General features: G+C 40.6%; 5 protein-coding genes across 8 annotated transcripts in view; 1 reads left to right on the forward strand and 4 right to left on the reverse strand.

Annotated features, from left to right (window-relative positions):
* Nucleotides 1-6437: 6437 nt before the first annotated feature.
* Nucleotides 6438-56539, reverse strand: OPA1 (OPA1 mitochondrial dynamin like GTPase). Of its 4 annotated transcripts, XM_054638941.2 has the most exons (31): nucleotides 56382-56539; nucleotides 53286-53604; nucleotides 52878-52974; nucleotides 51509-51616; nucleotides 50442-50495; nucleotides 49515-49582; nucleotides 44730-44828; nucleotides 40576-40629; nucleotides 39418-39522; nucleotides 38417-38503; nucleotides 37925-38038; nucleotides 37506-37586; nucleotides 37031-37105; nucleotides 36624-36695; nucleotides 36383-36482; nucleotides 35730-35860; nucleotides 35129-35201; nucleotides 34965-35037; nucleotides 34091-34206; nucleotides 33418-33482; nucleotides 32751-32827; nucleotides 32359-32524; nucleotides 31641-31793; nucleotides 30936-31044; nucleotides 30213-30292; nucleotides 28983-29123; nucleotides 27546-27662; nucleotides 26190-26283; nucleotides 25759-25869; nucleotides 8882-8959; nucleotides 6438-8357 (listed from the first exon to the last, which is right to left on the reverse strand). In XM_054638941.2, the coding sequence occupies exons 1-30, from the start codon at nucleotides 56408-56410 to the stop codon at nucleotides 8895-8897; spliced, it is 3033 nt and encodes a 1010-aa protein (XP_054494916.2). In that variant the 5' UTR covers nucleotides 56411-56539; the 3' UTR covers nucleotides 6438-8357; nucleotides 8882-8894. The 4 variants fall into 4 exon arrangements, with proteins under 4 accessions (XP_054494916.2, XP_054494918.2, XP_054494919.2 ...); XM_054638943.2 differs by lacking the exon at nucleotides 50442-50495; XM_054638944.2 differs by lacking the exon at nucleotides 44730-44828.
* A 3469-nt stretch (nucleotides 56540-60008) lies between these two features.
* ATP13A4 (ATPase 13A4) lies at nucleotides 60009-96815 on the forward strand. Its single transcript, XM_077183663.1, has 30 exons — nucleotides 60009-60071; nucleotides 67553-67726; nucleotides 70165-70299; nucleotides 72467-72537; nucleotides 72631-72711; nucleotides 73560-73629; nucleotides 74448-74582; nucleotides 74996-75068; nucleotides 75704-75835; nucleotides 77019-77189; nucleotides 77625-77782; nucleotides 79229-79417; nucleotides 79731-79792; nucleotides 80510-80660; nucleotides 81312-81398; nucleotides 82033-82186; nucleotides 82792-82903; nucleotides 84496-84620; nucleotides 85436-85599; nucleotides 86626-86745; nucleotides 87394-87473; nucleotides 88251-88293; nucleotides 88903-89012; nucleotides 89806-89902; nucleotides 90620-90692; nucleotides 91942-92116; nucleotides 92537-92745; nucleotides 93678-93766; nucleotides 95835-95915; nucleotides 96408-96815. The coding sequence occupies exons 1-30, from the start codon at nucleotides 60009-60011 to the stop codon at nucleotides 96627-96629; spliced, it is 3606 nt and encodes a 1201-aa protein (XP_077039778.1). The 3' UTR covers nucleotides 96630-96815.
* Nucleotides 96816-103986: 7171 nt separating this feature from the next.
* LOC129124590 (phospholipase A and acyltransferase 1-like) lies at nucleotides 103987-114343 on the reverse strand. The gene is made up of 4 exons (XM_054639637.2): nucleotides 112145-114343; nucleotides 111519-111723; nucleotides 111055-111323; nucleotides 103987-110677 (listed from the first exon to the last, which is right to left on the reverse strand). Exons 2-4 carry the CDS (start codon nucleotides 111628-111630, stop codon nucleotides 110570-110572), a joined length of 489 nt encoding a protein of 162 aa, XP_054495612.2. The 5' UTR covers nucleotides 111631-111723; nucleotides 112145-114343; the 3' UTR covers nucleotides 103987-110569.
* Nucleotides 114344-114542: 199 nt separating this feature from the next.
* LOC129124265 (phospholipase A and acyltransferase 1-like) lies at nucleotides 114543-116498 on the reverse strand. The gene is made up of 4 exons (XM_054639143.2): nucleotides 116332-116498; nucleotides 115700-115910; nucleotides 115234-115502; nucleotides 114543-114859 (listed from the first exon to the last, which is right to left on the reverse strand). The coding sequence occupies exons 2-4, from the start codon at nucleotides 115815-115817 to the stop codon at nucleotides 114737-114739; spliced, it is 510 nt and encodes a 169-aa protein (XP_054495118.1). The 5' UTR covers nucleotides 115818-115910; nucleotides 116332-116498; the 3' UTR covers nucleotides 114543-114736.
* Nucleotides 116499-119173: 2675 nt separating this feature from the next.
* The window catches only part of LOC143694864 (IgGFc-binding protein-like), a 51241-nt gene continuing 26610 nt past the window's right edge, over nucleotides 119174-143804 (reverse strand). Inside the window, exons 34-54 of the mRNA XM_077183672.1 lie at nucleotides 143069-143125; nucleotides 141163-141255; nucleotides 140836-140888; nucleotides 140420-140509; nucleotides 139865-140050; nucleotides 139289-139536; nucleotides 138844-139021; nucleotides 138226-138334; nucleotides 137628-137722; nucleotides 134689-134891; nucleotides 134243-134387; nucleotides 133252-133496; nucleotides 132442-132606; nucleotides 129475-129588; nucleotides 125702-125723; nucleotides 125314-125526; nucleotides 121272-121471; nucleotides 120574-120712; nucleotides 120147-120275; nucleotides 119681-119792; nucleotides 119174-119341 (exon numbers count right to left, since the gene is read on the reverse strand). Of these exons, the coding sequence (XP_077039787.1) occupies nucleotides 119188-119341; nucleotides 119681-119792; nucleotides 120147-120275; nucleotides 120574-120712; nucleotides 121272-121471; nucleotides 125314-125526; nucleotides 125702-125723; nucleotides 129475-129588; nucleotides 132442-132606; nucleotides 133252-133496; nucleotides 134243-134387; nucleotides 134689-134891; nucleotides 137628-137722; nucleotides 138226-138334; nucleotides 138844-139021; nucleotides 139289-139536; nucleotides 139865-140050; nucleotides 140420-140509; nucleotides 140836-140888; nucleotides 141163-141255; nucleotides 143069-143125 (2950 nt within the window). The 3' untranslated portion in view covers nucleotides 119174-119187. The remainder of the gene's footprint in view (nucleotides 119342-119680; nucleotides 119793-120146; nucleotides 120276-120573; nucleotides 120713-121271; nucleotides 121472-125313; nucleotides 125527-125701; nucleotides 125724-129474; nucleotides 129589-132441; nucleotides 132607-133251; nucleotides 133497-134242; nucleotides 134388-134688; nucleotides 134892-137627; nucleotides 137723-138225; nucleotides 138335-138843; nucleotides 139022-139288; nucleotides 139537-139864; nucleotides 140051-140419; nucleotides 140510-140835; nucleotides 140889-141162; nucleotides 141256-143068; nucleotides 143126-143804) is intronic.

Genomic DNA, 143804 nt, shown 5'->3' on the forward strand with positions numbered 1-143804 from the left:
AACATGCAACTTCATGCCTGCAGGTAAAAGCTGTCAGAATCAGGACAGGATCAGCATTTGTGAGAATCCCTCTTCACCTACATCACAGTGAGACAATTTTACAAAACCTTCATTGATGTAATCTGCTATAGACTATGCCCTTGTGCTGCATTGGAGAAAAGCTGGCAAAACACTTTTGCCCATCTTGCCCAAGGAATCTCCTTTTCACAGAGCATCCCCTGCCACTCACTGCCTTGGAACAGTGTCCTGCATCAATCCCATACTGCAGCTTCTTCCAACTGCATGGGCTCTACACAAGGGTGTTTGCTGACTGGCAAGCACACCAAAACAGGCATGACAAATACCCAGTATATTAAAGGCAGAGGCCCGCAGTTGGCTCCAACCCATGCTTTTCTAAGACAATGCACATATGTCACAGAGATTCCTCTCCAGCTTATCCAAGCTCTCAGAAAGGCTTTTCACTAAGTTTTAAAAGAGGCCTTGGATGCTAAGATACCATTCTGCTTTCTTAAGTAATGTCACAAGACTTCTAGTTTGGCCACACAGTTGCTTTTTAGAAATGAAAAGGAGATTCTGTGCTTCTGCTCGGGACAAGTGGCAAAACCACTGCAATCTTTTTTTATAAAGAATGGAGGTGAAAAAAAGAGGAGAAAAAAAAGGATCAGGAACTGAGTTCAGTCACTCTGGGAACTCAGCCTTTATGTACTGTTTACCAAAAGGATGAGCTGGGGAAAGGGGTGAGGGGCAATAGTGTGCATTAGGTCTCACCTGCTGATTCTCAGGAGTCATGAATATTCTCATAATCCCCATCTCTTGGCCCAACAGGCTACAGGCCTTTTCATCACAGAGCTTGATTTCAGCGAGGATCTGGGATTTGCTCTAAACTTCAGCAAGTGCAATAATATTCCCTTGTTTCCACAAGAAAACAGCCTCTTGCCATGAACCACTCTCCAATGTTTCTTCTCTGTTACTCATCTACTAGTGGCATTTGTCTTTCAGACTGGATTAGATAAATTCTGGTTTGGGCTAGGCAGAGATCAGTCAGCAAGTCACGATTTCTGAGGCACTCAGCATGTTTTTTTTCTTGCATAATTATGCATATGTAATATAAATGTTGAGATACAGGTATATTTATAAAATGTGATACACGTCTGTAGCTAAAACCAAGACATTAAAAATAAAACTGAAAAGGGACATGAGCAGTAGTAGACAGAGAAATTTTACCATATATTTTCAAGACAGATTATTGCAAGCATCTGATCTGACGTTCAGCACCTCCCAGGCCAGAGAATGTCACCTGGTGAGGGTGTAATTTTCATGCCCAGAGGGCAGAGAAGGACAGGGAAGGAGGTTGTGCTGGCAAGGAAAGCAAACAGGGTGTGCAAAAATATCCAACAAAGCAGAGTCCAGAAATGAACCTCACCAGATAACCTATGGCTAGCTGTACTTCCATAAGCTTTATGGAATTCCAATTTTCAGGCACTAGGCAGTGGAAAATTATTTTCTTTTTCTGACAAGGGATGTGTTATTTCCTCCAGCTGAAGGGATGGACTTTGCATAAACTGACAGGAGGGAAAAAAGGAATTTTTAAAAGGGAAGATCTTATTCTCCTTATAGCAACAGTTTCCAGTGGTAACGAGTCTTGGGTCATAAAAGAAACATTTAATAGCTTAAAAACTGCTGTCTTGCAAAAAGATCTAATTGATCAGAACTTCCAGATAAAAACGAATCTTCTGGCCATTGGTGAGAGCAGAGTTACAATAAGAACAAAAGGGATAACATTGTCTTCCTGGTTATTGTTGGAAGATTAAAAAAAATTAGTTATTTATATGTATTCTTGAAGGGCCTTATAAAGATAATATTCCTGCTGGTCTTGCTTGTGAGATCATAAGGATGGCCTACACAAAGCTATACATCTGCAATACTGGAATCTTGTGAAAGCATTAAGTGTTTTAGCAAGGAATCCAGGAAGTGGGGCAGCAAAGCTTTTATCCATTTGGATAAAAAATTTAGCCCATAATTAGTCCAAAATTGCAAAATAGTTTGCACATGCAAATAACTTTTAGTTTAGGTGGGTTAAGATTACCACTGTTAGATGAACTCATCATCCCCCTGAGATATAGAGACATAGCATAGGGGAATCACAAATTAAGCATGAGCAGAGTTTGCTTTGGGATGGCACAAATCTGTGCAGGATGTGGAAGTTTGCTTTTCAAACTTAATACTACTTACTCCATAACATGTCATTATTATTAGTCTATAACTGTATGCAGAAAATATGTTATTATGCATAGGCATTGATGTGATAGGTAACATCCCTTATGCTTGCACTTTCAGGCTAGTCTACCAACAGAAAATCATTAGTATCTACATTTTTTAAGACAAGATGGGGTATGACCATCCTCATTCATCCCCTTTATGCCTGTGTCTTTTGTATCAACTCTGAGGCCTGATGTTCTTACAGATTTGTCCCAGTGTCTGTTTTGGCCTGTGGAGCCTTTAGGAAAGGATACCTGCCCCACAAAGTGTTGGGCTCAAATGGCAAACAGGCCTCTCACCAGCTTTGTGCTGGCCTGGGCAGATGGGGACTTGAACTGGACACTTCGGGCACAGCAAAATTACTGTCTGCTATGAAGACTTGGAGAGAGCAGTATTTTTGCAGGGCCAGAAGCTGTACTTTAATGATCCTTGTGGGTCCCTTCCAACTCAGGAAAGACTATGATTCTATAATTTTTGCTCTGTTTGAGACATTTGCAATCCATTACTCAGCAGGTATGAACAGTCCTCCAAACCTCACGGCACTGACAGTGCAGAGGGCAAATTTATGACTCTGCAGGACAGCTGTAGTGGTATTCCCACCTTGTGTTTTGCTACTGGTCACATTCCTCTAGTCTTCTTTCTACAAAAGTATCTTCAAGGATTCAGAGCTCAGCAACTCTGGTATAAAAAGTGTCATTGCTCCCAAGATTCAGTCCTGGCATGCAGGAAGGCTTTGCCTTCCTTATCATCAAAGACATAATCCAAGATCAATCCCTAAAACAAACCTGATGGTCTTCAAGAAGTGCTGTGCCAATTTCAGACATCAGTCTGAAATACTCCTTTGAAAGCCACTGGTGTTTGGTGTGTGCTGTAGTCAGCTTTTGCCTCAGCCTCACCTCCTGCCCAGCTAAAACACATAACACTGGGCTGCTCAAAGGTCATTCTTTGTTTGCTTCTTGACTGCTTTTAAGACAGATGTTCCAAGGCACGACAGAGGATATAAACACGTGCATACTGGGGGAAAAAAAAGGTGTCCAGGTGTTTAAGCAATGCCAAATGTGAAAGAATTCCAATTCACTGCCTTCTCCTTTAATCTGGCAATTCCAAGGGACCAAGCGTGTCAAGACTTGTACCCAGAGCACTTTCCGCTCGGGTGAGTTCAGACAAGGTCTGCATTAACTCCCCAACCTGCGAGAAAATTATTTGAAACAAAAGGTTCAGATATGTCCTTTTCCCTCCAACAAGCCTGGAAACAAATGGTACAGGAACAAGGTCAGAAAAGAATCATCCGCCTACCATACCCCTGAATTCATTTACCTACCTCAGAGCCCATTCAAGGAGAGGGGTGGGATGGGGAACAAGGAATGATATAAAGCGGAATGAAGCTCTGGGGTCGCTCGCTACATTACAAGATTTGACAGGCCTTTGCCAGCCTTCAGCTTCTTTGTGTCTTTCACATAATAGAGAAACACAAACTGAGCAGCCTGTGATCTGGGGGTTGCACTATTAGACAGAGCAAACCCTTTGCAAATGCTAATAGTATTGTAGCATCCTGTCAGACAGCAACACAAAAAAGGATGTTGATTTTCACATGAACCAGAACAGACTCATTGTAAAGAAGGCTGCAATGAATGTTCCATCTCTAAACATCAAAAGCTACAGGCAATTGGCTTGTGGACATGAGGCAAACACTGCTTCCAATGTTCCTAAATATAGGGGGCATACTGTTACCTTAATACTTATTTCATGAGGCTGGCAAAGAGAGGGCAGTTGTTTGAAACAGAAGTGAAAATGGTTTTCAGTTATGATTTCTATAGTGAAATAATACCTAGATCTAAAGAGGCTTTTGTTGTACAGTTTACCGTTTTTCAGCAATCTGGAAGAGATAATCCTTTATGAAACATGAGTGTGCAGATTCACTCCAAGGTAGAGCTTCTGTCACTTCCAAATTGTAAGGTTGGTACTAATAGAACACAAACATGCTTGTCCTTTGCAGTTCTAAGGATGTGGCAGCTGTCAGTCCTGTCCAGTAATGCTCACTTAGTCAGGTGTTTCCTGAAAAGGTCTCTAAAATGGATGTAACACTCAAGCTTCTATTCTAAAACTTACTATAAAAGACCCTTTTCATTCAAACTTCACATATTCCCCTGTACTAATAATGGTATAAGGCAAGGTGTTATTGCACCACACTGACTAACCTTCTAAAGTTTGTTGTTGTCCTTTGGGTGAAAAACCTGAACAAAGCTCACTTTGCTGCTTGTCACTACAAAGGTTAGTTTAGAAAGCCATATTAAAGTCATATTGGGAAATCACCACTGTTCTGGAAGTCCTCTTGGAGCCCACAGACTTCCAAGAGCAGCAAATAAACAGTCTTCTATCAGTGTTCTGCAACACAAACACACAAGCATTTGCAGCTATGAGCAATGAACTGCTTTTCAGCAGACAGGACTAGAAATATTTCTGGAATTGGCACTGGAACAGCACCTAAAGCCGGTCCCAAGAAACTTCAGTCAATTTCAGAAATGTTTCTAGAACAATTTGTGAATTTGGCTCTAGGACTGTTTCATCAGTACCTTCAGAACTACTTCCTCAATCACTACTAGTCAAAACTAAAATAATGTCTCTGACTTTCAGCACTTCTTACAGAACAGCCTGGATAATTTCACCTTCTGATGTGTTGAAGCACTGAGGTGATGGCAGATGCAATCAAGATTTGTATACACAGAAATTTGCATGGGTTTTCCATTCCAGGGAAAACCACAGGATAAACAACCATTACAATCTCTGTACCATTTCAGCTTCTTCCCATCCTTTCTATATAGTACTTTATAGTACTTCCCATACTTTCTATATAGTACTATACTAAAAAATTCCTGGCAACAGCTACATGCTGTGAAAGCTCTGTGATAACAGCCATCTAGAACTCATAGCACTTGTGAAACTACAGCTTTAGGAGTTACCTATTGTGCAAAGGTTTTATAATACATTTAATTTATCTTACTGAATAAAAACTAGCAAGTGATTGATCATGGTCTATAAAGATTACTGCAAGGGAAGATGGATTACTGGACTAATTAAAAAATAGAACAGGATCCAAGAACTTTTAACTGACATTTAAAATGAAAAAGGTTCCTGGGATATGGTAAATCACTAAGATGGTAAGTTTTTTCAGATAGAAATCCCCATATTTCGACATTTCAAATTATGAAATCTCTTGCATCTTTTTAAATACAATTGCTAAGAATTACTAAGCTAAATTAAGATACATGAAAATTTACTAAAACTTTAGCCTTGGAACTACATCATAACTCAGCTTATGTTCAAAATATACTCAGCAAAGAACCAGATTCATGTGGCTTTGATGGTGAAAGAGCACACCAGTGTGTGTGAAATAACCAAGAACTTCATTGATGTATTCACCCTTTATGTTTGGTTTTTACACTTCTAAACATTTCCAAAATATTAATTTCTCTCATAGTCTGATAACTTAGAATGAGGTTACTAGTAACCACTGAGAAGGAGTAATTCCTGACCTTTGAAAAGACATTATTTGTATAATTTTTATGAAAAAGTGTCATGATACCTCTTGGCCATTAGTACTTAAACCTTGGCTTATAAAGGGTTCATTTTATAAAAACCAGAAATAACTTAGCATATCTACACAATAGTAATGAACATTCTTTGGAAATGAAATATCCATTTATGGAACATCAACAATATTTACATTTGGTGATTCTCCTTCCTAAACTCAAAAAGATACAGAAATTTCAGATTAGTCATTGCTCCTTACAATGAATTGCTGTCTCCAGAATCTGAAGGTAGCCTATGAAATACAGAAAAATATCATGAACTTGTGCAAGCCAGTTTGGAATAACATACTCTTCAGTACCACATGAATTTTAGGCACTTCAAATAATTGTGTTTTCTGTCTCAATACTGTTGTAATATTCAGCAAATCCTTATGCTGCTTGATATAAGATCTTTGTCTAAATGTATTACATAAATGGTACATTATTTATATAGTAAAGATAACAGTTGGTACAGTCACTGCTTACCTGGTGCTGACCCAGCTCTTCTCAATCAGACATTCTGATATCATTAACCTATACTGGTATCATTAATGTACATTTGTTCACAACTTAACAAACGAGAAAAAGAAGGTCAAAGTGACTTCTTGGTTAAGTGCAATAACACCGTGTTCAAAACCCACATTTTATTATTCCTTCAGTTACAGTTTTATTCAATAAATACCTAGTTTCCATGGAATACATCATGCTAAGTCTTAGATGAGCAGCACAGAGAAGTTGGAACTAAACCCATAGGAACATCACGCTAAAAGAAATGAGCGTTGGGCCACTGGATGCGATATTTTGCAACATTTACATTACACAGAAGTTTCAAACAGTGATCTCTAGGTAAATGCAAAAGTTTTTGTTTGTTTCTTCGGTTTTTTTTTACAAAGTACAGACTTCTTTCACTTGCTATACACAAAGGTGTCTACCTTCAAAGTTGGGCAAACTTACATTTCTGAAGTTATCTTCAGAGAATGGTCATGACAAAAGCCATTTTTTAATCTTTCAGTTCTTAAACACTCATTTTCAGGAATTAATTTTGAACAGAAAATCTCCAAACATTCAGTTAGATCACCCTGAAATATTTAACCTTTCAACATAATTTTAAGTTCTATGTTAGCTTTTTGTCCACATGGCTGAATATTTTATGTCCAAACATTTGGGGAACATCTTTCCAAACTTTGTATTGTTTCCTCTCAGAGCAAACCAAAAGAATATCTGTTGGAAAACATTCAGATTCCTCTCTTTTCATTTCTACATATTAAAATCAATTGTCTTTTCAAAAGGGAAAATAAATCCGGGTCAGTTTTTCAATGTACATAATCAGATAACTGCAACACAAACTGTTTCAGGCAACACCTTCTTCCACACAAGTATTCAGAAGTGTATCCAGACCATTTGTGGCAAAGTGTGGGCAGAGAAATGTGGTGGTGATTAACCACCAGGCACCTATGATAGAGAGCTTATATCATGCTTAAATTTGTCTGAAGTAATATTTCTATGGCAAAACAGAAAGGCAGTTTTCAGTGCCTTACTAATTTTACTGAATGATAGACATCAAGTGGGTGTGGAAGGACCTTGTGCATGACATTCTTATAGAAGTGATTTTGGTCTTACAGTAGCTATTAGTAAAAATTAAATTAATGACATTTTTCCTTTTTTTTTTAGTTAGGAAGTTGGAGAAGTTGGAATTGTACATTCTTTTTATATTTCACACCTATTCCATCAGGTTACTCTGTACCTATGGTGAAGGGAGGAGTTAACAAGGAAATCTGAGTCTGTGCAATCCCAGAAATGAAATGTAATCGGCTGACATTCAAGAGTAACAACATATATCAGGAAAGAACAGGTAAAAGGACCAGCTGCTGACATTATTTCCTGAGCCTAAACCTTTTAAGGTGTCATTGAATAGCAGTCTGTGCTTTCAGGTGAAAGAACTACAAGAATTGCTTGGCTGACATCTCTAAATAGTTTAGGAGTTTAACAAAATCCACCACTTCCTCTCAGGATGTCAATACAATGCTTTTAAATCTGTACCACAGTGATCAGCAAATGCTTCAACACAGAGCATAACAGATACAAATTACTTAGAAGGGCATTTTAATGTACATACAAATACTAAAATGTTATGTCAAACTCCCAGCATCATCTGCAGGCAAGAAAATGACAACAGATAAAATCATTTTATGAATCTGATCCAGCTCTACCATACAAGACACATACTAAAAATAACAAGCTTTTTTCCCCTTTCAGGAAAAAAAACCCCTTAAATGTACAACTTCAGCAAGCTCCCAAGTTATCTCATTAATACACAAATCAGATTCTTCTGTGCATGTAGCTTCAAAAATTAAACAAGCAGGTGGACTTTAACTGAACTTCTCAATCCCATGAGACATTATTTTCTTTCTCCTTCAACATTTCAGGATGCTCCCCAAAAGATAGGAAAGAGAATGGGACACAAAAGCCATTTCAATTCAGTCTTTGTGCAAGGTATCCTGGAGAAGGTTGCATTCTTGTGTAAAGTTGCTGTTGAAACAGAATGACAATTATTTTAAAATATGTACAAATGTATGACAGCACTTGAGCTTATGGATTTGAGAATTAACAGAAATGAGATTTGGAAATTACCTGCATGCAAATATTTTTGCAAATGATATATAGTGTCTTGAAGAAAAACAAAAGAACCAAAATGCTTCCATAGAAAAGTGTTCCATTAATTTTGATTCAAGCTAGTTATGGAATAAAATTTTCCTAATACAAATAAAAATATTGAACTGAAAGTAATCAGATAGCCTACAATGATTCCCAATACTTAAATAACTGGTCAGTAATTGTCTTTTTACTAAGTTTCATATCTGCTTGTAGTGTAAAAACTGCAAGTATCGCTCTGCAGATTAGAAGCAAGAAGCAGCAGCAGCCAGAGAATGGAATAAAACAAATAGGAATTTTCACAAAGTCTGTATGAAAAGATGCATTTAAATGAGATGGATGATTTTATATAGATCAATGAGATAACTGCAGCAATCTCTTTATGATCAAAACATGATTACCTGCTTGAACAATCTACTTTTCTTGATGGAGGGCTTCAATGAAGGCTTCAAGCTTCTCCTGGATTTCCCGAACTTTTTCTGGTGGAAATAAAAAGATCCCCGTTCAAATACTTATTACTATTAAGTACCTGAGGACAGGTTCCAAAAGAAAGGAAAACCCACACAAAAACCATGAACAAAAACATGCAAACACAAACAAAAATTAATGCTGTCATCGATATTACCCTAAGCATTTTGTTTCTCAGTTACAGAGAAACATTTACAACATTTTTCTGCATCAGAAAAAAGGAAACCCTGTCCAGTTTGAAGAACTCCTACAGACACATTTTATGACTATCCTGCTAATTTAATAACTCAAAAATTTCCTGAAGGAATCTAATACTAGAAATGTATTTCAAAAACCTGAAATTTCCATCAGATTATGCACAGCAGAACTTCTGTACACTTGTTACATGCAGGGAGCTGTTTGGTTTTAAATAATGCCCACTAGGCCCTTTCTTCTTTAACCACATGTCCTCATTCTCCACAGCAAATGTAACAAACACCACTAATCATTTTAAATAAAGTTGAAAGCTCATGCCCTTTCACCCAAGAGAATTTCAGGGAACCACATGTCAGTATGTCAGTATTCAGGACACCTCCTCCAAAGGGCACATATGATGTTAAGAATGTTTAAAACTTGCATTTTATTTTCTTGCATTTCAGTAGTAACCAGATGGATGTGGGCAGAATCTCATTTTATACAAAAACTAAATCTAGGAGTTTACTTCCCTAACAAAACAAGACTTGACCACAACTACAAATAGTTACTAGGAATGAAAAGGCAAAATAGATTGCAAAAAATCCAAGGGTTTAGGCATTTTTCCACTCTTTTCTCAATTCCATACAGCATTTGTCATCATATAACCTATTTGATTTATTAAATTGCTTATGAAGCAAGATTTAGAACACAGCTGGAATCCAAACCCTGTGAGATTTCCTGATTCGATCTCACCACATCCTCATTTGAAGCTCCTTCTGTGTGTGATTATAGGCATGAAAAACACACACTTCAGAAATATGAAGGAATGGGGGGAGAGCAATAGGACAGACAAAAATAAGTTAGATGAGCATAAACACAGACAAATATTTTTTTCCAGGCTAAAAATATTATTGGATTAAAGCCATATGTTCCCTTGTCTGAGATACAGGGTTTGAGCTTTTTTAAAAATACTTTTATTTTTTTTCTCTTTATCAATACCATATGTAATCAACTTTGCTGAGCTGAAGTAACAGCAAAACGAAAAGAATAATAAAACTATCAGCTTTAAATGGAATATGTAAACAAAAACAGAAAAAAATGACCTTTAAAGAGAACACTAATGTAGATATGGGAACTGAAAGTTTGATCTAACAAAATGACAACTGCACAAACAAACATAAAATCCATTTTAGAGTAAGAGTAATAATAACAAAAACAACTGAACAAACCCCTCCAGTCCTGTTCTAACAGAAGTAGAGAATTTTAGTGAGCATTTGAAATAAAGTATGGAAAATAGCTTGCATGAGTATGAAGAAACCTAAAGTTTCTCTCTTTATCTTGCAGCTCTGAGGTGATGAAGGGTAAGCCTCTGACACTTTCAACACTTCAGCATGCCCTCCCCAGTGGTGCTTATCTACAAACACAAGTACAGTGAAGCAGAATCACACTCAAGTCCTAGAGAAAACACCAAAAAAGCTTATTGAATTTCAGCTGATTTTTTTTCTCTTAAGGTACTTTGATATAAAATGAAGATTACAGTCAGTGTGAGGGCAAAAGCTGTACCCTGGTAATTAAGAAACAGCAGTAGTTGATTTTCACCAGGTTAAAAAAAAATTAATTCTGATTCAGTTCAGCAGAACCTTTGAAAGCCATCAATGAAAAAAAAGGTAGTCCTATGAGCACTTTTCCTTACTGAGCACATTCAAAGTGTTTTCACTACTATTTTTTAAATAAAAAAAAGAATATGCATTGTATGCCAGTATATAAACCTCTAGTGTATAGAAAATATTATTTCTATGACATTAATTCAGGAAACTTAATTAACTCAGCTTCCAATACTGTTGCTCTATGAATGTTTACAAAATCAGCCTTTGAAATAACATTCTACTATTTTGGACAGAAATAACATATTTTTTGACCACGCTATGCTGCATGGCGCTTTGACCAACCTGGAAGGTGCCCCTGACCACGGCAGGGAAGTTGGAATGAGATGATCTTTACTGTCCCTTCCAACTCCAAATATTCTATAATGATTCTGGGTTTACAGATCATTAATCTTGGACCCTGCTCTCCAAAATGAACAGCAGCTGCCCGTGATAACTGGGAATGAGATCTCATGACTCAGAAGATCTCTTTATGTTGTGCTTTCAGCAGTTTTCTGTGGCACCTTTTTTCCCAATCGCAACATGTTTTCCCAAGTGTGTTCTTTGTATTGATCAAGCCATTAGACCCAGTGAAAGCAGGCAGATTTAGCAGTATTAAGTGCAAGTATTTTCCTTTCTCAACCTCTTGCTAATGAAATATTGCAGCTTTGAAAATTAATAGCATCAGCAAAACCCTGTAATTATTATTTCACCCTTAAAAAAAGGTTTGTGCCAACAAATCTATTCTAATTTTCTGATTAAGGCATATTAAAATAACAGGATAGCAAATATGTATTCCACCAGAATATACTGAATCAGCTGTGTTTGCTCAGAGAACATGTATACTAAAATTGACTGCATACTATGAGCACTTTATTAGTTTTTATACTTGGACTGAATTGAAATGATTACTTAACTGTAGTAATTATGAGGTCTTGAGGTAATTTAATACTTTGAAATAATATGCTGGCTATTCTTAAAAAAGAACAGCTACAATGAGTGCCAAATAGCTGCAATTATTCATGCCGTGCCCTGTATTTTTAGCCATGGTAAAGCCTTTTGCAGCAGCAGATCCCAGGGAACCTGTAACACACTTCTGCAAGTCCATTCTGTAGCTCAGAGAAGCAGTCTGCTGGACTGGTTCACTTTTGAAATAGGCTGAGGGCAGAGTTATGCATTTACACAAGATTCATCTTAATAAACTAGTAAATATAAATGCTTGGATGGAATTCTAATAGAGGAGTGCAAGTGCAGGCCCTGCAGTTCTGGGGTAACTGTCCACAGTTTCATCAGCACCATGTGACTTTGTATGTGGAACTATTCATTCCCAAAATTCAAGAATCAGATGTTATCCAACTTTAGGGAAAGTGAAATGCACAAGCTCTGTACCCACATTTGTAGGACTTTGACTGACACTTAGATCAAGGTATCAGTCATTTATACTTGTAAATTACAGTACATTCTGTTTTGAGGGAAGTTTATCAGCATGCCAAACACAGAAAAGCATCTGGGTTTCAGGTAAGAATACTTATTGCAGAAGTAAATTTAGGGGTAGACTTAGAGACCTGTTGCTCTATGTCTTGTGACACTGTTTTTCCAAGGATAAGTAAACCACAGATTAAAAGCATTCAGCTTGCTAGCAAATTACTCCTGTAACTGGTTGAACTACCCAAGCTCTTTTATACAATGCTGCCATGTCACAAAGGGGACTTTAACAAAAGTGCTACACTTATTACAAGGTACTGTGTAAGTTTTAATACACATATTGCTTACAGTGGATTCTAGAAAGATGATGTGCTTGCTCTTTGCTAGCTCTAATGCAGACCTAAAGTTACAAATAAACAATTCTTCCAGCACCTGCTAAACACTGATCAAAAATCAAATTAAATCAATGAAGAATAACTGTAACTAAACCCTTGTTTCCATCTTAGAACAGTAAAATTCACAGGCCTAGGGGCCATGAATGGTTATTCTATTTCCCATTTACCCCATGTTTACCTAAAAGATAAGCTGGTTCATACATCAACTCATTATGCCTCTTGATCTGGTCATGAATATTCCCATAATCCTCCCTCCATATCCCATAAAACTTCACTGACAGAATGAGGAAATTCTTTATTCAGATGTCTTGAGATCCTCATTCATGCTCAGTCTCTCCTTATCTCCATATGAAATGATACTGCTACCCACTAATTTTCTTTTCATTAATCCTGTGATCCCAAATCTAAAAGGCTCAAAACCAGACTAATTGAACTGTAATGAGGATTTGGAATACACTGTGAATGCAGAAAGACACAGACACAGAGAGAGTTTGCTTTTCCTGCTATCATAACCTGGCCAGAAGGGAACCCCCCTGAAATATTCAGTCTTACAAGGAAGGTTTGCTTTCTGATTGCTGCCTCAGATATCCAAGCTTAGCTAGCTAGCAATAAACAGTGCTAAAATGAAACAGCTGAAGCAACTTATCAAGCAAATCTCCTGATGTAAGGCTGAATAATCCCAAATAAGAAACACAAATTACAAAAGCAAAGTGTATTACTGATTTATTTCAAATACACTCCTAGAGGCAAGAAAAGGTTTTCTTGTATTTTCCAGCTGTGTTAATTGGTTTACTAAGAGATGTGGCCTCTGTCCACAAAACCTGTCTTGCTTATGGTTTTGAAGATAAATTTATTTTGAGACATTCAAATACATATTCACCTGTAAAGAACCAATAATTTTAGCACAGAATTTTAAAAATGTTCATGTCTGTCTGTGCCAGAGTACATGAGTACTTTGGGCAAATCAAAAAGCTTTCCCTTTCCAATTAAAATGTGCACATATGATACCAAATTTCAACTGCAGCAACAAAAAAAAATCTAAGATATTTTTGGACACAAATCCATTTTTGTTTTGTACTTTGATGAAACCTACAGTATGAAATGACCACAAAAATGTGTTAATATCTTATAATAAATTCTCCTGTTCTACATTAAAGTGACTTCTATCTCCAACTCATGTTTACATGGCTTTGATATTTGAAAGCTCATGCTTGTTGCTCCTTTTGCTCTGGATTGTGTTTAGACTTGAGTTCTCCCCTTCCCTTTTTTTTTTTTTCCACCTTCCTTCCATTCTTAATCCCCTCCTTGCCTATAAACATTCTCACTGCTTGCTGTGCTACTTCTATGTTATGGTTAGTTAACCACAGAGGCAGAAATTCAGAATTTACTGCTGCGAATGCATCATCTTTCCTCTAGTAAAAGGGAAAGCCCTGTCAGTCAGAACTCATCACAATGCCCAGAAATACACCATTAAAACTAGAGATGTCAATCCAAAGTTTTCTATTGAAAGCTGATTTTTACCTAAGGGCTATCTAAACCACAAACTCCATAGTTGTAAAAACCCCTATGAACAGTCAGGTAGAGAAGGGGGGAGGGAGGAATTATCTCTTTGGAGTTCAGCCTTTTGTGCCACATTCCTTGATTTTCTAAGGGCCATGTGCAAGCCTTAGCTCTTGTTAAAATGGTATGAGATAGCACACTCCCAGGCACTCCAAATAATGCCTCAGAAAGCAGAGTTCCCAGCCACAGTTACCTGCAGCAACACGCTTACTCAGGCTTCGTGCAAACACTGCCGTAATTCCCTGATCACTGCAAGGTCATGTCCTGCTGAATTTTAGAAAATCCTTTGAAATTATCTATCACATATTTTGCCAGTTTCCTCTTGTTCACATACCATATTTTCCTCTGGATAAGACAGAGAGGAAAGCTAAAGTTTTAAGGGGGAAGAAGGAAAAAAAGGCAAAACCACCCAGGCTGCCCTTAAAGAGACAGAACATAATTTGTCAGCTGCAAAGACAGATTTATAAGTAGAGGGCCCCCTCTGTTCCTTTAAGGCTGCAAAACAGATGGGAAGTGAATGGACAGTCAAAGGGTCAAGAAAACACATGGGAGGTGCTGCTTGTATGCTGTATGTATGTTCCCAGCAAAAGAAAGAGGTCAAGATTGTAACTGCATGGCTGGGTGCTGGAAAGGTCTTTTCTTTAAGCTGTTACAAAGACAAACGCTGTTCTTCATCCTGCTGTCAAACTGCTATAAATATTGTTTGTCAAGAGAGTTTCAGCAGCTAAAAGTTTTTTTTTTAAAAAGGCTGAGCAGGAGGATGAATCATGTGAATGATTCTTAAACAATTAGCTCATTAGTGTAATAAAAGCACTGCAGAATCCTGAAAAGTTTAAATGGAATTTATAATAGTTCATCTAGTAAATCCATGAATCATTAAGAATATACAACCTTTAAAATGCAAGCTTGCAGAATGTAGCTGTCATGGTCATTAGTTACCAGTAGTTAGACTGAATGAAGATGCCAACTGACGCTACATTGTAGTACCTGTCCTTAAATGTTATGTTTTTTGTATGTGTTGCAATCTATCAGGACATTTGAATTTGCATCCAGTTTGATCTCCTTTTGCATGGCCATAACAGGAGAAAACGTCAAGGACCCTGTTTCCTACAAAGATACAGTTTTGTTTTCCCTGCTGTAGGCAAATCAATCTCTTAAATAGGAACAGATCACCTCCAAATTGTATATTTAGCCTGATGTAGAAATATAATAAAATCAAGAAAAAAACCCCAAGTCACAGCTGCCATCACTGAAGTTACTTTGTTGCAAGTATTACTATCACATGAATTATTAATCCCTTCATAGGACACCTGAACAAAGCTGTCAGCAGCCTGTATGAAACAGTATTACCTTTATTTCACACTGGAGATAACCAGGCAGCAGCAGAAGCAGCTTGTCCGAAAACACTTCAGCTATTTTTGCAAGCTACTGAGCACTGCAACAATATTTTAGCATTACTAACAATGATCTTCAGCCCCAGAAATGGTAACTGTGTATTGTGCTGTTGAAATAGTAGATTAATAATCAATGTCTTGATCTATAGCTGCTCCAGATTCACTGGCCAGAGCTCTCAGTTTAACAAAACAGTTTTGGCCACACATTTGCCCCCTCTTTGGTGGAATAGAACAGAAGCTGGTTGAGCTTCTTGGAGCAATCCCTGGGGCTCCTCAGTTGGTAAGCAAGAAATCCTGTCTCTGACAGAGCATTTCAGAACTGAACTATGGGGCTAAAGCAAAACTGACAATTATGTAGACTACTGACTTTATACAACAGACATTTCCATGAGCTATTCATGCTCATGGAAATTCTGCTTGTCTACAGAAGGAAACAAAATATTACCAAACTGTGATGTGAGGTCACAAACTATTTCTACACTGTCACTGAGGTTAGCCTAATGTCCCAGTGATCATTATCCTGTATTAAGTTGCAAGTTTATGAGAGTCACAAGGTCTGCAATATCAAGGTAGGACTTGGGCATCTTTCAGTCCTCTGCCTCCATCTCAGATGTTTTAATTAAAACTGCTCTAATAACTCAGCCTTTCAACAGAACTTAGCTGTGTTGCTTACTGGACAGCTGGAAAGAGCACAGTAGCAGAATGACAAAGCAACCTTATAAAACAATCTCATACTTTGAATCAGACTTACAGATACAGGAAGATTGAACTTCCAAATCTAAACTGTTAAACTAGAATGAATCAGAACATGGTGATGCTCATTATTTTGTGTGCAAACAGTGAAAAGCATAGAGGCAAATCAGAAATACTACCCAACAATTCATCCAGTGATGTAACAAAAGAGAAACTTTTCCTTATGCAGAAAGTATTTACACAGTGATGAAGATAAACTACTTATGTTAAGGCTACTGCAACCTTAAGGCTATAAAACTGTAAAGACTTTAACATAGAAAATAACTGATATATTTTTGGGTGTTTCTCCACCCAAAAAAAAGCATACTCAGTAATTAGTTAGATAATGAAGTAATATACCATCACGACCGTTTAAGTGTCTCTAGAATATGGGAGAAAATGAAATGATGATTAGACGAAATTTTTAGATCATAACAATGGTTAATAGTTGGAAATTTAAGTCACTTTATCCAAATGGTTCTATTATTTTTTCTTTGCTGTAATTCCTATGGGCAGAGTGGAGTCTACTACAATTGACAATGTACAACATGCATGACACTGACCTCTCCAGCTTTTGGAAATGGGAATGTTACATTCCACAGCTCCATACTGCTTTAGAACAAAAGCATATATTGGTCCATTTACAAGCCTGTAATTTATACCAATAGTAAATCTCTCCATGATAAGTAAATCTCTCCATGATAAGTACTTAAATTTTGATTAATAAGTACCCTCACAAGGAACCAGTACTAAAGAGAAAATAGCATCCAATTAGATGTTTTGATCCTTGCATCATTCAGAAAATTTTAGCAAAAAAATAAATTCAGCAGACAACACCACAATGACCCTCAAGTACAAGAGACATGGGTCTAGAGAAAGATTAATAGGCATTAAACATGTCATTATTCATGTAGCAGTTTATCACTATTTTTCAATGTCAACTTTAAGTGATAGGCTTCTTTTAGTCAGTGACAAATGCGGTGAACTTTGTAAGGATCCGTTTTAGGACCTGGACATCAGTGCCTAACTCTTCATCAATAACTAAGAAATCACAGCAGACAGGCTTTGGTCATCTGGGATTCTTAAGTTAAGTAAACCATCACTCCATCACAGGATGTCTGCAAGTGATGTATGTTCTCCCTTGAGGATTACTTCCCTCTGTGAGAAGATGCAGCCTTCTAAAGCACTTTCTGCCATGACACAAAGCAGGAACTACCTTATCTGCACTTTGACACACAGACCATCCTACACATTCTTCTGATTTTAATTCATTAGTTTCATGCTGCTGCCCCAAAACTCAAGAGAAAAAAAAAAAAAGAACTTGAACAGTTAACCAGTGTCTTTCACATCAAGGTACACTTGCTTGGGTTGATTTCTTAAATTATCTGCAGGGAGTTAAAAACATGAGAGTCATACAAAAATAATTAATTTGCATTCTAACAGGAAGTTTGCAAGTCTACTGTGAGATACTGCTTGGGTTCAAACTTAGGGGAAATTGAAGACATGACCATACAGACTGATTCCAAGCACCCTGTTCCCCAAGTTCCTGCATCACAGAGCACCAGGAGCCCTACAGAGCTCCAAGGGAGCCCAGGAATCATGCTGCCACCAGCACACTGGTGACACCAGCACAAGCCTGAACTCGTTAAGAAACAGACAGCCCACACTTTGTGACTGATTGAGATTTGGGCAGAAACCAATGTGCTCTAAATGACAAGCAGCCCCTGATAAGACACAGACCATGCCAATGTCCTCAGGGAAGCTGCTGGCAGGGGACTGTGAAGACAGCAGCTCCCTGCACATGCTTAACAGAAATTGGAGATCTGTTGAGGATTCCCAGAGGGAAATCTCTGGGTAGAAGGCCACACCATCTTCCTGGTGTAATGTTCTGCCAGCTCAGGATGAGATGAGTGAGTGCTCCTCCATGCTATGACCAGGGGAAAGGAGAATGAGACTAAAGCAAGACTGCTGACACCTCTGGAATTGTCTTACAACTATGAAGTAACCATATTTTTACTTAAATAGCTTCTAAAATTCCAATATTTAGGCACTGTGGAAGAAGTAAGAGCACAAAATAACTGTAATTAATCAGATTCTAATAAAATTACTCCTCCATTTGCACTTCCCAAGATCCTTTCCTCTTTCCTATATCTATCTTTGGGCAGCAAGGGTGACATTCAAGTATCTTGAAAATTATACCTTTTTTCTGTATCTTGTGAACACTGAAAACCATACTGCTTCTGATTTAAGAACTACTAACCACTGCCTTTTGAGCTGTTTTGTCTGCCTCTAGTTTCTACAGGAAAATTGCCTATGATCTGCTTATTTGAGAGATCTTTCCCCCTACAGCTGAGCTTTGCCCCTATGAAACACTGTGACCTTTTTTAAAAAAAGTTAAAGCTCATAATAGAAGAGCAAATGGAAGCAAAGGCTTTAGAAAGTCAAGTCAAAGCCTGATTTTAAGGAGCACATGTAACCAACAATGTCATGAAGGATGGAGGTCAAATCAAAACACGATTGGCAGTCATCTGAAGGAACTGAAATTTAATTAGGCTACAGTAATGACCACAGTATAGGATTACTTTCACACAACATTTGTGTTCTACAGCTAACAGCAATGAAAGAAAAAATGTAACCATGGAGCAAGTAATTATATGCAAAGTACTCTTCACAGACTTTATCCCCAACTTTGAATAAATGCATAACAAAAAAGGGGACTCACTTGGATTAAAACCAGTTTGTTACACAGAACAGACACAACAGAACCCACTCAGCTTAGCCAAATCACAGGAACTTCAGGCCCTGAGTCAGCAACTTGCATATGGAAGTGCCAACCTTAGCTTTCTAACTCCATTAAAATGGGAAGTTTATTATATGACTATATGATATTAAATAATTCATGCTCCAAGTTGGCAAATGGCTTACATTCAACAAAAGAAAAAGTAAATAAAAAATTTAATGCTGTGACTGCAAAGCAATGACTTTAGATATAAAACTTGAAAGTATTTCACTGTAACTCTGGTTTGCTTAGTTTTTATATGTTTTAGTCTTTACAAGAAAATAATTAAGTTCTGCAAACTATTACATTTCATAGCTTACAAACGTATGACAGAATTGAAACAAATGGCCCTAAGCTGTATTTTCTTCATGTGAGGGCTTACTCCTCAAATGTTTCAAAAAGCTTTTGTGCAGAACAAAGTCTCAGCTAGCCCACGACACCTGTACAGGTGTCAACATTACTGACAAATGAACTTGGAGGCTGATCCATTCACATTCATTCCTAGCAATTTCAGAATCAAGTTTCCACAGGCATTCCCACCTCCTGCCAATGACTCTCCCATGCACATGGTTTTACTTATAATTTGGTGAAGAACTGGGTTTTCTTTTCCAACTTGTGAGGACACAGGATATTGGATGAATAGTATGCTGACCTAGGAAAGATGCTTTGTATGTACTATGTTTTGTTTATCCTGTGGCTTTGCAACATTCATAGTTTTGCTGTCCAAAAGGACTAAAAGGAGAAGAACTAAATGAAGATAGGACATATGTATTTCGTTTGGGTCTGTGAGATTCCAAGTGAATGGCAATGCTCCTGCTGCCTGTCTGAAGCTTGGATTCACCTGAAGCACTCAACATCTATGTGCACCACCTAGGAGGCTTTAGGTGCTACTGCAATAGGCAGAGACGGCACTTAGCTTTAGGATAAGACACTGAAGATCCACTTCCTTTCTGAAATGATTACAGGATTCAATTCCTAACAGTCTTTTCTTAATAAAGCTTACTAAACTAGTACTTTCCACGCAGGTGCTAACCAGAAATATTCAGCTGAGAAAAAAAAAATGACCGTCCTTTACAATCTTCATAAATTACATGTCATACAAACAAACCAGAAAACCCCGAGGGGGAGTGGAGAACAAGAGGGACCAGGGACAGGCAAGCGGCATCTTCTCGCCGGCAGCGGGAGTGGAGCCCCGGGAGGGGAGCCCCGGGATAGGAGCCCCGGGACGGGAGCCCCGGGACGGGAGCCCCGGGATGGGAGCACCGGGACGGGAGCACCGGGACGGGAGCCCCGGGATAGGAGCACCGGGATAGGAGCACCGGGACGGGAGCCCCGGGATAGGAGCACCGGGACGGGAGCCCCGGGATAGGAGCCCCGGGACGGGAGCCCCGGGATAGGAGCACCGGGATAGGAGCACCGGGACGGGAGCCCCGGGATAGGAGCACCGGGACGGGAGCCCCGGGATAGGAGCACCGGGATAGGAGCACCGGGACGGGAGCCCCGGGATAGGAGCACCGGGACGGGAGCCCCGGGATAGGAGCACCGGGATAGGAGCACCGGGACGGGAGCCCCGGGACGGGAGCCCCGGGACGGGAGCACCGGGATAGGAGCACCGGGACGGGAGCCCCGGGATAGGAGCACCGGGACGGGAGCCCCGGGATAGGAGCACCGGGATAGGAGCCCCGGGACGGGAGCCCCGCGCTCCCTCCGCGGCCGCTCAGCGCCACCGCACGGTCGGCACCGGCACCGGCGGAGCTCGCTCCAGCTGCTCCGGCCCCGCGGGGAAACGCAGCTCGGCCGGCACAGAGACATCGTGCGATCAGTGAGATACATCTGCCAAGTGTTTTACTGGGAACTCAACATTTTCAACAATTCCTATGTTATAAATAGTCTACAGAAAGGTATGATTTATCCACGTGCTATCAGGTATTTCTGCTGAACTTACTAGTCTGTCATTTGTGTTAAAAATAAAACAGCAGAAAATACATTATTCATGTTGAATTCTTTCACCTAGGTATTATTTTCCTATTGCCCAATACTGAAGAACATAATTAATACAGTTATAGGGAAGGTGTGACTTCAAATAATTGTCTTTTATAAATAACCAACCAAATGCCATTTTAAAATACAGAGAACATTTAAAACCTTCAGTAACTTCAGAGGCAGCCTGCAGGAATGTTCAATATCATTCACTTTAGAAAGTTAAACACAATTACAGAAGAAAACAGTAGGAACTTGCAAATACTGCAAATGTTCACTTATAAAATTAAAGGTCATATATTGACTCATCCATTTTCAAAGGTACTCTAGAAATAAAGGGTAATTAATATCCAAAAAAAAGAGCAAGTGGAAAAGATTTGTGTAGAGGTGCACACACTTGTGTGTAACAGCTGCAGGAATTTGAAGGGACTGACTTGCCACCATTAGATTTTCCCTCCAGCCCAAAGCAGTGCCTTAAAGCCACCAATACAAACAGGGCAGTCTTGCAAAGAGGCTTTTCTGTGAAAGTCTTCCTATAAAATATTAATGTTTACCATTGTACTTTCAGCTCTCCTTCTATCCAATTTTACTTCTTATGGAACACCTAAGAAGCATATTTAAGATACTGATATAGCTAAGCAAATACTTAGTTGTGTGAAATATAAATTTCAAATCAAAGTATTTTGTCCGTCAGCAATGAGCACAATCAAGATGCAGGTGCCAACCAGAAAGTAAATGTAATTCCTCCTATTTCTGTCCAAGTCAGGGCTATGTTTCCCAAATGCCAGACAACTTTGGTGAAGAGCTTCAATAAAAATAATCCTCCAGAGTTATGAAGGAGGTTGTGAACAACTGCATTAAAACAGGTTCCTATCAACTGCTGAATAAGCCTACAGAACCCAGTTTGGCATGTAAGAGACAGATAGCAAATTACTCTTGTTTCTGAATCCTTATAATAAAAAACCAATAAATATATCTCAACTGTATCTACAGTTTTAAAACAGGACAAGAAAAGGAAAATATCATGGCTGTTACTTTTCGCATAAGAACTTGGGAGTTGTAGCAGATAGGTCACTGCAGCATTAGCTCACTGTTCAGTAACTGGCAAAAGAGGAAACAGACTACAAGGAATTACTGTAAAAAGACCAGAATAAAACCCAGAAAGCATCATAACACAGGTGTATAAATCCATAATGTAGATACATTTCAAATATTTTGTGCAAGGTCTGCTCTTTCACCTCAAAAGGGGTTTAGTGGAACTAGGAAAGAGAAGAGTGGCAAGGCTGATTGAAACCAGGAAAAAATATCCATGCAAAGAGCAGCTACACCATAAGAACTTTTCAAGTCAGAAAAAAGAACATCAAGTGCAGGTAGCATACACGTCTGTGAAGTCATGAATGGCAAAAAAAATGAAAAGAAAAAGATTACTGAATGTTTTTCACAGTGCAAGAATTAAGGAGAACCAAATGAAACTGGCAGGTGGCTCAGAAACAAACAAAAGGAAGTACTTTTTCTCACAATGTGTAGTTGAACCCTGGAACTAATTGCCACAGGATGTTGCAGATGCCAAAGTTTACATGAGTTCAAAAAGCAATTAGAGAAATTCACAGGAGGAAAAAAAAAACCTCCATGAATACCTATTAATCACAAAGATATTACCTCAGGATTAGGAAATCTTGGAACCGCAGACTGGGCTGCTGTGAGAGCACAACAGGCAAGAACTACTGTGTGCTTATGCTGTTCCCACGCCTGCTCACTGCCAGGGTCAGGACTCTGGGACACATCAACCACAGGTGTATCTTTCAGTACAAGCATTCTCATAGAGTGATTGCATTTTAGACATTTTTTAATTCAATTTTCCCAATTCAGCTGTTCATACTTTCCTCTGCCCCTTTTTGCACCTCATGATCCTTTCTTCCCAACGGACTCTAATTCTAGGGTTTCTCTATTTCCATAAACTTAGTAACCTTTCACTGGTACAAGTATCATGATGATATTTATGTTAAGGAGTATATTTATGTTACATGTAAAGCATATTTTTGAAGAAAAGCATCCTTCAGTATATTAAAAAATTAATAATTTGTTCAAAGATCTGTTTACACTCTTTAAAATACCTAGAATAAAACTTGAGATATCAACAGTGAGAAGCAGCAAGATTCAGGGCATAAATGTCATATAAGGAATATTCTTATATAGGATTAAAGTACCATTCAAGGTTGTAGAACACAGACAACAAAACCTGCTCAAGTAAGTTTTGAGTCCTGTGTGAGCTCTCATCATGAGACTTGGTCACCCGTGTGAGTAATAGCCATTAACCAGTATCCTGAATAAACAATAAAACACTTTCAGTGCTTCAGCACTAAAAGACTGATAAAACAGCAGTGAGACAGTGTTCCCATATAATCAGCATCAAGAGGAGTCATCCCAACTTCAGGTATATAAATAATTTACATTTGCAAGTCGAGTTTCTAATCAGGAAGTGAATCCCAGCCCCATATTTACAAACTTAGTCTGGAAATTAGAAGTCTATTTGTAACCACCAGAAGAATGACATCCTGGAACATGTTTTCAGTGTCAATAGAGAGCCCCAACAAGTAACTGATTTGAAGACAGAGCTCCAGATATTCGAATCAGCTGGGTTATATAAACACAGCTGCATGGAACAGAGAGACTGGACTTTGTGGCTCAGGAGATCACTGCCCTTCCTAATTAAAATACCAATATACTTTATGAAAGTGTGTCACAAGAGTCAGGATTTTTTCCTTTAGGAGAGTCCTGAACTTTACTAAGTGCTACTAGAATGAAATTACAGCCATCTGAGAGTTCAATGCTCTATGCTATCAAAATCTACCTCAGGGGTATAAAAAAAATCCTCTGCACCTTAGAAAAGCATTCTGTTCACCAAGGGAAATGCAAAGAACCCCCCTTTTCCAGTCATATTCCCATAAAAATCACTTAGCAATAAAAGCATGCAGAAAGAACACAGCTGATCTGAGTACAGAGCTAAGCAGTGGCAGTTTTAAAATCTTCCCACAGGTACAATAAAGCAGAACATGTCATCATACATTGTTTTGCACCGAGTTACAATTATTTCTTTAGAATAATGTGTGGGGGATCTGTGACCTCCTGAATTTAAAGAAGTACAGTGCAGTGACATGTTTTTGCTACACAGTAATTTATGAAATGCAAACTACACACTTCAAGCATTTATACCAGTGCACTGACACCTCAGGTTATGAACACACACAGGCTGCTCCTACAGGTCTAGTCTTAGTTTACAAAATAATGACCTCAGCTGCCACTGCTTTGAAATGGGAGCCTATTACTGAGGCTGGGGAAAAGCAAAGTTGACAATACAAAAATTCTAAGTCAATTTCAGTGCAAAATAAAGACACGCTAATTTAAACATCATGGGCATGGTTAGGGTTTTTAAATTTTGTTTTAAAACACTGAATACTTGAGGATAAATCAAAACCGCCAAGGTTCCCTCTATACCAGTGTTTGTGCAGGAAAAAAGCCCAAAAAATCAGCATCCAGCATCAAAGCAATAAAGCAAGCAGCACTGCTGGAAAAAGAGAACTTCCTCAATTTTTTCCTTCAAAAAGTCTGCATCCTACTATGTAGCTACCACTCTTTTTACCTCAACATATATAGAGAGGAGGAGAACCTCTTATGCTGTAAAACACGTCCTACCTACTCCAAAAGACTGTTTACATAAAAGTTGATACAGGATTTCAAAAGCCACACAGGATGTTTAGAAAAATTATGCACCTATCATGAAAATTATAGAGTCATAGCACCTGTTTCAGAGATCAGTCAAGAAAACCTAGGCAATTTGCCCTAGATCACCAAAACTCCTATTCACAATTCCAAAATATTACATTTTCTAAAGGAAAACAAACACAATTCACTGGGATTTCAGTAACAATACTTCCAAAGAGTATTTTCAGTATTTTTAGTGTAGCCAAACCAGCACTATTAAAAAGAAATACTTAAGATTTTGAGTTTATTTTAAACAAAACATTTACTTTATATTACATTTTGGATGTAAAATATGAAAATTATGATTCATATTTAGGTAACTAACACCTATTGCAGACTTCTCTGTCCTACTGAACCCTGGATATAAGAACTTTCCTAATTACTTTGCTAATTGAAGGAAAAAACACTGATCACAATATTAATTTATTCTGAATTAAATATCCCAAGTCATACTTTAAGACAAAAATTAGTTTCTACATCAAACACAAAACAGAGATCTAAGAAGAATGCTCACCTGTGATGTGAACATGCAGGTATTTATGTAACTACAGGAGACAACCTCAACCTGGACTGTCACCTTAACAACTTTCACTGTTTAAAATTTTATTATATTAATCATAAAACCCTAATGGTTTTTGAGTACTTTTTGAGTTACCCAGAGCATTAAACTACTGTAATCCCTCTGGAAGAGGAATCGCCCTTAAATATTACTCTGTTTTAACTACATTTTTTCAATATATTTATATAAATGAAGTTACATCTAGTGTAAATTATATTATCACACTATACTACCTATGTTCACCTTAGAATCAGTAAGATCTGACCATATTTAAGAAAAAAATCTGTATGATATTAAATAAATGCCAGCACATAAACAAGCCACATCACACTGAATGTTCTCAAGAACCGTGGTAGAATTTACTTCATTTCAAGCTCACTTCAAAACACTGTAGAGTGAGTACTCACTGAGATCTTCTGCAAGCTGGACTCTCTTGCCAGTTAGGAGCATCACCTTCTTTTCATTGTCTTCAGCAAAATCTTCAAGCACTTCCTTTACATTCTTCTCCAAGCGCCTAACTGTAAAAAAACAAAAAAACAAAGCAACCAAAAAAAAGTAAATGGCAACACTTTTGCAATTCCAATGACCTAAGGACAGAATTTTGGGAAGGTCTGTTGGAGATACAATATATATTACCATACTTATTAACCTGATAGGAGAAAAAGCAAACTTCTGAACATTTAATGGCCCTTCTTTGGGCCATGAAGAATGGAAATTCTTTGAGAAAGATTTTTAAATTTCGAAGGGTATTTCCCCTCTAAGCAAAATTATTACTGGATGACTTTTGTTAGAAGGAGATAATTTTTTGTTTCAAGCCCTTCCAGTGACTGAGCCTTACCTTCAGTGTTGGTGAGCTGCTGCCTCAGGGTATTTGCTGTAATGGCCAGCATTCGCTGTATCCGCCAGAAGAGGACGATGTCATTACATTCGAGCTGGAAGGACAGAACTTGTGGGGTCAGACCAGTGTCCAGTGAACATCCTACACACACAAGAATCTCTTGACATTTTTAGCAGTAATTGTAACCTCATGTATATATATCCAGACATTGCACAAAAACCCCACAGAATTACTGGTGTAGGTAACAAGGAAACACATCAAAAATACTTCACAAGAACCACATCAGCCTTATTTAACGCACTGCATCACCTTCATGTCTGCTATTTTCAACAGAGAGAGCTGTATCATGGAAAACCATGGAAAAACAATTTGCACACACTTTATGCAGGCTGGGGAGTGTAACCTAATGCTCACTGGAACACCACAGCTGGTAGCAAATTCACTGAGAGACAAGAGCTGAGCTCCAGGCTGTGCCTCCCTGCATGACAAATGCTTCTGAAGACACGGCTGGGCCAAGAGCTGTATTTATTAACAACAGAAGAGACAGTTTCTACACCTGCAAGGATGGCAGGAGGGAGCATTAAGTTCACATTAGAGCACCTTAAAAAAGACAGGAACATGATTAGGAGTTTAAGTGTCATAAAGAGGGAGCTCTCCATATTGTGATCTCCTTCTCTCTTATCTCTTACAGGCAAAGGTATTTCTAAAGTAACAAATATTTTTGGCTTCATGGCTTATTAAGAGAAAAAGTGAGGACCTCTATCTTTCCAGCAATTTCTCTTTGATTTAAAATATAATGGTAAGAAAATAGTGTATTCTTTGAGTGATTTGATGCATACTGTCATTTCTTGCACAAGCTTGGGTTTACAAAACTGGAAAAGTTATTTATAAAGACCTGTTTGGAAACTTCATAGCTGTTCATTTTTTTCCCCATTGATCACACATGGTTCAAAGCATTAACCATAAACATTTACTGACCATAGTTTTCCTGTAAATCCATACGGATGTTTTCTAAATTTTTTTGTATAAGTGAAGCAAATAACTATCAATGGGAAAGTGGGAGAAATGGCTATCAAAAATATATCAACAGCTGTACACTACTAGTTTTAATGGTGCATTTTAATGCACATGGACTAGAAACAGATGTTTAGGTCAAGGCTGATACCTAGTGGTCATTTTACACAATTACCACCAGGATGGCATTTTATCCATTACAAGCCCCATGTAAAACGTATCTGAGATCACCAGCTATCTGGCCAGGTTACTTTGAAGTACTTTTAGATTTTTTTTCAGCTGAAATAGAAATATTAAGGCAAAACACCAGTGTAGATGAAGTACATCTGTTCTTTAATTTACCTCTGAGTCCACAAAATGCCTCTGATAATAATAGAAGCCTCTTCGACATAGATTGCAGTGGTTCAAAGCAGACTTCAGGAAGTATCTTCTATAAATTTGGTGCCATGTGTCTTTAATCTAGAAAAAGAGTATTTAAATTTGTCTAAATAAATAAATACATACACTCACTATCATGCTTAGATTAATGATTGCATTTAATTTTAAAATATAACTCCAAATTCCACTGTTCCTATCATGTAACATGCATCTAAATATTTCTCAGCAATTTGTCTGCAACTGGGATATGATTAATGTGTTAGTTACACTTGGCAAACACTACAGATGACTTGTCAGTTTAAAAACCTACTCTTCCATGAACATAACCGAATGCTTAAAAATACAGTTTGTGGCCAAAACACGTTTAAATTATATACTAGAAAACATTCTTTACATTAACACTGAGAACACATTTTTGAGTTGTACCCATTAATTTACCAATTAAACCAGATTAAAGCTTAGAGAAATATTTAATGGGTCTTACGTAAACAAACATTTATAACTTTTCTTGATTAGGTTTATTATGTTTCAATTCTTCAAAATTAAACATGTGTATCAAGACGCCTCTCTGGAAAACCCATAAAACATAATTAAGAAAATCAGTTGCTTAGCTAGATAAACCTCAATTTGCACTCAGCCTCCTCATGTAGAAGATGTGGATCACTACTATGACCTTTATAAAAAATGCTAAGTGCTGTATAGGAAAGAAGCAGCAGATATTACAACTCTTCTTCCTAGGAGAAGTGCATGTATTAATGGTGCAAAGGTAGCCAAAGTTATTGCAGAAAATAAATCACTGCTATAGGAAATCTACATCTATTACTTATTAATGTCTGAATTCTCATTTAAAATCTCACATTTAATTAGATAACAGGTCTAATTACCCTTAGGGGCCTTTCACTGCAATGAGATATGTAATTTTCCAGAACATATCAGATGTACAATACAATCCCTTGGGACACTAAAAAAAATCCTGCCTTTTTCTAAGTATTTAAAAAAAATTTTCTCTCTCTTCATTGTACTAATGAACTGTAAACTTCACATACAACCACACTGAAAGCTGTAGGATACACAGTATGTTTTTACTGTAACTTGCTCACAAAGGCCTTGATTACATCTGAACAATAATTTCTAACAAGCTTTGTAACAATGTAGGCAAGAAAGTCTGCTCAGCAGATTCTGATTCCAGTCTAAAGGGACAGATTCCAAAGTGCTGCACAGCCTTTGTCTGCCAGCCAACAGAAGTGTGTGAATTGCGTGCAAGCAGTCACTTAATGATTTGTCTGGAAACATCTGCACTACAAACTCAGTATTCAGATGAAATCTTTTCTTTGGCATCTAGAAAACATTCAGATGTTCACAGGGGGCTTCCATGTGTCTTGTTACAACCCTGCATCTCACCAGACATGGATCCACTGCTACTCCTCTTGCTTCCAGATTCTTTCTGACAGTCGTTACTTCATCATTTGCCAGATAAGCTGGATGATCTTCATTGCACTTGATTAATTTCTCAAGTTCATTTTTTGTTTCATTACGAATATTCTAGGATATAAATGATTAGTTGGAATTTATTATTAGCGACAGAGAAGTCATCAGCCCCTACCCAATAAACACTCGATTTGCTTAATAAGCCAGGGCAGAAAAAACCTCTGACACTATTAACTATTACTTTTAAGTTACTTCAAAAGGAATTTGTGCAAAGACACATCAAATATAGCATTTTTAATGGATAATTCACTGTCAATTTAATTATTTTCTCTTTTCATTATACACAGAAATGCAGAACAAGAATAGAAGGGGGGGAAAAAATCATTGGTGTTAGCCCCCTTTTCCCTAGATGAATATCTGCTAGCAGGTTTCACATTCATATATCACTTGTGACATTGATTAAAACTGTAATTTTTGACTATTAGCTAGCAGGAACTCTCCATGGGTTCATACCTTTAAACTGCTGTTCATAAAAGTCAACTAATATAGGCTGAAGTCACTACCATGCTCCAATAGCTGGCTGCATATAGCTGACTGTAAAACTCCTTTCTCCAAAACAATTACTTCCTACTCTATCCTTTTAAATTCTGCTTACTTCTTTAAACTATGAATCAGTTTGAGAAACATCTAGGAAAAGTAATATAAAAAGCCTATCATCTCTGGGCATTCAACAAAAGGTGCAATTAAAATTCAAAGGAAATTTCCAAAAGTTATGAGCAAATAAAAGGAGATGTTATGATAATGCTCTCCCATACTCATTAAATCCAAATAGAGCATGACAGGAAACTGCATCTGACTTCTGTTTAGAAGGCAGGCATGAAAAGTATAGAAGAGAATAGCCCAGTTTGCACCTGCTTACATTGATTTCTTTCTACTGCAAGAACTTCAATACACAGGTCAATGGCATAATAGCAAAGATGTAATTCAGCTGAAAATTGGAAAACAGTTTACAAGTCACTCTGTAGATGGAGCATGGAAATGTATACTAAATTCTCCATGCTATTTAAAACAATGACAAGTGAGGTTTTTTTGTAGTCATCTAAATAGTGTGAAGAGAATTGGTAGTTTTAAATTTATTGAGTAATAATCAAAGTTTTCTAAAAGTTGTGAACTGTAAATTCTTTATAATTTTTTTCCTTTTACCTGTTCTTTGGTGCGGCCTACCCAGTGCAACCATCTTTTTTTCCAGTCTGGACCCACCATATCTTCAATAACAGATTCAGCTGAAATAGGAGGTATGATATTAATTATAAAAAAAAAAAAAAAATGCAATCAGCCAAATTTAAACTTTCAAAATTAGGTATGTGAAGAAGAATGAGCATTTAATGTTGAAGAACATAAAATACACCCCACTGGGTAAAGTCAGGTGTATTTTACTTCAAGCAATTATTGATGTATTTTACTAAAATTTAAAAATTACTTCCAACCAGTAGATACTTCAAGAAGTATATAAAAAACACAACAACCCTCTACTGAGATCAGCCTCCTGATTCCAAATCATGCATTAAAAAACGCTCAAATCTTACCTTGGCTGCAACTTGCATCAAAACTGATTATGTTAGAAACCATAAACAGACCAACTATTTTCCCTGAATTTATCCTGTTCTCCTACATGTGCATTTAGACCATTTTTTGACTCTACAGATCTCTACTGCTTCTCATGCAGATGTCTCATTTTAAGAGCAAGAGCATGAGAGCTTTTGAGGCTGTATTTTGCTAAATATTTCAGTATCAGTACCAGCAGTGCAAGCAGTCACCACTGTGTCAGCTGGGCTGATATGAAGGCTGTCCTTCAGTGAAGTGAGCTAGCTCAAGACTGGCTCAGATTAAAAGGGGAAGAAGAGTGGAATACATGACAGCACTCACTGTCTTTGAGCCGACTCTGCAGCGTCTCTTCCATGAAATGAATGGCTGCATCCCACTGCTGCTTGTCAGATATTGACCGGTCTTCTAAAGCGTTGTGCTGGATCACCCGCTGCAATGCACAATGTCACTTTAGCACACAGCACATCATTCCTTCAGGATTTACTTAATAACCCATTTCTAGTATTCTTTTCATTTTTTAAAATGTCTGAAGAAACAGATTATATTGGGCATATACAAGAGATTCAAGAGGCACCTTTCAAAGCACTGCCAAAATTATTTTTGTGTGCCTCTGATTCTTTTCTACAGCCTACATAAATAATGGAAAAAATAAAGCAAAATATATGAAATCCCTCTGGATTACGGAATCTATAAAGATGGAAACCAAATGATGTTATTTTATAGGGCTACACTGAACAGAACAAATAAGCTGATGCCAAACAATTCTCACCAGGCTGCCCTTGTGCAGCCAGTGGGTTATGGAGGACATTCATGAACCAGCCAAAACAGTTTTATTAGATACTATTTAGGGCAATAACTAATAAAAGATAATAATGAAATGGGGAACACTGAATTAAAACATTATATAGAAAATGTGAGATGGACAGAACAATAATCATTCTATGATTACATCGAAAGAATGCAAAAATACCAATTATTCATCTCTAATAAAAACATTTCAAAGCAAAAAAGCCCACTACATTATACCAGGCTATCCTCCGCTCTCTCATTCCATTTATGCCGCTTAATAGTTTCTTCTTTGACAGCTTGCTTCAGTTTATCAAAGATATCATCGTGCTCTTTTCCTTTTTTTTCTGTCATAAAACGGGAAAATTCTTCTTGCAAAGTCTCCCATGCCACCTGGAGAGTTAGCAAACAATTTCTCTTGAAATGGACCATTATACCATACACCACCTGATAAAGGCACATTTACTACAATTCTTTCACGTATGAAAATCTGGAGACTTTTCCAAAAAAACCCACACAAACATAAATCACTGACTTTTTCTTTGCTGCCTTATCCACTGCTAATAAAAGCAACATTAAACTTTGCTTCACTATATTGTAGCAAGCAGAATTCTGTTAAACTTGCATAAATCTATTAAATGTGAATACACCTACTTGAGGGATTTGTTAACCTTGTAAAAATAGGTTTGGGTTTTTTTCCTTAAAATAGACAAAATTCACCAGAAGAGCAAAATACAATGTTTTTTTTGCTCTGAACGGTTCTGGGACCGTTGATCTTGCCAGAAAGTAGATCTTGCCAGAATGTAGATCTTGCCAGCCTTTTCTGACATGCAAGCTAGTTAAACGAACTGCAGTTCAGCTATTCAAACATCATCTTACTTCTCTGGAGTTATGCTTTCATTTTACATTTTAATTAAGTTTTAATTTCATTTTTTTATTTAAATAACTAAATTCTCACCTCTACTGCTTTATTAGGCAGCTGTTTGTCAGTCCACTGCTTCAGTTTGATGTCCACAGTGGTGTTAAATGTCCCTGAGTTTGCAGTCTGTGCTGCTGGCAGGTATATGTTCTCAATCACATGAGTAGATACCCTTTCCCATAAAGTTTTCTCAAGCATCTCCTCCCTAAAATGAGAATTATTGATAGTTTCCAGTAAACAAGCGACTAATAGGTGTGCATTCAATTTGTTAGGAACACAGAAAACAACATTACAGATCATAGGAACACAATACATTGTCCAAGAAAAACAGTTTCTTACTTATAATTGATATGTTTTCTAGAACTCTATTGTAAAGGCAATCTTCTCCTAGGAAATTGTGGGGAAAAAAAAAAAAGACAAAATTACTGTACCAGTGCTTTGGGGTGACCTGAGTCAAACTTATGACTTCATCAAGAATCTCATTCTTTGCTTTCTCAAACAGTTCATTCTGTGCAAAAGGAAATAATAAGATTATGTGTAGTTTGATCATGTCTCCATACAAAAGGTAAAAAAATTCAAGACCTTTTCCTTAAGGCCTTTAAGCATCAAATGATGCCTCCTGGTCATGTTCTAAACAATGTGTGTGCATATCATCAGGCACCCTGGTTTACCATACATCTTCCCTCCCAAATCTTGCATGCCTTTGTCCAGGCATGGCATTCAACATTCAGGATCTCTATAAAAGAATTACAAAATGAGATCCCAATGGTTTTGCTACTCTGTCTGAAAGACCAGGGAATGTAACTTCTCTTTTCCAGTTCTGTCATGATCACAAAGAAACACTGACCTATCCCTGGGGGCAAGTTAAGTCAGGTAACTGTATACTAGAAGAGTGAAGGACTTAAGTGCTGAAGCATCACAATTCTGAAGAACAGTATTTCCTTCCCTTACAATAATTTACCCTGTCCTAACATTTTGAAATGTCAGTACTTTGTGTTAACTTTAAGAAACCTTTACAAATGAAATTAAAAGGCATAAATTTAGATTCATAGTCTTCAACCCTTTGCAGCACACAGAAACAGCAGCAGTGTAATTTACCCTGTCAAGCTCTCGCAGCCGGGGGTAATTGTTCTTCCATTCCGTCTCCAGATTGAAACGTGTGGCTGCAAAAATCAGAAACAGGGCCTTGTTCTTTTAATTGTCCATAAGCACTTCATGACTACCTTACAAGTTCAGCAGGTTTTAAAACTGCCACGAATGTTGCTTATGAAAAACTCTCCAAGAACTTTAAGTGTGTCTGCAAATGAGCAGAATTTTTTTTCTGTCTATGCCAAGATACTCTGTCTACAAATTGCAGAATTCATGCATTAAAAAAGCACAGAGGAGTCATTCAGGTTCCAGCTCTGCACACATCAGCCCTGCCCTGGCTGACCAGATGGTACCTTTTTATAGGAAGCCATTTTAAACATCTTAATCCAGTGGAAGAACTGTATTTTGCTCACAAAAAAAAAAAAAAAACCCAACTTGATTTTTGTTCTTCATACTTTTTTACTTCTTTGGTTTTTAGAGCAAGTAGTACTTGGCAACATAAATTACTTTTTTGGTTTTTTTCTAGAAATGACCTGGGACAATTATCAATTAATGGGAAATATTGAGAATATAAAACATATGAAACAATTCCCAAGTATGCTGGCAAAACATTATATGCATATGGAAGAAATAATTGTTTAATAGCAAGTTTCTATTTCCCTTTTTTCCAAAACATGTTTACCTTTAAAAGCATCTGCTTGCTGCTCCACAGACTCTCTCACCATTTTCCAAAAGCAGTCTGACACAGCAAGACTTAAGTTCTTGGTTGTTACCTGATGTGCTTTCAGCATACTTGTCCTGTGAAGAAAGACAGCCAGAGGAAGTTCTCTGCATACTATTTCTCAGGCCCCTATTTTCTGCTCTCTAGAATAAAGCTTTGCTTCTCAGAGCAGAAAATAACAATGTAACTGTGTACCAAACCCAAATTCCAGTCTCTTCCTCTAAAATACTCAGTGTAGATCATCACCAAAGCAAGGAGAAAAAGCCCCAAAACAAAACATAGGAACAAAAAGCCCCACCCTAAATAAGTTTTTATTCTAGAGGTTGCAGTGCAGGTACCACAGTCCCAAAGATCATGTACTGTACTCTTCTGAAGAATACCAGCCTATGAAATCACAACTCCACTCAGTGAGCCTCCCTCAGAACATACAAACCAACCCTTTGAATACAACATGGTCACACCAAGACTACTGACGTTTACAGGCACTAAAACTCACTTTTGGGCTGGATTCACTCCTCTCAGCTCTAAGTGCTCAGACAGGCTGAAACTTAGTTCTTGTAGAGCTGATGGAGAGACACACAAACCTTGGAAGAGTGGCCCAGAACTGCAGTGGAATCAGCTGCTGCCTGAAGATGCCTGTCTGTCTCCACTGACTTACAGCAAGCATTAGGAAACCAGGATAAATTGGTCACCTCAACATGATACTTAATTTAAGCATATTACATCTCAATTAGTGTTTCCACATTGCAATCCTTCTAAATTCCACAAGAAAACCTGATGCTAGCATTTACCAACACAAGCTCATTTTAACAGAAAGGATAAAATAGCAACATACTTTAAAAGCTTTGAATTTTGAAAAAATTCCTCTTCATATTCTTTAATGGATTCAATGCTTTCACTGCTGTTTCCTGCAAAAAGAAAAGAGTGCTGCAACAGTTCCATTCAGACAGCTTTCTGGGCTACCAAGGACAAAATATGCAGAGCTAGAGCTCTCTTTACCTTTTCCAGTAACAACTGCAAAATAACCCAAAGCTTTCATTGGGAAGAGTTTGCCTTCAATGATTTGCTGGATCTATGAAAATAAAGGATTAAAAAAAACATCATTAACTTTGCACAGAGACATTCCACAGTTTTAAGGCCAGATCTAGTCATAGTTATACATAGACTACAGCAGGAAGTATTTTTGTCATGGGACTATGAGTACTACTGAGATTGAAAACAAAACAAATAAAAAAAATAAAGTCATAAATCTAAAAAGGCATAACACAGCAGAACACAAAACACAACAAAAATGCCTATATCAGAATATCCTGAGCCTTTCTGGGAAATGGAACATGCTCAGGTCACCTTCATGAAAGGAATCAGTATTATAGCAAGCCGAGACTGAAGTCCCGTAGCTGATCACTAAAAGCAAGGCCTGAGAAAGATTAAAACAACAAATACTAAAAAAATCATCATACTCAATAGAGAAATAAGCACTCAAAACCATCTAGAACAGGCAGGTGAGGTCTAATATCTCTGCCAGCATCAAAAATATTTTACCATGTGTGACTTCAGCCAGCACAATATGAGAAAAAGAGTTTCACCTGTTTGGACTCACCCTGTTTGGACTAGCCACATTTTTCTCTGCAAGATCAACCTTAGTCAACACAAATATTGTCCTTTTTCCTTGGGGATCCATTTGGCTGACTAAGTCTGTGACAATACTGCGTTCTGCGTCCACTGACCCATCTAAAATAAATATAAAGTTTATTTTAGGGACTATGTAATCTACACACAGTACTGAAAACACAGTAGCCATCATCAAGTTTCATGTTCCAAATTTAACCCCATAAAAGTAGACTTATGCTCCATTTTTGGATACACATAGTGGAAAATTTGCTTTGTTCCCAGAATCAAAACAAAGAAGTTTGTTGTAGTTCTCTAAGTTTTCAAGAAGTACCAGCTTACTTAAAACATTCAACATTATATTATATTCAATATTATTGCATGCTACCTCCAAAAACACTTCTGTGGAAAACTTGAATTTTATTATCCATTTTTCTTTAATGCTACAAAAACTCTTAACAAAAAGTTGCTTTTGCCACAAATTTTGCACAGATTGCCTAATTTATAAACAGACATTCCACAGCATGCTGTTTTGTACACTACACAAATTACCACAAAAGGAAAAATACCATCAGAACAGACTTCAGAGTAACATATGAACCATGATTAAAAATACAAATGGATAATTGCTTAGATTCTTAGTACCTTGAATACAGAGGATGATGGCATTAGGATTCTGCATGTAGGCTTTGCTGATGCTAAAGATAGTTTCCTTTGTATCTGGAGCCATACCTGATGTCACAGTCTTTAATATGCATATGGAGATAAATATTTAAAGAAAAACAAAGGAAAAAAAACATGTTAAAAAAACCCCAACAGCTAATGTTCTCAACAATAACACTACTTTACTTACATGTCTTCATTTTTTAAATTATTGCATACTCACACTAATGACTCCAGGTAAATCAACCAATACCATTCTCTGCAAACCAGGACCTTTCACACTTAAGGAGATGGTCTGTGAAATAAAATTGAAATTAGAAGTTTATACACCATCTACTTTGAATATAGTTACATAGACAAACACATATATGAAACTATATGAACACATATCTACACACATACGTTTTATTCAGGAACAACCCGTCATTTTAAATAGGAAGTACAACTTTTAATGCAAGTATAAATGCAGCATTGTTGTATGAAACTGATTTTAACAGTCCAAATACACCTTGTATACTGCAAAACACAAAGTATATGCAGACTGGATTCATCACAGTCCCCCAGTTGAAGAATACTTCCAAAACATATACACATACAGATATTTACCATGAAATATTTGAAAAGTCTTACCTCAGTGCTAACAGTGCACCCTTCTTTCACACTATTTCTCATTCTGATTTCTATTTCATTTCTCAAAGCTGCAAGCTGTTACAAGAAAAGCAAAATACCAAACAGAAAACTCTTTATAACTGTACTAGAAGAAAAATTACCTACACAGAAAAACATTTTTAGTTAGGGATGAAGATCTCAGTTTATAAGTATTTCAAATGCATGTTTAGTAAGTCTGGTAAATGGGGAGGGCACTAAATGACAGATTACCTGCAGATCCCTTCATACTTCAAAAAGTGTCTTGGCACAAGGAGCACTCAACATTTTATCCACTTCAGTGCCAGCCAAAGAGATAATTTAATAGCTAATACAATGCCTTGCCCTACTAAACATCTTTCACTCTAATTAAATAGGGGCTTAGAGATCACAGAGATACAAAATTATTCAGAGAATCAACAGAAGTCTCATTAACTTCCAGTCACTTTATTATACTTACATCCTCCTCTTTGGTCAGATCAAATTCCCGAGAGCTGTCTTTGAATAAAGCCACATGGTGGGGACCTTCACTAAGGGTCACCTAAAAGTTAAAAGTATAGCAATGAGAAAGTATAGCAAATCTAGCACAGAGAAACATGAGAAACACTTGACATATGTACACTTCCCTCTGTAGAAACACAGTTCTATGTAATGATCATTTAGCACAAAATTACTAAATGGTACTGCTACTACTCAGACAGTACGCATGGATCATATACAGACCTGCAGAGCTCTTGTCATTGGCTGAAACAACTCCTGCTTACAGGCCTGCTTACAGGCCATTTTATAAACCTATGTACATGTATGCTTCAATCAATGTCACAATCAGAGGGAGAACAATGCAGCAAATGCTGATTCAGAGATGGGGATGTTTCCTACCTTGACAGGGGAACGTGTCATCATCTCCCCAGAGCCTCGAGGGAATATGCGGGCCTGGGCGATCATTTCTAACACGCTGGTTTTTCCTGCACTTTGGTCTCCAACCACCACCACCTTAAGTGAAAGTTTAAACAGCCATTGGCTTTTGGAAGGATATTTTGGAAGTTTAGACAAAAGCTGACTAGGAAGACATACATCTGTATCAACATCATCCATTTCCATTGAAAATGGAAAGCCGAGCACAACAGCAGTAACTGAATCTAGACAGGGTTTATCTAAGAGCCAAAACAGGCTTATTTAACATGGTTAAATTTGTTATCTTCAAAATTATCTTACTGCTTTTAAAATATAAGACATGTCTTAAGCAAAAAGGTAGAGTTACAAGAAAATAGCCTAGCACTAACTCTGGATTATTCTGGAATATAATGAAATGCTCTGTTTTATTGCAAAACTGTGTTTCAGTAGAAATCATTGAACTTGTTATCTGCTTACTCGAGGTAGGTGATCTTGAGTGTTATAACTGGCATCATAATCAGACAGGATGTCAAGTACTTCAGAATACATATCAATCAAGGACTTCTACAAAAAAAAGTACATAGAAAAAACACAGTCAAATAAGAGAACAGAAGTTTCAGACTACTTCTTCTGTAAATTTGGGTAAAAATGATTTTACTTTCTTCTGATGGTTTGAAACCACAGCTGTATATACTGCAGCTATCTATCTTCTATTACAATACCAAGTAAAGTCACTCCTTGACTCCTGTGGATGAAGGGGAAAATGAAATCTCCTACGTACAGCATAAGAGAACAACCGAGTGCAAACTTCACAGCTTTCAGGTTAAGCTAAATTGAGTTTCTTCTATTAAACATCTACAATTATTTAGTTTGATGAACAATAAACATTAACATGGATACAGAGTTATCTAACTTATTAACCATAAGTAAGATTCATCTTTCAGTTCCCAGAGGAAAGAACAAGATCCATACTGGTTAACAAATCACACAGAGAGGCAGAAAACACCTATTTTTAAAATGCTCAGGATGTTAGCAGACAAAAACAAACGCCAGTCTCACTGGATTTTTACAATCATTAAATGATGTTCCCTGACCCCATAACTTACTCCTACCAAACTCAATGAGACCCATGACAAAGCACAAAGGTATCAGATTATGTGTGCAAAAAGAGTTGGAAGCAAGATTATCTGAAAATACAGTGAAGCTACATGAAAAAACCAAGCCACATTTCCCAATCTCTTAGGTAAGTTATTTAGTTAGACATGGTAACCCCTTTATGGTTTCCAATTGAAGCCAACTCCAAAAGTTATATAGTTAAAAAATAAAGGATGTGTGAAAGTCCTGATGACTCAAAAAATTAACAGAGGTATCTTAAAAGAAATGTTAGAAGTTTATATATGAATAAATAAATGCAATTTAGAATAGCATAATGGAAAATACAGTGCCATTATATTTCAATGCGGTTTTGTAACACATACCTTTAACTTCCTCTGATGAATTCCCTTGTCATCTCTTTGCAGTACCAATTTTCTCAATTCTTTGTTCTCCTTCTCTAATCGCTCAAGCATTCTTTGGTATTTGAGCTATAAAAAGTAGTACAAACATATTTGTGCAATTATGGACATAATAGATTCACATGAGCGAAGTTTTACCTATGAAAAACTTATAATCCTTCAGGCAGGTTTTTCAGAAATATAGAAACCTTCATGATCACTAGTTATTAAGAATACAAGGTCACCAAGAGAAGAGTGTCAGAATTACTTTATTTTTTGCAATGCAACCCTTTTGCTTCAAAAGTTTTTATAAGAGCACACTATTCAAACCTCAGGACACAAAGATCAATATTAAAGCTTCTTAAGCATCATTTTCAAAGAAGCTACACATATGGAACCAGACAGAAATCAGTGTCAGTGGGAACTGGCCATTCAATCAAAATGGAGCTTGAATGTAAATGGGCATGCCTCATTTAGACCCTTTCTTCAGCATAAAACCTCAGATTGAGACAACTGTACCAGCTTTGCCCTGTTTAGGAGATTGCAGTGGTACTCTGATGATGAGAGATATATATAGTTTTGATATCTACTCTGGAAATGTTTTTCTACAATGTGGAAATGTGTTTGGCCTGAGTGTACTTTAAAAAAAAAACCAATTTCAATATGTTATTAAAAAAGGTAAGTAATAAATGCACTCAAAACTAGCAAATCTATCATGAGGTGAGGAATGCCCCTATAGAATGCAGCTGAGCCAAAGAGCCAATCAGTTTAGAAGCCTGCAGATAAAAGATTAATTGTACATTAATGTGAGCAAGAAAACCAAAACATTGACAAATATGACTAATGTGCATCATCCCTGAAAAAAATCTAGCTTACAAATAACTAGCTCTGTCTTGCTAATCAAGGTGAGATTAAAACTTTCTTGGAATGAGGTCTTGCTTTCTGTAAGTCATTGTCAGAGAAGAACAGACTAAACTGACCTTTGCTCTGTGCCAACACAGGGGACTCTGCATTCATACATTCAGAGATTGAAAAAAGCACTGCATTTCTACCAAGTATACTTCAGGTGTGCTTTTGTCTAGTAAATCTGAGTCTGCTGCACATAAATCACTACTTAAGGTATCAATAACTCAGAAAAGTCACCTGAGTGCGTAGTAATTCTTCTTGAAGTTGATCAATCTTCTCTTTGTCAGAAACCTACAAAGAAAAATAATCATGGCTACCATCACTTGTTTAGTTTAAGCACTGTAAGTAACCAAATTATGAACTGAAAGTTTCATTCCATATAAGAAAAGTGACTTGACATGCATTTTAGCAAGTAAAATTCTTCAATTAGCATTTGAAGTTTAAAGCTGATGGAAAGCCCCATCTGCAACAGGAGCTTTACATCAAAGAATTGTCTGAATTTCAGTACATGCAAATGTAAAAATGAACCCTTCAAGACCTTAATACTGGGAAAGTGGGCTTAAGGAAAAGCTGCTTCATATGGTGCTGAGATTTCTGCCACTGAACTAAATGTAGTTTTATTGGTCAAACTCTCAGGATCTTGTATATCCAATTTCTGAATTAGCACCATCTTAATGTGATAAAATCACTGAACACCTGCTTGCTACAGAAAATACTTTCAGGTGACTATTCACTATTTATGAATATTCATAAGCATTCTTATTTCCTATTTGTATGTCAGAATTCTAAACAGGCTACACAACTTCATATATTTTAGATAGGCAGGACAGTCTTGAAGGGTTATTTCAAAATTATTGAAATTACATTAAAACTTAGGAAAAATTAGGATATTATAGTACAAGACATCTTGAGATTCAAGGAATTAATGTAGTAAGATCAAGCACTAAGAAACATTCTAAGCTAAATGCTCCTAAAATGTGTTCATCAAGATGCAGTAAACAGTTGTTTTAAACAATCCCCTTTTACTAACACAAAGGCAAAAAGCATTAATGATGGAATACAAATTCTTATGATGTAAATATTTACAAACAACAAAATCTAATGGTTGACTGATATAATATTCAATTTAGAAAAAATGGTAACCTAAACAATTATTGAGTGTGTCAATATTTAAATAAAGTTCACGTGATAAAGCCCATGTGACATTTACAACTCAAGCTGGCTTCAAATGAAAAAGAGCATATTATCTAATATGCAGAGGACAGCTGTTATTTAGACATAAATTAATTCCATTACTAAAACTTTACAAGAGTTGTTACAGACTAAACAAGAATTATAATCCACAAGTATTCACAGCGCTCAGTATCATTTAGCTGTTAAACCTGAAGAACTGTGTCTGCACTTTATAGAAAGAAATCCAAACTGACACTTCCATCTTATTGCCATTATTTTCTTTCATAAAGAGCAATGACAAAATGCTGTAAATTAACTTTTCATTGCTGTTAATTAGTTCAGTGGTAGCAAAAGTACATCAGAAACAGGGTTAGTTGACAGAGGACTTGATGCGTGCAGCTATAAGCTGCTATATGTAAATAAACATTTACATATACACACACCTCCAACACCTCAGAGATATTAGGGGAAAATAAAAACAGGAGGCAAAGAAAGTGATGCACAGAGCCAAAAGAAGCAAGAAAATTTAGGAAAGAAAAGGAAAACAAAGAGTTTCCATGTGCTGCAGACTTTCAAAGGAGGTAATATTTTCCTGCTCTCTGCTGTTCTCAGAGGACTTGTGGGGCCATGATGCACCTCTGAAGTGCTTCCCTACAGACCCCTCCAACCACAGGCACTGTCTGTGTGGGCTGATGCTTCTGTTCAATGCAGAAAGCCAAAATACTGCACAGCCTCGCATTGCGAGATCTGAAGCAAAGAATAATCCAGCACTAGATGATGAATTCTAACAAGGACTTTGGGTGAGTTATGTCAAAACCAACAAACAGCTCCAGAATGGTGCCTTTGCCTCAGTGCTTGGTGCAGGTGTGATTTCAATGTTAGTACATACAGTATTTTGAACATGTGGTCCTTAATATTGCTAGAAATTTTAAAGCTGCCACAAAAGCTAAAGTATCAATTTGAAGTACTAACAGTCACATAAGACTGATTTCTGATTTCTATCCCCCCCCAAAAAACAACTATTAAAGTATGGTTCTATAGGTATAGAGTACCTATAGAAACATACTGAGTTTGTTTAATCCAGTTCACTATGGAGTATTGAGTATTTGTTTAATCCAGTTCAATATGGTTTGTAACTCAAGATTACTCCCTCTTTCCCCATTGCCACCATAAAGAATTATGAGAAAAGAATGCTGGAGACTTATTTTTAATCAAGGACCCTTGCACACAGATATCTGTTCACTGCAAATAATTTTAAACTGATTATGTGCAGAACTACAACAATTTCCAATAATTTAAATGAAAATATTAAGGCCCAGACAAAATGCATTCAAGCAGCCATGCACAGTGCAGTAGGTAAACAATTTTACTGCTAAATATCTAACAGGCTGCCCAAGAAAAAAAAAAATCAACAACAGAAGATTAAATTTTTGGTTTTAGTATCTTCTCCTGATTGTGAGATGGTTTGTACTGTTACTCAATTTACAACTGCAGTAGATTTAATATTGAGTAAATAAATTAAAATGGAAAAATATGCAAATAAATTGGGCGACAAAACTTTCAAGAACTGAAATAAAAATACCATGTTTTATTACAGACATGCAAGCAAGACAACTCAGTTAAAAAATAAAAAGGGTTAGTTTATGCCCTGTCAGAAGGGCCTGCAATGATTTATTTCATTGACAGTCACAATTTGTTCTTCCAAAAGAGAATATGGATCAATAATTGGATTCTTTGACCCATATCCTCATATCAAGGTATTAAAGAAAATAGTTTACCATCTCTTTCAAATTGATTCAAACATAAAAGTTAGTGTAACAAACATGACTCATTCTTTGTCTTAAGGCATGTATGCCAAACAGCACATTGAATGCTAAGTGAAAATTTTCCATATGCAAAGGAAGGTAGACCTTCAGTCCTCTGAAAACACAATACTTGCCATGGAGGGCAGGATAACATTTACAAAGACAGCCCTTGCAGTTTCTTCACAGCTTGGGAATTGTGGAATTAGTTGCAACAAAGTTCTAAAAAGTAGAATCTCAATCATAAACAAATGTAGTATCAAGCTAATTTTTTCTCTGAACGTGTTTATTAGCCTGATAAATTTTTATATATCAAATATTGTGTTGGTTTTCCAGCAATTTTTACATGTTCATACATTTTATTATTACTTCAATCTATTATTCTATACTCTAGCTCTCTCACAATAAACTGTATACAATCCGACAAGGGAGCTTGTAACTCTAAACCATATAAAATAATATGGCAAGAAAGTAAAACACTGAAGTACTACTATACTTTCAGAGAACACTGTTTTCCTCTGTTGATGGACTCAAAAGCATGACAATTACAGCTATGCAAACATGTCTAAAAGTTTAATTCATATTTAGAGCATTTCTCTTTCTGTGGGATTTATCTTTAGATGTACAGAAGATCAAGTTCTGTATTCAGTGCTCAATTCCAAAGCTGCTGAAAAGTATGACTAATCAGAAAGTTTTTAAGGAGATACAAAAGCAGCCAACAAAGCAATGTGGTCAAGAATTACAGATTGCAACAGATCAGACAACTAAAACATCTCACTTTAAGAGGGATTTCCAATCAGCCATATAATAATTAACAAAATGATCAGAGCTTAAATTAAACAAGTAAAGAGAAGTACAGATGTTCAACAAGCGCAACAAATCAGTAAAAATTCTGCTTTAAGATGGAGAACAGACAAGGGACTACCACTGATGAATATACAGTAGATATACTGTTATTATCAGCAGTATTCAATTGTCTAGGCAAAATTATTACTAAGGAGCTGCTGTCATTTTCAGATTGGCAACAGTATAAAGCAGGGGAGAAAAACTCCCAGAGATATAGTCCCTGTAAATAGCTACACTCTTACAAGACAGAGCTACCAGAAACAAGCAACAGTAAACAGGTTTGATTCATGTACTTTCCTTAAACGCATTTTTAATGTTTGAACTTTAAATAACACTTTTTATAGAGACAGAGATAATACATTTTCAAAGCGACACAAAGTACCTCTTTTGCTTTTAACATCATGCTTTAAATGCAACTGGTTAAACTGAAACAGGACCACCCATCTGTAGTGAAGTTGGCCAATTACTTGCATCCACGATTTAATTAGTTAGATTTCTCTAGCTCAAATGCAGAGAGCTGAGGTATTGGATTAGAGTGAATGCAGAACATTTCATCCCTCAGGGCATCACCTTGCGCTTCTGCTGGGAAGAGAAGCCAGCGGCTCTGCGTGCTTCCTCTTCGTGCTGCTGGATTTGCTGTTGTAACAGAATGAGCTCCCCAAGCAGGCCCTGCCGTGAGTTTATAATAAAAAGGAGAGGAAAAATTTGGGGTGTAAGGAGAACAAAGTTAAACCAAAAGGCATGACACAAAGACAGATGAAAACCAGGTATGAACGGGTCAATTCAAATGCAAGTGGAATTTCATTAGCAAGATCTCTTGCTAGCTGGAGTGGATAGAGTCAGCAAAACCATGCATTTTGCAAATCCAGGCAGAACAAAGCAACCAACGTTTAGCTACATTTTACAATTGTATCCAGCTTTAACAAAGCATCTAAATATTTTTAAAATTCCATCTATAACTATCTCAGCTTTAAAATATTATCAAACTGTTCGGTTCAGCTTTGTCAGTAAAAATTCTTTAGGGTATTTTTGCTTTGTTTTTATTGCTAGCAAAATACAGACAGTTTATAAAAAATTATTTTTGGCTGGTACTTAACTTTCAAAAACTAGCAGAAGAAAAATAGTTTCTTGAGCATAAAAAAAGGAAAAAGCTCCCTCTCCACTCCCATAACACACTGCAATTTAAATTCATGCTGTCATAAGTCTTCCTGATCATTCCAAACCTTCCTAAAACTTGATGCTTATTTTTTTACTCATTCAGCATTTCCACAAAGCTTAGTTCTCTTCTTCCTCCACACCAAACAATCCTATAATGGTGAGCTGTCTTTCAAAATTGGTTGAGAAATACAATGCCAGCCTCTACCAGAAGCTTATGAACTGTTTATTTCAGAGAATGCAGAGAATAATATTAATGAACTATTTAAATAAATTTCTTTTTAAAAAATATTACATCTTCTAATAAAACATGCAGTGAAATGAAATGTTTCAAAAATGTAGTTCAGGAATCAAAACAAGCTCTGAAACAGAACTTTGGTGTAAGAATTCAAGACATCCATCATATCCAACAGGTATACATCTGTTGCATGAAATACACACACAGGCATGTACACATAAGGATAAACAACACAAGAGAATGGATAAAAGGAGAGACACAATCAAATGACCAAATATAAACATTTGTTAAACAGTGATTTGTTAAACAGTGATTTGTATAATTTGAAGCACAGAAAAATCTTCTTGCATTTTACTGAACCACTTTCAGATTTAATAAATGCCTCTAATGCCAGACTAGCAGATGCACTAGAACTGAGCCAGGAACTCAGGCAAGACTTCATTCCTACACAGAAGCAAGGAGAGGAAGCCTCTCGGCTACATGTAGTATTAGAAGAACAGTAATTATATTTTGCAGACAAGGAAACTCGGTATGACCCAACAAATTCCCTTGAAACATTATGCTATGGGTCCAAAAATACAAGAAAAAACACTGAACAAAATCTGCCATGAAGGCCTTTCAGCATTTAAACAGGAAGTAACAGAAATTTGAAGTCACCAAATCGAATTATTTAATCAGCAATTCCTTTCAAAGACATCTGGTACATGTGACTTCTATTCCACAATAAAATATGACAAGAATAATTTGCAACTATTGTCACACCATTTAATAAAATATTCAAATAAAAAAATTATGTCATTTAAAAGACTTCTCTGATAGATACGAAGATAATGTTACAATCAATAATCACATTATTACTTATATTTTAGATCTTAATTTACTGTTTTAGATTAAAAAATAAATTAATATTAAAAAATTAAGAACTTTAAACTGTAGCACAGAACTACACACACAGCACCCCACCTGGCATAAACCATGACACAAATAAAAATATTGATATCTCTCTGTCATTGGACACTATCACTGCATGTCCCCTCCACCAAAATCAACCTGTCCTTTAAAGAATTTTTGCTAGAAAAATCAACACCAATCAATTAATGCAATTTCAAAAATCAAGTTCTTTACAATCATTACATTATTCTTTTCACTGTCAAAGAAACAATGTAAAGGGTAGGGAATAACAGGAGTTAAAAGACTACAGTAGTTGACATATTGGGACAAACCCTGACATTGTTACTGTGCATTCTTTAAACTTCTCCCATCCCCTATTATCTTGTATTAAAAGTTAAGATACTGCACTACAGCTGAGTGCAACTCTCTCTTTATTTTAAAAGGAATACAAAGGAGTGAAAATTACAAGATAGGTAAAGAGATCAATTTTTAAGAATTTGAATAAATGTAACAATTTTATCTACAGCATCTATAACATCAAACTGGAAATTAAGTTGGGAATATAATAGCACTCTTAATAAAACAGAGAAAATTATGGAAACTTTATTGCATAAGTTGCAAGAAAAACAAAACAAAAAACAAACGTTTAAGAAAAAATCCAAGTGAGTGACAGTCCTTACTCAAGTCTCTCACACTCTCCAGCAGCAGCTGTGGTCAGGGGCTGTGGGATTTGTGCAGCTCCTTACACCAGCTGAAGGTGAGTGACCCTGTGCAGGCTGAGTGAGACAATCACACACTGCAAGTGCTCCAGGGAGCAGCAGGGTCTCCACAGCACGACATGGTGCCAAAGAACCAGAGCAGGAAAGGACTCTAAGCCCCACACCAAGACCTGAGTCACAGTCTTCAATCCAACTCCATCACAGCTATATCCACTATATGTTTCCTTTAATGGTAAAGGCTAAGCTTTGGAATTTGTCTGTTTTAAGAGGAAACTATTTCTTAAAGAAAATTTTCATGAAGACAGACAATAGTGGAAGATAATCTAAGAAGGTAACACAGCTGTTTCAAGTAGGAGCCTCAACTAGTTCCTCACTTACAATACAGTACTTTTACTTCACTATAGTTTTTATAACTTTGCTCTTCTTTCTCCCAGAACAAAATTTCTTATTTAATCCAGGTAAAGAGAGATTTAGATGCCACATATTTAAACTACTTATCTGAACACTCCGGTAATTTAATTCTCTTTTAAAAAGATTGTACTTTTTGGATTAAATGAGAGATTATGAGATAAACACATTAACTGACAAGAAGCAGTACAGCCTGATTTTGTGTTTAGGACATCTTTCACTCTCTTAAAGTTACTTTGCAAAACAACTGGTTTCTTACTCAGTCTGCTGGAAGCTTTTAGAGACCTGTCTGAGGATCACATCTTGTAACAATTCTTCAGAAAATTCCTCCAAACAAATAATTTCTAGATTTATCAGTTACTAATCTCTTCACAACGAAACAAAGAAAACCAGCTCTCATCAGGCACATTGAGTATCATACTACAGCACCCATACAATCACTTCATGAACCCATACAATTACAGTTCTTAAACTAGCATTGGTTGGCAGGGGTAAGCATTGAATGCAAAAAGGCCATCTCATCCATTGTCTTGAAAGCAATAATTTTTCCTGCCAACAAACTTGGTGATTATGCTCTGAATAAATGTAAGAGATTCATATGTGCCTAGTTTCAAATATTCTGTCCAAACTGATCAGATTAATGAGTAAATTAACAGTTTCTTATCAGATATAATCATTAGACCAGACAAAATTTTCTTAATCATATTAATTTAATCTGGTGATATTTTCCACACCACAGTCAAAGTTAAAATGCAGATATCACTGCATCCAAAACAACCACAGAATCATAACAAGTTTTAATGATATTACTAGTATTCAGTAAAAGTGTCAGTTATTTCAATCATCAGAGACAATAAACTAAGATGGCCACTTCTTCACAAATCAATAGTAAAGTGTTCTTTATGTTTTATACAGTGAAACCTGTGCAAAGCAATCACTCTGGAGAAAAACATAGACAGTTTACAGACAAAGGGGAAATAAAAAGCTAGGTTAATTCTTGTGTAAAAATCTATCAGTGTTCTACAGGGGGAAAAATAGTTGTAAGATCTGAGCTTTGTACATGTTTCACTATGTTACCATGCAGAATTAATGCAGAATAAATGTATACATGCCTGTATATACAGAAAAGTTGTTTATGGAAAAGCCCCAGTTATAGTTCAGAAAATTTCAGTTCAAAAATAACTATATGATAATTTACAAATTCCCTGATATATATTGTTTTCCTTCCATTTTTGTAAAACAATTTTTAAATACAGACACAAGAAAAATAAAAGCCTTTAAAGAATGAGCAATACGACAATTTAGGAATTTAACAGAAATGTTCATGAAAACAAAAAAATAAACTTCACCTTCTTGACTTCAAGGAAAAAAGTGCTAAAACTTTAGGTTATCAAATTACAGTAACATTATTTTCCAGAAAATAGTAACAAAAATATGATGTATGCTTTATCTATATGAAGAAATTAAAAAACAGACTAGTTTAAGAAATGGAATCCTTTAAGGCAGAAATTCTTAAGTAAGAATTAAAACTTAAGAAAATGTCAACAGAAACGAGTTTGAAGCAGAAATGCTAAAAAATAAATATAAACACCTAAACCAACTTCAGTAATAAGTTATAAACTCAAGTGCCATGGAGATCATGCCCTGAAAAATTGCAAATGCACATACAATACCTAAAATCACATTTTTATTACAGACCAATTTTCTTAATAATGCAATTACTAAACTTATTCATGTCTGCCTTGAAGTTCCTTACACCAAAATGTTCATTATCCGTGCAATAATTTTATTTATAAAAAGCAGTAATGCATACTGAACTAATATTCAACAATAAATTGTTTTCAAGCTGCTTCAAATGAACTTCTGCAATGGGCTACTGATGCACTTTCAAACCATAAATACCTGTTTATAGAGACATTTTCAGGTTTGCAAGTGAGTAATTACCTTCTTGAACTGTTTGTCATTGTCATATCCCTGGTCAGTAGCCCGGAATGCTGTTTCTCCTGGAGAACCTAGGACACAATTACAGAAACTAATAATAAGATGCAAAAGGCACTAAAAATCTCAAACTACAGTTACTAGAAAATTAAAGTTTCAACCCCCATGAGTTAATAATTCAATAATCTTTGAAGTTCCTATAAAAAAAATTCATCTTAAGAAAGTGAAGAAGAAACTCAGTTTAAAATTCATCTGAAAATTTTATATCTAGTTTATGACTCAGATTAATTATATCACAAGGGAGCAGGGAGCTTCAGTTAGACTATTAAAAGTTCTCAAAATATGACAGAATTAGTTTTTGAGAAAGACAGAAGGATAATGCAAAATCCACTGCTGTTACTGTAATGAGAAAAGAAAAAATCTTTCTTATTGTAATGACATGTTTTCAAAAGAAGCTTCTGAAACAAGCCTGAAATAAAAAGCATCTGCTAAGGACTATGGCAGAGATACATCAACCATTCACCTATTCATTCCCACAGGGGAGGACCTAGGTCAGGAAAAGGTTCTTCACCCAAAAGGTGGATGGGCACTAAAACAAGCTCCCCAGGGAAGTGGTCACAGCACCAAGCCTGGCAGAGTTCAACAAGATTTTGGACACCTCTCTCAGGTACATGTGAGATTTTTAGGATATTCCTGAAAAGGGCCAGGAGTTGGACTCTATGATCCTGATGGGTTCCTTCCAACTCAGCATATTCTGAGATTCTGTGTTTCTATGAAGTATTTTTAAAATAGTTGGAAAGTATTTATAAATCCATATTAAGTTGCTGTAAATAGTTGTATTTATATTGATATTCACTCCTCTTAGTATAGTAGCGTTTTAACAGTTTGCTGTAAAAAGGCAAGTTAAGGGCAGGAAAAAGGGCTTTTACACACCTAACAACAGAAGTAGATCAGAAGCTCCTATGACTTCACTAACCAAATTGTAACCTGTGAAAAATCAGCAGAAGAGGGGAAATAAAAATTATAAACACAAAACAAAATGCAAGATAAAGATGAGGGATCTTTGTTTCATTTGGAGGACCACACAATCATAAATGGCCATTATGCCAGTGTGAGTATGATAACAAGTAATTGGTGACATCTCACTATCGGTCAATAACAACACAATTTTAAACTGTTAAAATTTTAAACAGCCAGAATACATAGGAGATTGTAATCTACTTGTCACTCTGCTGAACTTGGCCCCTACTTAGATTCTTGCTGCATTTGCAAGATTAATAAACTTGTTCTGCCACTGACAGTATTTCAAAGAAACAAAACCACACTTCTTATGCACACTGATATGAAAATATTTTCAAACACACTTAGAACAATGATATAACCCCTCACAGATACATTAAGCCTCCTACTGCCTGGATATACTGAATAGGCAAACCATCCCCATGCCTTTTCTGAAGGATTTGGAACTCACCTGCTCCTTTGAAACACTGCCCCACCTAACCTAAATCTCCAAGAAAGTTTTCCTGAGTCCATGACCAGATGGAAAACATCATTCAACACAGAATACCTTTGTTACAAATGCCCTACTTCACACGCTTGCAACAGTAAGAACCTTTGCTCTTAACAATCCAACTCTTTTCTCCTGTAACAGCTGATATTGCTGCTGTCCAGTGACACACTCACCGAGTTCTAGCTGGAGACATCCAGCTTCTCTGACTCACTGAAGAATTGAGCGTTCAAGCTGAATAAGAAGATGAAGCTGAATAGAAGTTTTCTATTCAATTTCACATTACAGTTCTCTGCACTTGCTACTAGGATTCTCTCTTTTAAAAATACATCACACTTACCTGTGTCCACAACTCTTTCAGAACAGATATTCAATGCAAACACAAACATTTTCAGGGTCTGGTTTGTTTTAGTGTCTAAGGACATACCTACACCCTCATCATCAAATAGGTTCAGCTTTTGAAATTAAAACTTAGCTGAAAATTTGTTCTCACCAGGTGAAAGAAATCCTTTCAGTGAAGCAAGGCTCTCTCCAATCTTGTCAAAGTCAGGCATAAGTTTGGCAAGGTCATCTGCATCAGGGAGGGCTTTGAGAAGTTTTTCTAGGAAAACAGTACAACAGTTAGTGAGTTGGGCTTTTCTCTATTATTTTTGGGGGAAAAAAAGTCTTAGGCTATAAAACCTAGCAACTGTTTCAGGATATGGCTTTTAAAAATTTTTTTAAACATGTATGAAGAAGTTTCTCTCCACATGCACCTCCCCCCACTACTGTTGGGAAAGACTATCAGATCTGAAAAACCACTTGCTTTTTTAGACTTTGAACTTCCTGATAAGTTGGCTGCCTTAGGTACTTTATAGTTACCAAAAACTTATTGCTGCATTTTACCAGATTTCATACACTATCCTTTCACTTACTTTGTAGAGGATGTTTTAAAATTACATGAAACTGTATCTATGCTCATGTCTTTAATATTCTTAAGAAAAGCTTAGTTTTCAATTTCATAAAAAGCCAATTTTGTGATCCGTAAGAGTAAAAATCATTAGCTTTAAAGTACTATAAAAATGCAGTGTTTATTTGCAGTAAGAACAAGAAAAACTTGTATCAGTTTCCAATCTCTACATTTACCTATGCAATTCTCACACATGGCATTGAGGCTGGAAGTAAACATCTATAAGGCCCCTCCCAATCCAAAGCATTCTACCATTCTATGCAGCAAAATCTGCATTTTCTTTTTTAAAAAAAGATCATCACATTTCTACCCTACATACAAAATATAAGTCAGAGCTTGATTTTCACATTTCTGTCTTTCATCTAAAAATACACAAAAGACTCTACTGCAACCTGAAGGCTCAGGAAAGCAAGTCTATATTTTTCACTTTCTTTTCTTCTGTATCTTCAAGATAATTGTGTGGAGAGGCAGGTTCGTTATTCTGCATTTCCAACTGGTCTTTTACTCACACATTTTTTACTATCTATTTATATCTTCACTTGTAAGTCAATCATATAGAAAGAAAAAACTTTCTGCATAATACTACCAAAACCTGTGTGAGTCCCCTTGATCATGCTGCAACTCTCCTTTCTGGGAGACTAATGGGACTATAGGCTTTATGAAAGGACCAAGAACATTCTCAAATGAAAGGATGCATTAGGGAATACCCATGCTAAACAGAGCTTAATTTCTTCTTACAAACACACTGATACAAATTCTTTGGTGAAACACACATCAAACTCCAAAAATAAAAGTTCACTCAAATTACACCTGAAAAGCTACTCCTGGAGTGAGGCCCTGAGGACCTACACTCCTCTGTTAAGTTTTACACATGCCAGTCTTTAGACAGAGAAACATCATGGCTTTGTGATACCGATGTCAACAAGTTCATCAAGCTCCCAAATGAAGTCAGGAACAATCCACTTATAATCCTCGAGATCTGGTATCATGTCCTTCCACTGCTCATATGTCTAACAAGAAAGGAGAAAAATCACGGTAGAAATAGAAAAATAGAAAAAAGAAATGTACATAGAGAAGTGTATGAGCAACTACTACCTACACATAAAACATACTAACCCACCATCTTTAGCTATGAGTAGTACTTTGATCTTTTAAGATCTATAGCAGTTTCCTAAACAATGTTTTCCATATTCACTCATTTTTATTATCATCAGTTAACCAAGCAGTGGCATCCCTTTTTTGTGGCTATAACAAGAACTTCTGTTCTGAAGTATATAATGACAAAGACAAAACGCATGAAGTAGTTTCCAGAGATAAATACCTTCTTAGCTGTGTAGCCACCTCCTACTGCAGATCCTAAGATGAGATAGCGAATTCTGAGAAGCCTAGAGGCTAATCTGGCCAGCCAAAAGTTCCTGTGGGACTGGTACCCATGTTTTACATTTAAAAGTTTTGTTTTGTGAAGGGGAAGACGATTCAGAGAAGAGAACTGCTGAATGGATATCCTTAAGGGAGGTCTCTGGAACTTTGCACTTGGATAGTAGGGATGATGGATACTTCGGGAAACAAGATGCAGGTTTTGAAGCGGTGATTTTCTCTTTATTCCACAGCTGCTGTTTGCTAGACTCCGGCAGATGACACTAAAAGAAAGAAATAAAAACTTCAACTGATTTCTTCAACACACCATTAACTCAAACACCTCTGTAGAAGCAATCCACATTATATTCCAGCTGGCTACAGATAATCTTATTACATCACCTTGAATCCACAATTTCCAGCTACTGCTGCTATGCTTATGAGGAAAATAAAAAGCTGCAAACATTGTTAATGGGTATAGTATTTCTAGTGGCTACAGACACAAAACCTTCACTACAAATTCTGAAGTCTGTTATGGATTACATTTAACTTTCACACTGCAATAAGGCAAGTAACACATGTGGGAAAGCATTGTTTGGGCTAAAGAGTCCATAAAACACTTCCAACATACAAAAAACAGTTTGGCCTGTCTTATTCTCTAAATGAACTTTTAGTGAACATTTAGTTAGTAGAGGATTTCCAAACTTTAAAAAACCCAATACACAGAAAAAAAATCTTTGGAGAATACATTTGTCCTATTTAGGCCAACCATGTGCTTAATGACATTTTTCAGTTCCTTTCACTTGCTGTGGTTCTAGGATTACAAGATTATGGTTTTGTCTTGGGTCATGTATAGACAAGATTAGTTCTGGAGGTGGCTGCACCATGTGCATTGATGCTTTCATGAAGGAACTCAGATTTAAGAAGGAAAAGTCTGGAAAATTTGACTCTGAAAGCAGAGCTCAGCCATGAAAAGCACACGTTAAAACACAGGAGCCTAAAAAACCCTGCCTATGTTATGCAAACACATGGTCTGGAATAAAACTTGTGTACTGTATGTGAAATTACAGGCATGAAATTTTGAAAGTTGAAATGAAACCTTGTCCTTTTTCAGGGTTTCCAATATAATCAAGTGCATCTACTTCCAAATGGGACAAAAAAAGAAAAGAAATGCTTCATATCACTGAAATGGCAAATTACTAATTCCATAATCCTAAAACAATTAAAATTAACAGATTTTAACAAGAACAAGTGAATCATACTTAGTGGACAATATTACAGCACTTTCTAATAACATGCTTTATGATCTATACAGCTCTTTGCCTCAAGATTTTCAATGTACTAGAGGTGACAGGCACATTCTTAATGTCCAAACAAGTGAAAGACTTTGTCATAAAAAGAACTTTTAATCCAGAAATTGAGCTTTTGGAATCAGAATTCAGATATTTTTCTCTCTTAAAGACCAATTTTGCCAATGATCTAAGTTTAGAAATTTCCTTTAGTGCAATGGAAAGCTCAGTAAAGGAACTCCAGGGACTGCTCTGCCAGTCCTTGCTCCTAAGTCACTATGGCTGAGAAGGACTCCCTTTGCTGCTATACTAAACTATCTCTGCAAGGCTGGGCTTTGGCAATATGTAACTTAGAACCTAGAAAGAGATTAATATGCAGGAACAGAACAATTTCTAAACCAGTAAACCATTTCTCATCTTGGACATGGAATTACAAAAGACTCAGAAATTAACTACAAAGAGAACCAATAAAAACCAACCACACTTGAAATGTTTAATTTCCCAGTTTTGAAGCCAGGTTTTTAAATCAGGGTGTGCTAATCCTGTATGATGCATGCCAATGACTGGGCTGTTCATTATTTTGTTTTGCAGTCATTACCATTTCACAGATCTTTGTTATTTTCAGCAGAGACCATGTGGTAGCACATACTACAGCAGTCACTCCTCATTATTCATCTTCACCTGGGCTAAAGGCATTTTGTGCAATATTATGTGACTTTCTTCTCTGTGATTTTTTCTTTTAGAACACATTGTGTTGTATAGCATTGTCTGTATGCTTAAACTGAAGGGAAAATTGAATTCTATTAAATTTGCCTGGCAAAACCTCAATCCACAACTTCCTTTTGAGTGTTACTGCCTATTTCAAACTCAGCTGTGCTTTACTTGCACATCTGAAATCTTATAATTCATTAAAACCCCCACTACTCCTCCATCACACCAAAACATCCATATTCTATTTCCTCCCTCCTGCTGCTGCTAAGTTTCCTGATGAATACTGACCAAAAAATCACCTTGAGATCTCCAATGAAAAGTACAGCCAGATGGAAAAGGATGGCAGAACAATGCTATTAAATGACCACTTAATGAGTTCCAAATCTCAAGCCTCTGCTACGTTGGTTTTAACAATAACAAAAATAACAATAACTATCTTTCCAGATATGAGTGGTTCTGCCTGATTACAGGCCTGCAACCTGCAACACTGCACTGAGATTATAAATGCCTTATAAAACACAAAATAAGTGGCCAGCTATGCCTGTGACTACAAAGCAAACATAACCCAACAAAAAGCACGGTGGCATTTTCTTTCTCCCTCAGCACAAGACAATGCTTATTTTCCTACTGCTTCTCCCAAATAGGGGTTGGAACTACATGATCTTCATGTTCCCCTTCCCACCCGAACTATTCCATGACTCTATAAAATTTGCCAAGGAACATCGTGCTGTTATCCACCAGTCCCTGTCACTGCTCCAGCCGGGAATGCTGCAGTAGAACGGTGGAATACAAGCGGGACGCAAGGTAGCTGCTGGCAGGGACAACGCATGGACACGAAAGCAGCCCGAGCTCCCCTGGGCGAGAATGCGGGAGAAGCAGCCCTTTCCTACATGCACCGCCTCCCCCGGTCCCAGGGGAGCCGGAGGGCGGGAGAGTGCCCAGCCCGGGGCTACCAGGCTGCAGCAGCCTCAGGCCCAGCCCTGCGCCACTCACACCCGCACCTCGCACCCCAACCCGCTGTGCTGCGCCGCCTGCAGCCCGCCGGGGCCCGTCCCGCTTACCAAGCCGCCGCCGCCCGCGTCCGCCACATCGTAAGGGCCGGGAGGGAGCGGGAGCGGCCCGGGAGGGAGCAGGAGCGGCCCGGGAGCCGCAGGAGCGCGGCCGCGCTGAGGGCAAGGGCAGCGGCAGCCGCTTCCGGGCACCGCGGTCCGCCCGACCCGGCCCGCCGGAAACAGCGCCTCACTGCGTGAAGGTTCCGGGCTCGGCTGCGGAGAAGGAGGAAAGGTTTAGAGGGAGCACCGCGGCGGCTGGGCGGCCGGGAGCGGAGAATCGGGGAGTGCTGAATCTCTAATGTTGGGATCAGGGATCCCGCACCGGGATCAGGGGTCCCCGCACCGGGATCAGGGTCCTTGACACTTGGATCATGGATCCCCGCACTGGGATCATGGTTCCCTCACATCGGGGTCGTGCACCCCTCACACTGGGGTTCTGGATCCCCCATACCCCCGTGATCGCCTCGGGGCCTCATCCCTGTGCCCCTGACTGCTCTCGGGCAGGCCTGGAGAGGGTGCTGAGGGCAGCCTAGCCCGGGCGGTGGTACCAGGGGCTCCCACGCTGTTACAGGAAAAATTCTGATGAGTCCCCAGCTGTTGTTGTGCCTGGGGAATGCATGACACGCGAGGCAGCTCTGCCTTGAAAGCTGAAAAACACAAGGTGCTTCCCAGTGGGCTTCTGTGAATTGTTGGGGTTTTTTTCTGGCCACAATGAAGCAGGGGGCAAAGGCGACATCAGAAGAGTTCATCAGCTCTGTCCATCTGCGCTCACACAGGACCACCTCTGGTTAGGTCACTACTGAGCAGTGCATGCCACACCTGTCCCTAAAGACCACAGACATTGGAGCGTTCACCTGGCAATGCCAGTGCTTGCTGACTTCAATAGAAAGTATTTCCTTGTGCCTGATCTGAATCTTTCTTGTAACATGTCCACAGTGGACAGGGATAATGTTACATTCTCCAGTTACCTGTTTGGAGATTGTTGCCATGACTCTTCTCAGTCTCCTTTTCCTTAGATAGAACAACACTAAGTAGCTCTTCCATATTTTATGACTCCTTTGTCATTCTCAGTGCTCTTCTGTGGAATGTCACCAGTTGATTCACAGCTTCCTTTCTGTAATGTGGCCAGAACTGAGTGTCACATGCTGAGAAACAGAAAATGAGATTTGGGGTGCTTTAGAGGTCAGGTTTCTGTTTATACTGTCAGATTTTTCAAAGCAAAACAAATTGCTTAAGGATGACATAATACATACATGTATTTTCAGAACTAGGATAAAAGTTGGGTTGAGGTGAGGCACGTGTTTTTGCCTCTTGCTTGCCTACTTTGTGACCATTTATAAGTTTAAGGGACTATATTTTAAATCCTACTTTGCTTTTATATTTTAGTTCGACCAGTTATTTTTGTAATTTATGTATGATTTTTTAAGACACGTTTCAATTTAAAAATATGAATGATGACACTCCATAGGACATGCTAACAAATAACTTTTTATGAATAAATACTATGTAATTCTTACTCCAAACAGTAGAGAGCATCATATTACTAAAAGTTCCAATTCAGGCTGCTTTCTCTCCAGGCAATGTGAACATGCTTAAGAAAATGAACAAATGTCACCATCTTCTTTGGTTCTGGATTAACAATTTGATGAATTATTATGACAGATTGTCAGACTCTGGAAATGATGAATGTTTTGCACCTTTAACCTGTTTTTTTCTTAATTTTCAGTTTTGAAGGTATAAATACTCCTATGAGGGTTGTCTCTAAGAGTGCAGAACACCTTGGAGCTGGAATAAAACTATGAATAGTTAAAAGATTGTATGAGTCTTTATTCTTCCCTGGAGACCCTGCTTTGGTGGGAACTCTGCATCTCTCATCTCTGTGCCAGAGCAACCAAGGACCCCTGCTGCACCCTAGTCTGCTACTGGCACTAGAAAGAGCAAGGATGATGTTTGGGAAAGCAGCAAAAGCTGACCAGGCAGAAAAAGCGTGTGTGACCATCGTGTTTTCCACACCTGGCACCTCCCAAAATAATGAGTCATTTCCCAAAATCATCAGCCTGCCTTAGAAAAGTTACCTTTGCAGTTGTTCCCTTTTTTAGTTTTAGCTTGTACTGTGGCTCTTGTATAACAACTGGTGTTCCCTTTGCTTGGTCTCAGAAGAATAAAATGATAAGTTGAGAGGCTCAGAGCAAGTTGCAGTGGGAGGAAAGAGGGGGTAGCACTGAAGTTGGGTCTGGAGAGAACCTTCTTCCCGCTTGATCTTGTGCAATAAATCACCCTTACACAGCTTAGTACAGATATATCTTTGTGCGTGCAGCCTCTGGCCTGGGCTCCTTTTGGAGGTATGATAGGTTTCAAGGCAGAACAACTTGCCTCCAGTGCTTAGCACCAGCATTTTCAAACACCTCTGTCCCTGTGCTGGGCATGGGTGCACATCTGTTTTTATTAACTAACCTAATTCCTTCATTTTCTCTTCTCTGTTTCCTGCATTTCTCTGTTTCAGATCCTCTGAGCCTGCCCACTGGAGGATAGGCAATGCTCTTTCCTGTTGCTTGAGATCTGGACTTGTACAAGTCCATGCCTCATGGCAGCAAAATGCTGAGGAAAAGGAACTAACTTGATACCTCTTGATCTGTTTCAGTCACCCTAGAAGTAATGCTTTAGTTTTCTTAACATACTTACTGGAAGAACAGGTTTGCCTTTCCTGACCTCACTCCTAAAATATTTCTTGTGTAACTTCTTAAAAAGTAGCAAAGTACAAGGAAATAGTAGTGGAATGGGAATGAATCACAAGGCTAATCAGCAAATGCAGCCCCAAAAAAAAAAAAAAAAAAGAAGAGGTGGCAAAACTCTCAGTGTTGTTTTCCTGCCAGCTTCCTTTTGGCTCTGATTTAAAGGTCAGAGACTGACATCAGTGGGAAACTCCAGTTTTCCCCAGGAGTGAGTAAATAATCTCAGTGATGTCTCCCAAAGCTATATGGCGAGGTCAGAAGACATTCTATGAGGATATTCTCAAGAATGAATAAAGCTCCTGGTTACAGATCCTACCTGGCTGAATCCTGACACACAGTCAGTGTACAAATCCACCTGCACAAGCTGGGGCCCCTTTTTCCAGTGCCAGAGCTTGATTTATTTTCTACAGCTTATGTGGAGATCACTGCTGGACACTTAGCTCAGACTGGTTGCTAAGAGTGTTAACAACAGCAATGGCTATTTTGTTTCTTATTTGGACACACTCCTGGTTTCCAGTGATTCCATAATCTCTTGAAGAAAAATACTCCCCTCTTGCCCTCTCCTGAAAATTTTGTGCCAGCAGCGCTTGCTTGTACCTACCAGAGTTATGCTCTGGAGTCATATTGTGTCAAACACTTGTAAGATTGAACTTTTCCTTTCTTGCATTTTTGACTGAATTCTGCATGAACCCTCACAATTGCAAAACTGCAACAACAGAATGGAGGGAGGAGGGATAAAGTGTTACCTGCTAACCCCAGAGAGGGAGGAGCTCCCTACTTCAAACATCATCAGAATTATAAGGAAGGTGTGTACTTAGAGCACTTCCTCAATGTAGAAGTTCAAGCACACTATGCTGAAGACCTGTCCTGAGGGTGCTGTAGAAAGTCTCCAGAGGGTCATTTCATGGGGGAAAATCCTGCCAAGAACCATTATGCACAGCTTAACCAGGGAGAAGAGAATGAGATGGTGAGTTGTGTCTCTGTCTAGGTCTTTCTTAGCTTGAAGCAGAAGTGGCACGTGTTCTGCAATAAAATGCTACAGACTGTAATTGAGTTATTGCTAGTTGGGATGTTTCTTTGGCAGAAACATACAGTTAGAAAGGGATATATATTTTTTTTTTAGCAGAAAGAAAATAAGGTTGACTGTGTCCATTGGATTTAACTGGTTATCCCCTCCAACAGGGGATGATGGCTCAACAGATTATTCATGTGGTGTTACAAATCTAGATGGAGATGGTTTAATATGAGCTTGAGGCATGGGCCAGACTGGCATCCCCAACCATTTGATAGCTGGGTCTCCAGGATCAGCTCCAGTTAGAGAACAGGAAACCTTGGCTTTCTCCAAAACATAACACCTGTTATGTTTGCATTATTTACTGACAAATGCAGTCTGTTGAATTGCCAACCCTATCTCAGAAGCTGGGATTCCTAAATACTGAAATACTATATTTCTTTCCAGAGTTTCCCAGGGAGAAATGAGTTTGCATGCATTTTGTAACATCTGGAAATAAGTCCAATGTTTACAGCAAATCTCTGGTCTCCTGCATGGCAATGCACTTAAATAGTAAAGCCAGTACACGATTGAAGTGAATTCAGTGCTTCTGAGCTGCTTTGGCATTACTGTGTGTTATGAGTCAGCTATTCACATGGATTCTGTCCCTCTAATAGATTCTGCTGAAGATGTCAGATCCACGATGCAGCTGTACAAAAACAGGTCTTAGGCATATCTGGTAAATGCAGTGCTTCTCAAAATTCATGTGCTGCAGAGCCACTGGAGCTCTGCTGTGAGTGCCTGCAGGATCTCAATAGCAAAGCTATTGAAACACAGTCACTTCCAAGTTGACACAACTGTTCACTTTCAGAAATCCTGGAGAAGTCTTCAAGATGTCCTCACTGACATTATTGTTCTAGTGAAAGAGACTGTGTCACATGCAAATATGGATGGATATCTGTTATCTTGCAAAGAAAAATGTAGATTTTCAGACAGCCCTCTCAGCCATCCAGGGAAGGGGAGATGCCCCATCTTGTGTAATGCAACCCTGGGGAATGCAGGAGAGAGTCACCCAGCACCATGAAGTGAGCAGTGCAGGAAGCACAAGGCACTGGCTCCACGGGTGGGGACTAATTAGCTCCGTGCAATGCAGAACCCGACTGGCTCCGCCGGCCAGTTACTAAACCTGCTGGCAGCACCCCGCTCCTGGCTCTAGCCCTGGTGCTGATGTGCCACTGCTCCCCAGCTCCAAACAGCTGCTGGGTTTGTGCCTCTGCTCCACCCTGCCCTGTCCTTCTAGGACTATAAACACCCTGTTGTGCTCTCACCACTATCGGTGCTGTCTCTAGCAATGCCAGAATTGAGCTGGAGCTAATTAGGTTTAAGTGGATTGTCTGGTGCTGTGCACAGTCACACTATTGTACCCTGCACGTTCACTTCCAGCTGTGCACTGCTGGGACACCCAAGCTGTGCTTGTATGAAGCCAGTTATCCCAAAGATGTTTTTGTTTCTCACCAGTGTCATACTGAGCCCATGTGTCCTGAATCTGGTGCTCAAGGATCTGTGAATCTGAGGTTTTCCATGCACAGCTACTGTGTGTGCCCAGTGTTGAGTCAGTCTTCACTATGAGTCCAGAGTGTCTGGTAGTTGCCATGCTCTCCATGCCTCCAGTGAGTAGGATCAGTGCTCATTCACCTGGGGTTTCCAAATGGAAATCGAAGAAAAAAGACTTGTCAAGCACTTGAGTTGAAAATGCTATTAAAACCGTAGCCAAATTATGCTAATTTAGGCAGGAATGCATGTGTGTTTGTTATATAGATGCAAGAGAGAAAAAAAGTACAAGATAGAGGAAGATGTCCCTGAGGATGTATGAGGTACTGTAAGACAAGAAAAAAAGCAGTGTGTGTATAGAAAAAAGAGAACAGCTAATATGTGTATTTGTGTGAAAGGAAAAAATTAAGTAGTATGTAAATGGGAGTAGTTGTGAAGAAAGAGAAGTCTTTAAGTAGAGGAGTGAAGAAGAATATGTGAAGTAAAGAGAAGTTAAATTTTTTTAAATTCAAAGCCATAAAAAATATTTTTGATGCTGTTTTCAACAGTCAGTTTAATCTACCTGAACTAAATTATTAACAAGCAGTTTCTGACTTTTCAAACAAGATCAGATCTCTAACAGCTGATGCTGTGCAAGTGCCAGTTCTTCCAGAGTGGAATAGTTCAAGTAATTTGAAAGAATGTAAGCAATTCACTTGAACTCTGGATGTGCAATGCTTCCCTCTGTTGAACCAGCTGTCCTGTTTGCTGATGAAATTTGGGGAACTCTAACAAAAGGAAATGCTTTGAAGCTTTCTTCTGTTATTTCCACTTCTTGGTACAGCTGAGGTGCTAGATAGTCCTGGATTTAAGAGTAATCACTCTGACTTAGGAAATCTAACCTGTATATCCTTGTGTATGTCTTTGGGATTACTTTACAATTGCTGCAGAACATTTGCTTGAATTAAAATTCACTATTTTGCTATGCAGCTAAAACTTAGCAAAGTATAGTCAGAGCATGAAATAAACTCTTTCTCCATAACCATTTATAGTACCAGAAAGATCTTAGTAGTGTGAGAGAACTCTGGGCACAGCAGCTTGCCTCAGAGAGGGCTAATAGTATGCTTCCCTTCAGAAAAATCTGCTTGAAGATTTTGAGAAGAAGTACATTTACTGTGGAATACAAAGAGGAAGTAAAACCACAGCTTTATGCTCTCTGCCAATTTGATGTTCTTCTCTGCACAGCTTGGGAATATTCATTCCCTTTGCACAAAACCTAAAGTGTGAACCTTAAGTCTTGCAATGCAAAAGATTGTGATAGACTTTGACAGGCTGCTGCTTTGGGAAGGATTTTCCAGCAGCCTGTCCTAAGCATATGTTCCCCCATTTCTTGGGCTGAAGGAATGGAAGAACTGCAGTCAATCAACTGGTGCACCGCAGTTTACTGCTGCATCTTGGCAGCTGTCTGTGTCCTTTGAGAGGCCACAATTCTGAAGGGAATCTGGTACAGGAATTTTATATACTTTGAATTTGAAAAATGTAACTTGAAAAATCGAAATAAAATCTGAAAGGTACAATCCTGTTCCTAATGGAACGATAGCAAATGTCACTACTGGTTTCGGAGAGAACAGGGACAAACCTCTGATGAAACAGGTTCTGGTTGGTAAGACTGAGATTCAGTTATTAAATTGCTTGTGAAACTTAGCCAGTCTTTCAAGTCTAATCCTATTAACTGTTGTTATAGCAACAGGTTGCTCATAATAGGGTACCTGGTGTTGGAGTTGCCAGAAATATGACCATTCACAGCCACCGTTTAGGTTCCCTGATGGTAGCTACAGGCTTTGTTTTTACCAAAGAAAAAGGTGCTTGAGTTTGTTTGACATTTGCATTTAAATTCTGCTGTGCAGATGACCTGGCAGTTAGAGGCAATTTTTATTTTGAACATAAGTAACAAAGACTTGCTGGACACTAGAGTGATAAGCCCTTGAATGCTGTCTTTGTATGATTGTAAAAGCAGCTAAGAACCTTACTTGCCACTGAGCAGGTCTGGCAGCCTTTTCTGTCCAATAATCCTGGCCGCTTCTTAGACCCTTCACTCACAAGTCAAACCATTTTGTTACAGTCACTTTGTTACCGTTATTTTGTTACAGTTACTGTGACTGTTGTGAGTCTCAAGAGAAAAAGGATGTTAATAGATGAAGACAGAAAATTTTACTGTACACTACACTTTATTAAAAATTTTTCTATAGAGATGAGATGAAACTGTATACCAGCCAATTCTGTAGATGGTGTTACCTCCTATAAGGAGTCTTACAGACAGCTAATCTTCATTTTATTTTCCACCATTTCCTAGTCTGATGCACTCAAGAACCCAGATTTTTGACTGTGAACTGTTTTATATGCCAAATGCACTCATTTAACTCCAAAAACTTGTTCATGCATTAGAAAAGTTGTCAAGGTGCAAATCTGTATTCATCAGATCCTCTTCAAAAGAAGCATGTCTGCATGAGTGCAACGAAATGAAACACAGCAAAAGTTATTTCCTTAACAACATAAAACTAACCTGACAGCCATGTTCTTGCTGCAGTCCTCTCAGCAGGACTTCTGCCAGCCTTGAAAGTATTGTTTGCCATAGTGGACATGCATTTGCTTGGAGATCTTTTTAGCAGAGGCTGAGTGAATCAAGAATTCCTAAACCCTGATTACTATAAGTCATTCATGTGCCTAAACAAACCTGCACCATGTGTGTGCCTGTTCCTCCCTTCTTCATGCAGATTGTGGATACCTCTGTTGTGGGTCTAATATTCACCTTTTTTGTGGAAGATAATAGTTTTAAGAATTTTTATAAAGAATTTCATTTTGACTTATCTGATGAGTGAGAAGTTTCTGCTTTAACAAGGAGTTATTAATGTATTATTTTTTTTTTATGAATGCAGCATTCATTGCTATAATCCTTCCAGCTGAAAGCACAGGGCCAGAAAAAACTCCTCAACCTAACAGAACATTCTGTACTGAAGTTAAGCTTGAAAGGTTCTGGCTCAGAGAACTTTGGCACAAGTCAAAGTTGGAGCTCAGTCTATTTCCCTGCCTAGCTTTACTTCTCAGTGACGTGGCCCAGGTGACCCACTCCAGACATTTCCAAACTGTGGGAAATAATTTGCTTTGGCAGTAGATTCCTTCATGGACATCCAGATGCATCAGTTAACATCTGATATTTATTCTTTCCCAGATGACTCATTGTAGAACTCCTAAACAGCTGTATTCAGAAATGTCACACTCATCAAGACGTGAACCAACAAACCTGAACCAAAATGTCTGTTCATACGGCAATTCATGCCCTTGAAGGGTCAGAACAGCTCAATGGTATCCCTCTGTCTATCTGTCTCTCTGTCTGTCTCAGGAAAGTCCCTTGTGAGAAGCAGCAAGATCCAGCACACAGCATAATGAATATCTTAAAGAGCATGTCTTTTCTTCCAAGATGAGCTGTTTTCCTTGTTTCCCTCTCTTCTGTATTTCAAGATGAGGAATACTGATGCATGCTTGGTTCTGGGGAGTGTCTTGCAATCTATGGATTCAAATCACTTTTTGAGTTGAAACTAATCTGGAAAAAAGGCCTTAAAATATATGGTGGCACAGGGGGACTCAGATACATGTCTTCATATATTGGTTTGTGGTTTCCTAGGTAAAAATTCAGAGAAATACAGTTTGCTCTAGTTTTGTGGTTATGTTGTTGTGTCAGACTTGGGAAACCATTGAACATTTCAGTGAAGTGCCAACAGATGATCCCAAATGACTGCCAAACATGGGCAGACCATTCACCCTCTCTCTTCTTAATTCTATTAGTACAGCCTTACTGACTCCTCAGACATCGGGTGTAAGAAACAAAAACTGAAAATTAAAGGAGTGATTCACGGGCAGAAGCTAGATGCACATGGCAGCAATCTTGCTCTTCCCCACCCTGATATTCATGCCCATCCCAATCTGAAAATACTATTCCAGTTATTCCAGGTCCAGCCATATACTGAAGGAAGTCTGAAGGCGTGTTCTTTTAACAGTTCTTCCCTTAGGTGTCTCTGTCTTCTTGGGAGATCCTTTGCCTTGCTTACAAGCTATGAGGCCTGGATCCAAGCTAGTAAGCAATCTGGATCCTGCTAGTAAGCAATTGCTGAGAAGAGTAAGTTCACATTGTCCTGTGTATTATTCTGTATGCGGGTGCTGACACTATTTCTTTAACCTTTTTGATCAGGTTATAGCTAGAGAGAGTTGAATGGAGACCCTTTACCTTGTTATGTGTATATTAATTGCACAACTGCTACACCAACTGCCTCCTAGCAAGCTTGCCTGTTTGCTGTCCTCCATGGGCTTCCTTCTATCTGCTCCAAAGTTGTCTTATTATCTTGGCTGCTCAGAGATTATGGAAGCCTTTGAAAATGCAGTGTGTTTATCTCACAGGTGGTATAACCAGGTCCTCTGCAGTGCAGGCCACTTTCCTGTGTTGTTTACCCTAATTTTTCCTCACGGTTGCCAATTTCTTCCCCTTAGAAATCTCTTGGAGATTGCCTAGGATGACAGAGTCTGTCTTTTGGAGAATGCCACAGAGCAGGTGTGCCGAGGCAGCATGTGGAACCACTGGGCAGGGCCTGCATTTCACATAACAAGCAAAGACTCCAGCACAGAACCAGGAATTATGCATTAGTCATCCTTACAATTACATTGCCTTTTCTTCTCACCTTATAAATGGATCTTGCAATATCTGTGGCTGTAGATATCTGATCCTCAGAAGCAGATTACACAGTTGCTGCAGATAGAAGAAGGAATTGAGGAACCTTAACCCTTATGCCAGCAAATTCTCCTGGTCACCTGATGTAATTGCAGCCATGGAATCTCCCATCTTAGCTTAGGCTGCATCTTCTCTATAAGGGCACTGTATATGTTTGGTTTCACATTTACTGAGTCCCTGATAGCAGTACTGAGAGGAAATTTGGCCATGGTACCAAGACCTGCAGCTCTTTAAATGTAATGCTGACAGACATGTTTTGGGCAAGTCACCTTGCCTCACTGTAACAATTTCCCCAGCTTTAAAAATGGAATAATAATACCTACTCATACAACTAAAATGAGTTGCTTCCTTTGGCCTTCTAAACAGGTAAAGCATTCTGCAAGGGTTCATTAGATGTTCTTTCTAACAGTTGTTGTTATTATTACTATTATTATTATTGTCATCATTGTTGTCATCATCATCATCATCATCATTAGATGTTAGGCCAATAGCACATTGACAAGCTCCAAATCCCCATACTGGAGCTGTCATGGAAGAGGGTAACAGCTCCAAAAGCTGTGTCTGTGCCAAGTTGTGCACAGCAGCTCCAGCTGGTGCAGGCACACAGTGCCATTCAGCACCAGACACACTGGCTGAGTCTCTGAAGTGCATTATGTGCATTAGTGCAGATCACTGCTAGAGCAGTGATCACTTCTAAGGCAGCAGCTCTGCGCTGATCCCTCACCATCCCCTGGTGCAGATGTACGTAAGCTCTTCAGCTGTCTGACCCTTAAAAAACCTGATGGTCAAATCTGAATTCCTGACATGGAATAAAGGTTTGAACCTCTATATTTTGTTATCATTCCTGCTCATGCACACACAAAACAATGTCTCATGCTGAGTTTCACAACTACATAAGAATAGTGGTCGTCAGGCTATAGCAATCTGGATTTTGTGAAGGTGGATGAAAATTCACTTGAAGATGCAAATTTTTGATAATCATGCTTAGGATACTTAAAGTAGCCAAATACAAGTTCTATGGCTTGTTTTTCACAGTACCATACCTAACAGTAGCTATGGCAGAGCAGGGAGTGACAGGAAGGTGTAGTATTCCACGCATTTCTTTAGGAGGAATAGTAATAATTTTTGTCTTCTTTTTGCTGTACAGGAGATATTTGGCTACAAAACTCAAGGCTGTCGAAGGGCCCTGTGCATTGCTGGATACATCTTGTCCTGTGGGGCTCTGAGGCTGCTGTTTTACTGGAAGCCAGAGTGGGATGTGTGGATAAACTGTATCCAATGCAGCTTGGAAGAAGCCGATATTGTTCTGCTTAGAACAACGGTAGGTGCCTACTTTAATCTTTTAATTAGTCCCTAGTAGGTGGCTATTTGGAAGGTGAGTTAACTGTAAGGTATCCAGTTGGCTGAAATCTCTTACATTGCTGGTTTCCAGCAATAATATCTTATGTGTACCATTGTTGATCTAAAGAACTTCAAAATATCCCACAAATTATGTGTGTGATGATGATGGGAATGGAGTGTAACAGCTGATCAGACAAGGTGAAAGACATTGGACTGAAACAACCTGTAATATCTGTGGTTTCAAGACTGTTCTCAGTCCTTCTTCCTCCCTTCTATCATCCCTGTGCTTTCTACATTGTAGCCTTGTGCTCCAGATTCTAAAGCGTCTGTCTGTTTGGCAGTAACAGCAGGTCCCATTTCCATCACTTGGCTGTTCTGGCAAAGATGTCCCTCTCTGTCAAAATTTATCTACTGGGCCAAATTAAAGATTTGTCTAGCAATGTCCCAGCAGTGTCCAAGTGTGTCATGAGGGATACAGAAGTACACAGAAGAGGCCAAGCGTACACTGCTTGTTTTCTTGGCTCTGTGTTTCCGTTTCCCATCAGCCTTTCCCCATGTCCAATAAGCTTGCAATCCTGCAGTTAATGCTTTCTGAGCTGGCACATTTTGCTGTAGTTTCCCGATACAGGTCACTCCCTGTTGAGGACTGTACTGAAGCACTGCAACATATGCAAACCCTTGGTTTTATTTCACTAAAGAAGTAAACTGAGACTTGGATCTAAATACCAGCTGAGCCTGAATACCCCAGGAGCTGGCAGAGTTGGTTTACTTCCAGAAATTTGATCTGTTCTGCTTCAAAGATTTCTGAACAATGGCATTTTCAATGTTTGCAATTGCAAAATGGATCACTTACTGCCTCTGTGTTTGAGCTGCCTTCTTAAATGAGCACAGCAGTGTGTAGTTAAAATCCCAGGTTTTGAAAATCACAGATCTGCCTGTTGAATACTTTATAATGAAACAATCTGCATCCGAATAGTCTGGGGGTATGTTTTTTCTTTTATTAAAAACATCGTATTAGGCTTAATATCCCTTCTTAATCTTCAATTCAGTTTGCATTTTTAATTGCCTATTCTTGTGTGTAATTTTAAAAAGATGTGCCATGCCAAGCACTTTTCAAATAAATGAGTTTTTAAATGATCCTTTGTGTAATTAAACAGGAATTGAATCATATTGTATGTTCTTGTTATCAAGAAGCTTTCTCAAATGTGCTCCAAGTGTTTGAAAATTTAAGATTTCCTTCATAATAATTTGTGTTAAAATGACAGTTTTGTTTTGTTGTGCTACATTATGATTATATCAGTTCTCAAATGTGATGGCTACTGCTAATGAGGATACAAGTAATCTCATCAGCTTGATCCTTGGAATTATCTTTTGCTTCACATAAAACCTTAATTCTTAAGTCATCATTATCTCTGCATTTGCAATATAAGAGCCTATTAACTCACTTTTGTTATTGAATTTTGATTCACTTTAGTTCAAATGATGAGCACCTGTGTTATTCACTGGTTCCCATCTCAATCTGCATCCCAATGTCTACTCATTCTGAAATCTAAATTAAAGATAAATATCAGAAAATGAATGTCATTTTACTCAGAAAACCAGTTTAAGAAGAAAAGTGGGCAAATAAGATATATAAACATTATTAAAGTTCTTTTTTTAACAATTAAATTGTTCCAAAGGGCTCATATTTGGTACAGAAATCTTTTTTACTCTTCCCTTTTCCAATTAAAGTTTCATAACTGCAAAACTGATCACACACAGAATGTAAGTCAGTCTCATGGTTGGCCTTAATGCATGTAGTTCAGTGTTTGTGACTGAAACTTAGCATGAGGCTACTCAATACAGTAGTTCCTCTAATCTCTCAGACTGTACTACCAACCCTTGTCATCAGGCAGTTCCAATGTTCAACATGCTTTATAAAAAAAGGGAAGGTCATGAACTCAGTTTGTGGTAAAAGCTTGTCCAAGGTGCCGTAAGTGCTGACACTTCTTCCAATGAAGTGTTAACTCAGGAGTGGCTGTTAAAGTACTGGCACTAAACATCAATTTTGCAGCACAGCACTGTGTTCCTTTTGATCTTCCCTTTACAGCACGGTCACTGCATCTCAGATTGCCCTGTGCTGTTTGCCTGCCCTAGATCTTGACCTGGGTGTTCACATTCCATCCTTATCAGCCAAACACCAGACCTGTGGTCACTGAAGTATTTGCAGTACTCCGATTTTGACAGGACAGTGGTTCTGTTCCTGTTCTAATGATTTTTCTCTAAATCACAGCTGTTGGGAGGCTTCTGTTGGCTAATCCTCAAAAAAAGCCAGAGTAGTGCTCTAGAAATGCTGCTGTAATCATTGACTCCAAGGTGAAAGTGAATTTGGTCTGTGTTTGGGGCAAATTGTGACATTTTTCTTCTATACCCACTTAGGATGATTTTCGGACTTATTCTCGTAAGACTGTGACATGGATCTCTGTGTCTGCATTTATCAAAAGTAGATCAGACTATCCAGCCACTGAGGAAGACTCAATCTTCAGCAAAGCCATAATGAAGCCAAGTTTGCTAGTAAGTAAAGTACTCTCTGCAGCATCTGGGAGATGATGGCAAATCTCAGCCATGCTTCATGGAGTAAAAGTGAGCTGTGAAAAGAAAAGAACTGTATTCAACTGTACTCACCTCTGTAAAAATCCTCTTATTCTGAGGGGAGTTTTGAAATGAGAATTCTCACTATTTCTAAGAGAAAACATGTTATAAGTAGGAGAGCTTCAGGAGACTGGGATTTGCAGTGGGGAATCAGTTCCAAATAAAAAAAAACATTCTTGGCATAGGAATCAGGGAATTTAGAGGTGACTGTGTGTCTGAAAGGAGACTGTGCAGAACTGAATGCAGCTGCCCCAGTAACATGAAAACAGGGATGAATGCAAATAGGGAATAGAACAGAAAAGTGTCTGAGCTGGATCAGTATTTCCAGAAATGTTTCATCAACACATTTTGCTTCTTTGCCTTTCTATGCACCAATTTCTTCTTTAAAGTGCATTTGCTAGAGTTGGGTTAACAGGAGTCACTGCTAATAGTTCTTGCAAAAATGTATCCTGGTCTCTGCCAGTCCCATAGATTTGAGAACCCAGTGAGACAGTGGGGAGAAGATAGATGATGGATTGATCCAAGCAGATCTCAATGTCCCTCATCAGCTGAGTAAATGTAATTATCCCATGTCTAAAACATGTACCAGACAGTTCAGCTATGTGCCTTGCTTAGCATTACATGTTCAGTTTGTGTGAGCAATAGGAATGCAAAATGATACATTTGCTAAATATGGCTCTTGATTATAGATACTAGAGCACTGAACTGAGGAATCCAGATAAGAGCTATTTTCCCTTTCAGGAAATAAATTTCTATCTTACTAAAATTACTTTTAATATCTACAACGATTTTTAGTAAATATTTTCAATATAAACCTAACTTTAGCTGAGCAAAGCTGTTGCTATTTCTATGTGGACATATACTAATGTACATAGGAAAGTTTAGTGCCAACTAATTTAATCAACTGGCACAATATGAAAAAGGTGGAGACAGGTCTGTAACATTCTTTTGAGGATCAAATTACTAACAAAAAAAGGCCAAATATAGCCTCAAATAATAGGCCCTTTGAACACCACTTTCATATCAATCAAAACATCTAGATAGAAAGGATCAGATTTCAAAGCAGCAAAGAGAGAACATTTTAATCTCTCTGTAGCAATTCAAAATCCCCTACTTATAATTCAATTTCAAAGTGCTTTTTCCATTTAAGCTACCTGAGTGCACAGAGTTCTGCGTAGTGCCCAAGAGCTGTCCAAGGACCTCTTCCGACAGGGAGCTGAGCCCTTTGCTTCCTCCTTCAGATTTTAGCATTGCAGATATTGCAACTCCTATTGCATGAAATCCTAACTTCAGATTTCTTGTTAAGTTAATGACTGTGGTTATAGCTCCATTTTGAGTTGGTGGATGAGCTGAGTCTAGATTTCATTGGCCTATAATAATGTTTATTGCTCTGGGCAGGGAGAGTTCCCTGGAGCTGATTTCTTTATCACTCATGTGTACAGGTGTATATCCCTGCCTTCTACCAGCTGATAGTGAGTGCCATTATCTCTAATAGGCTTTGTTATTGTTGTGCTAGACAGGACAGACTTCTCTTGCAAGTTATAAATGACAGCGTGTGTTCCTAATGTATAACTGCTCTGCAAGGGCTTAACATTAGCAGTGACTCAGTATCCTGGGATGGCCTTTCTTGTCTGTTGGCACATCTCTTTAGCTGAAAGACTCAGCAACAAGCTTGGAAATAGCCCAAAGCCCCCTGCTTTCCCCAAAACTAGACAGAAGACAAGGGAGCTGTTGGCTTTTTCAGCTGCTTGTGTAGCCACCATGGCATCAGTGATCTCTTACATTCATTCTATGAGATCAGAGTGAAGATTATTTCTTTCTTCAGAAAGAACACTGCCTTGTACTTGCTTGACCTAAAGATCTGTAAAGCTTTCTGGAACCCACACTGTTCTCCAATTATAGATTGGGGATCCCAATCTGTAATTCATCTAGGTTGTCAGTGAATGCAATCCTGTCTTCTCTCCCTCCTTGCCCCCATAAAATTTCCCTTATCTGTACTTGACCCCAGTGAGGATGCCCAGTTGAGCTCTGTGAGCATATTTTTTGTTTGCTGTGTTGCATGCTTTGTTGTCCCTGTCTTCTTTTCCAGGTGAAAACTATCCAAGTGCAAAAAATCTGCTATGTCTGGAATGCCTATGCAAAACAGTTCCAGAAAGCTGGGTGAGTTCACTGCACTGCTTGCACAAGTCTCTGAAGAAGTCAAGTGTCTTAATGACATAACATCCTAAGGAATACACTCCCTTTCTATTTTAGAGTCCTAGAAGACCACTACACGTGCTCAGCTATACATGATAAATTTGGTTCTGGTCTCACCTGCAATGAACAGAATGTCAGGTACTCATTGTAAAACATGAACACTCAACATATGGATTTCAAAGATATGTAAATTTGATCTGTTGGTGTACTTCCCATGAGTTTTTTGTGTATTTATTAATATGCACATAATTTTAGATGAAACAGCCATGTATGGAAATATTGAATGAAAAGGGCTAGAGAATGTTGTTTATTCCTTGTCAAAGTTTTTGAAGCGTGTCAGTATTCATCCCTGTTATTGTTCTCAATCGGGAAATAACTGTGTTCTGTAACTAACTTTAAGCAGTTCTTATTTGGAGTAAGAGAAAGTCTCTGTGGAAGAGTGCAGATAAGTTGTGTGTTTGCTTCTTCTCTGGAGCTCCAAATCGACTAGTTCTAGTTATTGAACTTATTCTCATAAACTACTGTATCATTAAGCAAGTTACAGAACATGTATTTATGAAATAGAGGAATAAATAATCTTCAGTTGATTGAATACTGAAAATCCAGCTCCTGACCTTAGCTCATGTCAAATCTTACATTCCAATAATTCTTAACTTTTTGCAAAATTATTTGGGTTTGGATCATTTAGTTTTAGATGCAGAATTCCTTTGTTTATGGTGTCTCAAAGCAATTCTTTTATGATGGATACATTTGCCTAATAGGTTGTGTTGCATCTCTTGTCTGCATAAGTAAATGTCACTGGTACAGCCATCTTTTCTGACATAAGCACTGTAGGGACATTTAAATTTCTTTTCTTGAAAAAATATCCTCCTGGCCTTTAAACTGGGATCAACAGAAGCTCTCAGGACTACTGAAATCTGTATTTTCTTGAGCAAGTGACACTCTCACTGTTTTATCTGTAAGTGATGTATCTTTATCCCATACAGGAGAGTTATCTGTGGGCCAAACACTATTGATGTTCCAGTGATCCCTATTTGGAAACTACTCATCAAAGAGGTTAAGCATTTCTGTTGCTTTTATTTTAAGCTGCTTGGGAGGCCATATGTGCATATAATTGATTCTATATCGGATTTAACTTCCCACTACTCACTCTTCAAGCACATTTCTTTTTCAAATCCTGTTGAAAGCTGTTCCATGAAATCATCATAAATTCCTTCATTCTCCCTTTTTCCTGTCCTCGATCTCCATACCTGTGTGTCTGCTTGGTATTTCTATGTATCTGTGTCCTGGGAGCTCATTCTATTTGCCTTCTGAGGGCCATTGAAGGTTTCCAAGCTGCACTGGAGATCAAACCTTCCAGACAAGGGCTGTCTCTTAATTAACAGAGGTTAAGTGAACAGCAGTACCTGGTACATGCCTATAGCTGCAGAGAGTTCCAATGAGCTCATGATTTTGGGCACAGCACCACACAAAGCACCAATATCTCTTTCAAACAGGAACAGCCTTTAAGTGGCCTAAGCAGGATGTTTGTGGCAGTGTGCTTATGGAATGTGAGCTCCATGCTCACAGCACAATCTGCTCTTCTCTCACCTTTGTTACATTTCTTGTAGGAAGCAAACAAAACAAGGATGGGACTGAGTCATTCACGTCCCAAATAATATCCTATTGGTCCATATTATTTGACCCTTCTGTCAGATGAAGATGGTCTGATCTGATTAGACTAAAGTGACTGCTGAGAAAATTACTAAGGGGGTCAGAAGTCACAATACTCAATGTCTCTTATTCCAGACCTTTTCTAACAGGTTGGACTGTCTAAGTATATTGGGGCCATTTAAATGTGGCCAGCTCTTTACCACTGCTGTCTCTCCAAACAGGTTCTAAATCCATTTTACGTGTTCCAGCTGTTCAGTGTGTGTCTGTGGTTTGCTGAAGATTACATGGAGTATGCCATTGCCATCATTTTCATGTCTCTCCTCTCAATATTTTTGACCATATATGATCTTAGAAAGGTGAGACACCTCACATTTTCCACAAGGCAGATTTACTTTTAATGTCTGTGACAGGCCAGCATGTTACAACACGCACACAGTGCTACAAGACTTACTCAGAGGCTTACTCTTGTGACATTGTGTAGTAGCAGGTGCAATGGCCTGGCCTCCTAGTCATCATAATCTCTGTGTGGTACCTTACCCACATCCTCCCTTCCCCATTCCAGCGCTTCACCTGGTAACATTTTGTTACATTCTCTGTAATTAGGGTGGGGGATTTCTTTCTCTCTGGTGGTAGAGTTCCTGGTAGAGCTGGAGCCCAGTTTCTGAAGGCTCTCATAACCACAAATAACAAAAGGAAGTGATTGTTAGTGGACAAATTGCATCATGTAAGTAAGATGTTACACTTTTGTTTGTTCTTCTTTAATTTATAGCAATCCATTAAACTGCACAGACTGGTTGAGTCTCATAACAACATCATGGTCACTGTCTGCAGAAATAAGGAAGGTGACTCCTCTATGCTTCTTTTTTATAATGTGTTTTGTTTCTATAGCAATTTACATAAAGCATGTATAGTAACAGACTTATTTTAAGTGGTTTTCATCTTCTGTTTCTCAGCTCAGTTAACTCACTTCTGCACATAGAGTTAATTTGACTTGGAAATATGTTGTGGCATATCAAACATATTAATAATTGAGTGCAGCCTTAGATGAAAATTATCAGGAAAATGAAGTCATTTTTCTTAAAGTAGTGCTGACATAGCCAACAACATACCCATTAAATGGCTGTGAGTCCACCTAATTGCTCCATGCAAAGTCTGTTCATTGTAAAGGTATCTAGAGCACAATCCAGAGAAATGAAGTCAAATAAAGAAATTTAGATCCAAGGCTCTTCAGTTAGGTCAGTGAAATGGAACAGTAACCAGTGGTTGGGATCCTGGGTAGATAAGGAGGAATTCTAGAATTGGAACTGATGCCTAGGCTTTTCTTAAATATTGGAGGTTGTGTACATAGGTCCTACTGTAGTCCTTTTTTATCAGCCACTACAAAGAATTCTATTTAGCAATTAGTTCCTTGTATTTTTTTCCCCTTGCTACAGAGAAATATATGAAGCAAAAAGTTTGCATTACTTTTCATTTTCAGGTTTCCAAGAGTTGGAATCACACTATCTTGTTCCTGGAGATTTGCTGATTTTGAAAGAGGGCAAAACCCTTTTGCCTTGTGATGCCATCCTGGTCAGCGGGCAGTGCACTGTAAATGAAAGCATGCTGACAGGTACAGCCATCCCTCCCAGGTTTGCCACCTGGACACCATCATTGCCCCATGGCTTCAGCCAGTGACACAGGACAGAGTTATCATGCACATCCCTTTCTGTGAGACAGTCCATAGCTGCCCGAGAAGGGGATTCTTTTGGTTCCATATAATAGAGATTGAATTGTTGTTAATTGTCTAAACAGACAATATGGACTTTAGGAAGGGCAATTTATCCTTTCTTACCTTCATGGGGTGCAACATTTAGGAAGAGGTGATCTGATTAGAAGGGAAAGAGTGGACAGTGAAGAGGAGTGAGCAGGACAGGAGAAGAAAATGGATATGAAGCAAAGTTGTTCCTACACAGGGCCCGCAGTCCACCTGGCTGCAGGGGTTTCTGTCGCTTACTGGATGTCTCATCACTGCAACATCTCCTGTGGAGTGTCTGTCTAGCCCTCCAGACACTTAGCCTCACATTCCTGTGATAGCAGTGGAGGACACACCAGTTGGGAGAGGTTACTGGAAGGCAGGATTTTTGGTGCAGAAGGAGGTCACAGTTCCATTTCTTGTCTTTAAATTTGGTCTTGGTCTGAATCAAACTGAAACTTGACAGTTCTGAAATTTCATATAAATGAGAAATTCCAGAAACACATTTCATTTAGAAAATTTCAGCTGTCACAAAACCATTCTTCTTCACCTTACTGTCTGCTTTGACATAAATAGGATATTTGTCACCTGTCAAGCACTGAGCTAAAGGATCTCCTTTTTACTAGAGAGGGAGAATAGAGGATATCATGTTCCCATCTGCTTGAGGGAATGTGTAGTGACCTGCAGATGAGGTTCAAATTAGGTGAACAACTCGTGGCCGTTCAAAGGCAGTCATGCAACACCAGTTCATGCCTCTTTTCAAGTCTCTACATCTACAGCCAGGGTTTGGAGTCCTTGGACTGCTTTCAGTTCTCAGACTTACTGAAGTTAAGCTGTACTGATGCAGAGGAAAACTCTTCTCTGGCAATCTGTTCATTTCCTAGGCTTTAAGCTCTATTCACTCTGAAGATGTCAAAATATAAAAATAAAATTTCTGTCAACTGGTTTCTCTAGTAAATACCTTTAACTTACCATCTAGATGTCTGGGTACTTATTTGAAAGTCAGCAGGCTGTTATTAAGTATACTGCAGTTTTCCTCATCTGAACTAATCTTCCCTAGGAGAAAGTATTCCAGTAACAAAGATCCACCTACCACAAGCTGATAATTTCAAGCCCTGGAGAGTGTACTGTGCAGAGGATTACAGAAAACATGTCCTCTTCTGTGGAACAGAGGTCATCCAGACCAAGGCAGACGACAGAGGAGTAGTGAAAGCTGTGGTGCTGCAGACTGGTCAGTCAACACTTGAGTTCACTTTTCCTTCCATGATTTTTTTCCACTGGAACAGTCTGACAAAGTGTCAAATCACATTAAGTTAAAGAAACGAATCCATATTTACAACAGACAGATGGAGAATCATTATCCTGGGCTGGGCTAAGTTATTATGTATTGTTTCTTTTTGCTTGGCATAACTTCTAAAAAACTTCCAGCATATAATTACAAAGATTTTTGCTTTACTTCTGAGACATTGAAAAAATCCCCCCCCCCCCAAGACAAAAATTACTCTTTTCTCTATTCTGCAGATAAGGTCACAAAATGAAATACCTGGGCTTTACTTCATAAGTTGCAGAAATTATGAATAATTTTGAAGCCCCCCCCCACCCCATTCTTTGCAGAGAATATTAAAAAATATTTTCCCTTTGTAATGATTTTAATTTGTCTTTCCAGGTTTCAACACAGCCAAGGGGGATCTGGTGAGGTCCATTCTCTACCCTAAACCCATGAACTTCAAGCTGTACAGGGATGCCATGAGGTTCCTGATGTGCCTCATAGCATTTGCAGCCATTGGAATGATCTACACAGTGTGTGTATTTGCACTTAATGGGGTGAGTTATTAATGCAGGAGAAATGGTTCACCTGAAACCCTTTTAAAACAGTTCACTCATTCTCGTGGATCAAAGTCAATGGGAGAACAGTTATACACTGTAAACAGTAGTTCTGCAAATTTTAAAGCCTAATTGATTTAGAACTTTTTCAGAAGCTTTCAAGAAATCATTTCATGCCATGATAATTATCTGCCAATGTCAAGTCCAAGTCATGAGTTGTAAGGTTGATTCTGTAATTCAGCTTTTGAATAATTTTTCTCCTGAGGCATAATCTACAATCAGTTGGCTCAGAAGATTATTTCCCCTTAGGATATCAAACAAAGTGTGTTTAAGAACATACTCTTGTGTCTGCTTTGCAGTTTTTCCTTTTTTTTTTTTAATTTAACTTCCCCATTGTAATATGTAAAATACATGCTGATGCTATCTCAATTGCTGAAATTGTCTTGTCAATCTTTTAAGATTGAATCACAGGATATACTAAAGGCTTTTTCTTCTGTGAGGGTTTATCTAAAGGTGGGTGGTAAGTACTTCCTTCTAACATAAAATAGATACAAAATATGATCAAACTGGTGTGTTCTGTGGTCTGAGACAATATCAATGAAGGGAGAACCAGACCATGACAGAAATTCAGCACATCAAACACAGCATGATTTGTGGTCAAAGTCCCAAGCTCAGAAGCAGTAATAGTAAATCTCTATGATGGTTTGCAAGTACTTCTGAACTGCAAATTTACTTTAGTTTGCAGTGTCTCAGTCCTGGGACCCCAGTTTGAAAAGCATTCAATTTTTTAGCATTCCTATCAACTGCCCAGAATAACGGAGTCCACACTCAGCGTCCTGGCAGTTGGTTTTACACTGACCTCTAAGCTCCCAAATTATAGATTGCTTTTACAAAGGTAACTGTTACTTCCATGTCTCTTCCTGCAGGTAAAAGCAATTTTCTTTCACAACTCCTAGAACATAAGGTCAGAAGAAATCATTAGCTCATACATTCTTCCCTCATTTTCAGCACCATTCCATATGTCTCACCTGTCACCTTAACATGGAGTCCAGAGCTGTGCCTATAGGCATTTGGATGAATGCCCATATAAATAGCAGATTCCTGTGTGCTGTGTAATGGGAAAATAGGTTTGAATGAGGGTGCAATGATCTAGCTGGCATGTTTGAACACATGTGTTTTGGAGGAGGCTGTGAACCTGGCAGGTTTGTTTGCATAGAGAATGGATGAAGGCCTGGAGGCTGCTCTTTAGCAGTGATGAAGTTTTAAAGCCTCTGGTTAAATCAAGCCTATTAATTTCTTATGGAGATGAATATGTGGTGAACCACGAGCAGAAAACAGCATAGCCTGGAGCACCTGCAGAGGAGGGGAGGAGCAATGAAGTGGGCTCAGTGCAAGCAGCACTTCTTGCCACTCTCTTCCTGATAACTGTCCTTGTTATTATGTCAGGAGGAGACAGGAGAAGTGGTGAAGAAGGCTTTGGATGTTATCACTATTGCCGTACCACCAGCTCTGCCAGCTGCCTTGACAACAGGAATCATTTATACCCAGCAGAGGTTGAAGAAAAAGGGCATCTTTTGCATCAGCCCACAGAGGATCAACATGTGTGGACAGCTGAACCTTGTCTGCTTTGACAAAGTAATGGCTGTGTGGTGGTTATGCCCTCATTGGTAATGGAGCTTTGCTGGGAGTGGGAGGCTGGGGTTTGATGAGCATTTCCATTGTATTTTAGAAACAAAATGACCAGTGGTCTGTACTTCAGTTCTTCTTGTCTGAACAGAAGCTGTGGCAATTTCTTGTTTTTCTTGTAATCTAGGAATTGTCTGGTAGCGCTTTTGCTCTGCACCATGCTGGTATTTTTTGGACAGTAACTTCTTAAAAGAAGTCTTGTTTTTTATTTCTATTGGAGCTTTTATGTGGGAAGTTAATTTAAATGTGCATTTTAACTTAGACCGGCACCTTAACAGAAGATGGCCTGGATCTTTGGGGCTTGCTGCCCTCTGAAAGAAACTGGTAAGGCTCCTTGACACACCAATGGCATCTACATTTGCTTAGTGATTGGATTCTTCTACTAGACAAAGGACCAAATCTGGAAGACAGTTATTGTTAAACAGTTAAGCAGTTGAAGTTCCCCATGTTTAGATTTTAAATCTTATTTCTATATCCTCTGGAAAATTAATTGTTTGCCTTATCCCAGGGGTCCTGCTCCAGATGAAAAGATACAGCTACTCTTGCCAGCATTTGGCACAGCATGTCTGGGCAGACACTGTTCAGTTGAAAACCTGGGTTAGATCTCAAAGGTGCAGTGTAACCCCAACCCTTTATGACAGGAAGTCACTCTTACCCACAAGATTGATACTCTGTTCTTTCAGTGGCCTTGATTTTGCGCATTTACATTTCCAGAAATGTGCATACACAGACTTGCTCAAATTTATATCAGCTTCAGAACTCAAAGAATCTTTGCACAAGCCTCAAGGAAGATATTTTATAATAATCTGTTCTTCTCTCCATCCCATTGGATTCCCTAACTAGGCATCACACACCTGGTTTGAGCATGTGTATCCCAGCCTTTATAGGTACATGAAAAGCAGTTCATGTGGGAGGAAAGTCCCCAGAACATCCATGTTCAGGATGGGACTTTAACTGCCCCCAGTTTAGGATTTTTTTTCTATTATTCTTGTGTTGTTTGGTGTTCTCTGAGAGTAACTTTTATGCTCTCTTTTGCTTTAGCTTTCAGAATATTCACAGTTTCCCTGCAGACCATGGCCTGCCTTGGGGCCCACTGTTCAAAGCACTGGCAGTTTGTCATTCATTAGTTGTTTGGGAAGGCAAGATCCAAGGAGACCCACTGGATGTGAAAATGTTCGAGGCTACTAACTGGGTAAAGCGGTGATTTATTGTTATGCAAACAGTGGGGAGATCACCTTGCCATCTCAGGTTTAGCCAGGCATCTGTTAAAGTTATGAAAAACTCAGGAATTCTGTTAAATACCTCCTGTGAAACAGGAATAATTGACTTTCTTTTGAAATGAAAAAATATTTTTGTTCCTCACAATCATGTTGTGATGATAAAAAAATCCAGATGATTTGTGGAATATTTCAAGAACAGAGATTTCTACATTAATACAAATCCTTGTGTATTATTTTCTCATTGAGTCTATGTTATATCTAAAGATTTTCCTTTATTTAATTCTGTTGTAATGAATAAAGGATTTATTGTCTGTGAGAGGACATTGTCTATTTGCTGTGCAAGGGTACAGCAGTGTCCTAGTGTGGTGTAGAGAGGACATTGTCTATTTGCTGTGCAAGGGTACAGCAGTGTCCTAGAACCTGGTGAGGCTTTCTACTTGATTGCTAAGAGAGGCAGTGGATTTTCCATTATTGGAAGTGTTTAGTTTGACATCAGACAGACCCCTCCCAGGAATGAATAAGGTACCTTGTTTAGAGACAAGGAAAAGCTCTAAATGGATCCTTAAGGTTCCTTTCAGCTGTACTGGTGTTTCAGTCTGAAATATTTTTGTCTTTCAATACAGGTGATAGATGATTCCAGCGGACACCAGAATGAAGGTCAAGGATCCACACATGCCACTGTTGTTAGACCTGGACTTCAAGCCACCACTGTAAGTTACTTGCAAGATTCACATCCATGATCAAGTTAGACTGTCAGTGTAAGGGTTACCTTTCAGTATAGGAAAGCTTGGGTGTCCTTGTCCAAGAGTGCTCTTCCCCACTTTGTCTTTCCTGTACTGCCTGCAGAGAGATTGCCTTGCTCTATCTGATTACAGACGCCTGGGGGAGCTTGCTGCTCACACCGGAAACAGGGGGATGCTGGATTAGAGATTGTCCAGCTCAGGGATGTGCCTGTCCTCATGGCTTGAGACTCAGTCTGAATTCAGCTGAGTGGGGAATGCAGTGGAGTCTGCTGGCTGATCTCAGACCCTTACTGGTGGCATACACTGGTGGGACACTTTCTGACAACCATTTTCCCTTTGCAAGACCAGTGTAAGACCTAACAGAGTCTTATTAAAGAAACAGGACTAGTAAATTCCTTTCAGTGAGTTACATTTTGTAGTCTGCTAAAATTGTCAATAAACTTTTCCTACTGCTTAAGCTAAATATTTCTGCACAAATTTAATCTCATCTTTATGTACCAGTCATTTCTAAGTGTGACAAATTAGCCCATTGCACCTAAAATCCTTTGGTCTGAGTTTAAAATCCTTGCTAGAGTATATAATCCACTTGCTTTTCTCCTAGGCCCCTGTGGAAGGAATTACCATTTTACATCAGTTCCCATTTTCCTCAGCCTTGCAAAGAATGTCTGTCATTGCCCAGGAAATTGGTGGGGACCCACAGGCCTTCATAAAAGGGGCTCCTGAAACAGTAGCCATGCTGTGCAGAGCAGAAACAGGTAACAAACATTTATAAATGCATCCTAGAAACAGATATATATAAGTGACTTTGGATGGTGCAATGAAATAGAAGGCCAAAATGAGATTTCTGTCTAAGACTTTATACTAAAGCCTGAAAAGTGTCTCTGTTGTTTTCCAAGTCTAAGGCTAATCTCTCACACAACCCTCCTCAACAAAGAAGGATTTTGAGAGAGATAAGAGATAAAAGTAACTACCAACTCCTATACAAGATGTACAGTCTCTGTCAGAATAGATATTTGGAAAAGTTGTCTACAGGTCCGCCTCCCTCAAAAACGTAGGGTTTTTTTCTCCTAATCTTGGGAGGGCATCTAGAGAAGCAGAGATCCTTCATGACACCCCGGAAAAAGGTAAATCTTTGCAGTTGAGGACTGGTGTTCAAAATGATAAAGGAGAGGCAAAGATTTTCTTATTGAACAAAATTTCCTTTCTTTGAACAAAACCTCCCTTCTTTGACATGCTTGGCCTATCGGTAGACTCTAGGTGTACAGGTCCTCTGGGACATAAACCTTCCATGCTACAAGGCTTCCTTTCATTAGAAAGCAGTTCAATGCTGTGATAAACTGCGTTTTCCTCTTTTGCACAGTCCCATCGAACTTTGAAAGCAAGCTCCTGCTCTACACAGCCCAGGGCTTTCGGGTCATTGGCCTGGCCTGTAAATCTCTGCCGGCAGGGAAGCCGCCTGCTGCTCTAACAAGGTGAGCCATAAAAACCACAGCTCCAGGCCACGTTCAGTCATGGGCCAGGGATGCCTCACAAAGCACCATCACCACATCACCCCTGCCAACAGCAGAATCATAGTACAGAGTTTTGTTAGATTCAGGCCGGTGGGAATCTGATTTAAATCTGGATATAGGCCTGGGACAAGATAGAGGGCACTCCTATGGCACATGCACAGAATCCTTACGTATTTGTTCAATTTTGAAACTCTGGATTAACATAGGAAGCATAAGCCTATAACACTCTGAACACTAGCACACGCCCCCTCTTCATTCCATCATTTACACTAGTCTCCTTGCAGATTTACCCATGCTTTCAATTGAAGAGAAGTATTTTAAAAAAATTTTTCTCATCCACACTCTTCAATTCAGCAAAGAAAGTAGATGACCCCCAATAGTGATCTCCAGCTCAGTCAAAGGCAGGAAAAGGCATGCCAAGGGGAACACAGAACTGCCAAGACGTGGCTTTCTCCACAGCTTTCTCCTTGGAACCAGCCTTGGCCCAAGGCTGCTTTTACTGCTCTGCCTAGGGTTAGGGTATTGAAAACCACAAAGCCCAGAGCAAACTGTCTTCTGCTGTTCTGTTAGTTCACTCATTTAGCTTTCTCAGTTTTACCCTGTTTAGTTTCTATTGAAGTTAGCAAACTCTTCTATTATGCTTGTGGTATTAGTTTTGTAAAAACTGTGCTTCACAAAGAAGCCTCAAGGTGAGGCTCACTTGCTTTTTCACAGGGTTTTTTGCTTTGCTGAAAGAGTTGATGACACTGAGGTAGAGTGCAAGTGGTTACATAAATCTTGTCACAGGTGTCATAACAGACCTTTCCACCCAACGAACAAATGTGTGTGAAATGGCCCAGATTTTGCAGTTGCCTATGCAGTTACAGCATGTGTGATGTTTATGCTGACTAGAGAAAGAAGAAAGCTTGTGGAAAGCAGTGACCATTCAGGCACCACCTGACTCAGCTATTCTGAGTGCCATGCAAGTGTTTGGCATCTCCTTGGTGTCTAAAATGAATGCTTGAAAGCTTTTCTTCTTTTCAGATTCTTCAGAGTCGACCTGTGTCCCTGAGAGACTTCTAGTTCATGACTCAGGGGTGGGGTGTCTACTCAATTCTGTTATCAGAAATACATATGTTCAACTGTAAAAAAGCAATAGCACAGGTGAAAAGAGAAATGTAGGGGAAAACAGAATTGGAGGAAATTGGGGAAAACAAATTGCCGCAGGATGTTTGCTCTTACTGTCAAGAGGAGCAGACACATTAACTAAGGTGTGTTTCTTTGTTGTACAGTCCTCAAATGAGAAGGTCTAGGATGCAGGGACTTTTCAGATCAGACCACCACATTTTGGGGGTCCTGCAGGAAATTCAAGGTTCTGGTACTGAATTAGCACTGCTGCTATTGAAATAGCACCACAAAAGACAGACATCCTGGGTCTGCAGAAAACAGACAAATTATTTTAATTCTTTTGAGTTAGGTGGGATGGTTGATAGTTGTAACTGGCTATCACCAAATCCAATGGTGATAAAAGGAAAATAAATAATTAAATCTGTCTGTCTCTTTTTAACTGTTAGGGAGGAGGTAGAATCTGATCTGACATTCCTGGGCCTGCTGATAATGGAGAATCGATTAAAGAGGGAGACAAAGCCTGTTCTGGAAGAGCTCAGTGCTGCCCACATCAGGACTGTTATGGTCACAGGTATCTAAGAAAGGTGGATTGTTTTTGTGGTCACTGGCCCACACAGGGAGTCCAACAGTGTTCAAGTGAAAAGTCTTCTGTTGTCAACACCACTGGTTGGAAGGCATGGATATTTAATCCAAGAAGCATCTGTGTTTTAAAAATGGCATAAGGTGAACCATGTTGTCCCTGGTAACTTCACCAGGCCATGTCTGATTCTAATAAAGGCTTGTTATGCAAGATCCCTTTTTAATAGGGCCTCCTGAAATGAGCAGAAACAGGGCATGCGTGCTCAGGACAAATCTCCAAACCTTTTGACATCTGTTAACTCATGCCTACCATTGCCTGTCTATCTTTTCTTCTTTTTCTTCTTCTTGAAGGGCTATTCTATCCAAATCCAAACCAGGGTTTGGATAAAATAACCCCAAGTTTTTCCATTGTCCAAAGACTTGGGCCTCACCCCTTTCAGCCCACGTACACCAAAGCCAATCAATGAGAATCAAGGATACCAGCAGCAATTTAGCACTGAACCCCTTACTGTTTTTGTTTAAAACAAATAATCCAGGAGCACATTACCCATATGGATTTCTTCGAGCTGAATATGAAAATATCTCATGTCCAGACCAAAGTGATTCTTTTTCAAATGAAAATATGTTTATTGATTGAGACAAACCTTATCTGCAAAGTTTAAATCTTTATAAAAAACTTTCTTATGCACAGACACTGAAATTTTAGTAATTCTTCTGGATATATTTGAAAACTCAGAATTTAGGCTAATGAATAAACAATTCCTCACTGCAGAAATGTTTAGATAACACTTCCTTTGATTTTTGTAGGGGACAACATTCAGACAGCTATAACAGTTGCCAAAAATGCTGGCATGATAGCTCCAACACACAGAGTGATTCTTGTGGAAGCAAATGAAGTGCCTGGATCTTTTTCAGCATCTATAACCTGGAAATCCCTAGAAGAAAACAAAATTGAAGACTACAGAAGCCTGGTGAGTATATCAGAAGCAGGTTTTGTGCACCAGGAAAACAAACTAGGATGAAATGCTTTAAACAAGGAGTGGGATTGTGGTAGTATAACAGAGAACTGCCATTCACCAGCAGAATATGTGCTAGAAGAGTGTTTATGAGAGGGGATCTTTATAAAAATGTGCTCCCCTAGAGCTTACTTCCTAGCATTTTATCCTGTGAACACATTTTTGCTAACTGCCTAGCTGGGTTTGAGACCAGCTTTGCAGAAATATCAGAAAGATTTGTCTCTAGCCCTCATGCTTAGCTGATGCCAGTTTAAATGCTTGCTTTTCCTGCAAGACAAATTTGATGGTATAGATGTGGACTTAAAATCTGTGGAGCTGCATTGAACGAACTAGCCCTGTTCAAGCTGGTAGAGTGTTAGCAGTGTTAGCACTTTCCCAGACCTGCAGAATAAAAACACGGACCCACTGTTGAGAAATTGCATATACACAGTGAATCATAGGCAAGCCAGCCTAAGAAATTTATTTCATCAAGCATCTCCACAGAGAAGCTGGGAAAAAGGCCAGTTACTTTCTCCCTGAAGAGTTAGTCTGAAGGTGCTGAGCCTTCTCTGGGAGGTACAGAGGCGGGCAGATGGTAGGGAATATCTGCAGTGGTCCCTCAGCCTGAGCAACTTCTGTCTTGTGTTTCACTGCACAAAGACTTCCTTAGATGTGGTACACATCTGCTGGCTTTAGTCCCTCTCACTTCCAGTGCAGCCCACCAGATTGGCACTGTTTCCTGAATTCTGCCAAATGCAACAATCCATTTGATCGAACTCATGCCACAAAAACCCAGTTAACACTGAAACTACTGATTGTATGCCTCAATCCCTTTACAAATCCAAGCAAAGGCCATGGGCCTTGAATCCAAGTTTCCCAGAGCCTTCAAAAGTATCCTCTTCACAGTATGCCCTTTACTTTGTCTGTAGTAGTGTCTGTGTAAATGCAGAGTAGCTTTTGAGGGCCTGGGCACAGAACTCATTCTGTCTCTTTTTATAGGAGGATGACACTCAGACTGAGCCAGGAATCAGGCTGGCTTTGGGATCAGGCCAGTATCATTTTGCCATGAGTGGAAAATCTTACCAAATTGTAGCACACCATTTCAGGCACTTACTTCCAAAGGTAAGATCTGGATTATGTATCTGGAATACCATTGCCATTCAGGAGATATGAATTGTCCCAGTACAATTAGCTGAAGAGATCTGTATCAGGACATCTTTGGGAATAATTGTAACCCTGAAATACTTATAGGCTGGAAGAATCTCTGATATTATTATATGGGGAAGGATCTGAAAATCCCTGTATTTTTCTCTGCACATAAGAGAAGCAGGCATGCCTTAAGATGTGAGGACATGATTTGAAACATTTGTGCCCAAATCCCTACCCCTTGCACAGCACTGGCTCTGATCTGTTTTGGAAAACAGGACAAAATGTGATATTACACATGGTGCAATTCAGCATAGCTGGTCTGTTCCATGGACAGACTATCATGAATTCTCACAAATTCTCTTCTTATAATTCCCTGCCTGGCAGCCTGTGTTCATCAGGTAACTCAAATGGCATACCAGGCCTCTTGTCCTTATTGTCATTGTTACTTTTTCAAAATATTAATTAAGATCCCCTTTACCTTTGTTTATCAGCCTTTCCCTCCTTCCAGAGTGTAGAATCAATTTTTTATAAATGTGATATTTGGTGATTTTAATTCAGATTATTATTGAAATCACTTACTTCAATTTTTTTAAAAATAATTTCCTATTTTTCTCCTTACAGCTCTTGCTGAATGGAACAGTTTTTGCTAGAATGTCTCCTAGCCAGAAATCCAGTCTTGTAGAAGAATTTCAAAAGCTGGAGTAAGTTCCTAATTAATTTGAAAGTGTTTGTTGAATTTACAGGCTTGTAAAGAGTCTAGTAAGAGATAGCTTTTGTTTAGCATAGAGTTTCATGGAACTGCACAAAACTGAAACCCTCACCCATCTGCAAGATGGCAATTAAATTCCAAAAGTCTGTTAAAAAAGAGACACCGAACTCAATTCTGGTTTGGCAACCTGTCAGAGATCAAATACTTCCATGGTCCTGGATTTTGTTTGTTCATATCATCCTTCATCTTTACTTCTCTCTGGGCCTGAGGGATTGACACTTGTCTCCCCAAGATTTATAAGAATCTCTCCCAGCACTGCAGCTTCTCTGAGCTTGCTGTCTTTTTACTGTGCTACTGCTGGCTCAATGTGATGGGTTAGAAAATGTGTCAGGGCAGTCTGGATTGTTCACAGTCACAGTGATATAAATAAATAAATAAATATAAAGAGAGAGAGAGAGAGGCAGATATGTTTCTGAATCCAAGCATCTTGTTTCCTGTTGCTCAGCTGTTCCCCAAGTCTTTTGAAGACCCTCACCCTTATTTCACATAGCTAGCCTCAGGCCTTGTCCTAGAGCAAGGTGAGCTTTAGATTTGAGCATTTCAGATTATCAACCTGGTGTGTGAAGTTGTGAGCACCTCAACTACTGTCTGACCAGACAGGCTTTAAATTTCCAGAAAGGCTTTTAACAAAAATCTTCTATGACTTGCATAAATGACTTGCTTGGAGCAGGGTCTGATTCCTCATTTGCCTTATCACTTTATTTTTTAGTTACTTTGTGGGCATGTGTGGAGATGGAGCCAACGACTGTGGGGTAAGTGAAATTTTTTTACAGTATATTTTAAAAATGAGAAATGATTTGAAACATTTCATTCCAAACATTCAAATGCCAGTAGAATATTCCAAACTGAGCACATGCTGGAGATGGGAGTGTACCACTTATTCACAGAGCAGCTGTACTATCACCAGTATTGATTTAGACCTGATCCCACTGTGTGGTCCTTATCATGCAAGAGCTGTCCTAGGCAGAGATATTTGCAGTTTGTTATCTCAAAGACTGGCTCATTTTCCTTGCTAAAACCACCAGAAGATTCTCCTGGGGGGAGCAAGCAGAGAACCCAGACTACCTGCATAAAGTGTGGGAACAAACAAGTGCTAAAAAAGGAGGCAGAGCCAAACATGTCTTTTGCAGCAGGTAGTGGATGGCTATGGGTCTGTGGAAAATGAACTTTCCCATGCTCTCATCCCCATTCTTTCCCTGGACTCGGCATCTCACTGGAGGAACCCTCAGGGTGGAACACACCCAGGGAGTGAAGAGGGACTGCTGTCACAGAACACATCCTGTAATAAGGGGTCACTGCTTGGCTGACATGTAAGATGCTGTGTCTTCCTGGTGAGCACTGAGGAGGAATGTGACTTTCAGGCTTTGAAAGTGGCACATGCAGGGATATCCCTGTCGGAGCAGGAGGCATCTGTGGCTTCACCTTTCACATCCCGAACGCCCAGCATAGCCTGTGTTCCAGAGCTAATCAGGTAGGCATGGGGTTTTCTTTCCTATTTCATAAAGAAGGAAGTTCCCACTCCTCTCAAACACTTGGCTTGGGTGTTCCCATCAAGTCACAATATGCATATCTAGAGAAAAAAAGTCTTTCACCTTGAAATTGCCATTTGCCTAGTCCCTATCTGAAATTCCTTTAAGATACATTAATTATCACAAGAGGAAGACATTTACAGTTGAGCTTTGTCATCAAAAGTATTTTAAATGCAAAAGAAATAACAAAATTAACAATGCTCCATAAAGCTGAAACAAATATCCGCCAGCCAACCTGTAAATGAATTTTAGGTCCTACCTCTGATACCCTATGCCAGTAAAATATGGCATCTCTTATGCCAGGATCCTGGTTTTTCTTACTGGGGCGTTTGAGTAGCCAGGGAGAGAGCATTATCCTGACTGGATATTGTATGTTCACTGTAGGAAGAAAAGACTTGTTAGTTCTGAACTCAATGAGCAGCTGCTTGGCTCTGTAAGTTTTTCCTCATACAGAGTTTGCTACCTACACTATTAATGTCAGCAGAAAAAGTTGCTGGGGTAAATTGTAGTCTACAGGTGACAGGAATCAAGCCCATTTCATTGGACAAGACCTCTGCAAGTGAAGATTTTACTTTTATTTAGGTCAGATTTTATTTATTTCACCTCCCAGCAAGATACTGGTAAAGGCCTCTCTGCTTGTGACACATGCCTTGTTTTTCAACAGCCTTTTGGGAGAACTGGCACCAGGACAGACCCACCACCTAATTGCTGTACTTTATTTATGTCTTCACACAGGGAAGGCCGTGCTGCTCTTGTCACTTCCTTCTGCATGTTCAAGTACATGGCACTGTACAGCATCATTCAGTACCTTGGTGTTCTCCTGCTTTACTGGGTATGTATTGGGAACACATTGGCTGGAAGTGGATAAGCTTCTATTTCCTTGTAGGAGAAATAGGGCGTAAAAGCCACGTGAGACTGGGAGATGGAGATTTACCTTTACCTGAGCTGCAGAATTCTGTGGTGTGATCATACGGTCCTCCAGTAGAAAACTGGCAAGATTCTTCCCATTAACTTCAGCCAGAGGGCTTGAGATCCAAGCTGGGCAGAAAGAAAGCTGAGATACTGAATGGTGTTTTGGATGAGGGCATATGTCTGTGAAAAGGAAGAATCTGGTGTAAGCATATGCTGTTAGAATTTATTCAGCATTTAAAGCATGAATTAACTTGACAGTAAGCAAATCCCCTGGAGTGCCTTAAACCACTTTTGCATGGCTTTTTCCCAGATGGAGAGGAGGGCTTTGTGTTCAGAAGTAACCCAGCAGTGAGAAAGCAGTCTCTTCAAATATTCTTCTCTTTTATTGCCTGGAGTGAACTGAAAGTGTAGTTAGTCCAAACAATGTGCAAAATGAGAATATTCACCGCAGGCCCAATGGTGAGGAAGCTATTGGCAGGGTGGTGAAAGGTGTGGTCTCCTTAGCTGCAGAGTAGCATTTCAGAACAAACAGAGCAGGAGCTCCATGGATATAATACGGCTTTCTGGAGATGATATAAACATGCCCATGGCAAATGTCTGATTTGTGATATTTTTTCCTTTGTTTTCCTCTTTTCAGCAACTAAACTCCTTTGGGAATTACCAATTTTTGTTCCAAGATCTGGCTATTACCACCGTAATTGGTGTGACAAGTAAGCCCCTTAGACATCCTATGTATTAATGAGAGAATCATCTCAAATACTTTTCTCCTCCTTGGAAATACATAATTGTAGATAGAGAAGGGAAGAAAAGAGAGGCCAAGCTTTCTGCAGACTAAACTTCCTCTATGTAGAATACAGGATGTTTGGATTAGTAGAAGAGGGGTCTTGTTTGAGAAAAGCCCTAAATATGGAAAGTGCTTAGTGGTGCATTTGCTGAGCACGTAGGTTGTTGGTAACTGGGCTGCTATCTTTAGGACCAAGGAGTAAACCCACACCAAGTGCAGTGGAAAGTCTGTTCAGGCACTTTCCTGTTGACTTAGCAAGGCAGATTAAGAAGACACCTGACTCCATGGCCAAATGAAAAAGTAGGGATTAGCTTTTATCAGCTTACATTTGAAGCTATGTAAACCCGAGTCCTGAAAGAAAAGAGAGGTGAAAATTGAGAGGAAAGAAATGACAGATGTCAGACACTACAGAGCAGGGAGCTGTAAGCCAAGAATAAGAGGGGAAACCAGCCCTGAGGCAGAAAGACAATTTTATTGAGACAGAATAAGTGCAGGGGAAGTTTTAGAAGCAGGAATGGAAATGACAGGGCCATGAAAAGCATACAGCAAAACCACATCCTGGTATGTTCCATCCTTGCTGGAACGCAGACAGCAGGAAAAGACTTTGATGAAATCAAGCCTAAAAGGTCAGCCACAACAACACTGCATGCCAAAAGCTACATTGCTGTAAGTAGTTTATCTGGAATTGCATCAAAGCTTTGTGCCTAACTCTTTTACTCAAAGTCTGGATAATTTTTTTAAACTTAAGAAGAGAGGAAAACCTGTTGTGTCAGATAATGCTGTCCTTCTCCAGCTCAAATAACCTGGTTAGGTGTTTAGTTCAGGAGGATGAACAGAACACGGGCAGCAAAAAATCCCAAGCCACAGCTGACATGTGACAGAAAGAGTATAAAAGAGCATATGTCCATAATCTTGGGCCTGACAGTAGCCAAATAAAATAAAAAGCCAACATTTTATTTTTAAAAAATACCTCATGATAGATGACATTAGTTAACCTCTTCTGTGTCAATACGATTTTGTAAGAAAACAATTCTGTGTTTTGTACTTGATACAATCTTCGTATGTTTTATGAAGAATATTACAGACTGCAAAAGTGCCATTGATACAGTCAGTATTACACAGCATCACTGTTTGTATTTTGGACACACTAGTAAACACATATGTGCATATTTCAGTGAGTTTCACACGTGCCTATCCAAAGCTGGTCCCCTACAGGCCTCCAAGCCAGCTCACCTCACCCCCACTGCTGCTCTCTGTTGTGCTTAACATCCTCTTCAGCCTCAGCATGCAGATCTTCGGGTTTGTGGTGGTCCAGGAGCAGCCTTGGTATTCCCAGACCGACATACACAGGTAGGACCCCTTTCTGGGACTCTGGATACCACAGGGTTGACCTAGTGGGGCAGTTCTGTGTGAAATTATTGATCAGCTGATGCAGGCCAGATGAGCAGCTGCAGCCAGCTGCAGAGAGGGTGCAAACACTTTAACCAGTGCTGTCTGAGGTCCCTAAGCTCTCCAGCGACCTGCCACACACAGTTCATATGGTGAGAATGCTTCTGCTGAGCACAGAGAGGAGGATTTGATTGCAGGAGAGAACAGGTCTGAGCTCAAGCTCCAACAAGTTCAGCAAACTCAACCAGTGGTGAGATTGTGGGCATTGCCAATGACCCATACCATGCCTGTGAGGGAGGATTCCTGATAGTTAATAGTGGAAGCTGGGGGAAATACCCAGGACAATGATCATTCCCTGAGCAGTGTGACACTCTTTTTCAGTGCCTGCCTGTCAGTGAACAACCGTGAGAGGAATTCATCCTCCAGCCTGGGGCTCCACGGGGTGAGAGATGGAGCCCATGAGCAAACAGACAATGGCTTCAAGAGCTATGAAAACACCACAGTGTGGCTGCTAAGTACCATCAATTGCCTCATTGTAGCACTAGTGTTTTCCAAGGGAAAGCCTTTCAGGCAACCCATCTACACCAACTGTAAGTATGGGGAGAGAAGAAATTATATATAAGTCCGCTTATATAAGAAGGTCAGTTTAATAGGGAAAAATTAAACTTGACCAAAATTATGTCAGCCAAAAAATCAGGAGAGAGACTGTCATGTGAAGGGAAGATGAGCACATATGTTTGTGACAGTTCCAGAAAATGCAGTGAGTCATGGAAGAGCTGTTCTTTTTCTCTTTGGGACAAATACTGCAGCATGCTCTTAGACAAAACTCTCTTCAGCTCTATTTTATTATTTTTACTGAAGAGTTAAAATAATGCAGCAGGTTTCATGGCTTTGATGTTTCGGTATAGTAATAGTGAGGAGGGGACATTCCTTGTAGAGAGCAGAAAAGTGGGTCATCAGTCTCCCAGAACAAGGCAAAACACAAATGAGTAGGTGGAGGATGAAGTTTGGGGCGTGCCAGCTGAAGAGAAAATTAATTTACTTATCATTGGAACATTTACCTACAGATGGAGAAGACAATAGGTTCTCCATTACTTAGACTCTTTAGATTCTGATCAAGACCAAAGTCTCAACATCACTGAAGTTGAAGGCAGCATTCCGAACGATATTAAGAAGATCAAGACTATATCCTGGCCATTTTTCTGAATCACACAATCTACTGTGATCAGAGAGACTCACTGGAAAGCTATAAAGCTTCTCAGATATAGAAGGTCAAATCAATTGTTCAAAATACCCATTTGGCATTTTAAATCTGTGGCTACAATGCTTGTCCCACACTCGTGTATATCCACTTGATTTAGTAAAGCTGGGGTTATACTCTGTTCATTTTTCTCTTGCTGAAAATTCCTTTATATCTCATGGATTCTTTTGATGACTGTGTAACCCAGAAAATACAGTAAAGGCAAACAGCTGAAAATGCTCATAAACCTGTGGGTTTCTTTCTTTGCTCTTATCCCTTCAGATGTGTTCATACTGGTGCTCATAGGGCAGCTGGGCATTTGCCTCTTCTTGATGTTTGCTGACATTGATGATCTCTACTCCAAGATGGATGTGAGTATTGTTCCAAAGGGGATTTTCTTCCTACTGCCAGTCCATTATAAGCACACTGGGATTATTTCAACAAAAGGCACAGACTTTTGCAGGAAGATACGGCATCTCTAAAAACAAATCATATTTAAAGAGGTGGATTTTAGATGATAGGATTGTAGAAACTTCTGGAAATACAGTGACTCCAAACTGTGCATCTGTGCATTCAGTGGGACAGCCACACATGTGATTTTGATTGTTTCAGCATGTTGTCCAAGCAAAAGAAGATAACATCACTAAGCTTTCGTGTGGTATCTTGGTGGCTTGTGAAGCCAGGAGCAGAACAGGGCTGGGCTCTGTGAGTTTAAAATAAAGCACCATGTTCTTGTGTTTCTCAAGCTGTGCTACTCTGAACAAAGGTCCTCTTGCCAAAATCTGCCAGTTGGCACTCAGAGCAGCTCTCAGTTCCAGTCCCCAATCTTTTCAGGCTCCCCATTTAAATTTTAGGTAGCCTGCAGTTTCCCAAAGTAGGATTTGGGTTTAGAACAATTGTAGGGAAAGAATAGTGGGGCTGCCATGGCAAGAGAGGATCTGTCTTGATCCTTGATTAATAAATACCAATAAGGCTGGACTTATGTCATCTGGCAGAATGCAAGCTGGGAGTTGTCTTGTGCAAATCCATCCCAAGGGCAATGTGAGGGAAGGATAAGATCTACATCAGCTGAAGGACAGGGTTGTCAGTGGAGCTCACAATTAGTTTGTTGAGGCTGGGAGATGTTAACCTCCTCTACTGTGACACTCTCACAGTCTTGCTGTAGGAGTCACAGGAACAAAACATGAAAAGCACCACACAGCTATTTTTTTCCGTACATTTGCAATCAGAGCAGTGGCCTTGAGTCACAAGTGCTGAACATAATGCTTCCAGTCCTGTATGTTTGCATCTCAGTTAGCAAGTCGGTTTAGATATGGGATTAATGGAATTTGTAAAAAAAAAAAGGTTAGTCAAAGGGTCCGGGTCTCGATTTTAAATGTCAAACAGCCCACTTCTCACTCTTGCCTGTAACTATTTGCAGAGCCCGGCTCAGCAGGCAAACCCAGTTAGAGAACCTGCCACGAGATGGCACTTTAAAGCAAGTCATCGTCCTGTTGTGGACTGTGGTGGCACAGGACATTTTTCAGCGCTGCAGCTGCAAGGGGATAAAATGCATTTGGGGAGAACTGCAAAACTCCCAGCCCAAGAAGTCCGGAGGGAATTCACTGGAATCGCTGAGAACATAAAATGAGGGAGTAGCAATAAAAACCTCTGCAATAGCCTAGCCCTGGAGAAACTGCTGATCCAAACTGTGGATCTGAGCTGCATCTCCAAAAGCAGGAAGAAAGCCAGTCCCATCACTGGGAAGCTGGAACTGGGTTTGGGGCTGAAATACTCAGTTTGAACTATTTCTTAATATTAGAAAGTAAAAAGGCAGTTAGATTTTCTCTTGCAGTTCTAAAGAATGGTTTTCTCTACTGCATCATAGATTTAAAAGCATCTTTATCAGTAATTCCTCAAGACAAATAGCAGTATTAGCTTATCAGCAGGGTAAGCCAGTTTGGGAGTTTGGCTTTTTATGACATGAAGCTGCTGAAGATCTGGAACATAAGTCATGTAAGGGGTGGCTGAGGGAGCTGTGTTTGTTTAGTCTCAGGAAAAGGAGGCACAGGGGAGATCTTAATTCTACAGTTACCTGACAGGAGGTTGTAGCAAGGTGGGTGTCACTTTTTTTCTCCCATGTAACAAGTGATAGAGAGGAAATGGCCTCAGGTTGTGCCAAGGAAAGTTTAGACTAGACATTGAGGAAAATTTTTAACTGAAAGGGTTACAGACAGGAACAGACTGCTCAGGGAAGTGGTTGAGCCATCATCCCTGGAAGTATTTAAAAGAAGTGTAATTGTGGCACTGCAGTGGACTTGGCAGTGCCAGGCTTATAGTTAGGCTTAACGACCTTTAGGATTTTTCCCAACCTAAATGATTCTGTGTTCTATTGCACATGTGTCCACCAGTGTTTACTGTGGATTCATTGCTGAATAGCTTCTCCTGCTTTTTCCCCAGCTCGTTTGCACCCCTACCACGTGGCGAATCTCCATGGTGGGAATGCTTGCAGTCACACTGGCTGTGTCCTTCCTTGTCGAGGTGAGTGTGCATCCTTAGATGTGCTGGTCAGCACTACTGGAGAGATAAAATTGTCAAGTCTTGCTCTTTCTCCCTCCTCCTCAGCTCATTTTGGGAATATCTAGTAAAACAGGAGTAATTGCTGCTACCTCACCCTTGCTCCCTTTTCTTAAAGCACTCCATCTGAATGATAAGGGAATGCAAGGCATAGCCACCTTTTCTTTCCTCGGGTGAGTGGGAACCCTGCCCCAGGTTAGAAAAATATGGGCAGTCTGTGGTGTTTTCTGCTCAGATCCTGAAGAGTCTCAGGAGGAGCTGGTCACAGTTCTCTGGGGAGAACTCTGGTGGAGCTGGTGTGAAATGTGGTCAATAAAATGCTGTTTATGGGACATGGATGAGCAGGGCAGGTGGGAGATCTGGGTCTCCATTGTTTGCCCTATACTTGTATTCTGGATGAAGAGTAAATGGCTGTCCAGGTCCTCTTAAACCCTCTTTTTGCTTTTACCTTTACAGGAAGCAGTCATTGAGAACAGACCCCTGTGGCTGCTTCTGAAAAAGACATTCCGGTACCACTCAAAGAGCCACTACAAGAGGCTGCAGCACGTGTTGGAGCAGGACTCAGCCTGGCCACCTCTGAATGAAACCTTCTTCTCAGATTCTGTGGCAGTAACAGTAGAAGGAAATATGGGAGGCCATAGCAATCCAACATTTGACAGCAATGAGGACTCGCTCTGAAAGAAACTGCAGTGAGCACATCCAGGACAGTTGAATTTGATCTTAAAAGACTCAGTGACTTAAAAAGAGGAAGGGCTGACTCATTACTGCTCTCCCATTCTAGGAGTAACCAGCTCTTGCTTACATCTAAATTAACTGGAAGCCCAAAATCTTCTGCAGTAACATAAAGCCACAATGATGTTTCCTCTGTCCCCTTGCCCATATACAAATGGCTCCCAATATACAAATGGCTCCCAGCTGAGTATTGGTAAAGTATTTGTGGTTGAAACACCCCATTGCTGCGTCCCTCTGTTGAACTGCATTATGGGGTCCCTAAGGGTGGGAGATGCTCCAGATGAAAAGTAGCTAATTGCAATAGCAGCACTCCCCTGGGCAGATCTCCTTTGAGAAAACAAGTAGAACTTACTCCTGATAGAGGCTGCTGAGCATAGGTGTCCCTGGGATTCTTCGTGGAGTTTCAGATACTGCTACTCGGTGTCTTGCTTCTTTTTGGAAGTTTTAACCCTTCTGGCAATACTTGGCTTCCAGAGCTGAAAGGAGCTACAAACAGCCAAAGCTTTCTGGAAGTGTCCACTCCCAGCACCGTTGTGCTTTTCCCATGATGGGAGCAAGAAGCACTCTCTTGCTAGCTCACTGGTACCAGGAAACCTGTTTGCACTCTTAGTTTTTAGCAAGTGATATTTGCATTTTATGGGTAAAAAATTGTTGACCTGCAAAGCAGAATGATTTCATTTTTTTTTTTTTTGGCAGGAGGTATTTTTTCAGGATGTCCATTAAACTGTAGAATGGAATGTATTAATTACAAATTATGATCCTTCAAGGACATGCTGTCCCTTGTGGGGTGAGCTTTCTTTACCAGGGCAGGTTCTGCACAGCTGGCTGCCTCCTGGCATCAGTTTTACCAGCACCAGAAGAAGCAAATATTGAAGAGCTTATTAACCTCAAGGACCTAAGGCTTGAAATAAAAGATGTGGAGCCAGCTAGGCCTCAAAATAATTTTTTAAAAAATCTGTGGCATGCTTTTAAGTTGAACCATCTGAGGTTTAGTCTCTGGTTTCTCCGTAATTGTAGATGCAATTCAATCATCAGCTCATATCCCTCATCTGTTAACCTTTGATATAGAGTTTTGCTCACTTTGCTGTGCTGTATTTGCCATACATAAATGCAACAATACTGCACATTCCTGCAAGTATTACCTACTAAGAAAAAAAGTAGCTTCTACCTGCACATACTCTCTTAGCCCACTGATGTTAATCTGCCTTTCTCCTCACTGCATTTTGCAATTTTGGTCCCCAGCTGGATAAAACAACAAGATAGTCAATCAGTAGGGCTTTGGACCAAGAGGAACTCTTCCTTCCTTGGATAAGGTGTGCAGAGGAGCTGTGCCTTTAGAGTTGACTTCACAGCTTGTTTTCCACTCTTGGAGCTAACCCATGTTTTTACTGGGTGGGGCTGAGAAGCACTTTATTACTGGAGACTGTATTTTCCCACCATTGTATGCTAAAGCACTCATGTGCTGCCACAAAAAGCCAGGAAAGAGGCAAGCTGGGAATCAATTGGGAAAGACTTATTTGGGTTTTAGATTTAAAAATCAGCTTGGGGAACAGAGAGAAAATCCAAAGAAATCATTAATTGTTTTGAGTCAACATACCTGCACCAGAGTAGAGTCTGAAAATAATCTAGCCTGAACCTAAAAATAACTAAGAAAACAAAGAAATAATAGCTAAGAATAAAAATAAAATACCCAACAAACTTAAACAAACAATACTTCAACTTGAAAAAAAATTTATTTGACTCAAAGCAATTTTGTCATCTATTTTTGACAAGTTTGACATAAGCAACTGGAGTAAATACCTTCCTACCCACAGTAGTTTACCTAATTGTAAATGCCTGTCACACAAAGCCACACAACTTGACACAAACTAGAAATATTTCATAATAATTCCTCGAAATGTCTCCCAGGTTTTCATGGGTTCCCAGTTCACAGCAAAAGCCTCTGGAAGGGGAAGGCTAGATGCTCTCTGCGTTCCTTACAGCTGGAGGCACCAAAGAGCAGCTTTAGTGAGGTACTCCTGACATCCTGTCTTTTAGGTACAGTAACATTTTCTGAAGACAAAGTTCACTGTCCTGTTACAAACTCCCTGACAAAACTAATATGTTGCTGCATGTGATACAGTGACAGCAGCAGTAGCATTGCAGTAGCATCTGCAGCAAGGCATGGGATTTATGTTTAGATATCACTGACGCTATAAAATCATCAAGTCTTGGTAAGCCTGTGGTAATTGTTGGGTTGAGGAGATAAAGAACTGCTTGCCTGCAGCTGAAATACAGCCTTACCTGCAAGAGAGCCAGGTAATGTTTAACCTCTGCCACTCTAAGCACTGTGATCACCTCTGCTCCTTTTCAAAGAGGTCAGTGAGTCAGGCCAGCACTTGGGGGGACAGTTATGAAGATTTCACCTGGGTGCTTTGGGATGGGGTGGCTGATACTTCATAGACATAATCCATGGTGGAGAGCTGGTGAACCTCTTTTTTGGCTATTAGCACACATTCCTGGCAGAAGGTTGCAGGGAATGATAGGAAGCTAAGGAGGTGCTGCATGCTTGTAACAGCTAAATATTTCCCTTATGGTGACTGAGTCTCTTCCTGGAGAGCAGTACTGCCAAAGACTGATGTCCTTCTCCTCTGCTGTAGGCCCTCATTCCTGACAGAACTTTTCCTGTGAACAGGGACATCTTTCATCCTGACTGAGCAGCAACACAGACCTGGAATGCTTGTGCTTTTTGCAGCTGCTGGAACCACAGGCAAATCACAACTGCCCTTTCATGGAGGCTCTTGCTAATGATCTTTATTTTAGTCCAGCTAAGGCACACTTGTTCCTCTTTGACAGCCTTGGTTTAGTAGTCCAGAAACTAAAAATCACCAGAGAAATGCTGCTGCTGGGATTGCTTGCGGCCTCAACAGCAAAGCACGGAGGGAAATATTTGCAAAATTGATATTTTTAATTTCTTTTTCACCTCATAACTTCCTTTTCTCCCACGACATAGACATGGGATGTGTTTTCCTGAATAAATAAGGAAATACCGCAGGACTGATCTTCCTCTAGAGAGGACAAAACAAATACATCTTGTGGATAAGAGGGGAAGTAGTTATGGATACTTACTTGCTGAGTGTGCATATAGAAATACCAGGCACTAGTTTCTGTATGCAGGATATTGTCATGCCATCTGTGTTCACTTTACTGGGCTATGGATGCCACATGAGTGTCCTTAAAATGGGAGACACCTATGAATGCTGGGACTCTAGACCAGTATGTTCCTGAACTTTTACTGAAGTATTTTTGAAACCCTACAAAATTCATGAAAATTCCAGGGCTCTTGAAAAGGGCTAGATTTGATGTTACCAACCTTTCAGTGCCCTCTGGAGAGAGGTTTTGAAGAGAACTCCAGTGTGGCACTCTGAAAAATTTATTTAATTTAAACTTTGCATTTTCATCCACGGCTGAAACCTCATGTTTGAAATACTAATGGTAGTGCCTGGAGGCAGACTGGTCCTCATAAGCTTGTGGTAGTTGAGTCCAGATACAACTTCAATGTCCAAGGGCTGGCGCCCTGATTTAGTGTCTTTCTCTTTGTTCTAGTGAATGTTGAAGAATGCATTAAATTTTCAGTGAGGGACCAAATTTGTCAGATGAATAATTCATTTAAGTTCCAATCCTTATGCAGAAAACACTTTCAATGGCTATTTTAGTTCCACTAGCTCTCCAGAATAGTCTGTCACTAGTTCAGAGAATCTGAATGGTGAGTAAATCTCAAAAAAAAAAAAAACATTTAAATGTTTTGCTGTTATTTAAGTTCCACAGTAATAAAAATTATGCTCTCAGATATCCGTGGGGCTTGTGGCCTGTTTTAACATAAAACATAAAAGTGAGTGATGACTGTTGTCATAAGGCTGACAGAATGTAGAGCAGCTAAAAGTATGCAAGTACAAGGAAATCAAACCATTATTTTAGCAGTAGTCTAAGGCTGATTACTGCTGACCTCACAGACCATCAGGTTTTCTTTCTTCCAAATAAATATCATATCCACAGTGACTTTCTTAAATCATAAAAGATCAAAGATTTTTATGCTAACTCAGTCTTCTCCCTCCCCCATATTTGTGTACTGTGTCCTGAGTAGCAGTTCTGTATCATCAGAAATGCTGCCTCTGTTAGATGGCTCTGCTGGGAAATCACACGACTTACAGGCAGGACTTACAGTCATGACAAAGTCTGACGTTCAACATAGTTGCTGCCAAAGAGAATTGTCTGCCAACATTTTCTAGCTACAGACATGTGTGAGCTGATAAGCTGTTCCCTAGCCAGGAGGAACAACCCTGTCCTGAGGTGCCCCTGGCACAGCATCACCAGCCAGGCAAGGGGATTCCTGACTCCTGATATGTTTTATTAATCTTTAGGAAGACATAAGGCTTAGAGGTCAACACTGAGAGTTGCAATTGCTGAAGATGGCATGGTGTGATTAGAGGTGGTGGAGGGAGTGAAGGGATGGCAGCTCTGAGGTGCACTGACCTGTTTGTCAAGATCACGTGCTGCTTAGAGCCAGGCACAACTTATGTTGCCTCCAAATTCACTGCTAAAGTCATTGTTTCTGAGCTGAATTACTGAGCAAGGGCAAGATTCAGCCTTTTGAGACGTTCCTTGGGAAGCTGAAGTGCTGTCTGTGGAGTGCTGCCCAGGAGAACTTTTATTGCTGCCTCTCACTGATCTTGGCAAAGTCCATGTGAAAAGCTGAGGCTTTTACCGGCACAGGTGTGTTGGCTGCACATCACATTTTTGTATCTCCAGTATCTGTAGGATGAGTAGCATTCCCATGCTGAACAAGTGCTCAGAGATGTCAGTGTACCTCTGTACTTAGAGTACTCACATCCATCATTGTGCAATTGCAATTTTTAAATCAAGATAAGGCATTCTGTCTAATGGACTTGCAATGACAATTAACTTCATCATTACCTCAGGAGATCCAGCTGTATGAATTAAATTGCAATAACTGCCAAAGCTCAGACACCCAGCTAAATTAGAATTTCTGTATTTCTTCTTGCAGGCAGTTTTGTAATGATAGTCTTTACAGCTTGGTGGTTCTGTTGATATCCTGCAACTGTTGAGCACAAATAAACCTTCTACTAAGGGACTGCAGACAGCAAGGCTGCATTTAAGTGTGCTGACTCTGGCATGAAGCAGGAATTGCTCCTTGAAGGCCAAGGAAGATACAGGGGCATGAATTGGAATCAAACAGAAAACTGGATCCATGTTCCCACCACAGCTTGTTCTATGTTAACTCAATGAACTCACATCCAGACTTTTATTGAGTGATGTAGCACCTCCCTGAGTAACTCTGAGTTCAGTTTTTTTGCTGTTAGCACAGAACTATAACTTTCTGTTTCTTGTTGACTACTGGTGTCTTGCTGCAGTCACTTTCCCATCCACAGCAGCCTCCCAAGCTGCACCACCTCGCTGAGGAGCATAACAAAGTTCAGGTTACCATCTGCACCAAGAGAGGAGCGTCACCTGCATCTTGTTTTCCTCACCACCCTGTATAATGAACTAACATGTTGAAATGTATCTGGAATTGCACACCAAAGGAGGAATGGGGCAGAGGGAGGTGAGGTGGGCAAGGCAGCAAGAAGTGTGGTTACAGCCTGTATGATGCAGTAATGATGCATCTGTATCTGCAGCATCTGTCATTATACAGTGGAAACCGGTAATTTGTGTTAAGAGTCTAGAACAGCTTGGAAATTTAATTTCACAGACAAACAACTGGATAACAATTCTGGCCTTCCAAGACCTGCTTCCTGCTTCCTGGCTCTGCTATAGGCTGATTACACAAAAATCTTGTCAAGCAGTTTGCAAGTGGTTTTTAAGGAGTCTAGACACATGGCTCCCATCTAGGTATGTGCTTTCTTTCCTAGCCTCAGTTCCTCACCCATGCTCACTTGGAGAGAGAGGTTTAAAGGGCTGATCTTTGAGCTGTTGTTTTTCAGCCAGTATTATTTCTAAGAAGCACTGGTTTAAAATAATACAGTGGAGAAGGCTGCTGATACTGTGTATGTCTTGAGACTTTACCTGCCCAAAACTTGTGCATAAGTAAAGTTCATTTTTGTATGTATGGTCTACAGGAATCTTGTTACTTACTCCCTGGAGACACATTTCTTTTAGGTGGAAAAATGTTCTGTCTCCCCTGTGATGCTGTCCTGATTGATGGAAGCTGCACTGTGAATGAAGGGATGTTCTCAGGAGCAGCACAGTAGATAGAAATGCAAGGGTTCTCTGAAAGGGAGGTGTCTCTATCTGCTCTGACAGCAAATTATTTACTATTTATTAGTGTAGTTTGCAGCAGAAGGGAGAAAAACTGTGACTTGAGTAATTCACAGTTGTCTTAAGCTTTTGGACACTGTCAAGGTGTAATATGACTTTCTTATCCACATTAAAAACAAGTAGCAGTTATGTACTCTTAGGAGTAGAAAGTGAAAATGTATACATAAGTAAATGGAGTTACTTGACAGAATATGTATTTCTTTAGTTTTTGGATTCTGCTGTTGCAGCAGTTCAGCTCAAGCACTCAGAGCAGGGAGGCCAGTGTTGGCCCTAAACATCAAGACATGGCAAGGCATAAACTTGGTTCAGGGACAAAATGTTCCCAACCTCCTCATACATAATGTACAGAACCTATTGTACCATGGATGGGAGGAGGCAAGAGAAGGAAAGGAGCTGCTCTTCTCTCTGCCATGTCCCAGCCTGGGGTGGTTCTGGATCTCTACAGTTAACTACCTTGTCATTTCTTCTCCTTCCTTGTCAACCTTTTTCTCAAGAGAGCTACCCAAGTGTTTTTGGGGAGGCAGAGTGTGATGGGTGTCACTGCTTCCTACTCAGCTCCTTCCCTCTAAGGAAGACACCTGGGCACTGCTGTGGCAGGTGTAGCCACAAAGGAGGCTGCTAATTCAAGGCAAACAGAACTCAGCAGCAGCCTGAGTGCTTTTAATTACCCTGAGGGCATTAGGAGAATGTGCACAGGGCTGTTCAATTATGTCATTCTCAGCACAGTTAATAAATATTCTTAATCTAGTCAATAAACCTTTCATCTTGTAAATGTTAGGATAATGCTCCTTCTGTTGAAATTAAGTCTTGCTGATTTTGGTGCTCGTCAAATACCACCTACCTTCTGCAAAATCCATGAGACCACAGATCAGAGCTGCAAAGGTCACATGTCTTTAGGGACTTTCCTAAACCCTGGCAGGCTAGATCTCAATTCCAAGCCTAAAGATCATTGAAATAATAAGAAAAACCATATAAACATGAAAGTTGATTATATTAAACATTGTACTATTTAATTCGCATTGCAAAATACAATAACAGACTTCAGCACTTCAGTGCATGTGATGCCAAGCTCAAAGTGTTAATCTTTTCCAGTGGCCAGGACAAATCATACACCCCATATCAACTCCCGGGATCATTAGTAGTTATTAGTACACCAGATACTTCAACACCACAGAGATAATTATGCCATAATGAATGAAAGAAGAAATTCATTGCAAGAGGAGAATAATCACATTTCCAATACTTCTTAAGAAAGCAGAGAGGAAATTACTATCTGATGCAAATTAATGAGATGAAATTAATAAGTGTCAACCAATAAAGAACTCCTCCAGTGGGACCAGACTGCAGGCACGTAGTACAATCTCTTCTTGGCCCTCCTGCAGTGCTCTGGTGAGGCCCCACTGAGGAGGTGCATGTTGAACAGGCTCACAGGGCACCACCACCAAGGGCAGGCAGCTCAAGCAGTGCCAGAGGGATGTTCACCAAGGGTACCCTTGCAGGCAGTGTCTCACATAAGCAGCAGAACAAAACTGGATCCGTGTGCCAGAATAAATTCATGTAATTAAATCCATCCTCTGGAAGGCATCACAATGTAAAGCTCTTTTTGTAGATGTGTCCAATGTGCATCCAGCTCAGAAGGTGCTGGTAATCTCTTGCCAAGAACACGAGGAGGAGCTACTGCTGTGTGCATGGATCTCATTAGTCTATTTGCATAATTACCCTTTCCTAAATGTTCACATTTTTAAATGTATTGTAAGACTAGCTGTCAGCTAAGCTTAAAACTGTGAGCAGTAAAGGAATTTAATTCTACTTACAAAATATCCTATTTTATGTTTAATAAGATATAAATATTTGTTGGTTTTATGTGATGTTTAGCAGCTTCACTGTGTCTCTGAAGTATTAGTTAATTAATAAGCCAATTATGATCAGGCTGAGAACAAGGTATAATGTGCTGGAAACAGAAGAGGCTTTGATGGCCCAGAGGCACAACAGGTCCTGGATTCATTGTGCTTTGTAATAGAGCTGCTTGCTTCCAGATTAATTTCACTGTGCCTGTGCTAGTAACAGGGGATGCTAGTGGTGATCAAACATAAATACATCTATTTAAAGTTCTCCTTAACAGGCCAGACTAAATGGTGATGGGCCGTGTTGTGGTGTGGCAGACACACCTTGTCAGCCAGCAGCTCCTTAGGGGGGAATTAACTTCCATTATGACATTACAGTGTCTTCACCCAGCTCAGCCTTGAGTGTCTTCAGTCTGAACTGCATGCCCAGGAGGGAACAAATCTCAAGGCTGGGCTGAAAGACAAAAGAAAGAAACAGAAAGAAGTTTCTTTCACAGAAAGAGTCTGGGGCATGAATCTCGGAGTTATGCTGAGGCATAGTGTCAAAAGGGTCTAATCAACTTACCCATTTTTAACACCAAGGTGGGAGGGACAAAGTGCCTGTGGCTATGCAAATATAAAATCTACATCTGGAAGTGAAGCTGGGGCTCCTTGTGGCTTTCAAACTGCTCCAGGATGACTGGGAGCAGGCCAGCAGTGCTTGTCCAGCCCTGTGAGTGAGCAGCACCAGCCCAAGCAGATGCACTCCCTTTCCACACTGCAGCCTCACAACCCTTCTCCAAGGGCACACCTCCAGGATATTTTGAGAACCCTGTTGTGAGTTGTTTCCTCTCCAATAGCGCGGTTTCTTCTCACACAGCAGTTGCTAAATAAGATTCCTGTCACAGCCCACCAGAGTGTTCTCCCATCTCAGTTACTTCACATCAAGATAAACTCATGAGAATTAATCATTGAGTACTATTTGGCACTCTTAAAAGCAGTCCCACCAACAATATGCTTTCAATATTCAAGTTTCAGAAAATCCCTAGGTTTCCATCCTCTGCCTGGGGAGCTGTATGTGAAGGCATGGAGACCTGTCACATACTGGTTGTTTTGGATAAGGACATTCAGGGAAATCCCCTGGATCTGAAAGGGTTTTGAGTGACTTAGGGCTGCCTGCATTTGCTCTCTTAATTTGAATTGGAAACACTGGAGTCTAAGGCAGGGGAGGGAGATTCTGGTTGTTGCTTGCTGAAAAATAATCAGACCACACTATGGTCTTCATCTTCAAAGGCCCTTGAGAAGCTCTGCGTTCTGACAGCTGAAAATCTACACCCAACCAGCTTCTTCCAAGCAGAAGGAGCAGGATTTCTTGTAACAACACCAGGAAGACTGTGCTATGGCAACAATGAAATCAGTCTTGTTTCACAGGCTGCTCTGTTCCCATGACAATGTCACTGTAACTCATCAAATTTCAGTTTCCAGTTTTCCAGGACTGTAGATTTAGAAATATTGCATTAATATGTGTTTATTAAGAGAAAGGCTGGGACAAACACTGGAAAACAAGTGAAATATAAAGAAAAACACCTGAGATATAAAGATTCCTGAGGAGTATGCTGAGATGCCAGTTGTTGAGACGATGGTTCATAAATTTGAAATCAGTGGTCTGATTACACAGCTAGAAGACAGAGAATGTGAGTTTGTCAAAAACAAAACAGTCACCTGTTATTAATAATTCACTTTATCAAGAAAGATGCAAAGTTCAGGATGGAATTAGTTTGGGTAATCAATGACCCAGAAAATATCTCACATTCCTGACCTCTTCTGGTTTCCTGTGGAAGGAATTGCAATCCTACCTCAATTCTCATTTTCTTCTGGGCTGTGAAGAATAGCCATTGTTTCACAGAAGATCAGGGAGGAGCAGTACAACATGTACAATGAAAGTACTACCAGAAATATTTGCAGACAAAACACTCATGTGGAGTTTCTACAGTCATACAAAAAGTGCAACTTTATAGTGGTTTTGACCTTAATCAAAACTTTAATCAGAGCTTATGTTGGAGCTGAAATCCTAAAAGGATTTCCACTGGCCCCACTGCAACTGCATGTGATTCCTCCCACAAACAAGCCTTGGGCTCATTAAATGTCATTAGTTAATTCTACAAACAAGTTTTCATTGCTTGTAAGTTAAAGATGCACAGAGCCCAGCAACTAGAGAGATGCACAGCCTGAAGTTCAGCTGCTGTGTATCTCTTAGCTGACTTGCATCTACTGAAGATTTAGTGCATAAGTAATATTGATATGTCAAAATATCCAGAGCAGATGTAGGATCACAGTAATTGCCTGTGTCACATCAAGTGTGTTGTGCTGCACAAGTTCCTAAATATCCTCCTAACTTACTGCCTTGTAAATTCAGCATTGAGTTACTGACCCAGCTTGTAAAGGCTTTAAATCTTAGCAGTGCAAAGCTCACTGTGGACATGGAAATTACTGTTATTAAGGATAATTGATGTTAATACTCAAGCCAGGGCTTCTGTCCTCTTGCTGCAATAAGCACAGGCTTTTCTTTTTTGTCTATCAAGAATATTATAGGCTTGTACTCAAATTTGTCTGCAAATTTGAAACTCAGGTCACTCCTGTGATTCACTGAATATCTCAAAATAATCCCAAGCAAACACAGGACCAGTGATCTGTGGCTCTGTGGTCTGTTATTTTAGGTGTCACTGACCTGCAAAGAGGTGAAGAATTTCTCAATGCAAGAAAGACAACCGGTTTCATAACCTGGAATGATAACAAAGAAGATGTGTTTGTTCATCAGTCTGCTATAAAAGAGAATAATCCCAAGAAATATCTCCACAGTCTAGGAGATGGAGAAATTGTGGAATTTAATATAATACAAGGAAGAAAAGGCCCCCAAGCAGCCGATGTGATGGGACCTGGTGGAGTTCCAGTGCAAGGTAGTAAACATGCACCAGACTACAAACCTGTGAGATATTATCCACATCATAGAAGTCTTCCACACACCTACCAAAGAAATAGAACCCAAAACCAACAGCCATCAAGCCCCAGCAACAGTCTAAAAGCAAGAAGAGCACAGAACACGGGCGAGCTGTCCTGCATCCAAAAGCCCATGTCGATAATGAAAGAACCTTCCAGTCCGATAAGTCCCACTTTTTCTAATACCCTTCCCCAATTCCTGTGGCCTTCCTGCCCGCCTCCCACTTTCTCCTTTTCCCTTCCATTGTCCTATTACCCCTTTTTTATGTTCCCACAAATTCCTACCACCCTTTCCCCTCTCCCATGGTCTCCCTCCACTAATCCCCTTCCCCAGAGTTCCTTTGTAATACCAGAGGGAGCGTGATTAGGAGGGAAAGAAAGGAAAGTTTCCCTAAAGTAACCATTTTTTCTTAAAGTAATGATTTCTATTTGGAGTTTCCAAGAGGCAAACCACCACCTACACTACCTTGGGCAGAGTCTATCACAGCTGACCACTTTACCACAGGAGACAGAGAAAAAGCCCCTGCTGAAGAAACTTTCTCCTGACTCAGTTTCCTGAAGAACCGTGCTAAGAAAACCCCGCATCCCTCCTGCCAGCTCTAGGACACTCCAAAAAGTCTGTTTGGACATTGGGGACTCAGAACTGTTTACATTTTGAAAATTGTCTTATAGGCGCTTTTGATTGTTTTTGTCATTTTGAGTTAATTCAGTTGATCTTTCAGAAAAGCTTTCTTAATAATGTAAAAAATGGGGAGTTGTGAAGGCCCTGGAGGGGCTTCTCCTAAGTCACACCTCATTGGCTGCTTCCTCTATTGCTATGCCTGAACATAGGTGTTCCTGAGGCTCTCCCTCCCTTTTCCCTGATTGGGCCTCACCTTGATACTGCCTGGAGACCAAGGTCAGCTGGGAAGCCCCTGGGGGAGAGAGCTGGACCTTGGGGGGGTGTGGGTCTGAGAGCAGAACATCTCACTGAATTATACATCTATGGATATTATGCAAAAGTCTTTTTTGCTTCTTCACCCTGGACTTTACTAGCAGCAATTTAGGCTGTAACAGATTAGATTTATGTGAACCCACCTGCAAACACAGTAAAGAGAGTGAGGTGAGACCCTAGAGCCAGGCTCAGGGCTGCACGATGCTGCGGCTTCAGCCCAAGGTTTCATCTTCTGATGTGAACCAGATTCACATGGCTGACATCCCTGCAAAAGCCTCTCCATTTAGGGAGGGGCTGCATCAGTCCTGGCTGTGCCTCAGAGCACATACATTTTTTTCAACTTCTGAGAAAAGAACAGCCTTGACTGTACTCATTGCCAGCTGTAAAACCACCTGACTGGTATAGCTGCAAAAAAATTTTTGATTGCATTTCCAGGAATCCAAGAAGGAGTTTCAGTTTCAGTTTGGTTATATCATGTTTTCCTGTATTAAAACTAAAAAAAATATTGGGAAGGATGTAATAACAAAGGACAGCAGAAAAACAACAGGAATTCTCGGCTTGATGATTTCAAACATTGAAAAACTTATGTTTAACAAAAGCAAAGAATTAATTATTTTTCTTTTTCTCAAGCTTCAAAGTTTTCACTTCAACTCTTCTGATTCCCTCCCTGATGGGGCTGCCAGGGCAGTGAGTGAGCAAGTGGCTGCCTGGTGCTTTGCTGCTGGCTGGGGTTAAACCTGGACAACCTGTTCAGAGCAGACAAAACCAGCCAGCCTCTCACACACAGCTCTTCTGCTCTCACCTGTCCCTGCAGTCCAGGCAGTTGCCTGTAAGAAAAGCAGCACAGACTCTGTGTCTCACAGGTGGGATGCAGCTAACCTGCTTCCAAACACTCAAGGCAGATGCTCCAGGTAAAGGACAATAAAGCACACTTAGCCTGAAGAGTTTTCTTCCAAGACAATGCACACATCAGCTTTGTGACAAGGAAATGGTGTGGCTCAAGTACACCTGGAGATGAAGCATAGGTGCTGCACAGCTCATTCTTCACATCCCTCACCCCCAGCACTGCAGGGACCCTGGCTTTGCCTTCCTGCTGGCTGGGGGAAGATTGATCTGGTGCTGGGACTGTGAATGCATTGGAATCAACATTTGATCACTGAAGTGACTTTGCCCCAGCTCTGGCAGGCAAAGTCCCCTTGCTGTCCTTGCAATTCTTTAAGCCTCAATGTTTTTTTAGAAGCTGAAAGAGCAGAATCCTAGAATGGGTTGGATTGGAAGGGACCATAAAAATCTCCTGGCATGCTTATTCAGGTCCAATGCCAGCAACCACTGCACTTACAGGGTGATGGGAGAAAACTTCAATGGTACAGTGGAACAAACAGCTGATAGAGAGAGACCCCACTGGGTTTTCCTGTCAGACCTCCCCACACTGGGGGGTCTGCTGCTCCCAAAGGGAGTCAGAAGAGCCTGGGAAAAGTACACTTTATAGGCAGGGCAAAAGTGAGTAAAACTCCATCATGCCAAAATTAGAGCATGCCTGTAAATCACTGACTTTGTTTCTCAATGGGATAGCAGGGAGAAGCAAGGCTGTACTGCTGAACCTGCACACAAAACTATATTCAGATAAAAGAGGATTTTAGGACAATATGATTTTGTATTGCAGACATTTTATTAAGGATTGTTTATTGTTTACAGTAAGGTTGGCACAGTTGCAAGGAATCCTTGATGGCAGGTGTTGTAAAGCTGGCCAGTGACCGCTGTGCCCAGGGACTCTGCCTGACTTGGTCTGAGCCCTTCCTGAGAGCCCATCAGTAGCACTATCTCCTGGATGTGCTCTCAGACAATGCCATCCCAACAAGAGCAGCTCCAGCAAGAATGATACCTCCTACAGCTGCTAGAGCACTGCCAGCAGCTGCTTTTCTGGCCTATAAAAGGGAAAACAAGACAGGTTTTGGAAACATGAAGGGCATTTATATTTACAACGCTCTAGGATGATAATCTAGAAAAGGCAGGGATATTCAGGGTAATAAATCAGTGAGAGCCATGTGCCCCATTAGCAGAAGGGGCAGCACCCAGGTTTGTACCCCCAGGAGGTGGCACTCAGTGAGAGGGCACTGCCAGGTGCAGACAGAGCACAGGGACCCTGCAGGGGCAGGGGCTCTGGGGAGGCAGCGCTGCTTTGGAGCCCACGCCGGGCACTCGGCTGTCCCCTGCAGGCTGCAGGCTGTGTCCCAGCGCCGGCTCACAGCCAGCAGCCAGGAGCTGCTCTGGGAGGCACCCGGGGCTCACCCCTGGCACTCACCTGGTCTGAGACTCCGTCTCCGTAGCGGAGCATTGTCACAAAGTGCTCACAGTTGCTGGTAAGCACATCATATGGCACCTCCCTGTCAATGCACAGCTCGGCACGCTGGATGATCTCCTCCACAGGGAAAGGAGTGCGGAACAGGTCATACTTGTTGTTGACACGCCATTTACAATTTTTCACCACATCCTTCAGGAGCTGCTTCTTCACCTTGGCTCTTGTGGCACGTATTGATGAGCTGCTAAGCAAAATGGATGAGGCTTCTTCATCTGCGAAACCCAAGGAGGAGATAAGGCAGTCAGGCAGACCCTCTCTGGCCCCTCCAGGACTTTAGATGGGTTTCTGCCTGCTCCTGGAAAGGACAGCTACACACACAGCATCCACCCACAGCCCATGGAGGGAGACAGGGCTCCTGGGGCATTCCATCACCCGCTCTGCACCTTGCCAGGCGGCACAAGCCTTACCTGTCACATGAATGACATATCCATTCCCCACGTAGAGGGCCCAGTGCTGGTAAAGTGGCCGGTCGATCTCGATCAGGTCTCCAGGCTGGGGTTTGCAATTGTCCTGTCCCATGCCGGGCTGGTGCAGTCAGGCCGTGCAGGCGCAGCTGGGCTGGCTGAGCGCAGGGCAGAGCGCAGCGGGCAGGCGAGGGCCGTGCAGGGGCAGCTGGCGGGAGCGCAGGCACGGAGGGTGTCAGTGGCGGGCGCCGGGGGCAGCGGCTGCCGGAGCGGGGACCCCGCTGGGCCGGAGCCGGCTCGGGGCCGCTGCCGGCGCAGGGCGAGGGAGCGAACGGCCCCGCTCGCAGGCAGCGCATCCGCCCGGGGCCGGGCCGGGGTCCGGCTGCTGCCGCCGTGCCCGGCTGCCCCCGCCCGCCCGCCCGCCGTGCCCGTGCTCCCCTCCCGGCCCCGCTCCGCTCGGGGCTCCGCCGGGAGCTCCGGGCCCGCTCCGGGGCCGGGACGCGGCTGCCCGGGGCTGCCCCGGTGCCGAGCCGTGCCCGGGCCCTGCGGCACCTCCGGCCGCCCGGCAGAGCCCGGAGGGGCCGCATCCTGCTGGAAACGCCCGCTCGCATCCCCCGAGCCCCGCTCACCTCAGCATCTGTCCCACTGCTGCCGTGGCCCGGCTCAAAGTTCCCTCTACCCGCTATAAATAGGGAGCACCGTGCGCGTGGGTGTAACCCGCAGGGCTCGCTGCCGGCTTTGGCCCGGAGCCAGCCCGTCGGGGCACACCCGCCGCCTGCTCCAGGCTCTGCTCTCGAGGTTGCTGCCAAAACCACCGCTGGATGAAAAAGCTCGGTGGTTGCTGCCAAAACCACCGCTTCTGGTCCTGCCACCATCGAAGCTGGGCCACCTCTTCTCTGCCAGATGCCCCTGCCCTCAAGGGGTGCTTCGGTTCCACGGCAGGAAACAACCCTGACACCGCTTCCGTACATGTGGCAGGATATCATCTCGTAAAAGAGCAGCTTCAGGATCAGGTTTATAGTCTGGCTTGTGTGCCAGTCAACCAAACCCAGAGAGGATGTAAATGGCCAGTGTAAACGGCCTTGTGTAAATGCAAAAACTTTGCAGCAACAACTTGACGGATTAGATTTACATTATCCCACCTACAAACAGAGTGAAGAGGACCAGGTGAAGCCCTTGAGCCAGGCTCAGGGCTGCACAATGCTGGGGCTTCCCTGTCTTGTACTGAATCAGCCCAGGTTTTCATCCTCTGATGTGCACTAGATTCAGAATGTTTAATGTCCTATAAATTCCATTCTTTTTAGGGACTCACTGTGCCTGTGCTGGGTGTGCCCCACAGCACAGGCAATGAGAGTTCTCTCAGCTGTTGGGAAAAGAGCAGCCTTGACTCTACTCCATGGCAACTTGAGCAGGTCTCAGGTCTTGCCAGCATTTCCTAGAAAGGCTTAGAAGTGCAGAATGTAGCAACTGATGGATTTTGCTGCTCCTCCTCACACTCTCACCTTATGGTTTGGGCAGTGTTCCACCAAATCCTGTCAATGCACCCACCAGGCTCAAGGAAAGGCATCCCACAATGAACAACATCACCCTGACTGCAAAAGATGCCTGGTACAACTGCCAACTTCTGCATTCTATGAAATGTTGCAGCTTTCACAAACAGCAAGACAATTCCCCAGATAAAATAATGCCAATTCTCTTTATTGTAGGATGAAGTAGAGATGTGAGAGGTCCATATGCTGCCCTCACACGGTGCTCACTTGTCAGGGTGTGCAGAGAGAATGCTCTGAGAGCAGGAAAGTTCAGAAGTTCTGTATGACCACCTCAATAGCTCAGCCATGGCAGAGGTTTTGATTCCATTTCCAGGAATCCAGAAAGGAGTTTCAGTTTCAGTTTGATTGTAAGGTGTTTCCCTGTGTTAAAACTAAGAACTTTGTTCAGATGTAGTAACAAAGGGCAGTACAAAATACAACTGGAAACTTTGCCTTGGCTATTTCAAACACTGAAAAACTGCTGTTTAAAACAGCAATGAATTGATTCCTTGTTTTGCTTTGTTGCATGCAAAGCTTTTGGTTTACCTACTAAACCAACTTTTCCTCAAGCCACAAGTTTTTAATTTCAAATCTTCTGATTCCCTCTCTGATGGGGCTGCCAGGGCAGTGAGTGAGCAAGTGGCTGCCTGGTGCTTTGCTGCTGGCTGGGGTTAAACCTGGACAACCTGTTCAGAGCAGACAAAACCAGCCAGCCTCTCACACACAGCTCTTCTGCTCTCACCTGTCCCTGCAGTCCAGGCAGTTGCCTGTAAGAAAAGCAGCACAGACTCTGTGTCTCACAGGTGGGATGCAGCTAACCTGCTTCCAAACACTCAAGGCAGATGCTCCAGGTAAAGGACAATAAATCACTCTTAGCCTGAAGAGTTTTCTTCCAAGACAATGCACACATCAGCTTTGTGACAAGGAAATGGTGTGGCTCAGTACATTTGTAAACACTTTGTAGGCAGGGAAAAACCATGCAAAACACCATCATGCCAAAACCAGAGCACTCCTGAGAAACTCTGAAGGGTATAGCTTATAAAACCTGACCCTTCCTCCGACCTCCCAGGAGTTTCTCAGTTTAAGCAGCACAAGTACAGATTCAAGACACTGCACATGCCCTGCCTGCTCCTTTGCAGACATTGCAGCCAGGGCTTTCCCACCTACATTGACTCTCAGCTGGAAAACCCTCAATAGTACTTTTTTGACTTTTTTGGAAAGTTGAGATTAAAATCACAGATATACAGAAAAAGCCTACAGGAACCAATTGATGAAAAGGGATGAAAAGCCTGCACCAGTGCAAATGTGCCCAGACTACCACAAAAATCATCACAGGCAAGGAAATAAAAGTAGAAATGGCAACCAGGCTAATGCTGCCAGAGGTCACTTTAAATGGTGCCAATCCTGACTTTTTATTTCTTAATGATATAGCAGGAAAAACCAAGGCTGAACAGTTGAACTTGGATGCAAAGTTAGATAAAAGAAGATTTTTTGGCAATTAAAGTTTGTATTTCTGACAATTTATTTAATTAAATATTAATTGTTTATTGTTATATTAGTATTATTTAATGATTACAGCAAAGGTGGCAGAGTTGCTAGGAAGCCTTGATAGCAGGAACATCAAAAGCTGACCAGTGAATGCTGTGGCCAGGAGATCCCCCTGCCTTGCTCTGAGCTCTTCCTGACAGCCCATCAGTAGTACTTTTTCTCTCTCTTGGATGAGTCCCCAAACAAGCCCTTCACAACAACGGTGGCAAGACCAGCAAGAATGATACCTCCTACAGCTGCTGTAGTACCAATTACTGCTTTTGTGACCTATAAAAGGGAAAGTAAAACACAGGCTGGAAATATGAGGAGCACATATGTTTAGTCCCCACCCAGCAGGATAATCTAGAACAGGCAGGGATAATCACGGTAAATAAATCAGAGAGAGGCCCACCTCCTAGGGCCCCCAAAAACAGAAGGGGTAGCACCCAGGTTTGTACCCCCAGGAAGTGGCACTCAGTGAGAGGGCACTGCCAGGTGCAGACAGAGCACAGGGACCCTGCAGGGGAGGCAGCGCTGCTTTGGAGCCCACGCCGGGCACTCGGCTGTCCCCTGCAGGCTGCAGGCTGTGTCTCAGCGCCGGCTCACAGCCAGCAGCCAGGAGCTGCTCTGGGAGGCACCCGGGGCTCACCGCTGGCACTCACCTGGTCTGAGACTCCTTCTCCATAGCGGAGCATTGTCACAAAGTGCTCACAGTTGCTGGTAAGCACATCATATGGCACCTCCCTGTCAATCCATTGCTCAGCACGCCGGATGATCTCCTTCACGGGGAAAGGAGTGCGGGAGCGGTCATACTTGTTGTTGACACGCCATTTATGATTTTCCACCACCACCTTCAGGAGCTGCTTCTTCACCTTGGCCTTTTTAGTGAATACTGATGTGGTGCTCACCAACAGAGATGGGGCTCCTTCATCTGGGGAAGTCAGGGAAGAGATAAGGCAGGCAGGCAGACCATCTCTGGCCTCTCCACAACCTCAGATGGGTTTCCTCTGCTCCTGGACAGGTCATCCACACACACAGAGTCTACCAGCAGCAGCACATGGAGGGAGACAGGGCTCCTGGGGCATCTCAACATCCACTCTGCACCTTGCCAGGCGGCACAAGCCTTACCTACAGGTGTGACGTTGATGACATATCCATCCCCAACGTAGAGGGCCCAGTGCTGGTAACCTGGCCGGTCGATCTCGATCAGGTCCCCGGGCTGGGGGTCGCGCCTGCCTTCTGCCATGCCGGGCTGGTGCAGTCAGGCCGTGCAGGCGCAGCTGGGCTGGCTGAGCGCAGGGCAGAGCGCAGCGGGCAGGCGAGGGCTGTGCAGGGGCAGCTGGCGGGAGCGCAGGCACGGAGGGTGTCAGTGGCGGGCGCCGGGGGCAGCGGCTGCCGGAGCGGGGACCCCGCTGGGCCGGAGCCGGCTCGGGGCCGCTGCCGGCGCAGGGCGAGGGAGCGAACGGCCCCGCTCGCAGGCAGCGCATCCGCCCGGGGCCGGGCCGGGGTCCGGCTGCTGCCGCCGTGCCCGGCTGCCCCCGCCCGCCCGCCCGCCGTGCCCGTGCTCCCCTCCCGGCCCCGCTCCGCTCGGGGCTCCGCCGGGAGCTCCGGGCCCGCTCCGGTGCCGGGACGCGGCTGCCCGGGGCTGCCCCGGTGCCGAGCCGTGCCCGGGCCCTGCGGCTCCTCCGGCCGCCCGGCAGAGCCCGGAGGGGCCGCATCCTGCTGGAAACGCCCGCTCGCATCCCCCGAGCTCCGCTCACCCCGGCGCCCGCTGCTGCCGTGGCCGAGCTCCCGGCCCGCTGCTCCCGCTATAAATAGGATGAAGATGGCGCTCGCTCCGATCCTGTCGGGCTCACGGGCGACGCTGACCGAGAGCTACCCCATCCCTCTCCTCTTCCATCTCGTCCCGTCCCACCGCCACCGCCTTCTCCCTCCCACCGTCCCTCCCATCCGGACGCTCCGCTCCCGAGATTGTTTCGAAAGCCACTGGTTTAGTGGAATATCCGATCCTGTCCCCGAGGAGGACGAGCCATTGCCACTTTCCCGGAGCCTTCCGCAGCTCCTCGAGTCCCTCCAGCCGCGGGGTGGGTCCGGTCCCGCTCGGCCGAGCGGTGAGTGAGCACCCCTCAGCAGGAAACCTTTCGAGAGAAAAATGGGGTGCTGCCGTTCTACTTCTTCACCGTGATGAGAAACAAAGGAGGTGGAGCTCTGAGTGAAATAATTTTAGGGCAAAGGGATTTTTAGGATTTGTTTTTATAACGTGGCCTGCGCAGTTCCTTTGGGACAGCAAAGGAATTTCATGATTGTGCCCTGCCAAGGTCCCGGTCCAAGAAATATGCACAGCTGAGCCCGTACAGCCATCTCCTTTACTGCTGCTGGCACAGTGTGCTAAAACGAATGAGAAAAGTGTCCTCTGGGTAAGTTGAACTAAGCAGTATTTAAAGCCTTGCATTTCAGAAGTCAGGCAAGCAAGCTGGTTGATATAAAAGATGAGAGCAGTGGAAGATTTGCCATCTTTCTGTCTTCCAGTGACGTGGTTAATTCAGAGGAGCATTGAACAACAGTTCTGCTTTCTGTATCATCCCCTTCTTTAAATCTGAACTGTTTGCAAAGATTTGCCCTGGAAATTTAATCACCAAGGCAATTCTTGTGGTATGGAAAAAACCCCAAACATATACATGGAAACCCAGATATCTGCTTTACCTGGGCACAGCAGGGTCCTGTTGCTTAGGGGGGCCTGGGCTGGGATCCTGCAGGGGGGGGACTGGCCTGTGCTCCCACCCAGGGCAAAGGGAGGTGAGTGTGGTCAGCACTGCTTGGCAGTCACAGAATCATGCTGTGGCAGGCACGAGAGTGCAATAGAAACTGCCACTGAACAGGCAGCAAAGATGGTATTATAAACACAGTGAAATTCCAGCATAAAGTTGACAGTTCATTTGTGCACGAGTAGGCTTCTCTCACTGATTCATTTTCATTGTGTAATGAGGTTGAAAGGCCCTTTCTATTCATACTCTTTCCAAAATAGATGTAGCCTGTGTGTATGGACAGCTGCTGTGCCTTTGAATAGCCCAGAATAACCTAACTCACCACAGAGACTGCAAATACTTCTCTGGCTAACAGTACACATGGGTTTAGGGACACAAGGGAAAGGAAAAAGGGCAATTAAATAATAACAAGCATTACAGAAGAAAAAACAGCAAGTCCTGTTAAGGAAATCCTTCTGTCCAACCATCCAGGACCCACTCTGGCAGTCTCACTTGCTGCATTTGAGCTGGGATTGAGGCCCTGTCAGAGTCCCTTTGAGGTGTCCCCCTTGACTCCCTGTACACTTCACACTCACACATCCAAAGTTTTCTCACCTGCACAGCCCCACGTTTGCCATAGCAGAGTCTCAAACATCTGGATCCTTAAAATGAATTAATCATGGTGCAACAACAAAACAACAGCTTGAGCTTTATGTCTCAAAGCTCCACTCATAGCCCTGCTAATCTGTTCTGGGCTTGGACAAGGCTCAGGCAATGCTTCAGTCCCTGAGCTTTGTGAGTGGTCTGTCATGGGGTGGGTCTCACACACAGCATGTAGGTAGGCATTGCTGCAAATACCTTTGGTCTCCTGATGTAGGGGAGTCCTAGGTATGGTCTGGGGCTGAGTTGATGCAGAACTCCTCTCACATTCATCAGTGTGGCAGCTTCTGAGTTTGCAAAGACCCCCATGGAGATGTTATGACACGATCTCATTCTTCAGAAAGTTTTTGTTAAGTTATACTCTTATTTAGTCCCCACAGACTGGGCACTGATGACAAGCCTGCTTCTTGTCCCCTTCACTCTAAGAGGAGAATGGAGCTCATCCTTTTTATTACATCTGTCCTCAGGTGAGCTCAGTGTCTTGTTTCTTTCTCTCCCCAGTTGGACATGCCTTGCCAGAAGAGGGGTAAAGAGCTGTGTCCATGTCAGTCAACTAATCCCCACCCCATGGAAGGATTTGTGTAAGATCTCATGAAGATCTGCCTGGGATGCTATAAATAGTTCATAGAATCATAGAATGGTTTGGGTTGGAAGGAACCTAAAGATCATCCCATTCCAATCCCCTGCCATGGGCAGGGACACCTTTCATTAGACCAGATTGCTCCAAGCTCTGTCCAACCTGGCCCTGAACACTTTCAGGGACAGGGCATCCACAACTTCTCTGGATAACCCATTCCAGTGCCTCACTGCCCTCATAGTAAGGAATTTCTTTCTAAGATCTAACCTAAACCTGCTTTCAGATATCTAACCTTTACCTACTCTCTTTCAGTCTGAATTCTGACCATCAGCCTATGGTTTGTACATGTCTCCGAGGTGTGGATGTCATGTTATGCAGCACATTTGTGCCATCAAGGTCTGTCTGGAATTTATGCTTTTCAAACTTCCTTTGAAGACAACAGTCTCCTCCGTCAGTTAGAACGTATTTCATTTTGGGCCTACAATGTAAGATCTGAGAGCTATTTTAAATGAACAGTTACAAAGGTTTTCAACAAATGCAATGATAAATTTATTATTATTTCTTCTCAAAATATTAGAAATATGATTAAATACAGAGTAAAAAGTATGACAAATTATTAGGAATAATATTGTTAACTATAGAGGTGCATTTGGGGATTCATTTTGATCAAATGCACTGTTCACAATGCAGCCATAATCTTGCTCACGTACTCTGGCATCCAATGTGTCCCTGGACCCTTTCAAAGAAGAATCCCTTGTTATAACAACTGTATCCACCTTTCTCTTCCTTCTGTACAATGGGGAAAAAAAAAAAGAAAAGAACAACCTATTTTAATTTCAATTCTTATTTATAGTGAGAGATCAAACAATGCTGTGAGCATGAACAGAACTGGGTTTTGGAGAAGCTAGAGTTTTATGATAAGGGATGCATATGCCCTGTGTAAAAGAAATGGAATGTGTTCACTCCTGATAAAAAAAGTTAAGTTTTTCCTCACATTCCTCAGAAGAGATCCCCAATGCTGTGGCTCCTTTCTGCTCTTGCAGGTATGTGACTGGTGAGAGTTTTGAGGTTTACAGGAGCTAAAAGAGGTGTCTTTGCTGAATGTAGAAAAGCTGGGAAAAGCCTTACCTGAACAGGTACACTGTAGAGGAGATGAGAATGACAATAACAGCTACTCCTGCCACAACTCCGATGACAATGGCAATGGTGTGGTCTGAATCCTCTGTGGCAGGGTCTTCAGCTGAAGAACAAACAAGAGCCCTGTCACTGAAAGCTAACCATGCTGTGAACAGAAATGGTTTTTCTCCACCCTTTTCTGTCTGTTTGTTATTTTTTGTGTTCTCTGTGGCTTTCTGGAGTGGTGTCAGACCCAGGTCCTGTGTGCTGTACCAAGCCCTGCTGTCCTGCTTTCTGGTACCTCTCCACTGGATTTCTGACCCTTCTCTCTGCTTGGAGGACCACAGGCTCTCACCCACTGGGTTACTAACCTACATCATGAAAATGAAGAGCGAGCCCAGTTCTTCTCTACAACAACATCCATTTTAGAAAATGATGTGTTTAATGCAGACAGAGAAATACAGAATAGTTTTATTACCTATTTTTTCAGCCTCACAGTTTGGTCCTGTGTAGAGTTCTGAACATTCACAGAAGTGGAGGGAGGTGCTGTTGGAAGTTTCAGAGCAAATGCCATCATTCTTACAAGGATTTGGCATACATGGGCCACCTGGGAAAAAAGGAGAAACACTTGACTCTCAGACAATCCAACCCTGAAAGAACTGTTCTTGCTTAGATTATGCTGACTCCTAATGCTGCACATCCCCTGTATTTTAGCATGTTTCTTGTATCTGACAACATGAATAAGGGAAAGAAGCACTGTTTCTCCAGTGAAGCAACAGAGCAAGATGCCTTGCATGGTTTTCTTCTGTACACTCTCTCTTGCAACTATCCCTAACCCAATGATGCTCTTTAAAATTAGTCAAGACTTCATAGCATCAAAGACAATGTGATAGTGGTTGACTCACTCCTGTAGCATCCACGAGTGTAGTTTGAAATGTCACAGATTTCTCCAGACCCACACACTTCATCAGAGCAGAAAACAGTGGAGCTTTCTGTGCACTGGCATTTCTGAGAGCAGTCATCAGTGGTGAATATTTCTCCAATCTGAAAAAACAGGAGTTAGATGTTAAAAAAGATCAAATAAAATCAGCCAGAAAAAACATGAATGTAGCCCTGGAACCTTCATTATGCTCTCTCTGATGCTTTCCTGATGAATGGCAATAGGGCAGATTGATTTTTTTAGGTAGTTTGTAAAAAAAAACCAAAGCAAGAAGCTCATTAATGCAGCTCTCTGAATCTTGAGGATGGCTCAAGAAAGCAAGCAAAAGAAGAGTTTGGGGCATGTGATCCTATCCCCAGGCAGGGTACATGTGCAACCAAAAATAGGCAACTGTTGCTTGGGGTGAGTGGCAGATGAACCACATCGTACCTCCAAGGCAATGTGGAAATGCTGTCTGCCACTTCAGAATTTCAGAGGGAGACCAAGAGATCTTGACCTCTCTTCCCTTTCTCCAGAAACCAGGATTTTATTAAACAATTTCTCTTTGTTTCTAATGTTTCTACTGCAAAATTATATGCTGAGGATTATGAGAAGATGGTCAAAATAACTAACAAGAGAAAATACTGTTTAGTGGGAGCTGTCTGACCCACAGAGAGACCGTACCTCATAGTATTTGTTAAGGTATGTGCAGCCACACTGTCTGTAAGGCACACATTCAAAGCCACTAAGAACATAACCAGGGAGACATTCACAGCCTTCAACACAGGGTGATTCACACTCAGAGGGGCTGGTCAGGTCGTTGCAGGACGCTGGACATGCAGACATGCACGAGCTGTACTTGCTGTTGGGAGGACATGACATACCTGTAAAAATAAGGAGTCCAGTTATACCAGGTGCTGTGTGTTATTCTTTACAGAATTCCCTTTCTGATCCATTGTGTAGGAGGCAATATGATAAATACACACAAAGATGTGCATGCATATATAATAGTTCTGAAGTTGTAAGTAAAGCACTCCAAAGTCAGGAAATGCATCATCCAAGCTATTTGTATACTGCACTTTTGTTCCTGGTATACACTGCTCTCAAAACAACTTCTCACACGTTCAGGGTTGCCATCCCTGCAAGTGCCAGAGTTGTTCCACAACTGTGGGAACTTTGTTTCACCAGAAATACAAAGTCATATAACCATAGCAGACACAGGGAAAACATGGTTTGATGAATCTCCAAACTTAAATATAAAATGAGGAAAAATAGAAAAAATTGAGATGATTATAAGTCTTATTTCAGCATTTTTTTAGTCTGAGAGTTTTGAGTTTTCAGTTGAATCTTTTTTTTTAATCTTGAAAAAGATAATTTGAATATTTTGTAGATTTAAAGAGAGTGTGAAATGCAATGTTTTGCCTTCAGATTTGTAGCTTGTGATGGTCTCCAAAATTGAAACTTTTTGTCCTATTTGGAATGGGGACATCTTTTTGCTCACAAAACTTCTGATGGCAGGGAGTTGACAGCTCTGATTTCCGAAGTATCTCTCAAAGCTGGGGTTTAAATGCAAAAGTCAGCATAGGACACAGAGGAGAGGCCAGAAAAACAAGTGTGCTTAATTGTGAACGAGTGAGTGAAGTGTGAATCAACATGTTTTTATTCCCTGAGAAGATATGATAAAGGAAAAGGCTTAAACTTCAGATTTTGAGTCCTGTAGGTAGAATCTCTACTTTCTGTTTCTTCCTGTGCTTACCACAGTCTGTCTGCTGCCTCCAGCCATCCATGCTGACTCCCTGCTGCTGGCAAGCCAGCACATATTCCTCCAGACTGCGACACAAGATCTCATCTCCTTCCACACAGCTATCGAACAGGCAGCTCCTATGAGCAACATGAGAAAACATTAATTCCCAGTATATTTGTTATTGGTGGTTTTCATCTGCTTTTCTGCCTGACTCTGAGTTAGTTTTGTTTTCCAACAAAACTATCTGGCTGACAGGAAACAGAGGAATACCCCAAGCACGTGATCGGAAAGATCAGGTCATTTGTTGTGCAGCTGCTGCTGCTATGTGAGGTGTCCAAATAGGATCATATCATCATTAAAGTTGGAAAAGGCCTCTAAGATCATCAAGCCCAACCTTTAACCTAACTCTACCAGGCCCACTACTAAACTGTGACCCTAAATTGAAAGTTTTCCTCATATGCAATCTAATAAAGTAATAAACAGTTACCTGACTTAACACAGTAAGTTCTTTGCCCTCTGCTTCTGTTACAGGATACATCTTGCTTATACAGCACTTCTTAGTCCTGCTAAGTCTTACAGCTGAACTACATGCCTCTTTCAATACATGAGTACCCTCCCCATGTCCATCTGCCTTGAATGTTGACACAGAATTCTGTTTTATCCAGTGTTTGTCTGCCAGTACTACTTTCTCAGTTTTGCTCATCATTTGAGTATTCACAGCCTGATTTTCAGAGGCACTGAGATCCAAGATGAATGGAATCAGCAAATATTCAGGACCTCAGAAGAATCAGGGCAACCACTAAGCAGGTAGAGCAGGATGCTCAACCAAATTCTAGAGTGAGGAGAAAAGTAGGCTTATGTTAAGAATATGGATAGTGGTCCACTTTATTTGGCTTAAAGTACTGTAACATTCTTCTCCCAGATAAGAGGGACTTTGGGGTGAGCATTATCTGTCTTTAAATATTAGGCACAACCATGTAACTAAAGAAAACTGGCAGCTACTTCGCAAAGTTGTGACTGATGATGGATGAAGCATGAAAGATGAACGTGGGGATGAATACAGCTCAGAATTAGGTGTGTTGGAATTGTATATGTAGGAGGCAGAGCTACCTTGAAACACAGCAGAGGGAACTTTCTTGAAGATATCAGGTTAGTTAATCTTCACTAATCTGGTTTTTGCACTTCTCCATGAAAAATTCATAAGTGTCACTGTCAGCTTCAGCCTTTGGCTATGGCACAATACAAATTTTATGAAGCTAGAACTGCTACCCAATAGACCCAGGTTCTAAAATCTCACTGAATGTGGATGAGAACTGTAAGCACATTGGAAATTCCAGGCTCAACACTGCTGCTTTATCTGGGTGGGAAAAGAGGAAAACTACTTTGTAGAACTAGCAGAGAAGTGAAACACTGAATAGATGAAAGAAAGATAATCACAGCTATTTAAAAATAAATAAGGGGATGTAAATATATCAGTAATGGAATCACTGGGTGCAGTTCTTCAAAGATACTATCCTTAGCTCCTATTAATAGCCTGGAGACTCCAGATGACTGAAGATAATTCTTGTCAGAAGCTATTGCCAAAATTATTTTGGAAGTGGGGAGGACAACTGTCTGCAGTAGACACTTACGTGAAATAGAAATCTGGTTGGACTGCAGAATGACACTTGGCAAAAGGACCATTCAAGCCAGTCAGGATTTGACACTTTGAAGTTGTGTTTTGCTGCTCCAGCTGATTTTCATTGCAACCTTGGAAAAGCCCTGGATCTGGCTCCTCCTCAGATTCATTTTCTGAGTTGACATCTCGTCTGTAAATGAAGTAATTATGAAATCATCAGTGTTCTGTGAGCATCCAGCATTCATGGTACTATGCTCTGAGCAACACTGCAAGAATACTTCTGCCTTGTGGTGTAAATGTAAGATAAATGTATTTATCTTTCATGTTTTATCCTGAATGGGAAGGAGATATAGCAAATCAAAGATGTACTGGAACACTTCCTACCATCTCAGAGATTTATGGTTATTTAAAGTAAATGGGATATCTGTAGTTATCTCTTTGCAAACTCTGAATGATACATGTCTTATCCATTGCCTCCTCCATCCCATCTATTCAACAAAAGTTGAATGTTAGTCAGAAGGATGCAGCTGGAATAAAGCTCTGTTTCTTGGATATATGCTCACTTTCACTGAACAACTCACTGTATGCCTGAAATGCCAGAATTTTCCTATGGGCACAGACTCCAGGGCCCCTTTATGCTCAACACTGCTCTGTATACTGTTTTCTGCTATTCTAGCAGGCAAATTTTGTAGCCAAAATATATCTAGACAGCTAATACAGTTCCATTTACTTTCTGAAAAAGCAATGTGTTAATGGCTAAGCAATTTCCAAAGGGCTTTCAAAGCAACAGGGATAAAGAAAGGAGGGAAACCTCAAGGAAGCAAGAAAAACCTTTTTCAATGTTGTGTATGGACTAATTAGCACAGAATTTTCCTGACCACAAATATTATGCTCATGTACGGTGAAAAGAACGTCCTTACTTTTTGTGTACGAGCAAAAAACAAAATAGACAGCCTTGAAAGCAAGAAAATCAGACTCTTCAATAACCTTTTATGGGAGAAACTGTGAATTTATGTTGATGGATTTCAAAGCTACATTCATGTTCCAGAGGAAAGACTGACATTGAATCAGGATTTGCACTCACTCAGGCCCATCTAGCACATGTATTTATCTTTGTCAGGAACCACGAGTTTGGCAAAGATGTTATTCACCCCTGTGCCCTAACAGTTGTAATGGCTGTAACTCCAAAGAGGGATACTGAACTGGAGTCTTGCACTGACAGTTCAGCCCTCTTTTGGCCAAACTGATAGTTCACCTTAGTGATGAGCAGGAAAAGTCCATACACACAAACAATGGGAAGAAGAAAGATTAGAGAAATGAGACAGTGTAGTTACTGGAGGTTAACTATGACTTAATTCGCTCACTTCTAGTGGCAGTGCTTGCTGTGGATATTAAATAGAAAATCAAGTACCTGAGACGAGAGCTTCTTTTCAGAGGAACTTTCCAGCTTTCACCAAATACATTCACATTCCTCACCCAGACACCATCTGGATTTTTGAAGTCATTTCTGTATCTCCCATCAAAGTCACCACACAAGCCTTCCACTCTGCCTCTGTAGGTGGTAGCCAGCTTTATGTCTAGACAAAGTCAGAAGGAAAAAAAGCTGTTACACAGAAATTGTTGCCACTGAGTGTATGGAGGAGGTAGAAATCATGTCAAGTGCCAGATGTCATGATTCAGATTGCAGGTGGTAATATGACATGGCTTTAATATGCAGCATAAGGGCATAGCCCTGAACATATCTGTTCATACAGGTATTCACAGTTTCTGTGCTCTGCAATGTGGATCACGAAAAAGTAATTTTTCACAAGTTTTTCTATAGCATGATATCACTGCCTGGGTGCTCTTAGTGCATGCTTACTGCTTTGCAACAAAGGGAATGCATCACCCACTTTTTGCCCTTCACTTACAATCCACTTGATCACTGAGAAATGGAATTTCTATAGACAGACATTTGCTTTCTGCACTTGGAATTTCAGGGTTTGGAAAGATGCCCATGTAAATACAGAGCCTGGCACTTGCACCATGTACTCAGAAATACTACAGCTATATGCTGTTGTAAATCAGGAGTAGTTCTGCTTTGAACAGAGGAAGTACCATGTGTCCAGCTGACATGAGTGACTTGTGTATAGGCCCTGTGAAGTCCTGACAAACACTAAGGAATGGGATTATCTGGAGTAGGCCTGAGAGGAAGCATGCAAAATGATACACTCACAGTCTATAGCTTCAGGATCTCAGTCCTACAACTCCTCTGGCTGTGTTCAGCTGGCATGGGGCAGATCCAGATTTTGCCCCATCATCCCAATTAACAATTTAAAGTGATTTGCTATTGTTCTTATCATTCAGACCTTACTTAACATGAAACAACTATATGACAGTCTGAGTCTATATCTCATTTCTCCTAAGTTCAGTGGGATCCAGATAGAGAAATGCCAGTTTAATGTTTTTTCTGGCTACTGGGAAACACTTCTTTCTGGTATTTTCTGGCTATTTTCTGGTATTTTATAGAACAAAAGACCATAAGAGCAGAGTGAAGATTTCAAGTTTTGCCTTGGGTTTAGACCTCCTCTGGAATGAGAACATTTTTGGGGGCTGTGCATAAATATTTCTGCAAAGTTTTATAGCATCACTTACCTGCATTTTGACTGCCATCAAAGCTCAGGTATAAGCCAAAATCTGTCTCCAGGTAAATTCTTGTTGTCCTCTGATAGATACGAATACCTTCATGAGGTCGAACAGGGGGCCTCACTCTCACACCATCCAACTAACAAGGAATGAAAAAAATAAAATTCATTATAAATAGGGCAAATTAAAATCTGATTTCTGTACAGGTCAATGATACAATCCAACACTTCTTTGGTTTTATGATAAATATATTGGATCATTTAACAGCATTTATTTTTTTAAGTTAACAGAATCATGTATTGAGGAAAGTGATCTGAACACAGTACTTTCATATCATCCAAAGAAATATCTATTATTTAGCTAAAAATGTAATATAGCAGCTATGCATGCTCTTACACACCAATAAAGAGGAAGGAAATTAAATTATCCTAGCATAAAACAAACCTTTCCTTACCACTGATAAAAATTGGTGTGGCTTTATTGTAAGCCTTGGGATATTTGGAGTTTCATTGCTAAAACTATATCTATTGATTTATTTGTTTGATGTAGAATTGTATCTCTCATAGCTATGGAGAAAAAAGACTCCACACGACTGAAAATCCCATTTGTGGTTGCCTCACGGCGCTGTTGTAATAATACAGTTCACTTTAATACTTTAATTTTTCAAAAAAAATGTCCATCACTCAAAAGTGTTTTACTCCAAGGGCCTTCCTTGTGCTCTGCAGTCAGGGAGGGACTTACCAGAATTTGCTTGTTCTGCCTGAATCGCACTGTGTGGTTGTAAACATTGATGAGCATCTCTTTCAGGTAGGTAATGTGTCGACTTCCACGTAAAGGATAGTTCACGCCCTCAATGCTGAACTGTGTCAGAGTGTCAGGTAGGTCAGGGGTGCTCTGAGCCAGAATATATGTGTATTTCCCTTGGAAGTGGTGTACCAGCCTGTCAAAGGTGATGTAGTGTGGGTCGCCCATGACCTGGCATCTCCCAAAACCTGCAAGGGAAGAGCTTCATTACTCTCCAGTCTAAGTGTGCATGTGTCAGATGGCATGCCTGGAGTGGTCCAAACTGTTAGACAAAAATGATTGCTGCTAGCATGCAGGTCTGAAAGCAAAGATGGGTGCTCAGGCTGCACTCTAGTGAATAGAAACTCAAATGGAGAGATGGACAGAGAAACTCATTCCTCTGCTGAGGACCACTGTGAGCCAACTGAGCTGAAGCAGAACATTAGGGTTTATAGAATTTATTGAGTCTAAGTTGTGCACATTGGCACTCTGCAGAGGAATGACTCTGACACAAGCACAGCTTGAACTGGCCTAATAAGAGAAGTTGTTTTCATAACTTCTGCCATGTGTTGTTACATAATTGAAAAGCAATGTTTGATTTTGGCTGACTCAGTGCTGTCACTGATTTCTGCTGACGTTACTAAATTGATCATTGGGTTTACCAGACCTAACAATCAGATACAGTGACTATCATCTATGTACTCTCCTCAACCACTGAGCACAGAGTAAACCATTATTCCAGGAGCAAGGCATAGGAAGGCCTATTACATTATGTATCCTTAAAACTGCTGGGGTGCCTCTGCTCAGATATTTTGCCAAAATGAACTGGGGACACTGAATTTGCCTTATGCTTTTGTATTGATCCTCAATACAGTAGGACTGATGCCATGCTATTCTTCAAAACTGAAGTCTAGGGACACTATGAAAGAAGCTCTCTCTTAATTAACCCAACCTACCTAGAGAATATGGGATTAACTTTGCCTAGCCAACACAAATGTTGAATGAAAAGCACCAAAGTCCTCTGACTGGCCTATCATATATCTGTCCAGATCTGCTCTGTCCTGGTTTTGCTTATTAGTTTTTGTGTTGTTGTTTGTTTTTTTTTTTTTTTTTTCCTGTTCTCAAATCAACATGCAATGGAAAAAACAAGGTTATTGTGATGGGATTCACAAACTGGGTTCAGTAGATACAGTGGGATTTTTAAAAAAGAAATTTCAGTCAAACTAGTCAGATTGAACTGTCAAATTTCTAGATATAAGTAAATTATACCCAGGTATCCATTTCCCTCTACAAATTTTCTACATGGAATAGGAACCTTCTGTTATGAGAACTGAGGCCTTTTGTTATTCGATAACATGTTGTCAACAAAACAGCCAGAATTTCCTTCTTTCCCAGTGAAAGAATGAAATTCCATGAAAGAAAGTATGTACACCCACATCCTCCCTCCTTCTGCAGCCCTCAAGTGAACCCAAGTGAAGACCTGCTTGCACATACCTGTTGGATTGCACTTGTGTTTTCCATCTTTGATCACGCAGGTTTCTCTAGAATCACAGCTGTAGCTCCTGCAACTGATGACACCGTTCTTCTGGCACTGGCATCTTTTGGTGCAGTGTGGAGTTAGCCATGTCTCCCCAGCCTGGACACAAGTTGTGTTAATAAGACATTATCAAGGTGCTCAGCTTTGCAGTGCAATGGAAGTTCAAAAGACAAGGATGTGGACGTTATCTAGGTGCAACCTTGCCCAGTTGGCAATTCCACAACTGCTTGGTTAAGTGTAGTCTCACCAAGAACCTGTGAGAGGGGATCTCAGTCCATTTATCTTACTGTCTTCAACATAAGAATTTGAACACAAAACTGGACTAGGACAGACTGCCTGAATAATTCTGATCAATTGACTGTTCTAAAATAGGCTTCAGTTTTGGCCTCAGGCGCAAAGTACCAAACAAGCGTCTGTATCTCCTAATACCCAAGGCAGCAGCTTTTACTAATCAGATGAAAGGTATTTAAGAGGTAGATCCTGAAGACTTTGATCTCCCCCTCTCTCTCTCTCTCTCAGAGGGGCAGGAGACCAATTTTCTACAAGTTCTGAAGTCAGATTTGCTCCTTAAACTACTTACACTGTAGTAATTGTTGTCATCATCCCTGCAGCCACAACTGCTGAGAGGCACACAGTTGCCATTGCTGAGCACATAATTATCATCACATTCACAGCCCTCTGTGCACTCTTCTGTCTTCTCACAAAGGGAAGAGGCAAAAATGTCACTGCATGTTGATGGGCAGGGAGAGACACAGTCTTTGTAGTGGCTCCGGGACGGACAGGGCAATGCTGTGGGGGAGAACAGAGTCAGCCTTATTAAATACACTTACAAAGTGCACTGCAAACACTGAAAGCTACACCTTGGCCTATGGAATGGTAGTACAGAACTGCCTTTTAATAGCTGATTTTTATCATCAGCTGGTTTTTATTTTAATGTTTTACTTAAAAAAACCCCAAACAACAAAACAACAAAAACCGTAACAAAGAATGCTCTCTGGAACGGCTTATTCAGTTTTATTACAGGTATGAATGAACCACCTGGCTCCAGATTTAGTATTCCAGTTCAGCTGCAAAAGCCTCTTTGGGCACTGCTAGAAATGAGACTCTAAAAGGCAAATTCCTTAAAATATTCAACCTTCCATTGATGCAAACCAGATGTAAATTTAGCTTAACTACAGACATGCAAGAGCAGCAGATATGCACATGTCAGACTGCAGGTTCATCTAGCTCTAAACCCTATTTCTGCCAATGACTAGACATGCATAAGGGGACAGGCCAAGAAACAGTGTAACATGAGAAAAGGTTTGTTAGTCCAGTATTTTCCTTCACTCTTGGCAAGGAGGCAACTAGGGATTTCTGATGGATCTCTTAAACATTCATCTGACTTGCTTTTTAACCAGTTAACTCTTTTGTTCTCCACAACATTATTTGATAATCCCACAATACAATACTAAATTGTAAAGAAAGGTCACACAGGAAAACCACACAGGAAAACATCATCTACACTAGTTGTTAGATCATTTGTAGCTTTGTTGAATGGATGGAGTGAAGCATATACCCTGGAAATTAGCCTGAGAACAGGGTCTATAATAAATAACTGGGCAAATTGACAGTTTTTGTTCAAATCACAGTGAGTGGCATTGAGCCCTGTGTCCTAACACAGTATCCCTCTTTCTTTTAGTCTTCTGGTTATATTATTTCTCCATTTTAGGCTGACTACAATATCTCATTTGGCTACCAATGCCATTCTAACTCCACATTAATATCCATAACTTGTCTAGTTCTGGGTTATCGCTGTGTTTATCTGAATCTGAACTCAGTTCAGTGCAGCAGTGGAATCCTGATAGTAGAATTGCATTTTGTGATAACTTAGATTCCATTTTCTTTTACTTGTTCAATGAATTCTGCTGATTTTTTTCATGCTATCAGTAATTCAGGTTTCAGTTTTTTCACTTGCTTGTGTACTTACGACAGAATGTGCTATTTCTCCATTTAATGGTGATTCCATGATTCTTGCAGGTGTCCACATAGACTTGAACTATATCACAGAGAGCAGACTTCATACCATCATACTGGCACATATCATAGATGCAGATCTCTATGAAGTCATCAGGGTTGACTAGACTATGGCACACTTTGAACTTGTCTGATTTTAGAACATTGCACTGTCTTTCGATAACTTGTTTATTCTCAGCAGTGCAAGGAGGCTCATCATCTTCTCTTAAGTCTGGCAAACAACTGCAAGAAAGCACAGACAAAGCTGCTATAGGACAGACTGAAACTGAAGTTTCTTTCCAATGAAAAGTAGAAAATGCTGGAGACTTTGATTTCCTTCTCTCAATGGATGAAAGACTGAGCAGAAGTAGACCTGCCTGACAACCCCCATGTTGTGTCTGACACCTGTTACTCTCATTGAACTTGACCCTGACTAGAGGATTGACTTCACAGCTTGACCTTGGATCTGTCTCATCACTATAAATTTCTGTGTGGTGACCTGAACTGAGCTAGGCTGACCTTAGCTTCCTTCTGTGGGACTTCCCTGCTTGCCTGCTCGAGTAGAGTGGGATGGACCCTGGCTGCTGAGGCCACAGTTTTTTCAGCTGTGTTGTCACATATGTATGGCTCCCTGTCAGCCAGGGAGCAGCTGGCCCTCACCATTCCCCAGTACCATCATCTTGCTCTGGGTGTTATCAGTGTGAAATAAACAGAGTCCACACTGTGGACTGCCCCAAAGACTCATTCTCCAAGTGTGTATGTAGATTGATAGAACAGCTGTGATATTCCTGTGCAGTGGTTTCCTGTGAGAAAGGGTTTCCTGTGGGGATGGCTGTTTTCTGAGCTACAAATTCAAGAAGAGAAAAGTCTGGTATACAGTGCTTCTATGTTACAAAGTAGCAGACAGTCAAAACAATTGAAAACAATTCACCGTGTTCCTGAAGCAAGATGAGAGGTATAAAAATTATTTAACATTTACCCCTTATCACTGTCTTCCTCCACTTCCCAGCTATTTCCAAACTGTGGGGCAGTGACAGCTGTACCATTGGTCAAGGACAGATCATCTTCACGATTACCATTGAAATTGCCACACATGCCATGCACCTGCAGATGGAAAAGAACCATATTCCAAGCATGACCTCTTTGCATCAACTTCCCCGATAACTTCTTATTGTTGCCTATGAAGTAATGTGACCAAATCACCACCAACAACCAATCCTGTGCCAGACATTTCAGACATTCTGACTGTACCCATGGAGAAACAGAACAGAAATTACAGTAAATCTGTGATTCCCTAGGGCTTCAAGCTGTTTATTTCTTTAAGTTGGAAGTATTCCCCTAGACAGGTAATTTTCTTTAACTACCCCCTTGGAACACAAAGAAATAGTTGTGAATAGAAAAAAAACCAGAAAGGAAAAAAATTACATTTGGTACAATACAGCTACAAAGAAAGATGCAACAGCAAAACACAAGAATAAAAGAAACTAGAAGTAAATGCACAAACCAGCAGTTTTCAGTTTTGAAACAACTCCTGATGTTTGTTAAATCTTACCTGTGAGAAATAAGAGCGTGGGAGGGTGATTTCCAGATGGTGATTGCCATCATATTTCACTATCACACCAAAGTCAGTTTCCACTACTATAAATCTGCCAACATTTCCAATGGACACGCCTTGCAGTCGGTTCTGCACTGGAGTGTAGACTCTCTCGTTGTTCAGCTGGAGAGATGTGTCATTTGTCAGTATGGACATTCTTCCATGAAAACTCACAGTCTATATTCCTAGCGGTGCTGAAAATTTCTCTGTGACAGTTTTGGCTCTTTACATTTCCACCATTGCATATTCCAACTATGGGTGGCAGGAATCAGCCTTTTAGCTGAGGAGGGCTGGGCAGGACTCATATGCTGTGCCTTTAACAGGGAGCTGGAAAGATCCCTGGTTGTGAACAAGCTCTTTCTCACTCTTGGGGCAGATTCCCTGCCATGGCTCCCCATGTTTTTCTAGGCTGATACATTATAATTTGCTCTCTATAGATGACTGGGTTGATAAAAACTGTTAAAGTGGGGAGTCTCATATTTTAATTCAGGCAACAATTCCCCAGTCTGAAGACCCTGGGTTTAATCTCTAAGATAAGGACAATAGGTGCATAAACCCAAACCAGAAGCCTTGGGAACTAGTGAGAAATTATATTTCCTCATGACATCCACTTTATGGGGGTGCCCACAATTGTTAAGCATATGCATATATGTTCCTTAGGACATATATGAAGATCCTTTTTCCTACAGCTATTCTAAGCGAGCTAATTTTAAGATATTTTTTTCCAGAAAAAAGAGCCACTTTTTTCTGGAAAAAAACACCACTTACCAGGATTCCTTGGTTTTTCTGAAGGGTGATTCGTACACCATACACATCTATGTAGACTTCTTTCAGGTATGTGGCCCCTCTTAGTCCTCTGTCTTCATTCTTGCCAAGTATGGTTATAGGAATGACATTGGTGGCAGAGTTGACAACCCCAACCAAAGTGTAGGTGCAGGTTCCCACAAAAGTGTACTTCATTCCATCAAAAGTGAAATAATGGGGATCTCCTACCACTTGACATATTGCTTGACCTGAAGGCAAAAAAAATAATCTAAGAGTTTTGTACTGGATTTCACCATGGACACAGGTGACCAAAGCAGTTTGCATTAGTATAGCAACTTCATCCTGATCCTTATTATATGGGCAAACTTTCAGAGAGGCATCTCAGGTTCATGCCAATGACATTTATTTATAAATAAGAAGTTTCCAGAAAGCATCTCTTAAATTTAATTTGCAAATTGTATACAAAAGGACAACTTGGCAGCAAATGAACATCTTTATGTGCTTCTATATGCTGTTGTAGCTATGTTTTATAGTTTAGTTGAGAGTAATACAAACCTTTTCTACTTATCTATATAAAAATTAACTGTATAAATACAGATATAAACAAAGTAAATAAAATTGCATCTATATACATCAATACATAATGCACTTGTCATTACGCAGGCCCACAGAATACAATTCTCACAGAAATGCAACCAAATTTAAAGCTTGCAGCACTGGTGATGTGGGACTTGAATTTTCATTATCAGGACAAATAGAATCCAAGCAACCTTGCAAACTTTTGGGCAGCATCAGTTTTTGCTGATATCCACTACAACAGGAGGGCATCTGTGCTTGCATGACAGAACATCATGCATTTTCATCTCTTAACACTGGCAGCAGTCAGTTGGGACTTTTTACCATCCCATATGAAAAGATATTTATAATAAAGCTAGAAGAAGAAGAGGATCTACTGATGGAATTGACATTGGGGTGGTTTTCAGGCAGGACTCACCATTGGAATGACAGCCCAGCACACCATCCTGAATACTGCACTCCTCTTGGACCCCACACTCCCAGGATATGCACTCAATGGTGTTATTTGCCCTGCAGGTGCAGCGCTTATTGCAGGGGTAATGGGGGAACCAGCTTTCATTCAGCTACATGGGGAAAAAAGGATGTAGAAGTATATATTGTAAGATAAGTAGGAAGGTAAAACCATAGGTGACAATCAAACTATTAGTATTTAAATGTTCATGATATATAATCTTTTGGGCAATTGTAGCCATGTAGTTTATGGACCAAGAAAGCTGGCAAAGTAAGCCTATTTTGAAATTATTAATGGTGTAAATATGAATTGGGTAGTATTATTAACATGGTTTTTCCCTCACAGTGGCAAAGAATGAGAACCCCTGTTTTTGGATTTTTCCTTTTTTTCTTTAAATATCTGATGTAACTTGCCTGGTGATACTGGTTTTTTTCATCAACACAACCACAGTTGCTTTCTGTCACACATTTGTCTCCACTCAAAACATAGCCTTCCTTACAGAAGCAACCTTCCACTGGCAAAGAACTGCAGGAATCAACTGCTGACATGTTCAAACAGGTGGAGGGACACCTAGTACCACAGCCCTTGTAGATGCTGCCTCCAGGACAGGACATTGCTAAATAAAGAGAAAAGAAATGATCACTCAAAAGGGCAAAATCATAATAAAGTTCTTCCTGATGCTTTCACTGTTTGCTCCTGAAAATATACAAAATGGCTGTTAGAAAGTCTGACAGGAGAGTGCTAAGTAAAAACCTTTTTCTGCTGATTTAAAGGCATAAAGTGACCCAGTTATGGGAATAGAAGAATATTTTCCCATACCAGCTGGTATGTCCCCATTACTGTAGTTACTATTTGAGCATCTGCTATATATTCCAAAATAGAACTAAAAATCACACTCTGTGTTTCACTGATACTCCTTGAGAACAATATACTTTCACACCCCTCCTGCTTATGGCAGAATTGGGCTTCTATTGCTTAAAACGTGGTCCTCAGGGATAACATTACATTTTACAGAAATCCTGTAGTATTTGTCCATTTCTGTTGTCTAAAAAAACACAGAAAAACATGGGTTTGGCTGGATTCTGTTGTAAATCACTACATATGATTCTCATTTATTTCTGTCCTTACAACAGGATCTCTGAGTCCTGTCAGACAATTAATTACAGCTGACATCTCCAGTCATCTAGCCAGACTTTCTTCCCTTGGTCAGGACTTTAACTGCATTTTTATTTGCATCACTGATGAAGAGAGCACTTGAGAGTCAATCTTTCTAGTGTTACTGAGTTTTCTCTATTACTACAATGAAGCCATAGATATTTAGGTCCTGGCCTATAGCCTCAGACTATGGAGTCTGGATGCCCCCAGCTTTAATTTAATTTGGAGGGTTAAACACTCATTTCTTGTTCTATCTTCTTTTTATATAAAAATTCTCTGTGCTCTGTCCTCTTAGGGCTGACTTACTGGGTGCTTTATCACAGTAATTCTTTTTCCAAACTGACCAGCTCCTAGAACCTATCCATTTTTTTATGGTTTAGTTCAAATGCAGAGCTAATTGTTGATCACACCAAAAAAAAAAAAAAAAAAAAAAAAAAAAAGAAAGAAAAAGAAAAAAGGTGCAGATCTGCAGAAGGTAATCCAGTGGTAACTGGTATAATAAAAATTAGTGTAAGGCAAAAAAGCATAAAGAACAATTACGGTTTATTTAAGTATGGTTTAAAAGACCTTTAGAGGACTTTTTTTTTCTCTCCAGGTGTGTGGTTTATGGACTTAAATGCCCTTTAGAAAATGTTGCCCAGAAAAGTTGGGGATGCCGCCTTCTTGGAATTATTCAAGGTTGGATGGGGCTTTGAGAAAGCTGTTTTAATGGAGGGCATCCCTGCCCATGGCAGGAGGGTTGGAACTATATGATGTTTAAGGTCCTTCCCAACCCAAACCATTCTATGATTCTATGACTGTATGTCTGAAAAGCAGAAACCTGTCCAGTGTTGCTTAGAATCAGCACCAGTGGAACCCCTGGAAAGCTTTATTCTAAGAAATATGAGTTCATTATATTAAATTTGCCATAAAGTCATTGTGAAGAGAATTAATTGAGACCTGACACTACTTAATTTCTTTGCTTTAGAGAGAAATAAAGCACTTCCTAGAAACAGCTGCTTTTCAAGGTCTCTTTTTCTTTTAAAGGTCTCTTTTCTTTTTAACCAAAGGCCATTGATAAGCATGTTTATGGAGGACTACCAGCTCCACTTACATTGAAGATGGTAGATTTTCACTGAAGGAAAGGAACTTATTTCTTCAATGCAGAACTCACATAAGACACAGTTGAATGTAATCAGATTTTTCCAAGAAACTAATAGCAAATTATAAATATTATAAAACTTAAAGGATTTAATATGCATATATCCTAAAGTTCTCTAAATTAGTGGCTTGTACAAATCCTGGAATGGTTCTGAATCTGAAGCAGGCTCAAGACATTATAAGAGAGAGACTATATTCAGAACATTACGTAAAATGAAATAACATGCATGGAGAAGGGAGAGGACAATGAAGTTAAAATTCAGAATATATTTTTATATCAAAACACTCACGGCAAAGAGTAGCATTCCTCCACTCTATGCATATCCCAGCATTGACACACGACTCAGCATAGGCCTGCAGTCCGTAGCATAAGGATGTTGCCTGTCCCCCAGTGAAACACATGTCATAAACACAGTTTTCAAAGAAATTCTGTGGAGGCACCTTGCTGTGACAGTCCTTGAAGATTCCTGTATAAATCAAGGAAGACATATAAAAGGATAGAAACAACCCACTGGAATGTTAAAACTGACCACCATGTATTTTCTGTCACAGCAAACACATTGTGGGTGTTCCAGGCTGTGTTAAGTTAATCTAGTACTTGAAATAGAGACACAATGCATATTGTAAGATTGGGCTCTCTGGATCAGGTTTTCTTCCTTTTGCAAGGTTGATACAGCATAACTTAAATAAATTAGCATTAGTGCCTAGGGAAACCACTAATTCTACCCAACTGCAGGGAACACATACAGAATTTCAGATAAAGTGTCTGTAATACACACACTGACTGTCCATCTGAGCTGCTTCTCTAGCAAGCGGAGTACAAGCCACTATAACACAAAGAGCAGCTATGGTTCTCTGATAAAATTCATGGACACATTGGCATTGTCTGAACAGATGGTACATTCTAGCCAGGCAACTATGGGTTTTACATTGGCCGTTCACACCAGAGGCTTTATATGCTTCCAATATAAGCTCAGAAAAAGATACTATAGAGAAGGGACAAAACAAGCTAGACCATGTCCAGCACATGGCTCACACAGATCTACCAACACACTACCTGTTGGATCTGTGATCATGCCACATGCTGTGTTTTTCTTTGCTTCACTTTCCAACACAGGATCACATTGCTCTTCTTTCCCACCACTGGAGCATCTGGGGGAAGCAAGCAAACCAAACATGTGTTTCACATTTCTTACTATCATATTATCAGTGGAAAATTAATAAATCACTACCCTGCACAAAAGAGCGCATTTTATTTCTGTCACAAGACTTTATCCAGCTTCTTTGAAAAGCTGATGTCAGCCCTCTCACTGAATGGGCTCCTTTTTTGATCTCTTCTGGGTGATTCAAAGGCGTATTCTTAGCTGGAAAAAAAGGAGCTATGGGATCCAAACAGTTATGGTTTCCAGTCAGGGAACTGGACTGATGTACCATCCCCCCTCCTACTCAACAAACAGCTCCTACTTTGGAAAATGAGGCTTAAAGGACACAAGCCCTCTTATCATTCACTGGTTTATGTAAAAGTCCAGCTCCCTACTTCTAATGGGCAGCTGCAAGATGTAGGATGGTACTGGGGAAAAAGCCAGCAAGTAGATGGATGTTTGATTGTAAGAGTTTGTACAGCAAATGCCACATGATGGAATGATTTTACATACATGGTGTTATTCTCAGGCACCAGCCAGCTTTCTCCAAGATCAGTGGAATCACTTGCAATGTCACCATTGGACTTGATATTATCATCATTTGGGTCACCATTATAATTACCTGTGGGGGTAAAAAGAGATTTATGGGACACGTGAAGTTCAAACCTGTAGAAAAAACCTAGGTTTCAGGTTGCAAAATAAATTCAAATGAGAGAATTTTAATTCTAGGGAGAATATGCATGTAACATCAATCTATACTGAGCAAAATAAGAGGATAATTGTGTTTTGATTACTGACAAGAGCTGCTGCTCAGACATTTGAGGCAGGAAGTCTGTAAGTTGCTATGTAACTAGATTACATCCAAGAAAAAATTTATCTAAAAAACCCTACTCATTTTCTTGCATCCTACATGTAGAATGTTGGACTAAAAATTAAGCAGTGCTATTTCCACCATTATATTCTTAGGCAGATTTCCTGCATTGAAAGTGTGAAAAACCCATGAAGAGATAATTGAACTAGAAAACTCCAGATGATCCAAACCAAATAATCAGAAACTCACAACACAAACTACTCTTGTAATTTCTACATGCTAAGAAAAAAAATTTTAAGTAATCAACCACGACCACTTACCACAGAGGCCACAGAGCAGACCACTGAAATTAGAGGGCACAGAGACTTCTGCAAAGTGATTTCCATCATATCTCACCCACAGTCCAAAGTCAGTTTCCAAAAGAACATATCCACCACTGCTTTGAATACTGATCTTCTTTTCAATAAATACAGGCAAGGTCATTCTGTGACCATTCACCTGTACAGCAAATTGTGAAAGTCAGTGTATGGCTCTTGGGACTCCTACAACTACCAGCAGCTAATACAGATTGCTAAAAGATAGGATCTTGTGCATAGGGGAACTGGAACTGATTAAAGAACATCTGAGCATGTTTGTTGGAGATCTCATTACAAGAGGTATATATAATTAATAAAAAGATAAAGTTTTATCAGAAACTCTACAGAGATAATAATTATTGCATGTCAGTTAAAAATTATATATGTCTATTAAATAGTATTTTCTTACATTCACTTTCTTGTTTTTCAGCAGAGAAATCTGATTTCCATAGACTTCCACATGCACTGACTTCACATAAGAGACTTTGGTGTTGGCTCCTCTGTGCTCATTTGTTGTAGACACATCAAAGTATGGAAGACTCTCTGAGGCAGTGCACACTTTGGAGAGGGTGTAAGTGCAATTTCCCATGAAATTATGGACTTTGTGGTCAAAAGTGTTGTAATGTGGGTCCCCAGAGGCGCTGCAGGAAGCACGACCTGTGAAGAAGGAAAAAGTCATACTCAGTCTTCACCAGACTTTTGCAGCTGCTAGGTTCCCAGATTGTTTGTTTAATGTTGTATTTGTTGCTCAGATGTAACAGTGATGACATCACTCCATAGACTCCAAAGGCCAACCCAGCCTTCTGTCTTAGGACCCACAAAGAATCTATGCTGGCATATCTGAAATCTATGCTAGAGGTGGATGAAGAAAGTTGGGTAAAAGGCATGATTAAGACATTGTTATATTAAGGGGAGCAGAGTTTTTAGTGCTACATCTAAAAGGCTTTTTCTGATTAAATAGGAAGAATTAAATCAGAAACAACACAGGGCGGATTAGAAAGAACAGACTGCTGCACTATCAGCTGCTCGTTGGCCGCTTCCACGTTGAAGTAGGGCAGGGAGCTGTTGCTGTCACACAGCTTGGAGAGGGTGTAGGTGCAGGTGCCCATGAAATTGTGTAACTGCTTGTCAAATGTGTGGTAGTGAGGGTCTCCTTCCACCACACAGGTGCCTGACAGTGGAAAGACCAGAGGAAACTTTCAGTTGAGCACCTCCTACAGCCTCTTCTCCCCAGTTCACTTTGCTCCAACTGTATCTAGTGCATGACTGGTCTATTGCCTTTCTGGACAAGCAGAGGTATTCTAGATCTGTATCAGGATAGTATTAATTTTCCAGACATACTGTTCAAAGCTACTGAAACATTCTATTGCTGGAAGCACAGCTGTCCCACACATACCTGTAGAAGGGGAAGAGGATTCAGTGCATGTCTAATTATTGAGGGAGACTGAAATCATCAAATAAGAGCCCTTAAATGCAAATGCACCATGTTCCCAGTCTGGGTTTTGGAGAGGACTCAGAAGTCTAGGAATAATAGCAGTACCTGAGGTCGTTCCAGGTGTTGTTGTTGGTCTTGGTGTTGACGGTGTTGTAACGTTAGGCAGCAGAGTAGGGGGTGTAGTAGGAAGTGGGCCTATGGAGAGACACAGGAAGAAGTGGCAAGTGTCAACAGGGGCCTCTGTTGTAAGCAGCTAATCCAGCCTTCCTCTAAAAGCAGACACACGGACCCGAGAGACCCAGGGCAGGGATGGCCCTGTTGTATCTCGGCAAAAATGCTACCACCAGCAGCAAAGCGGGGAGATAGGAGGAGGCACGCCCTCCTTTGGTACAGACCCTCCATCCCATGTCATGGGCCTTGGAGGAAGCAAAATGCAAAGTTTCAACAAGCAGAATCAGAAGGGGATGGGAGGTGGCAGTACTCAAGGTGGGTGTGGGTCTGGTTGGTGAGGTGGTGAGTACAGGCTGCATTGTGGTGCCTGGCACAGCTCTCATGGGTGTTGGTGTCAAAGGACCTAGCACGAGGGAGAGTTAGAAGAGATGTGCACCAACAGGGGAGTTTGGTTGCAGGCACCTCATCCACTCATCATAAACAGCCAAAAAAGCTTGACCAGAAAGGCTCAGGATGCCCAGGACAGAGACAGAATAGTGACTCCACATCAAAAACTCTTCCACCAGCAGAGATAGAATGAAGGAAGAGACAAACATGCCCCATGGTGATGGACATGGAGGAAACAAAATGAACACTTTTAAGGAGCAGTAGGAGACAGGGATGAAACATGGCAGTACCTGAGCTTGGAGTGGGTGTGGTTGGTGAGCTGGTGAGTACAGGCTGTGTTGTGGTACCTGGCAAGGGGACCGTGGGTGTTGGTGTCGATGGACCTAGCACAAGAGAGAGTTAGAGAGATGTGCACCAACAAGGGAGTTTTGTTGCAGACAGCTGGTTCCCTCACCCTTCTGAAGTACCCAACACCATGACCAGGCATAGCCAGGACAGGGATTGAAGAGTGTCATCTCAGGCAGAGCTGTCCCACTCCATGGCTCTGCCACCAGTTTAGCTGGGTCACACCAGCAGTTAAGGCATTTCTGTACCTGTGGCCAGAGTCTTGTCCGTGCGCCTTGTAACATGTGAACTAAAAGAGTGACTGCAGGCATTGCCGGTGCCCCCACCTCCCAGAGGAGAGTAGACTTGGGCACAAGGTGCATCAGTGCCCAAAGACAACCTGTGCTCCTGCCTCTAGCACAGCTGTGCCTCTAGCACAGCCTGCCACCTTGGTCAGTGACATGTCTCAAGCTGCCGTTCCCAAAGCCAAGCCTTGTACCTGGACAGGCTCCCTGTACAATGGAGAGATCATCCAATGCTACGTTGCTCCGCACATCTTCACCCCATTCTCCCTCCAGCAGGATCTAAGGGAAGGAATGGTTCCCAGCATTAGCTCCAGCTGCTTGTGTGAAGAGCCATTCGAAAGCATGGTTCCGCTGAGGTGACGCTGAGAGCCTGTGGCCTTACCAGCATGTTTCCTGTGGTGTGCACTGTGACTTCTCCCAAGTGCCACTTGTCTCCATGGTTCCCAACTTCTTCCCAGACCATCACTTGCTCCTCACCGTTCTGCACGTACACCCGCAGGGCCATGGTTTGAGCAGTTCCGTACATGTGGTACCAGAAGCGGAAGCAGAGGGTTCCTTCCCAGCTGCACACCGGACTGAGCAGGTGAGCCACAAAACCGGCGAGAGTATCAGCCCTCCCTTGCAGGAAGATGTAGTAGCCATCTGAAACAAAGCACGAGCCACGCTGTCACAGATGCATCTGAGCTACCCAAAGCAGCCTGGGACAGCCCAAGCACAGCCCTGGGAGCACCCCAACTGCAGTTTCAGGCAGGCAGAAGGAGGGGAGAGCAAACACAGTTCCTTCTACAACCCTCCCCAGAACGATATGAATGTGCTCTCAGGGCCACGGCAGATGAATGCTTTGGACTGGGACGTGGCAACACGTCCACAGTATTGTCACAGTCCTCACATGGCTCTGCAGACTTGGAGAACCCTCATCTTTGCCTTCTGGAAAAGCCAGGATCTCATAACAGAGTCAGAGACTCATTTGTCTTCCCAAGAGACCAACAGGTCATCAAGCTGTGCTTTGCATTCTCCCCTGCATGGCAGGTCCTTGCTTGCTCTGGGGGCAGCACAAGCTGATTGCCAGGGCTGGAAATCCTCCCAGAGGAATCCTCTGACCCTCGGGGACTCTGGACAAAGTGCTCTGGAGGAAGGCCAGCAAAGACGTGATCTGTGTTTGGTGTCAGAAGTTTGTTGCCATCTTTGTGGGGACGCCCCTCAGCCCGTGTCCTGGTTGCTGTTCCTACCTCCTGTTGTGTGGTCAGAGGATGGGCCAGTATTTGGCGTGGGCGTAGGGCCTTTGTTCCTTATCCAGTCAATGCTGCTGTAATCTGCCTGGACCCACCCACAGAAGTCCTCTTCAAATGTGCAGGCAAAATTGCAGTCTGTTGGTGGAGCTGAACATGGGGCAGAAAGAGAAGCAGAGGTTTTAGAGTGAGGGTGGGGCCACCTTTTCCCCATCAGCACCAGTAATCAGGTACATCCGTGCACATCCAGGGCATGCCTGTGGACAGGCAAGGGTGGCCAGCCAAGGGGGAAGAGGTTAGCACAGCCCCTAAAAACCTCAGGTGTGAGACAGCAGTACCTGTGCTCGTTCCAGGTGACGGTGATGTTGTTGTATGTGGAGGTGGCGTTGTAGTGCCTGGAAAGGGAGGCAAGGTTGTAGGAGCAGGTGAATGAAAGAGAGTGAAACACAAGTGGAAGAGCTATGTTTGATAACGGAGATTTGCTCCCAAATGGGGATGCTGCACACTTCCCATAACACCCCCCACACCAGTGCAAACAAAGTGCAGGGCAGGGTTTCCACCTGTCCAGAAGAGTCTCCTCACGCAAGGGCTGGCCCACCAGAGTGGCTAGTTATGTGATATATGGGGAAATCTCTGCCCCAAGACCTGCCCCCAGAACTGCCCCATTCCTTGTCCCTGAGATTCAAGGAAATCAGAGGTTGGTCAACAGAAGGCTTACCACAGACAGTGCCAGCACTCCAGTCTCCCAGAGCAACGCCCGCCTCAGCACAGGCTGCAGCATAGGCCCCCAGGTCATTGCAGAGCTGCTCCGTGCTGCCACCCGTGGCACACTGGTCATAGACACAGCTCTCCAAGTATGTCTTGGGTGGCAGAACTGCATGGCATGGCTGGAATGGGCCACCGAGGTGTGTGAGGATTGAACACTGCTGCTTAGCTGCCTCCTCTTCAGCAGGCGAGCAGGATGCGGGTGGGCTGATGGCTGGGTCACACCTACAAAGCAGACAAACAGCCCTGAGTTCCCTGCAGCTTGCTGACAGCAGCCACTGCATTTCCTGACCTCCTCCTCAGCCAGAA

This window comes from Agelaius phoeniceus, chromosome 10 (genome assembly GCF_051311805.1).
Source record: "Agelaius phoeniceus isolate bAgePho1 chromosome 10, bAgePho1.hap1, whole genome shotgun sequence".
Lineage (NCBI taxonomy): Eukaryota > Metazoa > Chordata > Aves > Passeriformes > Icteridae > Agelaius > Agelaius phoeniceus.

Bases quoted from the DNA above. Each gene is read 5' to 3' on its own strand.
- ATP13A4 (XM_077183663.1), top strand. From the start codon at position 60,009: ATGGGGGAAAATCCTGCCAAGAACCATTATGCACAGCTTAACCAGGGA. The intron at 60,072-67,552 runs GTGAGTTGTGTC...TTTGCTGTACAG, and splicing joins AGGGAGAAGAGAATGAGATG to GAGATATTTGGCTACAAAAC. The intron at 72,712-73,559 runs GTACTCATTGTA...TATCCCATACAG, and splicing joins TGCAATGAACAGAATGTCAG to GAGAGTTATCTGTGGGCCAA.
- LOC129124590 (XM_054639637.2), bottom strand. From the start codon at position 111,630: ATGGGACAGGACAATTGCAAACCCCAGCCTGGAGACCTGATCGAGATC. The intron at 111,324-111,518 runs GTAAGGCTTGTG...TGGGTTTCGCAG, and splicing joins ATATGTCATTCATGTGACAG to ATGAAGAAGCCTCATCCATT. The intron at 110,678-111,054 runs GTGAGTGCCAGG...TCCCTTTTATAG, and splicing joins GAGACGGAGTCTCAGACCAG to GCCAGAAAAGCAGCTGCTGG.
- OPA1 (XM_054638941.2), bottom strand. From the start codon at position 56,410: ATGTGGCGGACGCGGGCGGCGGCGGCTTG. The intron at 36,483-36,623 runs GTGAGTATGCAA...TGCATATTAAAG, and splicing joins ATTTACCTGGAGTCATTAGT to ACTGTGACATCAGGTATGGC. The intron at 35,202-35,729 runs GTGAGTCCAAAC...TTATTTTCATAG, and splicing joins ATGTGGCTAGTCCAAACAGG to ATCCAGCAAATCATTGAAGG.
- LOC129124265 (XM_054639143.2), bottom strand. From the start codon at position 115,817: ATGGCAGAAGGCAGGCGCGACCCCCAGCCCGGGGACCTGATCGAGATC. The intron at 115,503-115,699 runs GTAAGGCTTGTG...TGACTTCCCCAG, and splicing joins CATCAACGTCACACCTGTAG to ATGAAGGAGCCCCATCTCTG. The intron at 114,860-115,233 runs GTGAGTGCCAGC...TCCCTTTTATAG, and splicing joins GAGAAGGAGTCTCAGACCAG to GTCACAAAAGCAGTAATTGG.